This window comes from Myxine glutinosa, chromosome 8 (genome assembly GCF_964187855.1).
Source record: "Myxine glutinosa chromosome 8, kmMyxGlut1.1, whole genome shotgun sequence".
NCBI lineage: Eukaryota > Metazoa > Chordata > Myxini > Myxiniformes > Myxinidae > Myxine > Myxine glutinosa.
In genome coordinates this window covers 113991238-114135416 of record NC_136268.1, presented here as the reverse complement: position 1 = coordinate 114135416, position 144179 = coordinate 113991238, and the positions used below count along the sequence as shown (strand labels likewise).

General features: G+C 47.8%; 1 protein-coding gene across 2 annotated transcripts; it reads right to left on the bottom strand.

Annotated features, from left to right (window-relative positions):
* Window positions 1–50039: 50039 nt before the first annotated feature.
* Window positions 50040–126915, bottom strand: CDADC1 (cytidine and dCMP deaminase domain containing 1). 2 transcript variants are annotated; one of them, XM_068125151.2, is made up of 8 exons: window positions 126580–126915; window positions 93361–93476; window positions 92900–93083; window positions 92037–92648; window positions 90272–90324; window positions 74097–74257; window positions 54779–54971; window positions 50040–51912 (listed from the first exon to the last, which is right to left on the bottom strand). In XM_068125151.2, the coding sequence occupies exons 1-8, from the start codon at window positions 126611–126613 to the stop codon at window positions 51883–51885; spliced, it is 1383 nt and encodes a 460-aa protein (XP_067981252.2). In that variant the 5' UTR covers window positions 126614–126915; the 3' UTR covers window positions 50040–51882. The 2 variants fall into 2 exon arrangements, with proteins under 2 accessions (XP_067981252.2, XP_067981253.2); XM_068125152.2 differs by lacking the exon at window positions 126580–126915 and adding an exon at window positions 104754–104879.
* Between the last annotated feature and the right edge of the window lie 17264 nt (window positions 126916–144179).

Sequence of the window (144179 nt, the reverse complement as noted above, 5' to 3'; positions counted from 1 at the left end):
GAGGTGTTTTTCATTTCGTGGCTGTGAGGTGTTTTTAATTTCGTGGTGGTGAGATGTTTATAATTTCGTGGTGGTGAGATGTTTTTAATTTCGTGGCTGTGAGGTGTTTTTAATTTCGTGGTGGTGAGATGTTTATAATTTCGTGGTGGTGAGATGTTTTTAATTTCGTGGCTGTGAGGTGTTTTTAATTTCGTGGTGGTGAAGTGTTTTTAATTTCATGGTGGTGAGGTGTTTATAATTACGTGTTTCGTGGCTGTGAGGTGTTTTCAATTTTGTGGTGGTGAGGTAAAGTATTTAACACACAACACAACACAACAACTGAGGTACAGTCATTATCCTCAGCTAAAATAAGCTTGCTCCTCAGGAAGCTAATATATATATATATATATATATATATATATATATTGTAGCAGTTTTGTGAATAAAGGCAACCCCCCCCCCCCCCCCTATAGTTAGTTACACCACAACATGTAGCCTCCTATAGTTCGTTATTTCTTATTAAATGTAAAGCATAGGCCTTTCCAGTGTTAGTAATAAAGACCAGATATGCGTTGTCAGGCAGGATGATAGTAGGCCTCGTTGAAGCCTAAAGTCCCTCATCATGGGAGTAGACTAGGCCCTGCAGGCCCAAAGGAGGAATAAAACCTTCCCTGAAGGACGAATGAGACATTCCTGGGAGGAGGAGCAGTGAGCAACCAATGGGAGTGGCTGAGGGTGGCCAATGAGGGGCTGTCACGTCACGTGACTCACAGCCGCCAATTGAGACCCATGGAACATTCGGGTAGGGGTCGGGGGGGGGGGGGTTATAAAAACCCGGCCCAGAACACAGACTCCCTCTCTCTCGCTGGGCTCCTGCATGCTGAACGCTCCTCTGATTCCTGCTCCTGGTACGTGTACGTCATTGATCACCATCCCTGCCGCGATCATCTCTGGCTGTTGGTGCCCTGGGGTTGGAGCGATTCCTGGGGCTTCCGTCCACCCAGTCCATTCGCATGAGCTGCGCGACCGAGCCCATCCAGGCGAGCTGCACGAAGCGGCTGCGTTTCCCTGCACATTACACTCTCCCACCCCCCCTTCCCCCGAACGAATGAGGGCCATTTTCTGGGAACGTAGGTAAGGCCATTAAGATTCTTTACGTTGTCTGTGTTCTGTACATATGGTGAATAAATCCTGTTTGGTACTTCCAACCTGGCCGTCATTGTTCCTTCCCATCTATTGACCTAGCATCGCCCAAATAAAAACCGCTCGATCTTGTTCAATATTCTAACGGCGCGGGTCACGTGACGCACAACCGCTCAGGCGTCGAGAATCAGCGTGACTCGTGCGGGGTTCAATCCCCGTTCTCACAGCTGCGTGTGTCTGAAGGTATTCGGGTTGTGACCGTTAACCCTTCCACGCACAGCTGCGGGCTCGACGGCTGGAGTTGCCTAGCAATCCGTCGACCACGAGTTTAGTAGTTGCGGCTGGCGGCCTCAGTGGACCTGGAGTTCGAGGGGGAGCAGAGCCTAAACCCCCCTTAGTACGTCGACGAACCCGGGATCCGCAACAATATATATATATATATATATATATATACTGAAACGTAAAAGAAACTTACCACTTGTTTGAAATGTAATAAAATTGTAACAGTTCAAAATAAAACAAACCAACAATTGCTAATTGAAACATTGGCATTTTATTGATGACATGTCAAGTTTTTGACCAAGATACACCATCTCATCAGTTTGTTCTACAGTACAGAACAGCACAGGGTGCAATGTCAGTCCCCTTTCAATAGCGTGTGTGGCCACCATTGTTTTGGATACAGGCAGTGCATCGTCGGCGTATACTGCCTACCAGTCTTTGGATGGATTGCTGCTGGATTCTGTCCCACTCAGTCCTCAATGTCTGAAGCAGCTCTGCCCGTGTCCTGGCCCTGCCAACGACGTGTCTCCCAAGCTCATCCCACAGATGATCTATGGGATTCAGGTCAGGGGAGAGCGCAGGCCACTGCATGGTGTTGATGTTCTCGCCTTGGAGAAATGCAGTGGTAAAGCGAGCAGCATGGGGACGAGCGTTGTCATGCTGAAAGGTTCTCAGTTCTGGGTGGTCTAGCAGGAATGGCAGCAGATGAGGTCGCAGGATGTTATCCACATACCGCTGGGCATTAAGATTCCCATCCACAACCACCAGTGGCATCCTGTACCGGCCTGATATGGCGGCCCACACCATCACACTTGGGCCACCCCACCTGTTGGCTTGACGCACGCAACAATCGGCATATCGCTCGCCAGTTCTTCTCCAGACACGCTCACGCCCATCAGGACTGTCCACACAGAACCTTGACTCATCACTGAAAGCGACCTCGTTCCACTGCGCCAAGGTCCACCGCTGATGCTGCTGGCACCATCTCTGTCGATTGCGGCGATGGGCAGCTGTCATCATGGGGCCTCTGTATGGTCTTCTGGCAGTCAGACCATAGTCATGCAGTCGTCTTCATGCAGTATCATTGGAGATCCGTGGGTTTGCACGCCCGGGAGTTTCTGCCGCAGTGCGGGATGCTGGACGGAATCGATCCCGCAGGTGACTTCGGACCATCTGCCTGTCCTGCCTTGCAGTGGTGACTCTTGGCCTCCCTGATCGAGGTCTGTCATCTGCAGAGTTGTGGAGGGTGTCTCTGTCCACCAGGGCCGATATCGTCTGGTGTGAACAGCCAAGGCGACGTGCCACCTCAAGGTAGCTCAGTCCGCCTTGCAGCATGCCCAGGGCACGCTGCCGTTGATCCCTTGACAATCGTGGCATGTTGATTGAAATGCCCATTTTGCACTGGCCTTTTTAAAGCCAATATCAAGACATCACGTGCAGCTCATTAAAATCATCCCGTACCCCTTGGCTAATCACTGACAGTCAAAACGGCTGTTCAACAGCTGTGCTATGAAGTGACCATTGAAGGTTCAAGTGACCATCCGTGACCATTTTGTCTGACAGTGAGGACACTATTGTCCACAAATAAGTTCACACATTTACTACACGCAGTGTTATTGTTAATATTTAAAGGTTTCAAAGGTGGTAAGTTTCTTTTGCGTTTCAGTATATATATATACTAGCTGAGGTACCCGGCTTCGCCCGGGTTGAATAAGAATAATACAAATATATGGGAACATATTGATGGGTGTCTTTGTGGCATGGCTCTCAGGCTTCATCAGAGAGAATGGTTTTGTGGATGGTTCTGTGCAGAAGGCAGGAATACCAGGATCACCACGATATATTGAACACTCGGCAATGGTCTGGCAAGTGTTACAGGAGGCAAAGAGACAAAGGAAGGATGTTGTTGTGGTATGGCTGGATTTGGAGAATGCATATGGGCAGTGCCGCATGCCTTCATCAGGTATGCCATAGACTTATTTTGGGTGCCACGGAGATTTAGGGATTTTTTCATGGCATATTATGATGAGTTTTGGATGCGGTTTGCGACAGTCCTATTTAACAGAGTGGCAGAAATTGGAAGTGGGGATCCCGATGGGATGCACAATCTCCCCTATTTGGTTTGTGCTGGTTATGGAGTTGTTGATACATGTGGTGAGTGGACATGGGAAAGAAGTGGAGCTAGCCCCTGGTCAGACTTTGCCAGCGATGTTTGCATTCATGGATGACCTGACAGTTGTCCAACAGTCGGCTGATGCAGCAGTAGAGGTACTGAGACGACTAGAATGGTTGATGCGGTGGGCAAGAATAGGCTTTAAAGTAACAAAGTCGAGGAGTGTGGTGGTGAGACGAGGAGTGGTGGATAACATGCACAGTTTTGAGCTGGGAGGGGAGGTGGTTCCATCATTGACAGAGGCCCCTGTGAAGAGTTTGGGAAGATGGTTTACAGTGGAGTTGAATGATGTGAGAAGAACAAGCTTTTGAGAGGTTTGAAGAGGATTGATGGATGTGGTTTGCCAGGTAAGTTGAAGGTATGGTGTTTGAAGTTTGGATTGATGCCATGAGTATTGTGGCCATTGGTGATATTGTAGGAGCTGTGCTCCAACGTAAATCGGAAGAATGGACGCGACAAAAAGCTGGAATTCATCCGAGTTTCTTTATTGTGTCAAATCAACTCGGGTGCTCTGAAAAGCCCGAAAAGCCCGTATGAAAAGCCCGCGAGCTTGGCTGGGTCGAGGCGGTGGGCTCTGGCGTAGACCGGCGGGCCCGTGGTTGGTATGTGGTGCTCGATCCCATGTCATACTGCGATGGCCGAAAACGTCGGCCGCGTGAGGGCCGGGAACTCCGTGAGCAGGCGAGCAAACTCGTTTGCCGCCGGGAGGGTGCATGCCAGCTCGGTCGGAGCAGAGCTGCTCAATGTGCATGCCAGGGAGCTGAAGGTCTCGGCGTTGACGAGGCGACGCCGTTTGACATCAACCAGCAGTCCGTGTGCGCAGAGGAAGTCGGCACCTAGCAGAGCCATGGGCACGCTTGCGGTTACAAAAGTCCAATTAAAGCGTTGGCCGCCGAAGCAGAGGGTGACGTTGCGCGGGCCGAAGGTGTGGATGGCCGATCCGTTGGCCGCAACCAAGGAGGGGCCGCAAACCGCGGACTGCCTGTCCTGATCGGAGGCGGGTATGACGCTCAGTTGGGCGCCGGTGTCACACAGGAAGTGCCGTCCGGACGCTTTGTCCCTGATGAAAAGTAAGTTGCCCGTGTGGCCGGCGCTCATGGCTGGTAATGAACGCCGGCCCGGCCGTTTCCCGGCTTGCCGAAGGTGCACGGGGGTTGGCATGTCCGGGCCTTCTGTCCGAACCTGGCATGATAATAACCCCACGCCTGGTCAGGTGGAGGCCCCGGTCGTCGTGCTGGAGGTGGTCTGCGCGGCGTAGCGGCCGCCAATTGCGTCGGCAGTTCGGTCATCGACCGTGCCGGGTGCTCAGGCGCCACGGGCGTTGCTTCGGATGGCGGTGGGCTCCAGGTCGCTGCTCCAATGCGTTGGCCTGCCGCGGAGATCTTGTCGGCTTCCCTGGCGAGGGCGCGGGGATCCGTGATCGTCGTGCTTGCCAGGGCGAGGCGTACCTGGCTAGGCAGCTGACGGAGGAAAAGCTCCCGGAACAGGAAAGCCGGAGAGTGCTCGCCGAGCAGCGAAAGCATGTAGTCCATTCGCTCGGACGGGCGCATGTCGCCGAGCTCGGGCAGGTCGAGCAGGCGCCGTGCGCGTTCCGCCGAGGAAAGGGCGAAAGCGTCGAGAAGGAGCTTTTTAATCGCGTTGTATTTGTCAGCGGCTTGCGGGCTCTAGAGGAGGCTCAGGGCGCGGGCCGCGGTGGCCGAGCCGAGTGCTGCTACCACATGGTGGAAGCGGGTGTCGTCGGCTGTGATGCCTCGCAGGGCGAACAGGGAGTCCGCCTGGGCGAACCAAACCGCCGCGTGAGCCGCCCAGATGGTAGGCAGTTTGACGGCAACTGCCGTGTCCATGTCGGGTCACCAATGTAGGAGCTGTGCTCCAACGTAAATCGGAAGAATGGACGCGACAAAAAGCTGGAATTCGTCCGAGTTTCTTTATTGTGTCAAATCAACTCGGGTGCTCTGAAAAGCCCGTTTATCGGGCAGCAATATATATACACATTATCCCGGAGCGTTTGCCCGGGAAAGGCGAGACCGTGCGTGCCCGGGCGTCTTGGGCGAACCCTGGAAAGGCGAGTCTGGACATGCCCGGGCATCCTGGACGAGGCCTGGCAAGTCGAGAGCGGGCATGCCCGGGCGTCCTGGACGAGCCCTGGAAAGGCGAGGCTGGGCGTGCCCGGGCATTCTGGGCGATCCCTGGAAAGGCGAGTCTGGACATGCCCGGGCGTCCTGGACGAGGCCTGGCAAGTCGAGAGCGGGCATGCCCGGGCGTCCTGGACAAGCCCTGGAAAGGCGAGGCTGGGCGTGCCCGGGCGTCCTGGGCGAGCCCGGCATGGTGATCGCTCCGCGTCCTCGGTAGGTGCAAGGCGATTGTGTATACCCAGCAGTAGCCGCTACAATATATCGATTGTGAATGGAGAGAGGATGGAGGTTGTGGTGAGGGTGTTTGTGAGCAGGTGTTTGGGAGTGCCACACTGTTTGATGAACATTGCCTTTATGGTCATGGTGGAAAACTACGGTTTCCCTAGACATAATTAACCGAGGAGTTTAAGGTGGTGAGGGTGCGTGAGTTCAAGATGCTGCGGGATTCAAGTGATTCAGTGGTAAAGAATGCTCTCCCAGAGAAGAAGGGAAGTCGGAAGTGGAATGCAAGAGCAGAGGTGGATGAGATGGGGGAGCGGTTGCAACAGGAAAAAGGTCATGGGGATGGTACAGCTAGGGAAGCATGGCTTGGGTTGGATGAAGCATGAGCGATGGGGAAAGGCATGTGTGAAAGAGGAGGAAGATGGTTGAGAGGGAGGTGAGAAGAAAGGAGGATGAGGGGAGATATGTGAAAGCAGTTGGATGGGCACAGAAAGGTGCTTGGACGTGGTGGGGACGTGTGCGGGTGAGGACATTGAAGTGGCAAGAGATTTGGAGGATGGAGGCAATATTGTTGAGTTTCCAGTTGCGGGCAACGTATAATGTGCTTCCATCACCAGTAAACTTGAGATTGTGGGGGTTGTTGCAGGATGAGAGATGTTATTTGTGTGGAGGTTTGGGAATGGTGCAGTATGCATTGAGTGCATGCTCAGTAGCATTGGCAGCAGGAAGATACAAGTGGCGGCATGATCAGGTGCTGGCGGTGGTAGTGCAGATGGTGCAACGAGAGAGAGAGAGAGAGAGAGAGAGAGAGAGGGAGAGGGAGAGGGAGAGGGAGAGGGAGAGGGAGAGAGAGAGGAGAGGGAGAGGGAGAGGGGGGGGAGGGGAGAGGGAGAGGGAGGGAGGGAGAGGGAGGGAGGGAGAGGACTGAGAGGACCGAGAGCGATAGGTGTTGTTTGTCAAAGAGGGCCAAGTGGTAAGAGGTGGAAAGAGGAGGAGGAGGAGGAGGAGGAGGTGGAAAGCAAAAGGGCTGTCAGATGCTTGTGATTGGCAGGTGGTAGCAGACCTCAAGCCACAATCGGTATTCCCAGAGGAGATCTGTGTGACAAGGTTGCGGCCTGACATTGTCATCTGGTGAGGTGCAACAAGACGGGTCATCTGAGGGGAATTGCCTATACCTAGGGAAGAGAACATGGAGAAGGTGCACGAAAGGAAGAGAGGAAAGTACAGTGAGCTGGAGGCAGAGTGTCGGGAAAAGGGTTGGCGAGTTTCTTGTCAGCCATTTGAGGTGGGATGTGGAGGACATAATGGCAATTGCTTTTCTGCATTTCTTGCTCGGTTTGGAATGTGTGGGACAGAGAGAAGGAGGATGTGTGAGAGAGTGGCCCAGGTTGCCTTGAAAGGCTTACTTTGGATATGGAGGAAGTTTATGGATGCACGTAAAACGGTATAGGTTTAGGTTGTGGGTGGTGGTTCATTTCAGCCAAAAAGGGGTAGTGACAGAGTGCGGAAGAGAAATGGAGATGTGTGAATGGTGTGTGTGTGTGTTGCAGGAGTGGGTGTGGTTTTGCATGAATGTGTTTTTGTTTGAGTGGTGCATGTTGTAAGGGTAGGTGGTCGGTTGGTGTTTTTTTTTTTGTGTGTGTGAGTGAGTGGAGAGGCTGTGGATTCTGGGAGTGGAGGCGTTTTTTTTTTTTTTTTTTTTTTTTTTTTTTGTACACTGAATCGGGGCTCGTGAAAGAGCTGACATTTACTTCAGAAACAAATCAACCAGACAAACAAAATATATAAAAAGAGGGAGCGGAAGACAAGAAGGGGAAGCACACAAACACTTGAGAGCACACAACATTTAAGAGCAGGGAGATGTGTGGGAGGGAGAGGGCTTGGGGGGAGGAGGCGTGGGAAGGGGGGGGGGGGGTGGGAGAAGTATAAAACACAAGGACACCAAGGACTTCCAGGACAGAAGTTGGTATTTCAAAAAAGTGGAATTGGGGTGAAATTAGCGGGGATAGAAAAGATCAAGGTTTTGGATGGGGGAAGATAAGAGATGGTGGTGAACAGCTGTTTTAAAGACCTGGAGGGTGGAGTGGGATTGAAGAGAGTGAGGGAGTTTGTTCCAGAGGCGGGAGAAAAGAGGATTGAAGGAGTGAAGATGAGCAGAGAGTCTTGCTTTTGTCAGTTTAACCATAAGATGGTTGCAGGCAGATCTTGTGCGACCTGTAGGAATATATGTGGGACAGAGCGCAGAGAGAGCTGGGGGGGCAAGGCCAGAGAGGAGACGGTAGAAGACGGAAAGACCACCAACCTGCCTGCGGTGAGTGAGTGAGAGGCCCTTGGAGTTGGCTTCATCGCGGGAGATTCCAATGATTCTGAATGCTTTGGTTGCCACAGCATGAAGACGAGCTAGGTGTGAGGCAGGAGCACCAGCCCAGAGGGGAGAGCAGTATTCCATTGAGCTGCGGAGGAAAGCCTTGTATGTGGTGAGGAGTTCAGGTGTGCCAAGGAAGGACTTCGCACGATGGAGGATGCCCTGTCGGTGACTGGCTTTGGAGGCCAGATCTGAAATGTGGTTTTCCCAGGAAAGATCATGGCAGATAGTGAGACCCAAAAGCTTGAGTGACAGAACTTCTTGGAGAGGATTATTCAGAAAGTGGATGGGAGGGTTGTCCAGTCGGTCTTTTCAGAGAGACATCGTAAGAGTGTGAGATTTGTCAGGATTGAAAGACATGTTCCACTTGTTTGCCCAGTCTGTGATTTTGTCCAGGTTTGCAGAGAGTGAGGAGGCTGCAGACTGCTGATCTGAGGGATGAAGAATGGAGCGACAGAGAGTAGAGTCATCAGCAAAGAGATAGAGAGGATTTTCAAGAGAGTCAGAGAGATCATTGATGAAGACCAGAAAAAGCACAGGGCCCAGAACACTGCCTTGGGGAACTCCAGCCTGAACAGGAAGAGGAGATGAAAGAAACCCATTCAGGGCCACACGTTGACTTCGACTAGAGAGGAAGTCCGCCAGCCATGCGTGGAGATTTCCATGGATACCAAAAGAGGAGAGTTTGGTGAGCAGAGCGGGGTGCCAGACCATATCGAAGGCACGTGATATGTCAAGGGAGACAGCTCTAATTTCCTGTTTGGCATTGAGGACCTCCATCCATTGTTGAGAAAGCAGAAGCAGCATGTCCAGAGTAGAGTGACCAGGTCTGAATCCAAATTTATGATCAGAGATCAAGCCATTGGAGAAGAGGAAAGATTTCATATCTGAAGCAATGATGGATTCCATGACTTTGCTGATAATTGGGAAAAGGCTGATTGGTCTGTAGTTGCTGGGATCTGTTTTTGCACCTTTTTTGTGCAAAGCGGTGATGTTGGCAGATTTCCAAGCAGATGGCAGTTGACCTTGAGCAAAAGAGAGGGTGAAGAGAACAGATAGAGGGAGTGAAAGAGCGGAAGAACAGGATTTTAGGACCCGTGGCCTGATGCCGTCAGGTCCAGTTGCAGAATCAGAGTCGAGGGTTGACAGAAACTTTTCCACCTTGTCAGGAGGAAAGGACACAGAGTCCAGGAGCAGCTGGGTATGACTGGGTACGGTGGGTACAGAGAGGGATGGGTTTGGGACACAAGATTTAGAGGCAAACACAGAGTTGAGGCATTCAGCTTTTTCACGTGCGGAGTCAGCCGTGTGGCCGTTTGAGGTGAGGGAGGGGATGGAGGGGGAACAAACACCAGAAACAGATTTGACCAGACGCCACCAGGATTTGGAAGAGGGACAAATATATATATATATATATTGTTACGGTTCTCTCGCTGGCCTTCTTCCCCTTATCAAGGGGGGATTAATCCCCTTGTCTTTACTAGCCTTGGCGGAACCGAGACTTATTACGTCCTTTCTGGGCGAGCGCAAAATAGGGTTTCGGGACCAAATTCTCGCTCGTACCTAAGTACTCGCGCCGCCATGGAAACGAGGTAGCAAGCCTCACACGAACCACGTGAGGTTTGTGTACACGTGATCCGCGCAGTCTTAGACAGTGGAACCCGATTGGAGCGATCTTATTCGTGCCACGCTTAGTCAAATGGAGAAATCACGGGAACGATCGAATCAAGAAGAAAGGAAGAACAGATAGGTTTAATGATTCCCACACGTATTTACAGTTCAGGACGAAGAGACACAGAGCAAGCTTATACAGTCTTACTTATCCCTGGGACAACGGGCCCGTCTCACACACTCACACAGGGGATTGCAGATGTCGATGTTCACCAACGCGCCAATGTGGTCGTCCAGGATCGGCCCCGTCCGGCTCTCCGTGGTTCCACGTGCGTCCCGCGAAGATGGTGATCGGCGAAGACAGGGACTCGTCGCGCGTCTCTTGAACAAAAGCGATATATCGGGCGGAACGGCAAGGGGCGGACTTTTACGGCAAAGGGGGTACTTTTACGGCAAAGGGCAGTTACTCAGCCGCCCTTAGGCAAGTGCGGCAAGGCGCATCAAGCTCATCAAACACCGCACGTTCCGGTTGTAAGTTCACAACGAGTCCTTCTTGGTATCTCTCCAGCGCTAGTCCCTCCGCTTCAGTCCTGTTTGCCGCAAGTCCTCTGCTTCAGTCCTGTTTGCCGCAAGTCTTCTCGAGGGCTTTGTGCATCGGGTTTTATAGGCACGCCCCGCGAACCTTCTGGAACTCACCAGACTCTTCTCACCACGCCCTCTGACGCAACCACCTCTGAGCTCTGATTGGCGGCTCATGCTTACCGTCATCACCTCTGCCGCTCTGCCTCGACTCCACCCCGACCCTCCTCCGCGTCCCTCATGTTAACTCGCCCAAAATGAACCAACGTTATTAAACTGTATTGAGGTGACGGATGTAGGATGATCGGTGGCAGTAGGGCCTATTTTCCGGGTTTTACACAACGCAGAATTAACACTGGAAAGGGCCTTTTCGCACACATACTAAGAAATAACTATACGACAAATGAGGCTACATGTTGCTTGTGTGACTATCTATGGGGAGCAAACTTTAACCTTTATTAGGCTCACTTTACAAACCTCAAAACCGAAGCTATATATATATATATATATATATATATATATATATATATATATATATATATATATATATATATACACACACATGTGTGTGTGTGTACAAGCAGAAGTACACGGCGTTGCCGGGTGGAGGAGGGGAACGGGGGGGGGGGCGTGGGGGAGGGGGAAAGAGGAGCAGTCAGAAGTGGAAGCTCTTTTACAGAGAATTTATATCTTAAAGGGAGGGGAGGGGTAGGGGAGGGAGAGGGGTGAGGAGAAGGGAGAGGGGTGAGGAAGAGTGGAGAGGGTAAGGGGAGGGGGATGGAGAGGAGGGAAAGGTGGGGAGAGGGGGGGTGAGCAGGGCCCCCTCCCTGGAAGGGGGCGGCAGGAGAGGAAGGGGAGTGGCTCACGTTTCTGAGTGAATGTGGCTCACGTTTCTGAGTTAAGTGTGATGCCAAAAAGGAAGAAGAAGAAGCCATACTTCCAAATTCGTACACTTCCGGAATTGTTTGATTTATTTGTATTCAAATGTCTGGTAATTGTTTTGTATTTATTTATGTGAATGTGTACTTGTGTATAACTGTCATTCAATTTAAAAGGCTTCGGCACTATCGAGCGGTTTTTTATTTTTGGTTTCTTCTTTTTAACTCCAAAAAAACGAACTTTTTTTTTTCAATTTTTTTTTTACCTAAAACACTCACAGGCACTCACTGATGAGCCTCTGAAAGTTTGATGAAGATCCGTTCACCCATCTCTGAATAAAACGCGCACACACACACAGACAACTCGCGTTTATATACAGACTTGGCATTTAATATGGAATATTTTTTTTGTGGGGGTGAACTTACTTTTCAAGATGACTTAGAACCAAAAGTTCATTGGAATTATGTTGAAATTATTCTCGATTTTGTTAATGTGACGTTTAAAAGAAACAAAAACCACATTTGACATTTCAAAGCAAATAAATTGATCCTCAAAATTGATGGAAACTGATATCGAACTCAATTCACGGACAGTACTGTGTTAAACTTCTGTACGTTTTCCAGAAGTATCTCTATTTTGCACATTAGCCAAAAAATGTTTCAACAAAAACAAAAGCTAAATTATGACTGGGATTACGGACAGTAAAATTACAGTTCAGTACTTCGTGTAACCCCCACGAGCATTCAGGAGAGCACGTACACGTTGAGGCATGCTGTTCACGAGATTTGCCAAGGTTTGGACAGGAATCGCTTGCCATGCAGTGACAATAGTCTGCTGCAATTCACGCATATAGGTCGGCTGCTGGTCCAAGTTGTCGATTTGATGCGTTAATTCTGCCCACAAGTTCTCTATCGGATTCATATCCGGGGACATGGCAGGCCATTCCATATGCTCTACACCACGTTCAGCAAGAAAGTGTTAGATCATGCGAGCACGATGAGGCCGTGCATTGTCATCTTGGAAGACAAAGTTTCCTCGAAAGGCTGCACGAGCAAATGGAAGCAATGTTTCTTCCAGAATGACGCTGTACTTGAACTGGTTCAGGTTTCCATTCAGAACAACCAGGTCAGTTTTGCCCCCTGCATGAAAAGCAGCCCGAACGGTCACCCTACCACCTCCAGCTTGGACTCTTGGCACTATACAATCTTCGTTGTGGGCTTCATGCACTTGTCTGCGCACTCGGACGCGGCCATCTTGACGATAGACCAGAAATCTAGACTCGTCACTGAAGGTCACGTGATTCCATTGCCCTGGCTGCCATTGACGGTGCTCTCTGGCCCACTGCAATCGGCGCTGGCTGTGTTGTCTGGTCAGGCGTGGCTTTCTCAGGGGATGCCTGGCACGATAGCCTGCTTGAACCAGTCGTTGGTTGACTAGCCTTCTGGATACAGGCACATTTGTCAATTGATGCCACTCAGCCCTAAGCCGATTAGCTGACTTGGTATGGCCATTGTAGACTAACCGGTGCAGCTGACGATCATCTCTCCTTGTGGTTCTGCGTGGACGTCCTGGCCTCGGTATTGGAGTAGGGACACCCCTCTGAGCATTTCGTTTCAGGATCTTTGACACCTGACCTTGAGTGATGCCATACTGCCGAGCAATAGCACGCTGTTTCATGCCAGAATTTCGTAAAGCCACCACTCCATGACAAACAGCATTGTCAAGTTGACGGACCATCTCCAGAGGAAGCGGCAATAACTTTTGTAGACATGCAGCAGTTGTTTTCCACTAATACAGAATGCAACAACCCTTATATACCCGATTGTGAAGCCAATCGTCACATGTACCTGTCCTTACATTTTGTCACGCCACCTGTGATATTATCCTGTTATTGACTTCTTGCTGCGAAAGACAATCAGTGACATGGTTCTTTTGACAAAGAAATCACCGAAGCGTAAAAGAAACTCACCAGGTTGATATACTGAGTTCAGAAAGTAAACCTAAGTCAAGAAAAAATATATATTCCATATTAAATGCCAAGTCTGTATGTATTGTTGCGGATCTCAGCGCCGGCCTTTTCCCCTTACCAAGGGGGATTAGTCCCCTTGTCTTTTACTAGCCGACGGGACCCGGGACTGATGACATCCTTCCCGGACAGCGTTAAATCGGGGTTTAAGGCTATGAATTCGCTATTACCTAAGTACTAACGCTGACTGGAAACGAGGAAATAAGCCCCGCCCGAATCACGGGTGTTAGTGGAAATGCCGAGCGGTAGCGAACCCGTGACCCAAGCCGTTAGCAATGACTAAACCCGATCCAAGCGGTTCGTAATCGTGCCACGCTTACCCAATGGAGGAAATGACTGAAACGGTCAAATTTGGGAAGAAAAGTAATAACAGAATTAATTTACACTTGGTACAATAAGCAGAAGAAGAATACACACTGTAGCCTTAAACAGTCTTAACTTATCCCTGGACAAACGGGCCCATCACACTCAGACACACACACGGGGTTGCAGACGAACAGGTCGATGGTCCAGGGATGGCGTCAAGGCAGCTCGCTCTCCGGTCCCCAACTCGCACCGCGAAGTAGATGAACCAGACGGCAGCGGCAAGGAGCTCTCCGTGTGTCGTTTTTGCGCACGGGGTAATTACAGGGCAAACGGTAGGCTGGCTTTGGCGATTACCCTCGTGGCTCAGCCACGTACGTAATAAGCGAACAGTTCCAATAACCGCGAACAATGCGCTCTTCAATACAAGTCTCTTGCAATGCGCGACTCCTTCCAGTCCTTGTATCGGCCAGTTCGCTCAGTCCTCTCAAGGACAGTCCTCTTCACAAGCGCCTCTCCCTTCTCATCTGCTTTGTACAATGAAGTTCTCCTGGCCAGTCCTCATAACCCAACCAACTCAACTCAACTCAGGTGGGGGCCTCGCACCAAGGGTTTTATTGCCACGCCCTTGGAACCCTCTCGAACTCACCAGACGTTTCTTGCCACGCCCTATCAAGCCATGCCCACCGAGCTCTGGTTGGCTGTTGCCCTTACCGTCACCGCCTTCTGACACGCTGCTTGACGCGACCACACCTCGTCCTCACGCTCCTCCCTCTTTCCAGGCCTACCTTGTGTCATTGGACGAGTTTGAGTGAGCAAAAGGCAGCTAATGCTGCTGGCAGCCAAAGCACCACACACGGAGGAATCAGCCAAAATGGGGCGCGGGATCAAGTTTGCCCATGATGGAAATTGGAGGGTGGCCGCAAAATGAAAAGGACCTAAGCTTAATTCTTTACACAACGCAGATGTCACTAGGGAAATGGCCTACTCTTACACATACTATGACATAACTAATTCTAATGGGCCTACGTGTTGCTTGTGGACTAACTATGGGGGGCAAACCTTTAACCTTTAATGATGTTATATGTACAATCTCAAAACCTCAACACTGCCCCCCTCCTTCGCCAGGCTCGTCCCTGAGCCAAACCCACACAAGTGAGCACAACCGGTTTTGAGCAAGGGTCAGGACTACTTTTTATTTTCCGTGTGGCACTTAAATGTGGTTCCCCTCTACATTTAAACTAACACCCTGTGTGTGACAGTTTTACAACACTACATATGTCCCACCTACTGCGTTGTGTACTAACTAAAGATTCACACCCACAACTAACCGAATTACGGAAATAATTCTCAAACTACACATAAAGCCGGTGGGGAGCATGTTATTTACAAGACTAACTAATTATTTACAGTTCTACAACCCAGGACCTGTTCTTTTGTGGGAAAGAAATTTGAGAGAGAGACAATGCACTGCACCAATACACCATAATACCAGAAATGCACAAAAAAATGCACAATCATGCACAATCATCAAAAATGCACATTTCACAATAAATGCTGGCTTTTGCTGCTTGGCTGCTGCTGGGCTGCTGCTTCTTGCGTCTTGCGTCTTCCTGCTTCGTCTTCGGTGTGCCATAATAAAACTTGAGATCGTCCTTCCTGACACACCGGAATAAATAAAAAGTGCACAAACCGTGTCCGTTTTTTAAAATTATTTCAGCAGGGCCAATCTCATGGTCCATCTGCGTGACTTTTACACCACTTAGAATCAGTGGTCCGCAGGGCAAGGTAACGCTTGCAGCAATTGTCTGCCCCAGCAAAATGTGCCAGGCCACAGAACGTGTGGTCCATTAGGTGTACTGGTGCAGCCAGAGGTAGCAGAGTGCAGCACAGAAGTGCAGCCGCACCGCTCAGGGTTCCTGCACACTCCCCTCAACAAAAAGAATGGGTCCTTGGGTGGGGAGGAAAGACAAAGCAGAGAGTCAGTGGAGGAAAGGGCGCAAAGATACACACAATACAAGGCAATGCAACATGAGGAGCACGGGAAAGCGAGCGGAGAAAGCTCGTCCCTAACCGTTCGTAACCCCCATGTCAGCCTATACTACCCTTGCCCTTCCCTGTATTTACAATTTACAAATTCGTCGCTACGTTTTGTCTTTTCTACCCCCTCTAATTCCAAATTCGTCATCCGATCCCTCCCAAGAAGGAAGTGATGGAATATCACACAATGTCACTCTCACGTCGAGATGCGTCTAACATTCCAAACATCTGCAAAATCCGGTGTGGAGTCCTGTCACCTTGGTGAGTGGATGCGGATGGTGCGAAGAGATTCTCATCCTAAGTATACTCTAATAACATTAACTCTTAAACTACCCGGGGTCATACCCTGCCAATTGGCATCTTTAAACTATGTGGTTCTAAAAACCAATTCCCATTGACCCACCCTGTGGTGCCCTACCAAATTTGGGTTCTCACTCCCACATTTTTTCAATCTGTGCCTTTGCACAATTTCGGGGCTGGGTCGTGTGGCTCTACCAGCAGGTCTACCTACCTGCGCACCTCTGCCACTGAAGTCACCACCCGAGCTTGCCTAGCTCCTTACGACTACCCTAACTCGGGGAAGGCCCCTCCTGGCTCTCTCACCACTCTGATGCCCTCTCTGGCATTGGGCTACCCGGGTCCTCTCCTAGGATCCTCGGGCCCCACTGAACACTACTCTGAACTCTAACTGGCTCCCAGAGCCTACCTGCGGCCTCACCTAGCCGACAGACTACCAGTGGCGGAGTGCCCCAATAACTATACTCACCAATTAAGCCCACACACCCAGCCATTTCCACAGACTCATGCCCCCCTCAAAGCAATACCTTGCTACTACTTGCACCACAGGTGTCAATATCCAAACAATTTACCTACTCCCTCTACCTAACTTTAAACTACACTCCCCGGGTATTCGTGAAGGGTGTCCATCTTCCCCCATCCACTCCTTCGCACCATGCACTCCACACCACTCATTCTACACCACTTACTACACACCATTTATTCCACACCACTCAGTATTCACCATTTATCCACTTGCACCCCATGCAAGTCCATTCCACACAACACAATTACACATGTCCTCAATACACCACTTATACACTTTCTCTGGTCATCCCCGACCAATGCCTCATTTGCGCAAGTTCATCCACAAACAATTTCATTCAATTCCTCATTTGCTCACGCTCACCACAAAGATTCTCAATCTCAAGCTAATACACACCGCATCATCTAACGAACTACTTCCCTCTAATACTCGTGCTTCCCGTCTTCCCTTACACTAAGCACTTCCCTCGTCATTAACATCCACCTAATCTCTCTACGTCCCCGCTACATGTACAAAAGTCACTACTTAAATCTTGTCCCTACTTTCATTTCTAAATCCCTAACAATAACCTAGCCTGCCCTCAGCTAGTTTTCACTGCCATCCCCATAATCTAAAGCTCATGTGCCCGATTTAATGGTAAAGGTACCATTCGCCAACACTATCTCTATTAGTCCACTCCACTTGAGCCTCTCGGTGCGGAAATACATTTTCACAGCTCGGCTTCGAAAAGCCGAGCAATGCATGTGGGTGGTCTACTGTCGGTTGGGTCCATCCGGCATTTTTGATTCTGGGGAGGAGGCATACTTGGGCCAAGGTTCCAGGCTCCATCCCTGCGCGAGGCTTTGCGGCCCCATGCACGGTGGCCCAACCTCCCCCGGTCGGAGCACCGCGCCCGCCAGCGGGCGAAGGTCCGACCTCTCCTTCCTCCCCTCAAACCGTGCCGTTTGCCTCTTTAGCCACGGCACGGAACCGACCATACAGGGCGAGGCCCGGCACGAATCGTTCACGGTGGTCCTTGCGAAACCGCCGCGGCAACGAAATCCGCCGGTCCCCGCAGCACACAAAGCGCACCACGCCCCGAGAGCTCGTGTCGGCTGTACGTCACCCTAAACGCTGCCCCGGTCTGCATCGATGCCCGAGTCGCATTCTCACACCACGCGACCCTTTCCACACTCACACATCGAGGCGCTCCAGCGCCTCCCATACACTCCATGCAATCCGTTATTGCACTTTCTCTCGCATTCTCTTCCGTTCCACACTCAGGTGCACACCACTCAGGGGCACTCATGCCGCTCGCACATTCCATTACCACACATCCTCGCGCACACCCTGGTGCACTCATACCACTTGCGCACTCCGTTACACACTTGGCCATCACACACCCTCACGTACACTCTCCCGTTACATCTCTGTAACACCCACGGGTGTGCACTCCTGCACACACCCAATCATGTGCTCTGGTGTGCACTCCCGCACACTCTCTACAACATGCATTCTCGCACACCCCCTTTGGCCATCGCACACTCTGTGTCGCACTCTTCACACATACACTCTGTTGTGCATTCACTCTCTCTCGGTTTCACACTCGCGCTCCAGCGCCATTCGCACACGCGTACCATTCACCTTCACACAGCGCACCACGGACCTTCCACGAGCGCCCGGGTGACGTCGTGATCCCAAGCGCGCGAAAATCTTTTCGCGCCATACACAACCCTACTCACCATTGGTATTCTCCTCTCCAACCGCACCTGCAAACTTTCATTGGGGTTAGGCAGCACGACATCACAATGTGAATCCAGACTTTGAGTACATTCCATCTCAATCTCCCGTGATACATGTACTAACCCTGCCGTCTCCACAACCCCAATTTCAATTATAATTTCTTTTTCTTTATTAAGCTCGACGACCGCTGGCGCACATAAAATAAAATTTTCTAATTCGGCGGCCGTCGGCTTTTCCATACCCCGTGTCGCGATTTCTACCCCAGTCCACTTAACTGTGCTCTGCTCTACCCGGCTCTCCACGCGTTCCTCACGTCGCGCTACCCCGTCGCATACCAATGCGACTTTCCCGCTCAACCTGCACCTTATGTCGTTCCCCATCTCTTTTATTAACTCCCCTTGGGTGTTCATTTTGCTTTCCAGCCCGTTTTTCACCTCTTCCAATTGATCCCCCATCTGTTTTATTTCCCGGGCGGATTTGTCCCCCATTTCCTTCAATTGCCCCCCCATTTTATTTTCCAAATTATTTAACCCGTCTTTCATTTGGCCACCCATTTCCTTCAATTGGCCCCCCATTTTGTTTCCCAATTCATTTTTCGCCTTCTCCACTTCCCGGGTGGATTTATTACCCATTTCCCTCATTTGATTCTTTAGTTCTTTCGTGTCTTCACCCGACCTGACCATAAAGGCCCTCATTTGTGCCATAAAGAGGTTCATGTCCATTGGCGCCACGGGCGCGGCTCTCGCCGCCACGTGTGAGGCACTGCCATCTTCTACCCCTGCTACCGACCCCTCATCAATGTCCTCCTCTATTTCTCCCAATTCTTCCTGGGGGTCCTGGGTCATCGATTCTAATTCCTCATCCTCCTCATTTACCCCCAACGGCATCCGACCGTCTTGGTTATCCATGGCACGAATTTAATTTGGATGTTCTACTAAATTTCGGCCACTCGTAATTTTGAGTGCGTTAGGCGCACCTCGGGTCCAATCCCACTCCCCTGACACCAAATGTTGCGGATGTCAGCGCCGGCCTTTTCCCCTTACCAAGGGGGGATTAGTCCCCTTGTCTTTTACTAGCCGACGGGACCCGGGACCGATGATATCCTTCCCGGACAGCGTTAGATAGGGTTTTAGGACTATGAATTTGCTATTACCTAAGTACTAACGCTGACCGGAAACGAGGAAATAAGCCCCGCCCGAATCACGGGTGTTAGTGGAAACGCCGAGCGGTAGCGAACCCGTGACCCGAGCCGTTAGAAATGACTAAACCCGATCCAAGCGGTTCGTAATCATGCCACGCTTACCCAATGGAGGAAATGACTGAAACGGTCGAATTTGGGAAGAAAAGTAATAACAGAATTTATTTACACTTGGTACAATAAGAAGAAGACGAATACACACTGCAGCCTTAAACAGTCTTAACTTATCCCTGGACAAACGGGCCCATCACACTCAGACACACACATGGGGTTGCAGACGAACAGGTCGATGGTCCAGGGATGGCGTCCAGGCAGCTCGCTCTCCGGTCCCCAACTCGCACCGCGAAGTAGATGAACCAGACGGCAGCGGCCAGGAGCTCTCCCCGTGTCGTTTTCGTGCACGGGGTAATTACAGGGCAAATGGTAGGCTGGCTTTGGCGGTTACACTCGCGGCTCAGTCGCGTACGTAATAAGCAAACAGTTCCAATAACCACAAACAATGCGCTCTTCAATACAATTCTCTTGCGATGCGCGACTCCTTCCAGTCCTCGTATCGGCCAGTTCGTTCAGTCCTCTCAAGGGCAGTCCTCTTCATAAGCGCCTCTCCCTTCTCATCTGCTTTGTACAACGAAGTTCTCCTGGCCAGTCCTCATAACCCAACCAACTCAACTCAACTCAGGTGGGGGCCTCGCGCCAAGGGTTTTATTGCCACGCCCTTGGAACCCTCTCAAACTCACCAGACGTTTCTTGCCACGCCCTATTAAGCCATGCCCACCGAGCTCTGGTTGGCTGTTGCCCTTACCGTCACCGCCTTTTGATGCGCTGCTTGACGCGGCCACACCTCGTCCTCACGCTCCTCCCTCTTTCCAGGCCTACCTCGTGTCATTGGACTAGTTTGAGCAAGCAAAAGACAGCTAATGCTGCTGGCAGCCAAAGCACCACACACAGAGGGATCAGCCAAAATGGAGCGCAGGATCAAGTTTGCCCATGATGGAAATTGGAGGGTGGCCGCAAAATGAAAAGGACCTAAGCTTAAAGTGCAAGTAAAGTGATAATATATATTGGGCCTTATTAGGGAGAATTATGTTCATTTATAACATTTCTATGGCAATACACAATATTTGGTGATTATAGTTAACATAATTAGCATATTTTGCCATTTTTCAACACAAATCTTCATATACAATAAACCGGAAGCGTTCGGCATTTTCCGGAATGTGACGTCACGAAAAGACTTCGCCTTCGAACAGATGATTTATCGCCATCACAAAGCTATCGCGTTGATTTGCCGTGTGATGTTTACCTGATTATTTTTACTTATTGCGTGTTTCAATTGACAATGGTACGGAAGTGTGTGGCGTACAGCTGTGTGTGGCGTACGGCTGTTCTGCCAGTTATTGTGTGTTATTGTGTGAAGTGTGTTATTGTGATATGTGTGATTATTGTGATACCTGCGCAGTCGTTGCCGACACCAGTGACTTTATCAACCCTATGACATCAATATATCTGGAGGAAGGCAGACCATCTATATATCCGGAGGAAAGCAGACCATCTATATATCCGGAGGAAGGCAGACCATCTATATATCCGGAGGGAGGCAGACCATCTATATATCCGGAGGAAGGCAGACCATCTATATATCCGGAGGAAAGCAGACCATCTATATATCCGGAGGAAAGCAGACCATCAATATATCCGGAGGAAGGCAGACCATCTATATATCCGGAGGAAGGCAGACCATCAATATATCCGGAGGAAGGCAGACCATCTATATATCTGGAGGAAGGCAGACAATCTATATATCCGGAGGAAAGCAGACCATCTATATATCCGGAGGAAAGCAGACCATCAATATATCCGGAGGAAGGCAGACCATCTATATATCCGGAGGAAGGCAGACCATCAATATATCTGGAGGAAAGCAGGCCATCAATATATCCGGAGGAAGGCAGACCATCAATATATCCGGAGGAAAGCAGACCATCAATATATCCGGAGGAAGGCAGACCATCTATATATCCGGAGGAAGGCAGACCATCTATATATCCGGAGGAAAGCAGACCATCGATATATCCGGAGGAAGGCAGACCATCTATATATCCGGAGGAAAGCAGACCATCTATATATCCGGAGGAAGGCAGACCATCTATATATCCGGAGGAAAGCAGACCATCTATATATCCGGAGGAAGGCAGACCATCTATATATCCGGAGGAAAGCAGACCATCAATATATCCGGAGGAAGGCAGACCATCAATATATCCGGAGGAAAGCAGACCATCAATATATCCGGAGGAAGGCAGACCATCTATATATCCGGAGGAAGGCAGACCATCTATATATCCGGAGGAAAGCAGACCATCTATATATCCGGAGGAAGGCAGACCATCTATATATCCAGAGGAAAGCAGACCATCAATATATCCGGAGGAAGGCAGACCATCTATATATCCGGAGGAAGGCAGACCATCAATATATCCGGAGGAAGGCAGACCATCTATATATCCGGAGGAAGGCAGACCATCTATATATCCGGAGGAAAGCAGACCATCTATATATCCGGAGGAAGGCAGACCATCTATATATCCGGAGGAAAGCAGACCATCTATATATCCGGAGGAAAGCAGACCATCAATATATCCGGAGGAAGGCAGACCATCTATATATCTGGAGGAAGGCAGACCATCAATATATCCGGAGGAAGGCAGACCATCTATATATCCGGAGGAAGGCAGACCATCAATATATCCGGAGGAAAGCAGACCATCTATATATCTGGAGGAAGGCAGACCATCTATATATCTGGAGGAAGGCAGACCATCAATATATCCGGAGGAAGGCAGACCATCTATATATCCGGAGGAAGGCAGACCATCAATATATCCGGAGGAAAGCAGACCATCAATATATCCAGAGGAAGGCAGACCATCTATATACGTATCCGGAGGAAAGCAGACCATCAATATATCCGGAGGAAGGCAGACCATCTATATATCCAGAGGAAAGCAGACCATCTATATATCTGGAGGAAGGCAGACCATCTATATATCCAGAGGAAAGCAGACCATCTATATATCCGGAGGAAAGCAGACCATCTATATATCTGGAGGAAGGCAGACCATCTATATATCCAGAGGAAAGCAGACCATCTATATATCTGGAGGAAAGGAGACCATCTATATATCCGGAGGAAAGCAGACCATCAATATATCCGGAGGAAAGCAGACCATCAATATATCCGGAGGAAGGCAGACCATCTATATATCCAGAGGAAAGCAGACCATCTATATATCCAGAGGAAAGCAGACCATCAATATATCCGGAGGAAGGCAGACCATCTATATATCCAGAGGAAAGCAGACCATCAATATATCCGGAGGAAGGCAGACCATCAATATATCCGGAGGAAGGCAGACCATCAATATATCCGGAGGAAGGCAGACCATCTATATATCCAGAGGAAAGCAGACCATCTATATATCCGGAGGAAGGCAGACCATCAATATATCCGGAGGAAGGCAGACCATCAATATATCCGGAGGAAGGCAGACCATCTATATATCCGGAGGAAAGCAGACCATCAATATATCCGGAGGAAGGCAGACCATCTATATATCCAGAGGAAAGCAGACCATCAATATATCCGGAGGAAGGCAGACCATCTATATATCCAGAGGAAAGCAGACCATCTATATATCCAGAGGAAAGCAGACCATCAATATATCCGGAGGAAGGCAGACCATCAATATATCCGGAGGAAGGCAGACCATCTATATATCCGGAGGAAAGCAGACCATCTATATATCCGGAGGAAGGCAGACCATCTATATATCCAGAGGAAAGCAGACCATCTATATATCCGGAGGAAGGCAGACCATCAATATATCCAGAGGAAAGCAGACCATCTATATATCCGGAGGAAGGCAGACCATCTATATATCCAGAGGAAAGCAGACCATCTATATATCCAGAGGAAAGCAGACCATCAATATATCCGGAGGAAGGCAGACCATCAATATATCCGGAGGAAGGCAGACCATCTATATATCCGGAGGAAAGCAGACCATCTATATATCCGGAGGAAGGCAGACCATCTATATATCCAGAGGAAAGCAGACCATCTATATATCCGGAGGAAAGCAGACCATCTATATATCCGGAGGAAGGCAGACCATCAATATATCCAGAGGAAGGCAGACCATCTATATATCCGGAGGAAGGCAGACCATCTATATATCCGGAGGAAGGCAGACCATATATATATCTGGAGGAAGGCAGACCATCAATATATCCGGAGGAAGGCAGACCATCAATATATCCGGAGGAAAGCAGACCATCTATATATCCGGAGGAAAGCAGACCATCTATATATCCGGAGGAAAGCAGACCATCTATATATCCGGAGGAAAGCAGACCATCTATATATCCGGAGGAAAGCAGACCATCTATATATCCAGAGGAAAGCAGACCATCTATATATCCGGAGGAAGGCAGACCATCTATATATCCGGAGGTAGGCAGACCATCTATATATCCGGAGGAAAGCAGACCATCTATATATCCGGAGGAAAGCAGACCATCTATATATCCGGAGGAAAGCAGACCATCTATATATCCAGAGGAAAGCAGACCATCTATATATCCGGAGGAAAGCAGACCATCTATATATCCGGAGGAAAGCAGACCATCTATATATCTGGAGGAAAGCAGACCATCTATATATCCAGAGGAAAGCAGACCATCTATATATCCGGAGGAAAGCAGACCATCTATATATCCAGAGGAAAGCAGACCATCTATATATCAAGGATCATTTTACCTGTGGCACCTGCAATGGATTCTACTGTGTTTCACGGTCACTTTATAAAAACCTACCTACATCAACCATCCTACATCATATCATCGGTGAAACCATCCTACAACCATCCTACATCATCGGTGAAACCATCCTACAACCATCCTACATCATCGGTGAAACCATCCTACAACCATCCTACATCATCGGTGAAACCATCCGACAACCATCCTACATCATCGGTGAAACCATCCTACAACCATCCTACATCATCGGTGAAACCATCCTACAACCATCCTACATCATCGGTGAAACCATCCTACAACCATCCTACATCATCGGTGAAACCATCCTACAACCAACCTACATCATCGGTGAAACCATCCTACAACCATCCTACATCATCGGTGAAACCATCCTACAACCATCCTACATCATCGGTGAAACCATCCTACAACCATCCTACATCATCGGTGAAACCATCCTACAACCATCCTACATCATCGGTGAAACCATCCTACAACCATCCTACAACCATCCTACAACCATCCTACATCATCGGTGAAACCATTCTGCAACCATCCTACAACCATCCTACAACCATCCTACAACCATCCTACATCCATCCTACATCATACAACCAACCTACATCATCGGTGAAACCATCCTACAACCATCCTACATCATCGGAGACACCATCCTACAACCATCCTACATCATCGGTGAAACCATCCTGCAACCATCCTACAACCATCCTACAACCATCCTACAACCATCCTACATCATCGGTGAAACCATCCTACAACCATCTTACATCATCGGTGAAACCATCCTACAACCATCCTACATCATCGGTGAAACCATCCTACAACCATCCTACATCATCGGTGAAACCATCCTACAACCATCCTACATCATCGGTGAAACCATCCTACAACCATCCTACATCATCGGTGAAACCATCCTGCAACCATCCTACAACCATCCTACAACCATCCTACAACCATCCTACATCATCGGTGAAACCATCCTGCAACCATCCTACAACCATCCTACAACCATCCTACAACCATCCTACAACCATCCTACAACCATCCTACATCCATCCTACATCATCATCCATCCTACATCATCGGTGAAACCATCATACAACCAACCTACATCATCGGTGAAACCATCCTACAACCATCCTACATCATCGGTGAAACCATCCTACAACCATCCTACATCATCGGTGAAACCATCCTACAACCATCCTACATCATCGGTGAAACCATCCTACAACCATCCTACATCATCGGTGAAACCATCCTGCAACCATCCTACAACCATCCTACAACCATCCTACATCATCGGTGAAACCATCCTACAACCATCCTACATCCATCCTACAACCATCCTGCATCCATCCTACATCCATCCTACATCCATCCTACATCATCGGTGAAACCATCCTACAACCATCCTACATCATCGGTGAAACCATCCTACAACCATCCTACATCCATCCTACAACCATCCTGCATCCATCCTACATCCATCCTACATCATCGGTGAAACCATCCTGCAACCATCCTACAACCATCCTACAACCATCCTACAACCATCCTGCATCCATCCTACAACCATCCTACATCATCGGTGAAACCATCCTGCAACCATCCTGCATCCATCCTACAACCATCCTACATCATCGGTGAAACCATCCTGCAACCATCCTACAACCATCCTACAACCATCCTACATCATCGGTGAAACCATCCTACAACCATCCTACATCCATCCTACAACCATCCTGCATCCATCCTACATCCATCCTACATCATCGGTGAAACCATCCTACAACCAACCTACATCATCGGTGAAACCATCCTACATCCATCCTACAACCATCCTGCATCCATCCTACATCCATCCTACATCATCATCCATCCTAAATCATCGGTGAAACCATCCTACAACCAACCTACATCATCGGTGAAACCATCCTACAACCATCCTACATCCATCCTACAAGCATCCTGCATCCATCCTACATCCATCCTACATCATCATCCATCCTACATCATCGGTGAAACCATCCTACAACCATCCTACATCCATCCTACAACCATCCTACATCCATCCTACATCCATCCTACATCCATCCTACATCCATCCTCCATCTATCCTACATCCATCCTACATCCATCCTACAACCATCCTACATCCATCCGACATCATCGGTGAAACTGACGACAGTTTGGTCAAAGAATCCTTCAGGTAAACCAGTTCCTTGTCACTTTAACCAGGTAGGACACACTATTCATCATCACGTGACATTCTGTTTGTGGTTGGGTTCTCCAACTCGAACATGGAGGAACAACAACTCCCGGAAACTCAACGAACAGGATTTCATCCACAAACTTGGACCGTCCATTGATCAGTGCAAAATAGTTTGAATGAATTTTTTCTTTCTGTTTCAATATGACATTACCAATCGGTTCATGACGTATTACCAATCAATACTCATCCTTCACCATCTTTTCTTTCAGTCTCTTCAATTAATTTCCATCATGATTCTTCTTCCTCTTCTTCCTCCCCTTTTCAATCTATTCTCTTCATAATTCTTCCTCCTCTGCAATTAATTTCCGTCATGATTCTTCTTCCTCCTCTTCCTCCCCTTTTCAATCTATTCCCTTCATAATTCTTCCTCCTCTGCAATAAATTTCCGTCATGAATCTTCTTCCGCCTCTCCCTCCCCTTTTCAATCTATTCCCTTCATAATTCTTCCTCCTCTGCAATAAATTTCCGTCATGATTCTTCTTCCTACTCTTCCTCCCCTTTTCAATCTATTCCCTTTATAATTCTTCCTCCTCTGCAATAAATTTCCGTCATGATTCTTCTTCCGCCTCTCCCTCCCCTTTTCAATCTATTCCCTTCATAATTCTTCCTCCTCTGCAATAAATTTCCGTCATGATTCTTCTTCCGCCTCTCCCTCCCCTTTTCAATCTATTCCCTTCATAATTCTTCCTCCTCTGCAATAAATTTCCGTCATGATTCTTCTTCCGCCTCTCCCTCCCCTTTTCAATCTATTCCCTTCATAATTCTTCCTCCTCTGCAATAAATTTCCGTCATGATTCTTCTTCCTCCTCTTCCTCCCCTTTTCAATCTATTCCCTTCATAATTCTTCCTCCTCTGCAATTAATTTCCGTCATGATTCTTCTTCCTCCTCTTCCTCCCCTTTTCAATCTATTCCCTTTATAATTCTTCCTCCTCTGCAATAAATTTCCATCATGATTCTTCTTCCTCCTCTCCCTCCCCTTTTCAATCTGCTCCCTTCATAATTCTTCCTCCTCTGCAATTAATTTCCGTCATGATTCTTCTTCCTCCTCTCCCTCCCCTTTTCAATCTATTCCCTTCATAATTCTTCCTCCTCTGCAATTAATTTCCGTCATGACTCTTCTTCTTCCTCCTCTCTCTCCCCTTTTCAATCTACTCCGTTTATAATTCTTCCTCCTCTGCAATTAATTTCCATCATGATTCTTCTTCCTCCTCTCCCTCCCCTTTTCAATCTGAAATCCCGGGTGTTGTGTTATGCAGTTCACATCCATCATTCCCTGAATTCGACGTGTTGTGTGTCCAATCTCGTGACAACACGTCGATTCCCTGACTGTGGCCATTGCTTGGCAGTGACCACATGTACACCTGCAACAAAACATGACACGCATCAACACATTATGTTATGTCCATAAGCGGCGATACTTAAAATACTTGTCATTCATGAAAGTATGTACATTTATATTTAGTTAAGAACTCACCGGTCACTGTTTCCCATTCTGGATGCTTCTTCCTCGACATTTGTGTTTCGCCGTCCGCCATTAGCCTGATTAGCGTCGCGCTCCGGCTCGAACATATCGGGCTTAATCCCAGCAAAATCCACTTTAAATTCCTCAATCTCTTCTCTTACAAATCCATCGCAAGAACTTCCCTCATCCTCCGAAAATTCCAGCACAAACTCGCTCACTCCCACTCAAATCCTCAAATTCCACAAGTATTTCTGCACTCGCTGATGCCATAGTTGTTGACCTCGATAAGCCTATTGTCTTTTCGTGACGTCACAGATGCGCCCCGCCCACTTTTGAAATTCATTCGGGAAATTTCCAGGAAAAAGTGTTTTTCTCAGTTAAAATAATATTTCAAAGATTTCATTTCAGTAAAACATAACTTCAGGATATATTATATAATAAGGCCCAATATATATTATCACTTTTCTTGCACTTTAGTTCTTTACACAACGCAGATGTCACTAGGGAAATGGCCTACTCTTACACATACTATGACATAACTAATTGTAATGGGCCTACGTGTTGCTTGTGGACTAACTATGGGGGGCAAACCGTTAACCTGGCATCTCAAAACCTCAACAATATACATATATATATATATATATATATATATATATATATATATATATATATATATTGTTACGGCCCGCGGATAAGATGTTATGTTTGCCGAGCGGAGGCCCCGCGGTCGTACAGTTTCCCCGATTCACCCGATCCCCGAACGTTGGCCAGATCGCGCCACAGATATTCAATATGGAAAACTCTAAAGCGACCAAATGTAAAGAGGAAGAAGAAGACGTACAGAAGAGTAACGGGATTTATTATTTACACACACAAGCAAAAGGAGCAGTCACGGTTATTTACAGGGAACATGGAAAAAGCAGGTGACACAGTGAAAATTACTAGCTTATACAAACTTAATTAAATACCCAGGACAGAACAAACTCACGCGAATGGGGAATGGAGGCAGGAACGATTGGCTGGACCGGGAGGAAGGTTCAGCTCGGACCACAAGCTGGAAGGCTTTGCAGGGCGCACAGCAAACCGGGCCTCGTCAGGCTGGGAGCGAGCAGGGTGACGTCGTGCACTTCTCTCAAGGCTTCCCCGCGCTTCTCTTTCCTCCCTGCGCACTTCTCGCTGAAGCTCGTCTCTTTGCAGAACTCAGAACTCATCTCCGTAAATGCTCATCTCCTGGACTCATCTCTTTGGGGAGCGTCCCGCGGCGGGTTATATAGGCCTCGCCCCTCAACCTTCGCGAACCTCCTCGATCGCTCTTCCTCCGCCCTCTCAAACCAAATCCCTCGTGCTTGGTTGGTTGTTCGGGGCTGGCTCACTCCTCCCCTCTATGACGAGGTGGAGACACGCCCTTCTTCTCCGATCCTACCTCGTGGCGAATGGAGTCGCGGAGGGAACAGTTGGCAATTGCGGTTTTTGGGAATGGGAATGAAAGGGGATCTATCTATTTCACTTAATGCAATGGAGTGTCATTTTAATGGAAGACAAAGTCTTAACCTCAGACAATAAGGAAATAAACTACTGAACAAGTGTATTATAGTGTCCTTCAATGTATGCTTTATGGAATTAACTACCGGAACGCCCTTTGACCTTTATACAACAGACTGGAGCAAGGAGGGCTCAGAATAAAGCAATAATTCATAACAATTTACAATACAATACAATACAATCAACACAATCAAAAAAACGCAATCCTCATTTCTGCAACACTGCACCCTCCTCCTCTTAGGCACGTCCCGGGCCTATAACTTTAATTTAGTGTGACACGTAGGTGTAGTTCCCTCTACTTTTAACCTGACCCTGAGTGCGACAGTTTTAAAACATAAATAAATATGTCCCGCTGCTCCATTGCACCCTGCCTAACAGACTCACGCCCACAGCTAACCGAATTGCGGAATGGTCTTCAAACTACACACTGACGGTGGGGAGCATTATTTACAATTGACGCTACTTTATTTACAAAACGCAACCCAGGACCTGTGATTGTTCTTTCTGGGGGGGGGGGGGAGACAGTCTGCTCTGCATCAATGCACCATGAAAGCACCCAAAACGCACCAACACACCCTCAAGCACCAATCGGTGCACAGTCATCATTGTTCACTGAATAAAAATAAATCAACAACCCCTAACCCTGCAGGTGGTCTCTTGCTCTTCGGCTCCCTCTGCTGGCTATTATTATTTCTTCCTGATGTTGTCATCTTCCTTTGCTGGCGGCCTATTTGTGGAAATAAAATGCACCCAACGTGTCCATTTTTATTTATTTATGGCCCACAGGGGCCGACTATGTATGGTTCACCTGTGGGGCATCGGTGCCCTGTGGCCAAGGTCCGCCAGCAAGATTTTGGGCCTTCATGGCCGATTCCAGCAGAGGGGCCTTGCCCCAACCCATGGGGTCCATCAGTGGTGCTCGGCCACAGACATGTGGTCCATAATGTGGTGCATCGATGCAGACAGCTGGTTCTGGGAGTTCCGGGCGCACAATGGTGGACTCACGCACGCTCCCCTCGGCGCCCAGTGGCGCTCAGGTCCTCATGTGGGAGACAAAGGGGGGAAGACAGATGAGCGAGGGGTAAGGTCACAAGGGTACACATCAAACAAGGCAATGCAAGGTGAAGTGCGTACGGAGAGCGAAGTGGGAAAGCTCGTCCCTACCGTACATCACCCCCCCCCTGTCACCTACTCTACCCTTGCCCTTACCCCATATTTACAAAATCTACACATTTACAAATTCGTCACTACTGTCACGTCTTCCCCATATTTCCCCTACACCAAATTCGTTCCCACAATCCCTCTAACCAAAATTTGCCATCACCAATTCATCATCAATCCTCATAAGGAGGGAGAGATGGAACATCAAGCACAATGTCACACCCACGTCATGATGCATCTCACATTCCAAACATTTGCATCATAAAAATAACAAAAACCACCTGGCATGGTCTGGAGTTACGTCACCTCAAGTGAGTGGATGTAGATGGTGCGAGGAGACTTCAATCCTAACTATCCTCTAAATGACATTAACACACTTTACACTACCCGGGGTCTTTCCCTGCCAATCCATTGGGCAACTTACACGATGGGTTCTAAAAACCAATTCCCATTGCCCAAACTGTGGTGCTTTTCAATTTGGGGTCTCACTCCCCCGATTCATCTCCCTGTGCCCTTGCACAATTTCTGGGCTGGGTTGTGCAGCTCTCCCAGCAGGTCTACCCACCTGCACACCTCCACCACTGTAGTTGCCACCCGAGCTTACCTAGCTCCTCACCCTAACCTATCTAACTGGGGAAGGCCCCTCCTGGCTCTGTCACCCCTCGGTGCCCTCTGGCACTGGGCTACCCGGGTCCGTCCTCCGGATCCTCGGGCCCCATCCACAACAACTCTACCGGCTCCCAGAGCCCACCTGCAGCCTCACCTGGCCGACATCCTCACAGTGGTGGAGTGCCCAAACCAACTACACACACTAACAGGCTACACGCCCAGCCATTTCCACAACACTAATGCACCCATCACAACTCTCCTGTGCAACTACCCGCACCACAGATGCCAATATCCAACCACAATTTACCTGTGCCCTCTACCTAATTCTTAAACTACCCTCCCCGGGTATTCGTAATGGGGGTCCATCCTTCCCCCATTCACACCTTCGCACCATCCACTCCACTCCACAGTTTTCCCCATACTCACTCCACAACCATCCATTCCAATACTCCATATACTCCAGACCATTTATTCCATACACCTGTTCTCCATTCACCTGTAGTTGCACACCTGTGCAATCACACCTGGTGCCACTTGCACCCTCCTTCCTTCCTTCCTGGACCATTTGGTCAGCACAACTCACATCACTATCACTCACTCATACATTGCTCCATACACCTGTTCAGTTGCACACCTGTGCAATCTCACTTGTTCCTCACTCACTGCTCCATACACTTCCACGCTCAATACAACTCACAATCACCTTCTCACAATACACTCCTGAGTACACCTCCAACACTCACACGGCATCATCTGAACTACCTGGTGCCCTGCTAACTTAGTGCTCCCGTCTTCCCTTTAAACTAAGCACATACCACGTCATTATCATCCAAACTAATCTACCTGCGTCCCCACTACAGGTATCATTGTCACTACCTAACCTTACCGTTACCTATTGTCAATGTCTAGGTCCCTACACACTATATCCTAACCCTCCCGGGCTAGTTTTCACTGCCAACCCCATAACTAGTGCTCCTTTGCCCCCGCTTGTGAGAGATGGCAGAGTTGCCATCCCCCCACATCGGGTATCTCAAACTATAAATTTTGCTCATCCAAATCCAACAAATCAAAAATTTGCCAATCTGCCAATCATCACTCTGCCAATCCTTTGCCAATCATCAAATTTTGTTTTTCTAATTTCGGGGCCAAAACACTATCCTCGTCACCACAGTCTACTCACTAGTGCCTCTCGGTGCGCCAATTCACTTCTACAGCCCGGCTTCGTAAAGCCGAGCAATGAATGCGGGTTGTTTGGTGCCAGCGGCTGGATGCGTCCGGCATTCGGTGCAGGGAAGGAGGTTTACCCGGGCCGAGATCCCACGCACCACCTCGGCACGGAGCCATCCAATGGACCGATCTCGACTTGCCGGAACGCCTCAACAAAAAGGGGTCGCCATGACGACCCTTCCTATCGGGCTGCCCGCTCCGCCTAGTGGAGCACGGACGCGGCCGTTCAAAGCACGGCCCGGCATGGATCGCGTACGGCGGTTCTTTCGAACCCGCTGTGGTTCGGATCCCCGCTGGTCCTCGCAGCACGCGAAGCTGCTCGGCGAGCACCGAGGGCCTGATTCGGCTATAAGTCGCTCTAACCGCTAACCCGGTTACCGTCGATGCTTCACCTGCATGCTCACACCCCGCAGCCCGTTCCTTGCTCATACATCCAGCTGCTCCCATGCTCCTCGTCATTGCACCTTCTCTTACACACCCAGGTACACTCATTCCGCTCATAGACTTGGTCACACACCTGACCACCGAACACCTTTGCACACACTCGTCGTTCGCACACCTCACCAACACACCTCTTCGCGCCCCCTCCTCGGTCACCTCCTCTGTGACAACCACAGGTGTGCCCTCACTCGCACACCCAACCACGTGCCTCACTACCAATTCCAGTGTGCATTCCCACACACGCTCTACCATTCCAGGTGTGCTTCCTTCCATTCCAGGTGTACATCCTCTCTCACCTGTCACAACCAACTCACGCTCCGTGTCACTCTTACTACTCTCACCTCCACTCTCGGTCACGCATTCACCCTTACTCTCGACAGCGCACTCTTTCCTCATGCACCCGTCCGTTACACACCTTTCTCGCGCCCCCTCTTGCGCACACTCTCCAGTTACATCCTCTGTAACACTCACCACAGGCATGCATTCTCCCTTACTTTTGACAGCGCACCCTTCCCTCATGCACCCGTCCGTTACACACCTTTCTCGCGCACACTCTTGCGCACACTCTCCCGTTACATCCTCTGTAACACTCACCACAGGCGTGCATTATCCCTTACTTTTGACAGCGCACCCTTCCCTCATGCAGCCGTCCGTTACACACCTTTCTCGCGCACACTCTTGCACACACTCTCCCGTTACTTCCTCCGTAACACTCACCACACGTGTGCATTCTTCCTTACTTTTGACAGCGCACTCTTTCCTCATGCACCTGTCCGTTACACACCTTTCTCGCGCATCCTCTTGCGCACACTCTCTCGTTACTCCCTCCGTAACACTCACCACAGGCGTACATTCTTCCTTGCTCTTGACAGCGCACTCTTTCCCCATGCACCTGTCTGTTACACACCTTTCTCGCGCATCCTCTTGCGCACACTCTCTCGTTACTCTCTCCGTAACACTCACCATACCGCGCTTCCATGTGCTCCCTCGCACACGTGCAAAGACCGACTCACTCTCGACAGCACACTCACTCCTCGGCGCGCACTTTTTCCTCACACACCCCAGAGTCGGACATTCTCGCACACCTCCTCCTTCGCACACCGTACCTGTCGCACACTTCACCAACGGCCTCTCACGAACACCCGGGTCCAAATCAACCCCCAAGCCGACTGAAGCTCTCCTCACGTCATGTACATTTCCACGTATATCGCCACTCACCTTGGCACCTCGTCGTCGCACCTCCTCTGCCACCTGCAAACTCGTTATTTGGTTAGTGAGCACATAATCACGATTTGAGCACCGACCTTGAACATATTCCATCACCTCCTCCTGTATTTCTCTCCTAGTTTCTGTCCGTCCCTTCTTAATTTCACTCACCCCCTCTTCCACCTCCTTTAACTTTTGCTTCACCTCTTTTATTTCCCGGTGCGTCTCCTCTATCTCGTCCTCTAAGGCTACCTTGACCGTCTCTATGTGCGTCCTCACCTCCCGGTCCTTCGTCTCCATTACTTCTGTCACCTCGTCCAACCTCGTTGTCAGTCCCTCACGTACCATCTGACATTGCCTCTTCGTCGCTATCAAGTCGTCCTTGATGTCTCTTTGTGTCGCTTTTAACCCTCCTAGTACCGCACTATTCCTTTGTACCTGCTCCACTAACTCCGTCTGTCCCACCGTCAGCTGTTCCACCTCCTCCGTCAGGTCCTCTATGCCCCCTTGTAACTTTGCCGTCCCATTTCTCACCTCTTTTTCCATATGCTTCTCGCCTCGCTTTACCTCCTCGCGTACCCCCGAGCCCTCCTCACTTACACCTCGTCGTATCTCCTCCTTCATCTCCTCCATCTCCTTAGTAGATGCCACCCTCATCTGTCCCAATTCATCCCTCTGAGCATCCAATTTGGTTTCTACCCCGATTTTCACCTCCTCTATCTGCTCTCCCATTTGTTTAATTTCTCGGGCGGATTGCTCCCCTATTTCCCGCAATTTGCCTTCCATTCTATCTTCTAGCCCCCTTAACCCATTTTTCACCCCTTCTATCTGATTCTCCTGGGCAGCCATTCTATTTTCCACCCCCGTTAACCCATGTTTCACCCCTTCTATCTCATTGTCTAACCCCTCAAATTTCTTGTCTAACCCCTTAAAATTATTGTCTAACTCCTCACCGGTACCCCTCGCTTCGTCCCTCATTGCCCCCATACTGTTTTTCAAACCTCCAATTTGGTCTCCCAATCGCTCACTATCAGCCCTCGCTTCGTCCCTTAATTGCTTACCCATTTTGTCCATAAGGGCCCCCATTTGCAGCATAAAAAGGTTCAAATCCACCGGTGGCGCTGCTACGGTCGCGGGCACGGTCCCCGCAGCCATGTGCGAGGCGCCATTTTGCGCGCCCGTAACCTCGTGCCGAGAGCGCCATTTTGCGCGCCTGACACCTCCTCAACCATCACCTCATTGCCCTCCTCCACATACATTTCCCCGAGGTCCTGGGTCGATTCTACCCCGTCTATCTCTCCCACCGACATCCCGTCACCTTGACCAGCCATGGCGCTATTTCAAAATTCGGGTTTTTCTTTAAAAACAAAACAATTTCCAGCAGCTCGTAATTTTGAGCGCGTTAAGCGCGCTTCGGGTCCGTTCCCGCTCCCGACACCAATTGTTACGGCCCGCGGATAAGATGTTATGTTTGCCGAGCGGAGGCCATGCGGTCGTACAGTTTCCCCGATTCACCCGATCCCCGAACGTTGGCCAGATTGCGCCACAGATATTCAATATGGAAAACTCTAAAGCGACCGAATGTAAAGAGGAAGAAGAAGACGTACAGAAGAGTAACGGGATTTATTATTTACACACACAAGCAAAAGGAGCAGTCACGGTTATTTACAGGGAACATGGAAAAAGCAGGTGACACGGTGAAAATTACTAGCTTATACAAACTTAATTAAATACCCAGGACAGAACAAACAGAACAAACTCACGCGAATGGGGAATGGAGGCAGGAATGATTGGCTGGACCGGGAGGAAGGTTCAGCTCGGACCACAAGCTGGAAGGCTTTGCAGGGCGCACAGCAAACCGGGCCTCGTCAGGCTGGGAGCGAGCAGGGTGACGTCATGCACTTCTCTCAAGGCTTCCCCGCGCTTCTCTTTCCTCCTTGCGCACTTCTCGCTGAAGCTCGTCTCTTTGCAGAACTCAGAACTCATCTCCGTAAAAGCTCATCTCCTGGACTCATCTCTTTGGGGAGCGTCCCACGGCAGGTTATATAGGCCCCGCCCCTCAACCTTCGCGAACCTCCTCAATCGCTCTTCCTCCGCCCTCTCAAACCAAATCCCTCATGCTTGGTTGGTTGTTCGGGGCTGGCTCACTCCTCCCCTCTATGACGAGGTGGAGACACGCCCTTCTTCTCCGAGCCTACCTCGTGGCGAATGGAGTCGCGGAGGGAACAGTTGGCAATTGCGGTTTTTGGGAATGGGAATGAAAGGGGATCTATCTATTTCACTTGGTGCAATGGAGTGTCATTTTAATGGAAGACAAAGCCTTAACCTCATACACAGAATAAGGAAATAAACTACTGAACAAGGGTATTATAGTGTCCTTCAATGTATGCTTTATGGAATTAACTACCGGAACGCCCTTTGACCTTTATACAACAGACTGGAGCAAGGAGGGCTCAGAATAAAGCAATAATTCATAACAATTTACAATACAATACAATACAATCAACACAATCAAAAAAACGCAATCCTCATTTCCACAACAATATATATATATATATATATATATATATATATATATATATATATATATATATATATATATATTATATATACCTCAAAAGAGCCTGAAGACTCAAAATAGCCAAAAGAACCAAAAGACCCAAAATACATTGAAGACCATAACGACCAAGAAGACCCAAAAGACACCGAAGACAAAAAATATCCTGAAGACTAAAAGCCCCAAAAGTCGCAAAAGACCTGCAAGACCCTTTAGACCCATTGGACCCGAAGATCCTGAAGACCCCTGAGACCATGCAGACCACTTGTACCTTTAAGACCCTTTCAATACTTAATACCTTTCAATACTTTAAGACCCTTTCAATACTTTAGATACTTTTATCCTTTCCAACGTTTTATACCCTTTAAACTTTTACGCCCCTGAAGTCCCTTTCGACCCCTTAGATCTTGACAGCATTTCGACCCCGAGCACTCTTCAGACCGATTAGACGGCTTGGACCCTTGACCATTTTGAGCTTTACACCACTTGGGCCTTTTTTGATTACAAATAAATAATATCACCGATATTACAAATATATTTGTACAAAAGAAATGTTTGTATTATGATTGGTGGAAATCATGACAACACAACAACTCAAGTTCAGTCAGATCAATATCCTCAGTTAAAACAAGCCCGTGCGTCTGCGGCGACGACGTGTGTTGTGAGGCAGCGTAGCGAGCTGATCCACTCGTGTGTGTGTGTGTGTGTGTGTGTGTGTGTGTGTGTGTGTGTGTGTGTGTGTGTGTGTGTGTGTGTGTGTGTGTGTGTGTGTGTGTAAGCCAGTGATGCTTGTGAAGCCTTTTCTTTGATTTTTATTTATTTATTTGTACAATTCCATGCCCCAAAATCTGCTGTACCACATTATTTTAACATGTGCGAGGTCAACGTCATAATTAAAAATTGCAATTATTCATCAAAACGATGTTGAACAAAAAGTAACCCGTGATTGAGCATCCCCTCGGCGGAGAGAGGGTCAGCTTGGCTTGCGCCTCGCCTCGGCGATTCCGCATCACCTTGGAAGGTGAATTATCTTTCGGGAATCAAACCATTTGCATTTAACTATTTATATTTCATAGGGAAAATGGAAGTTAATATCCTAGAGGTCCAGAGTCGCCACGAACTACCCTGAGTGTAAATAGTCGCCGTACGATCCTGTATGACCTCAGATGAGGGCATTTGGCCCATCAATGCTGTGGTGCTCTCCCGTGTTGATTTTTGCTCCAGCTTTGAACATCAATCTTCTTGATGGTTTAATAAAGTCTAAATAACCCCACCTCGATCGAGCGACCCAACTTGTATATCATATATGACAAATATATAGGATTGCTGGTAAGAACGAAAAAATATTTTGCTATTTGACTAAATGTGATATCTATTTACCTTTTGCCATAGCCGTTTGTTGATTTCTGAAAATTATTTTCAGTATCTGGGAGTGCTTGGGTCTCCAAATCCAAGACCCCACCCACACCCTGTGTGCAGCTCACTGGGGGTCATCGCACGGCAAGCGTGCGGACAGTGACGGATGAGACGAAAACATTAGACGTGTAATCACGTCTTGCGGTCCAACAAACGTTTATTTCAAGGTGTGTGTGTGTGTGTGTGTGTGTGTGTGTGTGTGTGTGTGTGTGTGTGTGTATATGTATGTATATATATATATATATATATATATATATATATATATATATATATATACACACACACTGTATATATAAATATAATTATTTATATTACATACATTTTATATTTTTATAAATACTACATATATATATAGATATATGTATGTACGCAATGTATATATAAATATAATTATTTATATTACATACATTTTATATTTTTATAAATACGACATATATATATAGATATATGTATGTACACACTGTATATATAAATATAATTATTTATATTACATACATTTTATATTTTTATAAATACTACATATATATATAGATATAGATATATGTATGTACACAATGTATATATAAATATAATTATTTATATTACATACATTTTATATTTTTATAAATACTACATATATATATAGATATAGATATATGTATGTACACAATGTATATATAAATATAATTATTTATATTACATACATTTTATATTTTTATAAATACTACATATATATATAGATATAGATATATGTATGTACACAATGTATATATAAATATAATTATTTATGTTAGATACATTTAAAATTTTATAAATACTATATATATATATATATATATATATATATATATATATATATATATATATATATATACCTGGTACCGGGTCCTGCTCGTACAAAACTGCACACGTTGCCAGCCGTGGATTGGCGAGAGGGAATATGTACTCACAAGTAGTTTCCTTGAGAATCTTCCATAAATTAGGATAAAGGGAATTTCCAATTTAAAATCTGGAAATTTCGGGATTTGCACACCTGCTCTGAAACAACATTGTTCTGTGAAGGAATGCTCGACATAAATTACACTGCGCCTTTGCTGAATCGAGATGAAAAAGAATGGTGCCAGAAATTTTAATTATATTTCCCACCAAAAATGGTTTGATCTCCACTTGACAGGTGTGCGTTGCAATGACGTCTCGAAATGAGGGGAAGTATAATTTAAGGATATCAATCGCTCCATCAAAATGGTACAGAATATGCACAGCTTCGGTGCCGCCGAAGCAGTCTCTTGGCATGGGTTATACTAGGTGGTTTGCCATTGCCTTCCCAGCAGTACGTCGGGGCAGGAATTGGGAATTTATTTCAGGGTGCCGGTGATAGCTCGCCTACTTTTCGCGAAGGATTTTCTCAACTCCCAGTTTGATTGAGTCCGATGGATGGCGCAACACGATGATGATCATTTTGTCCGCACACCTCCAGACAGCCCTGCTAATAATACAAGGAACGGTCAAATTTTTAAAAAAAGTTTCTGGATGTGCAGGATAAAAGGAACCTTGAATAATGACGCATTGGAATGCTGAATTCCACTTCGTGAGAGCGCCATGATTATGGAGATGTCGCGCACGGACAGGTAACAACTACTACTGTATTGCTTGTAGTTTAACCCACCGAATTAATGCGCCATTAAACTTTTAACCACATAATCCCTTCTAATAATAAGCAATGATAACGTTTTATTTTCTGAGTTATGTAGATGTTGGAAGAAGGAAATTCCCTTTGCATACGATTGCGCAGATGCACCTGCTCATGCATTTCGTTACGAGGTCTATTTTAAAAATAATTAATTCTCATCATTTTCATATAGAAATCTTCTATATGAATACTGTCCCACGTGATGATTTATGTATTTATTTTACCCAGCACGTTTTGATCCCTGCAGGTGAACACAGTGTATGCGTTAGCTCGTCTGGCTTCGACTCCCAACGGGTTTACGATCCGAATGTAAACTTCTGCCCTGTTGCTTTACAGGTGTAGGCGATCCCAAATTCGAGAATGTCCATCATCGGAGTGGAGTGGTTGTTTCGGAGTGGATATCCATCATCGTTTATACACTAAGGATCCCATGGGTGTTTCGAAATGGACAGGCCATTGTGCGCCGGTACCCGGTTCAAATTGCTCGCTCTACCTTGAGAGCTTGGCTCCTGACGACTAAAAGCCACTGTGACGTCACATGTGTAACGGTTCGTGTATACGTTGCTGCTGCATGTTTTGTACGTTGAATAACTGCAGCGAGATATGACGTAGGCGTGTGTAGTTTGACGTCACTATAAGACCCACAGCCTCAGCGTGAACTACCAGGATTTGTCCACTGGGTCCACAAGCACCTTTATGGACACGAAGAACGTTTACCCTCTCTCTACAAAATCAAATCGTGCTTCTGATTCGAAGGTGTGTCCACGCTCCCTCAATCAATGATCACGTGCGCACATCACGTGACAGATGCCAGTTGTATTATTTGCGAATGTAAAAGGTCGGTGGGTCCTGATAGACTGATGCACCTGTAGGCCTACCTCGTAGAATTGTAACGATTTCGGGGAATTTATTTTTTGGTCATTTTTAACCTCCAAACGTACGAAACCGCCGGCGGGATGTCGTCGTGGCGAGTCGTCGAGTGCCCGTGTCCGTGTACATATCTGCGATGTCCACCGGTGACGAGAGATGTCCCGTGGCGTGAACAAAACGCTCCTCGCATGTGACGCGCGTTCGACTCCATTGATCAGGCACGAGGCATGTACGCAAGACCGTGTCTTTGTGTGCATGAATAATGGAGCCGGGCTGCTCTGTCCGACTGATTTATTGATGACCCGTGTCCTTGAGACGTCGAGGGATTGAGACACGAACCCGCAAGCTGCTCGGTGCAGTGTACGAGAATAGGCCATCACGTATTCTTCGAACGTCACGTGTCCGAGAAGGAAAATCCGCGGGAATAAAAAGCGCGCGTATAAACCTCGCAATTTGCTGGTACGATTCATGTTTGTGACTTCAAGTGACGTCTTTGCCGTAAGTTGTTACAATCTGTCATTTGCAAAATCACCCCAGGGGGGTTGGTTGTGTCTCCTTGCTTCCAAACACGTGCGAGAATGCAACTTTGAAATGCACACGAAGAACCAACCCGTGAGCACTCGGCACGACATGCACGTGGAAACGTCTCCCGGGTACAACGAGGAGGCGCAAACGCGCGGCGGTCGATTCGTAAGGCGCGGGCAACCATATTCTAAAAGCTCAGCCCCACACGGCGCATCCCACCCACGAGGGGAGGGCCACGAGGGGTCGGAGGGCGCGTTAACGGCACGTGACAGATCAGCCCGCGGCGCCCGCCAAATGAAAGAGGGAGCACGAGCGCGCTAACCCGAACACAGGTGCGAGCGCGCGCGCACGCGCTTTTTCTTCGGGGTAACTGTGCGCCGGCTCGGCGCGAGCGCGGGGTCTCTGGCGCACGTGTCGTGTTGCGAAGGTGCAATGAGTTGAACGTATAATCTTGCGACTTACCCGAGCAATATTACTGTCATCCATCAACTTCCAAGCGCACGGACTTTCCAATTCCGCACTTCACTTCTCATTTGGCGACTGCGTCCGGACGCGGAGGAAGTTTGCAAGAGAAAACGCTTCTCCCGCGCACCACCTGCACACCTTGCGCGCCCCGCCTCTCGGAAACGGAATTTAACCTGCCTGGGATTTTGACCTTGCAAAAGGCGACGTCCTCCTGCGAGATGACATTCCTCACGTCCTTAATGGCCGGAGCGATATTGCGTTTCGTGTCACACTGATTTTAACGCAATATTGCTTTTCAATCCACCGAGATGTACACTGTAACACTGCACGCCGAACCACTCCAAAGGTGCACCTTGCCTGTCCGTGAGCCGCATTCCGGGCCCGAGCTGCCATGGTGGCTGCGATGTCTCTCGCCGAAGCGATATCCCAGCACATGCGAGGATGGAAACCAACCTACTCTGAACGAGCTGTAAAAATAGATAGGTCCTCTGGATAGCCAGCTAAAGGAAAGGACTCCATAGTTGATATGCTAAATTGAACTATTTATACATCTACTTATTAGGTACGGGCGCTGGGGAATGGAGGGGGTAGCTATATGGTACTTTACAGCAAATTCGTGAGATCGCTTGAAATCGAGTATTGAAGGAACATCGCGGTGTGATTTCGAGTCAATACCAAGGGTCACGCTGGTGTCTCTGGGCAAGTTATTCTGAGGCTGCAATAAATTCTACCGAAGAAGAAGAGCGATTCTACAGATGCATGACCATGGGAAATTTCTAACAGCAACAAGAATGACCACACTGTAGACTGTGCTCACAACCTGCGACAAAATCTGGTAGCGGGCTGATTTGGGAAACACACATTTAATTCGCGAAGAAAAAATTAACTTGACACCTCTCATCCATGTCACCCTCCCCCACGGTTATATAAGAATGAGCTGATTCGTCACACAGTTATATCAGAATGGGCTGATTCTCCACACGGTTATATCAGAATGAGCTGATTCGTCACAGTTATATAAGAATGAGCTGATTCGTCACACAGTTATATCAGAATGAGCTGATTCGTCACACACTTAAAAAAGAATGAGGTGATTCTTCACATGGTTATATCAGAATGAGCTGATTCGTCACACGGTCACAGGTTGATTAATCCCATTTTGGAGGCGTTCAAAAATGATGTAAATATTATTTCTGTAATTTGCGTAAGGTAATGCTTGATTACCATGTGTTTTGACATAGTGTGTTCTGACGGGCTTGATTAACCCTTCCTATGATTGGACTGATGGCTTGACAGAAGCCCCCACTCCATGAAGCTATGGTACAGCAGCTCATGGCTGAACCTCCAACAACGGCCTCAACTACCGATGCCCTGTCTTGATCGATGGTGTCGCTGTAGAACATGGGCACAACCAATTAACGTCACCAAGAGACAGGACAGGCCAATGGGAAGGCAAAGCCCTGGCCGAGCCCAATAAAAAGCTGCTCATCCACAATGCCACGCCTCTCCATGGCTTATATAAATCCAGAGCAGAGCGCAGATCGGAGTTGACAAATCTAGGATTCCACATGAGCGGACTGTTGGTCTGAGAGCAAGCTGGTGTTCAGAAGGCTGGTAGAGAGTGTGAGTGAGCAAGGTGTTGAGTAGAGAACAAGCCCAGCCAGCGGATAATTCCCAGATGCGTTGGCCAGCACACACTGACTCGCACTACCTAACTCTTGCTTTTCCTAAATCTACTTCGTTCACTTTGGACGCATTGAGCATCAACAACACCAACGGCTCTTAAGATCACACTGACTCACACTTCACACTGTTTTCCTCTAAGCCACGTGAAGACACCACCTGCACATCTCGCTCAGACTCTCCACTTCCTTCTTCCCTTCCCCCCTCTTTTGTTGGGATCAATGTAATCCCTCCAGCTTGCATACGGTGAGCGAGAGGCTGACAATATGCCGAGCACTTTTCTCTTTTCTGCCTATCCCTCTTCCTTACCTAATTTCCCCAGAATGACTGAGGGGCCAGTGTTGTAGAACTGTGACTAAGTAACTGAATAAGAAGGGTTTCTGTGCTCGAGGTAAGAACTTTTCTTTTGTAACGCTACCTTGTATATACGTGCTTTTTGTTAATTTGATAAATCTTTCCCAAACTTTCCGATTGTCAGTTTCCATTGGTTCGGCATAGGAGGTTCACCCCCACTGTTTCATTATGGGTTGCCTTTAGCCAACATTTCCACTTACGGTATCTCTCGGCCGTCTGTTAATCACAGTGGAACATTGAGACCATGGTACTCTGTCTTGGCAGTTTAATTCGCCAAAAAGGTAAAGTGCATTTAGACGCTGGACCCTGCCTGAACTAAATGTCTTCGATGGTGTCCGTGGTTGCTTAGCAACTCGCTGCTTACAGGATCGTAGGCTGGTTAGACAATTTTTTCTCAAAGATTGTTCCAAAATCATCATTTTCTCCTGGAGGAGTTGGCAGAAGGTTTGTAATTGCACAAATGCATGGATAATACTCACAAACCTCTGGTGTCGTAAAATGCGTTGAAGCCGAGCATCGTCAGCGCTGGGCTGTTCCGTTTGACCCGTCGGCTTTATATGGTTACCATCATGGCTGTTATGCAAGATTGATAAACAAGACGAACATACATCGTGCTCACAAACACAAAGGAAGAGTTAAGACCCTTCCCACATCCTTTTTATCAAGACTGTGCGGGGTAAGGTGTTTTATGAACTCTCTAGTTGGAAGCCGACCAGGTTCGTTGTAATTACCTTTTGGCGGGCATAACCCGTAGGGCAATACCTTCTGGAATAGCGTTTCGCTGTCCGTCCGTCCATTCGTCCGTCCGGTCTATGTATGTATGTCTCTTCCGCCGACATTTTGCAGGTTTATTTACTTAAAAATTCGTTTTCTCTGCAACTGTTGGTCCAATTGACACGAAATTGTCACCACAGGAGCACCTCCTCCCGTATATTTTAAATGATCATTATTACGTCATATATCACGTGTTACGGGCGCCATCTTGGAAACAACAAAAAACTTTGCGCCTGTATATCTCCGAAACCGCTACATGGAAAAAAAATTTGAAAGGTGGCTCATTGTAAAGTACTCCCCATGGGGAATAACCTCTGTTGATGATGGGGTCATAGGTGCCTTCATTATGACGTCATAAATCGACAAGTATAATGCTTGGTCCGATCAGGATGAAATTTCTTGAGCGTGATCTAGGGATAAATTGGTGGAGAAAAACAAATCGATGACGTCATCGGTCACGTGGTTCGGCAGCCATCTTTTTACGGCTTAGCCCATAAGGCTATGCTGTCTGGAACAGCGTTTGTCTGTCCGGTGTATGCATGTATGTATGTCCCTCACAAACGTCCATCAATCAGAGCCATAGCGGACAGACTGCCTGTATCTGGTCACATGACGGGGACAGCAGATCCTCCACTCAGCAGATCCAAGCTCGGCTATGCCGTTGTTAGACTATCGGTCTTGTTATATACAAAGTCGAGACTCATGGAAGAGCTTCAACACATAACAAATCGAAGAAGAAGAACATCGTGGAAATGTTGGAGGAAGAATGGGGGACACCAATGGCAGGGTAGAGGGACACAACGGAGGACACTCACACTTGGATGAAGGAAAGGTGAGACGAAGAATGAGATCTATGAAAGGGAAGAAGAGGACAAATGGGGCGAGACAAGCTTGGTACAAGAAGAAGAAGAAGATGGGGCCGACGATGAAACAGAGGTGGAACAAAAAGCGAAACAGAAGGTTTTGAATGAAATTTTAAATGTCTGGCTTTGTCATTTTGTCCATATATCGTGAGAAAATTGAAGTGCTGTATTGTCTCCCCAAGAAATGTGATTAACTCGGCTTTTTGGTGCAAATGTTTTTCCTTCGTTGTACTTACAAGTAAAGGGTGTAGCGGGATTTGCACGATTTATTGACAGGTTCATTGGGACGTTACATCACACGTAACAGTAATTGTGACGTAATCTAATGAAGAGTATATTACGTAGACGCCTCGGACGCGGTCGCTGCTGCTTCGGCCGTTTGCTTGATTCATAGCGCTCTCTGTCGGTGCTCACGGTACAGGTACACCTGCAGGGCTGCATTATGTGAATGGCGGTACTCACGGTATCGGTACACCTGCACCATATGAATGTCAGTACTCACGGTACAGGTACACCTGCACAATATGAATGTGCTAAATCCTCCTGCATTTGGATTGGATCGTCCTCTACTGTCACTTGGACTTTGCAACGGGTCACCTGTCTTGTCAGGTGACCTAATTAGAATGAAGGTGAACTTTGGAAAGTTGTTTATTTTAATATGAGTGAATTTACACATTGTTAATTTATTCCTTGCTAGTATCAAGTCATACAAAGGTAGGACAGACTGCCTGTACCAAGGTCATACAAAGGTAGGACAGACTGCCTGTACCAAGGTCATACAAAGGTAGGACAGACTAGCTGTACCAAGGTAACACAAAGGTAGGACAGACTAGCTGTACCAATGTCACATAAAGGTAGGACAGACTAGCTATACCAAGATCATACAAAGGTAGGACAGACTAGCTGTACCAAGGTCACATAAAGGTAGGACAGACTAGCTATACCAAGATCATACAAAGGTAGGACAGACTAGCTGTACCAAGGTCACATAAAGGTAGGACAGACTAGCTATACCAAGGTCACACAAAAGTAGGACAGACTAGCTGTACCAATGTCACACAAAGGTAGGACAGACTAGCTGTACCAATGTCACACAAAGGTAGGACAGACTAGCTGTACCAATGTCACACAAAGGTAGGACAGACTAGCTGTACCAAGGTCACACAAAGGTAAAACAGACTGGCTGTACCAAGGTCACACAAAGGTAGGACAGACTAGCTATGCCAAGGTCACACAAAGGTAGAACAGACTAGCTATACCAAGGTCACACAAAGGTAGGACAGACTAGCTATGCCAAAGTCACACAAAGGTAGAACAGACTAGCTGTACCAAGGTCACACAAAGGTAAAACTGACTGGCTGTACCAAGGTCACACAAAGGTAGAACAGACTAGCTATACCAAGGTCACACAAAGGTAGAACAGACTAGCTATACCAAGGTCACACAAAGGTAGGACAGACTGCCTGTACCAAGGTCACACAAAGGTAGAACAGACTAGCTATACCAAGGTCACACAAAGGTAGAACAGACTAGCTATACCAAGGTCACACAAAGGTAGGACAGACTGCCTGCACCAAGGTAACACAAAGCAGACAGCGCAGTGCCAGGTAGTTACAGGTAAAGCTGGTAGCGTTTCTGGTTTATTTGTATGTGATAAAGAATTAATCAAAAAGGTAGTATTAACACTACAATAATTTATTGAGGTCTCATGTAGAATGTTGTGTTTAGTGTTGGTCACATGGACAATGCTGCCATGGAGAGGGTTCGAATAATACATCGATTACAGACAGGTCGGCTAAACAACTACCTGGACTAATCACGAGCGGATGAAGGAGAGGGACTTTATATATTAGAAAGACGGTGATTTAATTGAGATGTTGAAGATAACGAAGGTATCGACAAAATGAGTGGAGTTTTTCAGCAGAATGGAGAGTTGCTGGACAAGAATGGGGAAGTTGGGATGGTAGTTAACCCTTACGATGCAGGAGGGGGGCTTTGGGCCAATCAAAGCCTGCACTAATATTACCGAACCTATGGTTGTTTGTCTGTCCTCTACCCTTTTGCTGAGTGTCAAGCAAGGAAGCAACATGAACTATTTTAAAGTCTTTGGTCTGACTCGGCCGGGGTTCAAACCACAGACCTCCCAAACTCGAAGTGGATGCTTTAACCATTTTAGCACCGAGGCTGGTTAAGGTAGTTACGTCGGGGTCTTTCTAGTGGAAAGCAATTATTGCATGGAATGGTCTCCACGGAAAGGTAGTGGCTGCAAAAAGAGTAGACGTGTTTATGTCACATAAAGTACCAAGTTTGGCACCGAAGGTGGACAGAGGTTGTTTTCTCCCCTGTCTGTTTGTTACTTGTAAAATCGAAGATTTTTCAAGTAGAAAGGGTTGGTCTTGTGTGTTATTACTTGGCAAAAATTTTTTTTTGCAAGTATGTTGATCTCTTCGGTTTGTGTGTGTGTTTGTGTGTTTGTCTGTCCGCTCACTTATACTTGCCTACAGGTCACAATTTTAAACCAATCTTCACAAAACTTCACCAAACGGTAGAGTTCGTGGTTCGACAAAATCCTATATTTATTTTGAGGTCAAAAGGTCAACATAGGCCAAAAGGTAAACAACCTTTTGAAATTTCTAAAATCCTCAATTTTCACCCGATTAACTTGAAATTTGAATAGGATTTACAAATCAATTAATTGAATTCAACCATCAACTATTTTTTCGGTCAACGTAGGTCACAAGGTCAACATAGGGCAAAGGGCAACCACTTTTTTTCAAATCTCTAAAATTGTCAATTTTCATCCGATTAACTTAAAATTTGAAGACGATTTACATGTCTGTTTACTGAATTCAACCACCAATTATTTAAGAGGTCAAAAGGATGCTCTACCGAGTGCCATTCTACTTTGTTCTCTTTTGCCAAGTGTCGCTCTACGAGTGATTTTTCATTCTGTCTGTTTGTCTGTATGTCAATCGCCTACAGGTAACAATTTTAATCCGATCTTCACACAACTTCCCCAAATGGTAGAGTTGGTCATAAGGGAGACGCCTCTTGATTTTGCGGTCAAAGGTCATTTTGAGGTCGAATTTCTGAATTTATCAATTTTCATCCGAATGACTTCAAAATTAAACAGCAATTGCATAGTGCCTCACTGAATTGGGAAACCAAATATCATTAAGGTCAAAAATTCAAAGGTCAACTCAAGGTCAAACTTCTAAAATCATCAATTTTCATCTGAAAAATCATCACTTTTCATCATATTAAATTGAGAATTTAAACAGCAATTATGTAGTTCATCACTGAATTGGGAAAGCAACTATTTGAGGCCAAAGGGTCAAAGGTCAACTCAAGGTCAAACTTCTAAAATCAATTTTCATCTGAAAAATTGTCCATTTCCATCCTATTAACTTGAAAGTTAAACATCAGTTGTAAAGTGCATCACTGAATTGGGAAAGCAACTATTTTTGAGGTCAAAGGGCAACTCAGGGTCAACCTTCTAAAATCATCGATTTTCATCCGGTTGAACCGAACTTTGATTAATATCGTCAATTTAAATCCTAAAATGGGCTATTTGATGTATCCATGCCAACTTTGGGGGGGGGGGGGGGGGAGGAGGGGGGGATTTTGCAAGGATTGCACTCTGCATGATGTTTTTCACCAGACGAAACTTGGCCGACAGGTTTTTGTATACTGAATCGAGGCTCGTGAAAGAGCTAACATTTATTTCACAAACAAATCAACCAGACAAACAAAATATACAAAAAGAGGGAGCGGAAGACAAGATGGGGAGAGAAGGGGAAGCACACAACCACAACATTTGAGAGCAGGGAGAAGTGTGGGAGGGAGAGGGCTTGGGGGCAGGAGGCGTGGGAAGGGGAGGGGGGGGGGGAGAGGTTGGATGTGTGACAAGGATTTTGGTTTCACCTACCTTGGTACAGGCAGTCTGTCCAATTGATTGGATTTTGGTGAATATCCGAATCCAGATACGATAATTTTTTTACATTTTGAAAGTGATAATTCACCATTGCGTGATAGGGTTAAAAAGTACAATAGCATGATATTTCAAACAGTTGGTTAGATGTGGGCGGATTCGGACAAAATTTGGTGGATGAGTTGGTTAGACGACACGAACAATCTGATTAGTTTTTGGTTCAGATCTGGATCCAGCTTCGGCCTATCAGTGAATACAAAATGTAAATGGTGGACCTCGTGGGAAGTATGCGCTCTCCCTCGTACCGTTCTAGTTAACTTTGAGTTAGGTACCAAGAAGCATTGGGGATATTGGAGCATGTATTGTCAAACAAAGTTCCCTATGCATCCATCTGAATAATTTGTAACTACCTTGTAAAGTCTCAAGTTTATCATTGTCGCACCACCAAGTAACAGGAGTGCCAGAATTTGATGGAGGGAGGAGAATAATCCCAATAAGCGCAAAGCATTTAACCTCACAGCCATGAAGCATGATGATGATGATGATGGCAATAATTGTCATAATAATCACGTGATGCAATTCAAAGCAAAAGTCCGATTCCAAAACCTCCAAGTTGAAGATCTGATCCTTATCGCAGTCTTCACTTCACATCCATTGAAAGAAAGGAAAATAAAACAAAATTTATCAGTAAATGCAACTTTAATGAAGTGTTAATATCTTTCAGACGAGGCACCCAGTTCTTGTCCGCCAATGGTGCAAACATGCGTGACGTCACGTGTTGTCATTTTGAACAAATATATCTTTCTGCCAAGGTGTGATTTACTGAGGATAATTTCAGTTTAAAATGATAAATTCACATAATACCCTTTTACAACCTCGAGTTCACAATAAGAAGCATCTCTCATAATCAATTCTCACATGCAACAGGATGTTTGTTACTCCTGACATTTGTAGACCACACATCAACAGAAATGAAACCAAAACAAGGCGATATTGTCCATTCAATAAATAAGAAGAAATAATTAAAATAACGTTTAAAAAAAGAAATAATTAAAACACAATTAACCCCCAAACACGCATCATGCATTTTTATCCTTTGTGTCTAAAGCTCGTTGCGGAGCTTGTACATGCATTGATTACAAGACAAAGTCATCGGGATGTTGTTGCATTAATTGGAGAGGGAATTTGTACGTGAATGAAAAATCAACACGGAATCGCAGCATTAACCCTAGATAGGAATCGCAGCGTTAACCATTGTGTACGGATGGGTATACCCAGGGGTACACCTATCTCGAGTTAAGAGCCAAGTGCTCATGGAAGGGAATGCCAAACAGTAATAGGAAATGTTAGCAAGTGAAGAAAATGTAAATTTAAAGCATGATTGATACATGATTCTAAAGAACCCTTCCACGTAGTGCACGACAACACCATTGGTTATAAACGTCACAACAAAAGCTAGTTTAACTTTTTATTCTCCCACCAAACAAATGATCTATTCTGTTCTTCTGCGTGCAGCACGTGGCTGTGTTCTTGCATAATTGCTGGGAGCGCAGTCGTGCCCCTCCTGATGCAGTGCCCCCTGGTGGTTAGAACAAGAATTTGTAACTTGTTTCAGAATGCCGGCGATAACTCGCATATGCATCTCAAAAGGCCCCGTGTGATCCTTAACGAAAACTAGAAGCAAATCGTGCACACGCTCGACACGGTTTATCGCATTAACTTTGGCAATTTGGTGCAACTGACATAGAAATTGATCAATGCTATCTGCATATTTTGGTGGATGCATTTATCTTTCAAAAACCACTAGTAACGTTCAAAGGATATGTTCAAACGGGTTTACCCAGCATTGCACTTCAAGGTCATCAATTTGTGGAAGCTGGGAAGGAACTCGTAGAGACATTGATGAATGAAGGCTGTGCTGATGAACTATTGTATCTGGTAACCAAGTGTGAGAGTCAATTCCAGCAAGAACCTGCTCGAAGGCTGCAAAACACAATATTTGGTCGCCGTGCGACCATTTTCCCATCGGATTGAACTTCAGGTCTTCCTAGACCATTATATGTCAAAAGCCTGGTGTTGGCTTAGCGGTTAGGGTGCCTGCTTGGGATCCTGGGTTCGAATCCTGGTCGATCGCTGAATTAACACCAGGGGAGTTGACTCAGCCTGTCATCCTTCTGAGGTCGGCAAATTGAGTACCAGTTCACTGGCAATTCCCTGTGTGTCGCAAGAGCCGACCAACAGGGTTGGCGGCAGGAAGAGCATCCGGCCATAAAACATTGCTTCAAAAAGGGGACCAAGGTGCCCGAAAAAGGCCAACCCCTGCTCTGTGGGGAAAAATGGCCTCTAAAGGTGGTTCTAGACCATTATACGTCAATGGAAGTGTGTGTTTGTAAAGCGAGTCTGTTTTTGCAAACGGAAGGTGAAAATCCCATGAGTTTTCAATCACTTTGTGGTGTCCACCATTCACCCCATTGGAGATGGCCTCTATGTAGTCCAGAAGGATGTCGGCATTCCTGCTGAACTTTATCATCTTTTCGTGCTGGGTAAATGCTTCCACTGTTGGGGGAAACGGAATTTGTGTGCATTTGTATTGTCAAACATTGCACCCAATAGATAAACTGCACAAAGCTCTCAACATCACATAACCTCTGATCTTGAAACACTGTGATATCTATGTTACGAAAACTAACTTAACTATTCTTTCGTCAAAACAAAAAAAATCTTATTCTGAGTGTAATCTGAAGATTGGTAGAAATCAGGTTTGACAAAAACGTTCAATAACTTGGAGCCTTCTCAAACATGAATAAGACATAATAATGAATCATGACATAAATAATAATGAACCCTGGTGTTGGGCTAGCGGTTAGGGTGCCAGCATAGGATCCCAGGATCCTGGGTTCGAATCCCGGTCGATCGCTGAATTAACGCCAGGGGGGTTGACTCAGCCTGTCATCCCTCCGAGGTCGGCTAATTGAGTACCAGTTCACTGGTAATTCCCTGCTTGTCGTAAAAGGCGACAAAAAGGGTTGGCGGCAGGAAGGGCATCCAGCCGTAAAACATTGCTTCAAAAAGGGGACCGAAAAACAACAACAACCACGGTCCCCGAAAAAGGCCAACCCCCACTTTGCGGGGAAAAATGGCCTCTAAATGTGGCTATTTTTATATTTTATAATGAATCGATTTTTGAAATGGTTATTTAGTCGACTCAGATAAGACTATCTTTGAGGATGGGGGCACGTGAGTCGATGGACCTATCACTTCGCCATCACAGACAGGTCGGTGGTCTCTGTCTTCTCTAACCTCCTTTGTAGTCTTGCACCCTTTCCTTTTTTCTGCACTTTGTGCCACCCCCTCTAATTTCTCCAGGGCACACATGGTCTACCATCAACCCTCTTCTGGTGAAACTCACAGAATCACTTCCACTCATTCGTTCCTCTTTTTCACCACCTGTGGAATGAACTTCCACATTCTTTTCAATGTCGTTCTGCCCTCCCAGTCTTCAAGACAGCTGTTCACTGCCACACTACATGGCCAAACGTATGCGGACACGCCTTCTAATTAGTGTATTTGGCTATTTCAGCCACACCCATTGCTGACAGGTATATATAATCAAGCACACAGCCATGCAATCTCCATAGACAAACATTGGCAGTAGAATGGGCCGTACTGAAGAGCTCAGTGAATTTCAACTTGACACCGTCATAAGATGCCACCATTCCAAAAAGTCAGTTCATCAAATGTCTGCCCTGCTAGAGCTGCCCCGGTCAACTGTAAGTGATGGTATTGTGAAGTGGAAACGTCTAGGAGCAACAGCTCACCCGCGAAGTGGTAGACCACAAAAGCTCACAGAACGGGACCGCCGAGTGCTGAAGCGCATAGCATGTAAAAATCGTCTGTCCTCTGTTGCCACACTCACTACCGAGTTCCAAACTGCCTCTGGAAGCAACGTCAGCACAACAACTGTCCGTCGGGAGCTTCATGAAATGGGTTTCCGTTGCCGAGCAGCGGCACACAAGCCTAAAATCACCATGCGCAATGCCAAGCATCGGCTGGAGTGGTGTAAAGCTCGCCGCCATTGGACTCTGGAGCAGTGGAAACACATTCTCTGGAGTGATGAATCACGCTTCACCATCTGGCAGTCCGACGGACGAATCTGGGTTTGGCGGATGCCAGGAGAACGCTACCTGCCCGAATGCATAGTGCCAACTGTGAAGTTTGGTGGAGGAGGAATAATGGTCTGGGGCTGTTTTTCATGGTTCAGGATAGGACCCTTAGATCCAGTGAAGGGAAATCTTAACGCCACAGCATACAATGACATTCTAGACGATTGTGTGCTTCCAACTTTGTGGCAACAGTTTGGGGAAGGCCCTTTCCTGTTTCAGCATGATAATGCCCCCCGTGCACAAATCGAAGTCCATACAGAAATGGTTTGTCGAGATCGGTGTGGAAGAATTTGACTGGCCTGCACAGAGCCCTGACCTCAACCCCATCAAACACCTTTGGGATGAATTGGAACGCCAACTCCGTACCAGGCCTAATCGCCCATCATCAGTGCCCGACCTCACTAATGCTCTGGTGGCTGAATGGAACAAATCCCTGCAGCAATGTTCCAACATCTCATGGAAAGCCTTCCCAGAAGAGTGGAGACTGTTATAGCAGCAAAGGGGGGGGGGGGGGGGACCAACTCCATGTTAATGCCCATGATTTTGGAATGAGATGTTCGACGAGCACATATGGGTGTGATGTTCGGGTGTCCACATACTTTTGGCCATGTAGTGTATCTCAGATCATCCTCAATTCAAAACCATGATCTTTTCTACCCCTATCAGCCCCCCACCTCCCCCCTCTCACCCCCCCCCCCTGAGCCCACCTCTTTCTAATTTCCAGTTTTGCCCTCCTGAGAGTTTGCCTCTGCATCCATCTTGTCCACTCCGTGTGTACTCCCCTTCCCCTCATTTTTCCCCACATCCATTAATTGTCCTTCCTTTCATCATACCCAAAAACCAAAAATAAATAGTTTCCATCACACCTTTCAAACCCAATCCTATCCTGGAGCCCTGCACGGTAATATTCTCGTGATTGTTCATTGAACTAGGATGAAGACTTTTGACAAATAAGCATTCTTCAGATTTACTCCAACTGTAGATCTCTCTGCCTTTTAAAACTCTCACACTCGTCGATTATGGATGTTAAATCCCTCATAAAATCCCATCTTTCTGAATTAGCTTTTTCTTCATTTTTTTCTTTTCCTAACTCTTTGCGATGTGGAATTTTTGGAAAAAAAAATTCATGAAAAGGGCTATAAAATGTTTTAACTGAAACAATGTATCCATTTAATTGAAGAAAAGCAAGGATATTGAAAAAAACTTTGTTGTAATACTTCACATCATATATTTAACACTTCAGATGTCTCGGCACGTACCGTGTATCGAGCAATATCATTGGCCTCTCTAAAAGAGGTGTAATCAAGCTCTCGATTTGGAAGCAGTTCCTTTGGATTCTCCACCGTGACAATCTTGGAGATGCCTGCATGTCGGATCAGCGGCATGCATTCATCACATGGGCACTTCGTCACAAACAGCACCATCTTCTCATCCTTTCGGGGATCCCTGAATCTGGATACAGAACAGGATTATCGTCGGTGGCGATCCCACATGACAGCAGTTGGAATAACCTTCCACAATGACGACTCGTGTTGACAAATAAACAAGTTCTCCATCTTTAAATATTGCAGACAATTGCATTATGAAACGATATGTAAGATTTATCAGCTGCAGCCTTTTAATCAAGGATACTCGCATTGCTCTCACTAAATCACCAGGAAGTGCCAATCCATATCCGCAAAACGTTTGAAACGGAAAATCAAGAGTGAAAACTGAAAATCTGAAACATTTCAAAAACCTCAATATATAAAATGTTGAAAAGTTTAGTTTAAATTAATTTTGAAAAAGTTAATTTTAAGTAACGCAAGGTTGGATATAGTTGTAGATATTCAGAAGGCATTTGGATTTGGTACCACGTAGGAGGTTATTAGGTATGGTGAGGGCTTGTGGAGTGACGAGTGAAACAGGCAACTAATAGGAAACTGGCTTTGTGATAGGAAGGAAAAGAGTGGCGGTGAATGAGAGGATGTCGGTATGGGAGGGGGTGTAAGTAGTGCGGTACTCCAGGGATAATTTATTATTTTACATCACCGATCTGTTTATATGTAATTTACACCGTTATTATTTATAATTTACATCACCGATTTGGTTAGTGTGGTTACGAGTGAGCTTTTTAAATTTGCAAATGGAACAATGCTTGGAGGTAATGGGTAACTGCGGAGAGGGGATGATCAGATTCAGAAGAGTCCAGATACTTACTTAGATTGGGCAAAAGTTTGGCAGATGCTGTTTAGCATAAGGGAATGTACGGTGTTGGGGTTTGGTAAGAATCATACTAAAATATGCATTTGGTGTCTGTCTGTCTGCCTGCCTGTGCGTCTGTCTAATGATTTTTGACCGCGATGCATTCGGTCGTTACTTATCCAATCTCAACCAAACTTGACAGGAGGGCCAAGGGTCACACAATGAAGCTTGTAGCGAATTCGTTTCCCTCCAACCTCTCCCCAAGGGGGTTTTCTCCACCAAGGGGTTTTCCCTGCCAATGGGGTTGCGTGTTGAGGTGTACAGTCACGTGAAAAAGTAAGTACACCCCATGTAAAGATTTTACTTTTTCAACATATTTCAACATACAGCTATTTCATCTTCATTTCAACAATATTGATAGATAAAGGTGATATAATATAACAAATATCATGAAACATTTACATTTTGTAGTCCATTGTATAATTTAAATAAACATAAATGCAAATTTCGCATGTGGAAAAAGTAAGTACACCCTTGGCTCTAATAGGTGGTATTGCCTCCTTTGGCAGAAACAACCTCAAGTAGGAGTTTCTTATAACTGTCTACCAGTCTCTGACATCGACTGGGAGAAATTTTTGCCCACACCTCCATGCAGAATTCTTTCAGCTGTGCGATGTTTGAGGGGTTTCTTGCGTGCACAGCTCGTTTCAAATCCCCCCACAACATCTCGATGGGATTTAGATCCGGGCTTTGACTTGGCCATTCCAGAACCCTCCATTTATTTCTTTTCAGCCATTCCTTGGTGGATTTACTGGTATGTTTAGGGTCATTGTCATGTTGCAAGGTCCACCTTCGGTTGAGCTTCAACTTCCTGACAGATGGCCTCACATTATCCTCAAGCACCCTCTGGTACAATGAAGAATTCATAGTGGATTCTATGATGGTGAGCTCCCCAGGCCCTGATGCAGCAAAGCTGCCCCAAACCATAATATTTCCACCACCATGCTTTACAGTTGGTATCAGGTTCCTGTGGTAAAATGATGTCTTTGGTTTTCGCCAAACATGTCTTCTGGTACTGTGGCCAAATAGCTCTAACTTTGACTCATCTGTCCAGGGCACATTGTTCCAGAAGTGCTGGTCTTTGCCTAGGTGTTTATTGGAAAACTTTAGTCTTGCCCTGATGTTCTTTCTGGACAGCAAAGGTTTCCTCCTGGCACACCTCCCGTGTGGATCAAATTTGTGCAGCCTCTTTCTAATGGTGGACTCTTGCACTTTGACATCAACAATGGCAAGAGCTACCTGTAGGTCCCGTGATGACATTCTGGGGTTCTTAGAGACTTCTTTCAGCATCTTGTGGTCTGCCCTGGGGCTGAACTTGCTGGGGAGGCCTGGCCTGAACAAGTTGGCAGTTGTTTGGAATATTCACCACTTGTAGATGATCTTCCGGACAGTCGAATGATTGATTTCAAATTGTTTGGAGATCTTTTTAAATCCCTTCCCAGACTCGTGGGCATCTATAACCTTCTTTCTGAAGGCCTCAGAGAGCTCTTTTGATCTAGGCATGGTGACGCCGCACACTTCAACAACAAAGAGAAAACCAAACTAAATGTCTGAGGTTTAAATAAGACAGATTCCTCCAAGATCCTCTCTAATGATGTTCTAATCATTTGCACCTGAGCTGGTGCACCTGATTCTAATTTTAGTTATTTGAAGTAGTGATGAATGTGGGGGTGTACTTACTTTTTCCACATGCGAAATTTGCATTTATGTTTATTTATATTATACAATGGACTACAAAATGGAAATGTTTCATGGTATTTGTTATATTATATCACCTTTATCTATCAATATTGTTGAAATGAAGATCAAATAGCTGTATGCTGAAATATGTTGAAAAAGGCAAAACTTTACATGGGGTGTACTTACTTTTTCACGTGACTGTATATCCATGTTAAGATAGCTTTATCATGGTGCTTTTCCAAGGATGCTTCTGATAACAAAAAAAAGATAATAGCATAATATTAATGTTATTACAAAACAATATTAAAACTAATAATATCCCACCTCCCCAAGGGGTTTTTCCTCTTTGGCCAAATGCCGTGTTAACGTATACAGTGCATTCAGAAAGCATTGTTATGTTGGGGGGTAAAGGAATATCTAGAGCCAGGTAGATCTGTATCGGTAGGTATCCGACTGTCATGATAGGGAATCTACCTGTAATAAGTTCTATGTTTAGCCGGATGTCGGTATAAGCTGTATTGGTGTCCCCGCCACGAGGGGGGCGGGGCGTGCTAAATAGTGCAGGGATTATGGATAAAGTTCCCTCGTTTGTCGTTCCCCCTGTCGCCAAACCTGTGTTCCTTATGGCAACGCACTCATTTAAACACTTAGATAGGTCCTTAGTGCACACATTAAATAATTCCCTCCCCTTACAATGACTGCCCGGAAAGACAAGCAGGCAGCAGCCGCGTACAATGCCACCATGGGCGACGAGCATCGTGGTAAGCAATAACCATGCCCAGGGAACGTGTGATTGGTTGGCGTGGAAGGCGCGGACCTTGAGCCAATCAGCGCGGAGGGCGCCAATCCGGTCCTTAGAAGGAGGTTGTTCATTGGAGGGAGAAGGGCCGGTGGTGGCAGAAGGATTGAGAGACCACAAAGAATCGAGGCTCTGATTGGTAACGCGCCAGAACTGACGTCACAGGGCGAGTGACAAAACGTCTCGTTCCCGGGCATTCTTGCTCTTCGCCCTTGGTATTCAGCCTTCGCTCTGGACAGCTCGTGCTATTCAGTCGTGCTGGTCCGTTCGTTCTTTGTTCTTCGTTCTTGGCTCCTCGTATTGAGAGGACTGGTGGTCGTTGGCGTCGTCCCTGAATCTTTAGGTGCTTGGAGTGGTGCTCGGTCCTTTGCGGTGCTTTTGGTGCGGGAGCGAGGCTCGGTGCTGTGAGCGGGCGGGACCTCTTGTGCGGTCGACGAAGAGCCTGGAGTGGGGCAGGTTGCTCGGGGCCTTTCGGAGTGCGTGGGCGAAGCGGAGGGAGGGTTTCTTCGTGCCGGAGCTCGGAGCCTCGTTGGACGGCGGACACGACTACAGACAAAGATAAGACGCACCACATTTCACAAGTACACGACGAGACAGTTATTTTATTAATTCATTTTCCTTTGTCTCGTATCCGAAGTGTTGAGTGGGGACGTCCCAATTTAGAATTGGATTTTATCATCGCGTTTCCCTATCCCGATCTTTATTTCAAATAAACCCTTGTATTATTTTCCATTTCCTTTTAAACCCGGATTCCCGTTTGTGTTCATTTCCTCGAGGTACGCACTTCTGCCTCTTCCCCTTCATTCCTCCTCCCCGTGCTTGTAGTCAAATCCGTATTTGGTCATCGCCTCCATTAAAGCCGTTTGGTCATCCACGAGCCCTGGTGTTAACCGAAGGGATCGCGCGACAATTGGTGTCAGGAGTGAGGATCTGGGCCCAAGGACAATTTTTTTGTCCGCGGCGAGATGTCGACACGATCGGGCATACATCGCGCCCGGCATCCGGACGCAAAATTTTCGTAGTCCGAGGCGAAAATTTGGTATATTGTCGATTGGGCTTGCACGACGCGAAAGGTGCGTCTTTAAATTTAGATCGATTTCTGAGGTAAAAGCCACGCGGGAAGCGACCTTCTCTTGATGGAGGAGGAGGTGAGCGGTATGGAAGAAGGAATGCATGGTGCTTTGAGCCTTCGAAGTGAGTCGGAGGTAGTTGTGGTAGAGAGTAGTGATGGAGCTGATCCCGCCGTAGGGACGGCCCCCATGGATTTCCAAGCCATGTATAAAAAAATAATGAAGGGAATAAACGATAACAGTGAGCGATTGGAAAACAGAATGGATGCTCAGTTTGAGCGATTATATAGCAAAATGGATGCTCAGAGTAAGCACAGTGAGCGAATGGGAATTAAAATTGATGAATGTACGAGTACATTGAGGGAAGGACGAACGAATGGTGCCTATGGGGCACAGGCGAAGCCAAGGGTGGCATAAATTGAATTAAAACGGGAGGAGACTGCATGTGTGGAAGGAAATGGGGAAGGTAAAAATTTAATCGGGGAATTGGAGGGTAAAGATGGAACCTTCCCTGTCTCGGAGCGATTGAGCCAGAAGACATGTCCAATGTATTTCCAGGACATGTTAAAATTAATAAGGGGCATGAGTGGTATCATGAGGGGAATGAGTAAAGAATATCGATGAAATGAAAGAGGAAAGTGATATGATACTGGTAGTGAAAGATTGGATGCATGGATTAAAGAAACAAAACCCCCATGTGGAATGAACGAACGAATGAGTGAACAGGGGAATGAAAAAAGGGAAATGAATGAACAATTGGAGGTAAATGGAAAATGTTTGATACATGGTGGCCTGGAGGTTTATTGGGGCCAGGTGGATGCCCCAACACATCAACAGGGGGATGGATTTGGATCCTTGTTTTGCCAGGGCGGTGGTTCAGAGCAAGAGGGGATAACAATATGGGGTGGGGGGATCCGAGTAATGGAGCCAGACCGGGTATTTATTGGGGACGACCTGTCGGGGCCAGAACTGATTGGTAATGGGGATGTAAATGATGTGACACAATGGCTGGGGACCTGGGACAGTCCCATGGAGGTAGAGGTTGACCAGTCCCAAAGGAGTTTGGGGGAGGAGGTGAATCGGTCCGAGGAGGCGGTTGAGGTGACCGAGGGGACCCTCACCACGAACACAAATTGGGTGCAAGAGGCTCCGAAATTGAATGAACAGTTGGGGGAGTGTGTTGGCTCCGTACAGGATTTGGACCTTGGAGAGTCGGGAGATCGAGCCTCAGACTATTTGGTCCCCATAGGGAATTTGGAACAGCTGCGGGGAGGGGCAGATCACCTAAAGGAGTTGTTACCTGCAGCTGCGGTTTGGGATGAGCAATAAAAATTGTTAAAAGGAAATCTAAAATAAAATTAAAATGGGAGTTTGATTTGGAGCAGCCTTGGAAGGAATTGGTCCAAGGGCTGTGGAATTTGGACCAGGAGAGGTCATTGGGGATGGCCTCGGGCAAAAGTTGGCCCTTTCGAAATTTTGGGATGCCAGCCAGCTGGGGGGTTGCGCTGGCGAGATTTGGACGTGGGGTCCAGCCATGGGTGTCGTGGTACGACCTGGGCCCCACGGGGGGGGGGGGGGGGTTTGGTGGAGTGTGGCGTCCCTTGTCCGTCGGGGCGCCGCCCGAACGTGTGGCTCGGGCCGGCAGGGTCACTGGACCCTGGTGGGGGTTAAGACCTCCAGGGGGTCCGAGGTGGTTTCTCAAGCCTGGGATGGCATATATTGAGGACCACTAGGGGGGGGTGTTGTGGGTCGCGCTTTGGTGGTGGCATCGTGGACGGCCAACTTGGGCCTGATGTGGTGACCGCCCGGGCATGTGGCCTGACACCCTCTCCCTGAGACTCTGGGACAGCCAGCATGTGGTGACCTGCCATGCTGTGCTGGTCTATGGACGTGGGTCGAACCGCATGGACAGGGAATGTTATAGCCTACTGGACAACCATTAGAGCATCTGTGGAATGTGATGGTGTGAGAGTGACCTTCCACAGATGTTCTGTTATTATTTGTGGACCCTCGGTTTGGGAAGAGAGCCATGGGAGTGTGATCGGGAATGTGTAACATGCCGAGCATATGGGCCATGCTCGGCTGGCATGTGTATGGAGAAGCATCCTTCTTTGGTGAGATTAGTAAAATGTGATAAATGTTTGGCATGGGTAATCTGAGGGTTAGATGCAAATTTAACGATGAATTTTGAAATGCTATGGTGGTCACTGACAGCAGTGCCACCATTATTGATCCAGGTGTGTTAGACCAAAGTGTTGGAGGCTAGGATAAAATTGACAGGTTAGCAAGACACAGCCTTCAACTGGTTGCGGGGGCGACTGTGCCAATATTTGGGATGTGGGGTTATGGGGATGAAGTTGTGTAGTTGAGGGTCAACGTGGTGCTATGGGTGTCCGAGGTGTGTGGACCATGTCTTCTGGGTGGGTCTCCTGGTGGAGCATGGCTGTTTACTGGACCTTGGTGTGGTCAAGTGTGGGTGGGCACTGGGGACTGCAGTTCTGTGGACTGGGGGAGGAGGGCAGCGTAGGTGACGTGAGGGGAATGCCACGCACTGCGGCCGTCTCCCCCAGGGCCGAGGTTGTGGGTATGGTAGTGTTTGTTGGCAGCAGGTGCTCACCACATTGGCCAGCTGGGGCTAGTGCAGCTGTGTTCCTCGCAGTGGGGCCGAAGGATGGATTGTGGGTCGCACCCTTATGGACACTCATGGACCATGTTGGCGTTTCGACTGCTCACCTTGTCTCGATGACCCTTGCACGGTAGAGGTGCAGAGCTGTCGTAGCCACATGTAGTTGTTCAGCACAGTTCACCGTTGGATGCGGATCCACATACCTGCCAGTATAGTGGGGACAAAAGTGTAATTTGGTGGAACTTGGTAGGCCCAATGATAAATTTTGGGATTTTGAGGGTGGATGGCACTTTGGACCTGACCAACCGGAATACCTGCACATCAAGGTAGGGGTAAGGCCTTGATGGTTACTGTCCCAGGCTTCAGGACTTGCTATGTAAATTTGGGGACATGTAATTTAGAGTTGGGGGGCGGGTGAGAGTGATGACATGGCTGGTGAGGGGGATGGAATGTGTGCCACAGTGTCTTGTGGGTGGCGTGTGTTTATGTGTAGAGGATATGTGTTTCTATGTGGTCGTGAGGTTGGACATTGAGTATGAGTGATTATTGTGTTTTGAAAATGTGTAATGGTAAAATGTGAACCGGGGATTTCACATGAGGCAGGCCATGGCAAATCTTTTTGTAACATCTACTCTGAATTGTGTTGAGAATTGAATGGCAGCGGGGGAGGAAATGTGTTTTGGGGATTTTGTGGGTGGGAAAGGTGTGTGTGTTCGCAGGTACAGATCACGCTCTGAGGATCGATGCCTGCGACCCCCCTCTGTGGCAATTTCCCCTGGCAGCCAGTGGTATCTGGAAATTGGAGCTCGTCGGTGGAGGGTCTGGTTGGGCGCCGTGGGGTAAGGGAGACTCCCGGCGACCCGTGTAGCTGCGCTGAAGCAGGAGGCCACGGAGCCTGGTGTGTGGAGACCCTCACCGGCGGGGTAATGGCGGAAAGGGCAGTTTGGCTGTCACGGGGCCAATAGGTGAAGGGGGGGGGGGGCGGGCAATGAACTTGTGAGTCAAGTGACTTGTTTTTTTGACTGCGGGCACCACTGCCTGAAGCACCCCCACCATCTTACTTGTGTGGTACCTCCCCGCTGCCGAGTTGAGAGAACTGAACGCACACAAATGACATCTATGCCATGGTCCTGCAGGGGTGTGAAATAAGTGCTTGGTTATGATTTAGTGTTGTAATGATTTTTGGAATGTGTGTGAGTGAGTAAGGGTTTGTGTTGTATGAATGAGAGCGAAATCCACCGCGCAATGTCGCTGACCTGTAACACCTGGACAGGGCCCGCGGAAATTTAGGGGTGCATTGGGATGGCCCCGCAGGTAAGGTTGCGTCTCGTGGCATCCACCGGGGGACGCGGTCTGTCGACTGGGGTTGTACAAATGTTTAGAGTTTTTGGGAGTTCGAAATTTTGAAGTTTTGGTTTAGGTTAAGGTTTGTGGTGAAGTTAGATTTTGAATGTTGTTTCTTTCCTCCCACCACAGGAGCTGCCAACGAAATAATTGTACATATTCGCATGATGGTTAAGGGGAGTAGCATGTTAAGGAGAACAGGTAGGAAGCTCCGGCTCCCTTCCCACAGCCCTCCTGATTAATTTCGTAGGTTAATTAAGTGTGAGACAGTAAGTGTTAAGACTGGAATGGTAGTGCCTGCAGTGAACCCAGCAGGAGCTATGGTTCCAGGGGGGGGAGGGGGGGGGTGGGGGGAGCTGTGTTATGTCGGGGGGTAAAGGAATATCTAAAGCCAGGTAGATCTGTATAGGTAGGTATCCGACTGTCGTGATAGGGAATCTACCTGTAATAAGTTCTATGTTTAGCCTGATGTCGGTATAAGCTGTATTGGTGTCCCCGCGACAAGGGGGGCGAGGCGTGCTAAATAGTGCAGGGATTATGGATAAAGTTCCCTCATTTGTCGTTCCCCCTGTCGCCAAACCTGTGTCCCTCATGGCAACGCACTCATTTAAACACTTAGATAGGTCCTTAGTGCACACATTAAATAATTCCCTCCCCTTACAATGACTGACCGGAACGACAAGCAGGCAGCAGCCGCGTACAATGCCACCATGGGCGACGAGCATCGTGGTAAGCAATAACCATGCCCAGGGAACGTGTGATTGGTTGGCGCGAACCTTGAGCCAATCAGCGCAGAGGGCGCCAATCCGGTCCTTAGAAGGAGGTTGTTCATTGGAGGGAGAAGTGCCGGTGGCGGCAGAAGGTTCGAGAGACCACAAAGAATCGAGGCTCTGATTGGTAACACGCCAGAACTGACGTCACAGGGCGAGTGATACAACGTCTCGTTTGCGGGCATTCTCTCTCTCTTCGCTTTTGGTATTCAGTCTTCGCTCTGGACAGCTCGTGCTAGTCAGTCGTGCTGGTCCGTTCATTCTTTGTTCTTCGTTCTTGGCTCATCGTATTGAGAGGACTGGTGGTCGTTGGCGTCGTCCCTGAATCTTTAGGTGCTCGGAGCTTGGAGTGGTGCTCGGTCCTTCACGGTGCTTTTGGTTTAGGAGCAAGGCTCGGTGCTGTGAGCGGGCGGGATCTCGTGTGCGGTCGACGAAGAGCCTGGAGTGGGGCGGGTCGCTCGGGGCCTGGCGGAGCGCGTGGGTGAAGCGGACGGAGGGTTTCTTTGCGCCTGAGCTCGGAGCCGCGTTGGACGGCAGACAGGACTGCAGACAAAGATAAGACGTCCCACATTTCACAAGTACACGATGGGACAGTTATTTTATTAGTTCATTTTCCTTTGTCTCGTATCCAAAGTGTGAATGGGGACGTCCCAATTTAGAATTAGAATTTATCATCGCGTTTCCCTGTCCCGATCTTTATTTCAAATAAACCCTTGTATTATTTTCCATTTCCTTTTAAACCCGGCTTCCCGTTTGAGTTCATTTCCTCCAGGTACGCGCCTCCGCTTCATCCCCTTCATTCCTCCTCCCCGTGCTTGTAGTCAAATCTGTATTTGGTCGTCGCCTCCATTAAAGCCGTTTGGTCATCCGCGAGCCCTGGGGTTAACCAAAGGGACCGCATGACAGTATTCAGACCCCATCACTTTTTCACATTTTGTTATGTTGCAGCCTTATGCTGAAATCGTTGAAATTCATTTTTTTTCCCTCATCAATCTACACTCAATACCCCATAATGACAAAGAGAAAACAGGATTTTATAAAGTTTTGCAAATTTATTAAAAAGAAAAAACTGAAATATCACATTGACATAAGTATTCAGACCCTTTGCTATGACACTTGAAATTTAACTCAGATGCCTTCCATTTCCCTTGCTCATCTTTGAGATGTTTCTACACCTTGATTGGAGTCCACCTGTGGTAAATTCAATTGATTGGACATGACCTGTCTATATAAGGTCTCACAGCTGACAATGCATATCAGAGCAAAAACCAAGCCATGAGGTCGAAGGAACTGCCTGCAGAGCTCAGAGACAGGATTGTGTCGAGGCACAGATCTGGGGAAGCCTACAAAAATAATTCTGCTGCATTGAAGGTTCCCAAGAGCACAGTGGCCTCCATAATTCTTACATAGAAGAAGTTTGGAACAACCAGGACTCTTCCTAGAGCTGGCCGCCCGGCCAAACTGCGCAATCGGGGGAGAAGGGCCTTGGCAAGAGAGGTGACCAAGAACCCAATGGTCACTCTGGCTGAGCTCCAGATATCCTGTGTGGAGATGGGAGAAACTTCCAGAAGGACAACCATCACTGCAACACTCCACCGATCTGGGCTTTATGGCAGAGTGGCCAGACGGAAGCCAAACAGTTCAATCTTGGTTTCATCAGACCACAGAATCTTGTTTCTCACAGTCTGAGAGTCCTTTAGGTGCTTTTTTGCAAACTCCAAGTGGGCTTTCATGTGTCTTTCACTGAGGAGAGGCTTCCGTCTGACTGTATGTGGATACCAAATCCACAATGTGTGTGACAAACAAACATCCAGTAGAAAGAGGGACGTATGAATTCGTCACCCTCCAAGAGTCACCCTGGCCCTCAAAAAAAAATAAACACCTGTGTGTTTATATAAAAAATATTCCTTCTCAAACAGTAGGCTACCTATCTCTGGCACTCTGGCCAAATTCCAAATTCCTGCTCTGAATGACTGCTGGCAAGGCAAAACAAACACCCAGCAAACAAGCAAACAAACACCCAGCAAACACTCAGAGCAAACCACCCAGCAAAACCCATGCCACCGAGAGCAGCACCAATGATCTGGAAATAATAGGGCACAGCATATACATTACTCTGTTGACGTCCCCAGTGTCCATTCACTCTCCCCCACATTCCCCCTTTTTCACGAATCCATGAACGAATCGATTGGATTAACGTGGTGTTCGTGTAACACAGGCATTATCCACCAAATGTTCCCATCCTGCATTGTCCGTGTATTCGTTGTGTAACTTGGGGTAACACCACTTGGTGGCGATGGTGAACCATGGCACAAAAGACGTTGTGGAAGAAGTGATATCCGTTCATATTCGGAGGAGGTTATGTTTAGGATTATATATAATCCTAAACTACTGGAGGTAGGATTATATATATGGAGGTTATGTTTTTACCCCCTGTCTGCCTGTCTATCTGTTTGTGAACAAAATATCTGAAAAAGCTATGGACGGATTTCGACAAAATTTGGTGGAGAGGTTGGGTACGTGACAGCCGAAACTAGAACGGCACTCAGTAGAAAGCATACCTCCGCCTGGTTGGCCATATCACTCAATAGTGAAGAATCACTTAAAATTTTCTACTAGCTGGATCCGGATCCGGATCTTGATCAAAATTGAATCGATTCTTCCTTGTCAAACACACAACCTGTCAAACAACTCTTTGAGATATTTTGTTCACAAACGGACAGATAAACGGACAAACAGACAGAGAGGGGTGAAAACATAACCTCCATCCACCTTTGGTGGCGGAGGTAATTATTAGATTTTGGTGAAGATCCAGATATGGATGTGGTTCTGAAATATTTTTTAAATGATTCTTCACCATTGGGAGATCGGGCCAAAAACGATACATAGCAGGATATCTCAAAGTTATGGATGGATTTGGACGAAATTTGTTGGACAGGTTGTGTGTGTGTGACGAGGAAGAATCGATTCAATTTTAGTGAAGATTCGAATCTGGATCCCGATCAGAGATTTTAAAAAAGTGATTCTTCACCATTGAGCTATAGGCCCAAAAACGATACTTAGCATGATATTTCAAAAAGTTGTGGATGACCTATTTACAAAATTGGTGGAGGAGTTGGATAGGTGATAAGAAAAAGCCGATTCGATTTAGGTTCATGTTGAATGCAGATCCGGTTTATCTTTGGTATACAAAATGTAAAGTGTTCAGCCTGGTGGAGGTATGCGCTCTACTGAGTGCCGTTCTCATTTTCCACTTCTTTGTTTATCATTGCATATGAAATACAAAATGTTTGTTTGTGTGTTTTGCAGCAGCGTTCCAAGTCCTGCTTCTTCTTCCTGACGACCATAAGGATGGGTCTTTATCTATCTATAATTCCAGCAATCTCTGTGTGTCTGTCTGTGTGTCTGTGTGTCTGTGTGTCTGTGTGTCTGTGTGTCTGTGTGTCTGTGACCGCTGTTTCTCGACAACTACCGGTCCGATATACTTGAAACTTGCCAGGTATATTGCTGGGGACCCGAGGATGTGCCTTTTCAAGGTTTCATATTAATCGGACAAGTACTTACCGAGATATGTCCAAAAAACGCTTCAACCAATCAGAGAGCAGCGAGCTATCACGTGTGCCGAACGTGGCGATCGGACTCTGCCTCGGACGGCACATTTGACAGCGTATTCATTTATTTCACGTTGGAAAACTATGTTGCCGTTAAACTATGTTTTAAAACGAATTCAAACTGCGATTAAATTAAAACGATTCATCCTAACTGCGATTTGCGAACTTCCGGACAGTGACGACTGTCCGGCAGCACGCTTTCCGGCAGCCAATCACAGAACGCTTTGTTGCGTAGGCGTGGCCGATGTGAGACGAGCACGAGCGGAGCTGAGCGCGTTACGAGCTGACCGCCATTACGGTACGTAATTCGATTTCTTATGCGCATTATTTCTCCCAATTCATTCATCTCCCAATTTCTCCCAATTCAATTCGTATCACTAATAAAAACGAATTTGCGATTCATTCGCTTTCCTGCGCGTTTGTGCACGCGATGGCGATTGCTTTACCAAACTCCGGAAGCCGTTCGCTTTGGACCAAACCATTGCATGAGGGGGGGGTTCTGTGGTCGTTGCGAATGGACCAAACCATTCATGTAAATAGAGGGGGGGGATTGTCACTGTACTCGCAAGCCGTTCGCCGTTCGCTTTGGCGTTGCGAATGAACCAAACCATTTCATGTAAATAGAGGGGGGGGGATATAATTTTAGATAGATATATAGTACGGGCATATATATAGTACGGGCATGCCCTAGTAATAATTAAAAGCCATATTCATTAAAAAAAACTATATTAATAATGAAAAACTCATGCTTCAGGTAAATTTTGCCGTTATCTATAATAAAATTCTAGGACTGAAGAGATGTTTCTTCTGGGGTATGAAAAAGCATTACACGTGCATGGATAAGGCTACAAAGAGTCGTGGCTAAAAATATTGGCACCCTTGAACTTTTTTCAAATAATGCACCATTTCTTGCAGAAAATTGTTGAAATTAAAAAATATTTTGGTATCCACATACAGTCACGTGAAAAAGTAAGTACACCCCATGTAAAGTTTTGACTTTTTCAACATATTTCAACATACAGCTATTTGATCTTCATTTCAACAATATTGATAGATAACAGTGATATAATATAACAAATATCATGAAACATTTACATTTTGTAGTCCATTGTATAATTTAAATAAACATAAATGCAAATTTCGCATGTGGAAAAAGTAAGTACACCACTACATTTATCACTACTTCAAATACCTAAAATTAGAATCAGGTGCACCAGCTCAGTCGCAAATGATTAGAACATCGTTAGAGAGGATCTTGGAGGAACCTGTCTTATTTAAACCTCAGACATTTAGTTTGGTTTGCTCTTTGTTGTTGAAGTGTGCGGCGTCACCATGCCTTGATCAAAAGAGCACTCTGAGGCCTTCAGAAAGAAGGTTCTAGGTGCCTACGAGTCTGGGAAGGGATTTAAAAAGATCTCCAAACAATTTGAAATCAATCATTCGACTGTCCAGAAGATCATCTACAAGTGGAGAAGATTCCCAACAACTGCCAACTTGTTCAGGCCAGGCCGCCCCAGCAAGTTCAGCCCGAGAGCAGACCGCAAGATGCTGAAAGAAGTCTCTAAGAACCCCAGAATGTCATCACGGGACCTACAAGCAGCTCTTGCCACTGTTGATGTCAAAGTGCACGAGTCTACCATTAGAAAGAGGCTGCACAAATTTGATCTACATGGGAGGTGTGCCAGGAAGAAACCTTTGCCATCCAGAAAGAACATCAGGGCAAGACTAAAGTTTGACAATGAACGCCGAGGCAAAGACCAGCACTTCTGGAACAATGTGCTCTGGACAGATGAGTCAAAGTTAGAGCTATTTGGCCACAGTACCAGAAGACATGTTTGGCGAAAACCAAAGACAGCATTTGACCACAACAACCTGATACCAACTGCAAAGCATGGTGGTGGAAATATTATGGTTTGGGGCAGCTTTGCTGCATCAGGGCCTGGGCAGCTCACCATCATAGAATCCACGATAAATTCTTCATTGTACCAGAGGATGCTTGAGGATAATGTGAGGCCATCTGTCGGAAAGTTGAAGCTCAACCGAAGGTGGACCTTGCAACATGACAATGACCCTAAATATACCAGTATATCCACCAAAGAATGGCTGAAAAGAAATAAATGGAGGGTTCTGGAATGGCCAAGTCAAAGCCCGGATCTAAATCCCATCGAGATGTTGTGGGGGGATTTGAAACGAGCTGTGCATGCAAGAAACCCCTCAAACATCGCACAGCTGACAGAATTCTGCATGGAGGAGTGGGCAAAAAATTCTCCCAGTCGATGTCAGAGACTGGGAGACAGTTATAAGAAACGCCAACTTGAGGTTGTTTCTGCCAAAGGGGGCAATACCACCTATTAGATCCAAGGGTGGACTTACTTTTTCCACAAGCGAAATTTGCATTTATGTTTATTTAAATTATACAATGGACTACAAAAATGTAAATATTTCATGATATTTGTTATATTATATCACCTTTATCTATCAATATTGTTGAAATGAAGATCAAATAGCTGTATGTTGAAATATGTTGAAAAAGTCAAAACTTTACATGGGGTGTACTTACTTTTTCACGTGACTGTATATATATATATATATATATATATATATATATATATATATATATATATATATATATATATATATATATATATATATATACAGACTTGGCATTTAATATGGAATATTTCTTTTGTGGGGGTGAACTTACTTTTCAAGATGTCTTAGAACCAAAAGTTCATTGGAATTATGTTGAAATTATTCTAGATTTTGTTAATGTGACCTTTAAAAGAAACAAAAACCACATTTGACATTTCGAAACAAATAAATTGATCCTTGAAAGTGATGAAAACTGATATCGAACTCAATTCATGGACAGTACTGTGTTAAACTTCTGTACGTTTTCCAGAAGTATCTCTTTATTTTGCACATTAGCCAAAAAATTTTTAAACAAAAACAAAAGTTAAATTACGACTGGGATTACGGACAGTAAAATTACAGTTCAGTACTTCGTGTAACCCCCACGAGCATTGAGGAGAGCACGTACACGTTGAGGCATGCTGTTCATGAGATTTGCCAAGGTTTGGACAGGAATCGCTTGCCATGCAGTGACAATAGCCTGCTGCAATTCACGCACAGAGGTCGGCTGCTGGTCCAAGTGGTCGATTTGATGCGTTAATTCTGCCCACAAGTTCTCTATCGGATTCATATCCAGGGACATGGCAGGCCACTCCATATGCTCTACACCACGGTCAGCAAGAAAGTTTTAGATCATGCGAGCACGATGAAGCCGTGCATTTAGTCAGGTTCACTATGTTTTTTCATTCAAAATCATGGTAGATTAGCAAACCTATACATTTTTGGAAACGTTATTACATGGAAAATCTGAAAATCAATGTTTACATTTGCCAATTCCGACCAATTCGATTCGACCAATTCGACCAATTCGACCAATCGACCAATTCCATTCGACCAATTCGACCATTCGACCAATCGCTTCGATCGACCATTCGACCAATTCGATTTGCCAATCAATTTGACCGACCTTTGCTTGTGTGGAACGGACTGTGAAAACGATGCGGACTATATTGTCGGATACGACACACAGGACAGTGATGACGAACTCTAAATGGCATATTCTGTAATCGTGTATGTTTGATGCCATTGACTGCCGGTGTATATTTTGTCATTGACTGCCTGTGTAGATGTGAAGTTATACTGACTGCATGTGTACTATGATTTTGCTGACTGCCTGTGTATGTTTGGTGATATGAATTATTGTGACACATTTTGATGTTATTAACTGCCTGTACAAAATGATAACATGTATTTGATTATGCAACTTATCGTGAATATAAAGACAGTATTTTGCAATTCAAAACCTTTGATTCGTGTCTTACCATTCCCCATAGCACTAATTTGATACTTTCATTGGATTCCTTGTCCCTGAAAATATAGGTTTAGTATATTTTTAAAAGTTTTTAGGGTAATTAGAGGCAGAAATAGAACAAAATATGTATTTTACAGTGGCCATTTTGAAAATTCAAAATGGCCACCATACAGGTATCTCTCCAAATGTAAACATTGATTTTTAGTTTCCTTATGCTATAACCTTTCCAAAAATGTATAGGTTTGCTAATCTACCATGATTTTGAACGAAATATAATTTATTGACATAGTGAACCTGACTAATTGTCATCTTGGAAGACAAAGTTTCCTCGAAAGGCTGCACGAGCAAATGGAAGCAATGTTTCTTCCAGAATGGCCCTGTACTTGAACTGGTTCAGGTTTCCAGTCAGAACAACCAGGTCAGTTTTGCCCCCTGCATGAAAAGCAGCCCAAACGGTCACCCCACCTCCTCCAGCTTGGACTCTTGGCACTATACAATCTTTGTTGTAGGCTTCATGCACTTATCTGCGCACTCGGACGTGGCCATCTTGACGATGGACCAGAAATCTAGACTGGTCACTGACGATCACGTGATTCCAGTGTCCTGGCTGCCATTGACGGTGCTCTATGGCCCACTGCAATCGGCGCTGGCGGTGTTGTCTGGTCAGGCGTGGCTTTCTCAGGGGACGCCTGGCACGATAGCCTGCTTGAACCAGTCGTTTGTTGACTAGCCTTCTGGATACAGGCACATTTGTCAGTTGCTGCCACTCAGCCCTAAGCCGATTAGCTGACTTGGTACGGCCATTGCGGACTAACCGGTGCAGCTGGCAATCATCCCTCCTTGTGGTTCTGCGGGGACATCCTGGCCTCGGTATTGGAGTAGGGACACCCCTCTGAGCATTTCGTTTCAGGATCTTTGACACCTGACCTTGAGTGATGCCATACTGCCGAGCAATAGCATGCTGTTTCATGCCGTAATTTCGTAAAGCCACCACCCCATGACAAACAGCATTGTCGAGTTGACGGACCATCTCCAGAAGAAGCGGCAATAACTTTTGGAGACGTGCAGCAGTTGTTTTCCACTGATACAGAACGCAACAACCCTTGTATACCCGACTGTGAAGCCAATCATCAAATGCACCTGTCCGTACATTTTGCCACGCCACCTGTGATATAATCCTGTTGTTGACTTCTTGCTGCGACAGACAATCAGTGACATGGTTCTTTTAACAAATAAATCACCAAAGTGTAAAAGAAACTCACCAGGTTGATATACTGGGTTAAGAAAGTAAACCCAAGTCAAGAAAATATATATATTCCATATTAAATGCCAAGTCTGTATATATATATATATACCAGTCACTATGCGATTTCATACCATCAGTGGTGAACCGCCATTAAGGTATCCCATCCAGCTATGCTGTACCTTAATGGGAGCGATAAGTGCCATCTGCCACATGGCACATTACCTCTGGTATCCACTCATTATATGGAATCCCCTGGATGCAGCCGGGAGCAAACCAATCCAAATATATGTGCAGTTCTCCAGCTTTCAATGAGCGCAAGTAATGACGTCACTGCCATGTACATACGCTCTGCCTGTCAAGCTCTCAAGAGAACCCTCTGACAGAGCAGAATTTTGATCTTAGTTCAGATACTGTCATAAGTGTATGTAAAACTCACAGTTACCGACCTGGTTTCGCCCTTTTGGGGCTCATCAGGGCAACGCAGTGAGTACTGCATACACTTATGACTCTGAAAACCTTTCGGTTATATACCAGTCACTATGCGATTTCATACCATCAGTGGTGAACCACCATTAAGGTATCCCATCCAGCTATGCTGTACCTTAATGGGAGCGATAAGTGCCATCTGCCACATGGCACATTACCTCTGGTATCCACTCATTATATGGAATCCCCTGGATGCAGCCGGGAGCAAACCAATCCAAATATATGTGCAGTTCTCCAGCTTTCAATGAGCGCAAGTAATGACGTCACTGCCATGTACATACGCTCTGCCTGTCAAGCTCTCAAGAGAACCCTCTGACAGAGCAGAATTTTGATCTTAGTTCAGATACTGTCATAAGTGTATGTAAAACTCACAGTTATCGACCTGGTTTCGCCCTTTTGGGGCTCATCAGGGCAACGCAGTGAGTACTGCATACACTTATGACTCTGAAAACCTTTCGGTTATATACCAGTCACTATGCGATTTCATACCATCAGTGGTGAACCGCCATTAAGGTATCCCATCCAGCTATGCTGTACCTTAATGGGAGCGATAAGTGCCATCTGCCACATGGCACATTACCTCTGGTAGAATTCTGCTCTGTCAGAGGGTTCTCTTGAGAGCTTGACAGGCAGAGCGTATGTACATGGCAGTGACGTCATTACTTGCGCTCATTGAAAGCTGGAGAACTGCACATATATTTGGATATATATATATATATATTTATATATATATATATATATATATATATATATATATATATATATCTTTATACACTTTTATCTCTGTGTGGACAAGCACACATGAATGAAACACGCACCTGTTAATCAGAGCATTTTGCTCGGAGTGGATGATGTATTTGTACTTGCGCAAAGCCTGATTGTCTTGGTAATCTGATCGGGGAAAGTCCAGCTTGCTGGCACCACGAACAAATCCATTGTATCCAGTAGCCAGAAGCTCCATCCGTGGAAGGTCCTTTCCCTGGAAAGCAGCAACGCAAGCAGGTTTCAATAGAATGCTGTTAAATCACATCAACGATTAAGCTTTTTATTTTGGCATTTCATTTTGTCATGTCATTTCATGTCATGTCATTTTCATTTGTCATTTCATATTTTGTCATGTCGGGAATATGTCGTCATGTATTCATGTCGGGATTTGTCATGGCGTCAGGAAGGGCATCCGGCCGTAAAACATTGCTTCAAAAAGGGGACCGAAAAACAACAACAACCACAGTTCCCGAAAAAGGCCAACCCCCGCTTGCGGGGAAAAATGGCCTCTAAACGTGGTTTTTTTATTTCATATTTTGTCAGTCATTTCAAAACTTTCATCCCGTCGGCTACATCACCTCGTCACTTTTTAATAGATATATATATATATATATATATATATATTTTTTTTTTACAGGCTCCAAGGCTGGAGATATCACAAATCAGGCATACATGAGACACAACCAGATTTTCACACAAATACAACCACTCTGTGATCACTCTTGGTTATCACTTTTCCCTCCGCAATGAAGTAGGAATATCCTGCTCCTCATGATAGCTGTACTATAGGTTTTTTTCCTTGCTCTATCCATTAAATGCTGAGTGTCAAGCAAGGAAGCCACACATTCCATTTTTACCTCCCCCACCGAAGGTGAATGAGGTTTTGTTTTCACCCCTGTCTGTTTGTCTGTCTGCTTGTGAACAATATTTCTGAATAGGTTGTGGACAGATTTGGACGAAACTTGGTGGGCAGGTTGTGTGTGTGACAAGGATGAATCGCTTCATTTTTGGTGAAGATCTGAATGTGGATTCGGATAAGAGAATTATTTAATTTTTTATTGAAATCTTCACCATTGAGAGATCGGGTGAAATGCGATATATAACATGATATTTTAAAAAGTTAGGGACGAGTTATGACTAAACTTGGTGGACGAGTTGGTTAGGTGACAAGAACAAGCCGATTCGATTTTGGTTCAGGTCCGAATCCAGATCCGGCCTATAAGTGGGATACAAAACATAAACTGTTCCACCTGGAGGAGGTACGCACTCTATCGAGGGCCATTCTCGTTAAATTTGTGATGACTCAGTGGGATTCAAACCACCAACCTCCCAGACTTGTAGCTGACACGCGAACCATTACGCCACTGTTTGGTTAACTACCAAACATAATGCATAATCACCAAAAATACACCACCAGACCCAGGTAACCCATCTTATTCGACGAGATCAGTTGCTTGGGTCTCGTCTATTTCAGGCCTGTGTCGCTCTGCCTCTTGAGATCTGAGCAAGCAAGTGTCCGTCCTTGATGAAGAAGGAAACCTATTTTGTGACCAAAGCATTGGGTATTCTTAAGCTTGGTACCTTTTGGCAAAAAATAAATCACGAGTTGGTTGTCCTTCGGTGTTCCCTGCCCAGCGGTTATTGCAATTGTGGTGAATGTGATTCTCCTGACTACAAACTGTCCTTTGATTAGATCATTGTCAGGAATGACCAACATTTCTACTGTGTCAATATGTCATTGTTGTCCTTTGTGTAATCTATATACGAGTTCAAACATTACAAGTGCAGAAATAACAATAAAACAAGTACAGATACATTCAAAGTACACCGCCCCCATGCAAAATAATAAAATATCCTCCAGCGTGGCATTGCCAGGGTGCCTCTGGCACCTGGCAATACCACCGTGCAGCTCAGACTGTATTGGGAGGGAGAGGTGTACAATAATAAATTGATTGATCAATTGCAAAATTAAAATCAATAAAAGATCATAAAAGATTTTCTTAATCAATTGGCTAATAGCATAACTTAACCACTAGTGCTTCATCCAAAGATGTAACTTTTAGAAATTTAATTAAATAAGTCATTAATAAAGAAATAAATAAATTCTCGGCTGATAAATAATTGATTGATTAATTGATCAATCAATAAATCAAAAATAACCTTTATAAGCTCATCACTTGGTCACTGTAATAATAATAATAATAATTCATTTATTTTGTATAGCGCTTTTCATGAAGCCCAAAGGCGCTTTGACAGAGTGCAAAACATAATGCATAACAAAACATGAAAACAACAATTGCAAAAAGACAAGAATCAATAGGGAAATATTTAAAGCAAAAGGAGGGAGAAGGAGAAGTGATAGTCAGGGGTTAAATGCTGTGGGTTGAATGTTGAATGCAGTGCTGAACAGGTGGGTCTTGAGTGATGTTTTGAATGTGGTGAGTGAGGAGGAGTCTCTGATGGTGTGAGGTAGTGAGTTCCAGAGGGTGGGAGCAGCGATGGAGAAGGCCCTGTCCCCCCAGGATCTGAATTTGGTCCGGATGGGGTGGGTCAGGAGGTTGGTACCAGCAGAGCGGAGGTTGCGGGTGGGAGTGTGTCTGGAGAGGAGGTCAGCCAGGTAGGATGGGGCCAGGTTATGGAGGGCTTTGTAGGTCAAGAGGAGGATTTTGTACTGGATTCTCTGGGAGATGGGGAGCCAGTGAAGCTTGTAAAGGACGGGGGTGATGTGGTCACGGGTCCGGGAGTGGGTGAGTAGACAGGCAGCGGAGTTCTGAATGTATTGGAGTTTATTGGTGATTGTTGAGGGTGAACCATAGAGGAGGCTATTGCAGTAGTCCAGACGGGAGGTGATGAAGGCGTGGATGAGGGTTTCTGCAGCCGTGGAGGAGAGGGATGAGCGGAGACGGGCGATGTTTTTCAGGTGAAAGAAGGCTGTCTTTGTGATCTCTTTAGTGTATTTGTCGAAGGAGAGGGTTTGGTCAAAGATGACGCCAAGATTCCGAATGAGAGGGGAGGTGGATACTGGGATACCGTCGATGTTGAGGGCAAAGTTATGGGTGGATTTTGTGAGCATTTTTGGGCCAATGATGATTATTTCAGATTTATCACAGTTAAGTTTGAGGAAGTTGATTTGAAGCCAGGATTTTATTTCAGAGATGCAGTTTGTCAGGATAGAGTGGGTGTCGGTAGAGACGGACTTGGTGGAGATGAAAAGCTGGATGTCATCGGCGAAGCAGTGGAATTGGAGACCATGACGGCGGATTAAGTGACCGAGGGGGGACAGATAAAGGATGAAGAGGAGGGGGCCAAGAACTGAACCTTGGGGGACACCTTGGGGGAGGGGAGCAGTGGGGGATTTGCAGTTATTGATGGAGATGAACTGGCGTCTGTCAGAGAGGTATGATTTAATCCAAGAGAGGGCAGTGCCGGTAACGTTAAAGGTGGATTCAAGTCCGGTGAGGAGGATGGTGTGATCGATGGTGTCAAAGGCAGCGCTGAGGTCGAGGAGGACGAGAATGTTGAGGTTGCCAGCGTCAGAGGAGAGGAGAAGGTCGTTGGTGATTTTGAGGAGGGCAGTTTCAGTACTGTGGTTGGAGCGGAATCCGGATTGGAATGTTTCATACAGGTTATTGGCAGAGAGGTGATGTTTGAGTTGAGCGGCTACAGCGCATTCCAAAACTTTTGACAGAAAGGGTAGGTTGGAGATGGGTCTGAAGTTATTTAGGGTGTCAGGGTTTAGACCAGGTTTTTTTAGAATGGGGGTAACAGCAGCAATTTTGAGGGATGGTGGGATGATGCCTGTAGACAGGGAGGAGTTTATTGTTGCAATGATAAGTGGAGAGAGAGCAGGGAGGGAGGCCTTGACAAAGCTGGAGGGGATGGGGTCAAGAGTGCAGGTGGCAGTTTTCATTCCTATGAGGAGTTCAGAGAGGTCAGTAGGGGAGACCGGGGAGAATTGAGACAGGGGCAGGCAGGATAAGGGGGGGCAGGTGGTTGGAGGGGGAGCGGGTGCGGCGGTGGTCAAGCTGTTGTAGATGTTGTCAATTTTGCGTTGGAAGAAAGAAAGGAAGGAGATGCAGTTGTCTACTGTGAATGACTGGGTGGTGGTGTCCAGGGGGCGGAGGAGTTTGTTTATTGTCGAGAAGAGTGCTTTTGGGTTTCCGGAGCCAGAGTGGATAATTTGAGAGTAGTAGGCGGAGTGGGCGTGGGAGAGGGCATCTTTGTAGTGTTGTAGGTGGTCCTTGTAGGCTTGAATCTAACAGGAGCTAACTGTGTCCACTGTAGTGTCCATATATCAGCTTCCCTGCTCAAATGGTAACTGAGATATTGCCCAGATGAGAAAGAAAGTAAATAAATGACAAATAATGAAAATAAATAAATAATAGTCCAAAGAATTAAATAATTAATCAATTGACTAATATAATACATAAGCCACCACCATTTCATCCGAATCTGTAACTTAAAAAAATAATTAATGAAGTCATTAATCAAATAATTAAATAATTAATCGATTAGTTGATTAATCAATTTTATTGATTCATCATTTCACTCAAGCCGACTGGCACGGTCTGCAAGCAGCCATCAAACATCTGGACTGGTCTCCCATCTCCACTGCATCTGACATCAATTCTTCCTGGGAATTCTTCCAAAGCAAACTGCTCTCTCTCATGCACAGATTTATCCCATCTCGTCTTCAGTTGTCTTACCCTTCCTCCCATCCATGGCACACTGAATCTTGTGGTGAGGCAGTTGCCCTGAAACAACTTGCCTTTGCCTCTTGGAAGGCAAATCCAAATGAAGGCAATCTCAGTTCCTTCCACCAAGCTCGGAACAAGTGTGTGTCTACCCTCAGAAGTGCCAGGAAGCACTATCTCTCCACACTCAAGATTGAACTCTCAAACCTGTCTCCTTCCTCCAAATCCTGGTGGCGTCTGGTCAAATCCATTTCTGGTGTTTGTTCCCCCTCCATCCCCTCCCTTACCTCAAATGGCTACACAGTTGACACTGCACCTGACAAGGCCGAATGCCTCAACTCTGTGTTTGCCTCAAAATCTTGTGTCCCAAACCCATCTCTCTCTGTTCCCACCTTTCCCAGTCGAACCCAACTGCTCCTGGACTTTGTGTCCTTCTCTCCTGACAAGGTGGAGAAATTTTTGTCAAACCTCGACTCTGATTCTGCAACTGGACCAGACGGCATCAGCCCACGGGTCCTAAAATCCTGCTCTGCCGCTTTATCTCACCCTCTATCTGTTCTTTTCTGTTCCTCTCTCTGTTCTCTGCTCACCCTCTCTCTGTTCCTCTCTTTTTCTCAAGGTCATCTGCCAGCATCTTGGAAATCAGCAAACATAAAAGATTTTCTTACAGACCAATCAGCCTGCTTACAATTATCAGCAAAGTCATGGAATCCATCAATGTTTCGGATATCAAATCCTTCCTCTTCTCCAATGGCTTGATCTCTGATCATCAATTTGGATTCAGACCAAGTCATTCTACTCTGGACATGTTGCTTCTGCTGTCTCAACAATGGATGGATGTCCTCAATGCCAAACAGGAAATCAGAGCTGTCTCACTTGACATATCACGTGCCTTCGATACGGTCTGGGACCCAGCTCTGCTCACCAAACTCTCCTCCTATGGTATCCATGGAAATCTCCACTCATGACTTGCGGACTTCCTCTCTGGTCGTAGGCAACGTGTGGCCCTGAATAGATTTCTCTCATCTACCCTGCCTGTTCTGGCTGGAGTTCCCCAAGGTAGTGTTCTGGGCCCTATGCTATTTCTGGTCTTCATCAATGATCTCTCCGACTCTCTGGAAAATCCTCTCTATCTCTTTGCTGATGACTCCACTATCTGCCGCTCCATTCCTCATCCCTCAGATGAGCAGTCTTCAGCCTCCTCACTCTCTGCAGACCTGGACAAAATCACAGACTGGTCAAACAAGTGGAACATGTCTTTCAATCCTGACAAATCTCACACTCTTACTATGTCTCTCCGAAAAGACCGACAGGAAAACCCTCCCATCTACTTTCTCAACGATCCTCTCCAAGAAGTTCTGTCGCTCAAGCTTTTGGGTCTCACTATCTGCCATGATCTTTCTTGGGAAAACCACATTTCCAAGTTGGCCTCCAAAGCCAGTCGCCGACTGGGCATCCTCCGTCGTGCGAAGTCCTTCCTTGGCACACCTGAGCTCCTCACCACATACAAGGCTTTCATCCGCAGCTCAATGGAATACTGTTCCCCCCTCTGGGCCGGTGCTCCTGCCTCACACCTAGCTCGGCTTCACGCTGTTGAAACTAAAGCTTTCAGAATCATTGGAATCTCCTGCGATGAAGCTAACTCCGAGGGCCTTTCACTCACTCACCGCAGGCAGGTTGGTTGTCTTTCTGTCTTTTACCGACTCCTCTCCGGCCTTTCTCCCCCAGCTCTCTCTGTGCTCTGTCCCCCCAATATTCCTTCAGGGTTGTCCCTGCTCTCAAATGTTGTGTTTGTGTCCTTCCCCCCCTCTCCCCAACTTGTCTACCGCTCCCCTTATTTTTGTGTTTGATGTGTCGGTTTGACTTTTTGTGTGATTAATGTTCGTTCTTTCACGAGCCTCGATCTTGTATACAAAAAAAAATCAAAAAAAATCAATAAATCAAAAATAACGTCTACAGCCAAATCACTTGGTCATTGTGTTACGTGGTCCCCTCGGTGAATACCTGGTCCCAGTGACCCCCGGACCGTGAGAGGAACTTCGCCAGAAAGCTGTATTATATATGCGCTTTCGCCACGCAAGCCATATGAATTTCACCCCAGAGACAACTGATGTTCAAGGATATATTTCTATGGTAATGATACCAAACAATTTCAATGACACAACCATCAACTATATTTCAAGAACACAACCACGGAGATTTTCCCCGAGCAATCAACAATACATAATCATCACCAATTCCCAATTCACAATCAATTCCCTATGATTAAGATGGCCATCTTATACATGTGTGTCCCGGTGAGTACTCACACCCCCTTTCGGTCTCTGCTCCTCACAATGTCTCTCGTCTCCGCACACGGGCGGTTGAACGAACCCCGGGCGGACGTGCTCCAAACGTGCCGTCTCGTACCGGGGACAGCTGCTGCAGCGCCCCTCCTTGCCAAGCAACGGGGCAAAATCCAGCGCGGCTTCCAACGCGCGCGAGGCCCCAAAGTGCGACCCGTACGCGTCCTTGTAGACGGGGCAAAACCAAGCGCGGGTTGCAACGCGTGCGAGGCTCGACGTGCGACCCGTACGCGTCCTTGTAGACGGGGCAAAACCAAGCGCGGTTTGCAACGCGCGCGTGGCCCAACGTGCGACCGCTTGGTTCCGTGCACGAACTCACGGGGACTTGACGGGTCAAAAGGTAGTTACGCATCCAGGTAACTCCTCTCGCCAAACGGGTTTCGGAACGCCTCTGTTTTCCACGCAGCGCGAGGTCGATTCCACCTTTTGTCGTCGCGGGGCGAGGAAGATCAAGAAGAATCCTCGTCCTGTTCCCTCGTGTCTTTTCTTCTTCCGTTTTTGGTCACTTCCGTTTCCGGCCACTGGTTCAGAAGGGCTCCTGACCCTCCAATCACAACAACCCTTAATATACTACACACGGATAAGCAAAGATCTGAATATTAATTCACATAGATATGTAACACTCCCCCCCTTCAAGAAAGAAAGTTTGACCCCAGCGAAAACTTTCTTTGCCGGCCAATTTGGAGAAACAAACCAGATAACTAATTTGGAGAAACAAACCAGATAACTCAACCCCCCCACATTATCAGTTCCCCCCTGGGCAACAATCATCACAATTCAAAACTAAAGCCACAAACTCTCACAAAACCCCCAGAGATTTTCAAAGGTAATTCACTCTGGACAAAGCGTCCGCCACGACATTATCCCGGCCCCGTACATGTTCAATTTCCAAGTTGAACCCCTGCAAAGCCAAACTCCATCTCATCAACCTCTGATTTTTATTTTTCATTCTTTGAATGAAGGTTAAGGGGTTGTGATCCGTAAAGACCTTTATGGGAAAGGACGTGATTCCTAAATACACCTCATAATGTTGAAGCCCTAGCAGGAGAGCCAGGGTCTCTTTCTCCACGGTGGCATAATTTGCCTGATGTTTATTGAACTTTTTGGAGTAGTAGCACACGGGGTGGTCCACCCCATCCTCATCTTCCTGTAACAAGACCGCTCCAGCCCCCACATCGCTTGCATCTACGGCCAACTTGAAAGGTGCTTGAAAGTCCGGAGCGGTTAGGACCGGAGAGCTCATTAGTATCGCTTTGACATGGGCAAAGGCCGCCTGACATTTGCCATCCCAAACGAATGGGGTCTCCTTTCTCAACAAACTCGTTAAAGGGGCTACCACATCCGAAAAATTCTTACAGAACCGCCGGTACCACCCCGCCATACCTAAGAACCTCATCAGCTCTTTCTTCCCCTTTGGGACTTGGAAGCGATCGATAGCTTCTACCTTGGCGGTCACTGGTTGTACTTGACCCTGCCCTACTACATGGCCGAGGAACACTACCTGTGCTCTTACAAACTCACTCTTGGCTAAGTTGATGGTCAGACCTGCCTCGGACATCTTCTGAAAAAATGCATGGATTTGCTTAATGTGGTCTTCCATGGTCATGGTGTGGATGATTACATCATCCAGATATGCCTCCACCCCTTCCAGGTCTGCAATGAGCCTATTAATCAGTCGTTGAAATGTAGCCGGCCCGTTCTTCAACCCAAAAGGGAGGACCTTGTACTGATATAACCCATTCGGAGTGACCAAAGCTGAGATTTCTTTGGCTCTATCGGTAAGAGGGATCTGCCAATACCCTTTCAGCAAGTCAAATTTGGTAACAAATTTAGCTGGGCCTATTCGATCAATACAGTCGTCAATCCTCGGGAGCGGATAGGAGTCGGTCTTGGTCACTGCATTCACCCGTTTTAAATCTGTACAACACCGGAAGCTGCCATCGGGTTTCGGAACCAACACACATGGGGAGCTCCATTCACTGTTGCTTGGTTCGATGATGTCATTGTCCAACATATATTGCATCTCCTTCCGAAGATACTCCATCTTCACCGGGTTCATCCTATAGGGGTGTTGTTTCACTGGAGTGGCATCCCCCACCTCGATATCATGATATACTAAGTCCGTACGACCAGGTACATCTGTGAACAAATGTTTAAATTCGAACATTAAGCTGGACAGTTGTCCTTGCTGTTCCCTTGTTAAATGACCTAACTTCTCATCCAAATGACTCAACACTTCGGTGTTCGTCAATTTGGGGCAGGCCTGGTCATCCAAGTTATCAAACTTCACCCCGGCGTTTCCGTCCATTTTCACCGGTACGACAGGGGAGACAGGAACTACGTCTTCCACCGGTTCCCTCTCATGATATTTCTTCAGTCGGTTGACATGACACAACTGTCGCTTTTTCCGTCGGTCGGGAGTGGTCACCACGTAGTTTGTCTCATTCACCCTCTCCTCCACTGCATAAGGACCGAAATATCTAGCCTGGAGGGGCTGACCTGGAATGGGCAGCAATACTAACACCCGGTCCAGAGGACTGAAATTCCTTATCTGTGAGGTCTTGTCATGTCTCTCCTTCATTTTCCCCTGGGCCATTCTCAAGTTCCGTCGTGCCACCTCACATGCCTTTGCCAATCGGTGTTTCACTGTGGACACATACTCCACCATCGGTGTCCGGGACTCCTGTAGTAACCACTGTTCTTTCACCAATTTCAACGGTCCCCGCACTGCGTGCCCAAACACCAGTTCAAACGGACTGAATCCCAAGGAATCCTGCATGGACTCCCTCGCCGCAAACAACAATAGGGGTATCCCTTCATCCCAATCCTTGGCACATTCAAAACAATACGTTCGGATCATATTCTTTAAAGTCTGGTGAAACCTTTCCAGGGCCCCTTGGCTCTCGGGATGGTATGCGCTGGCTCTTACTTGTTCCACCCCCAACAGGTGTACCACTTGCTGGAAAAGCGTGGACATGAAATTGGAACCCTGATCAGATTGGATGACCTTAGGTAGACCAACCCAGGTGAAAAATTTAATCAAGGCCTTTGCAATAACTGCCGCCGTTATTTTCCTCAGAGGCACTGCCTCGGGGAACCTGGTGGATGCGCACATGATGGTCAGTAAGTATTGATGTCCAGCTTTGGTTTTGGGTAAAGGGCCCACACAGTCCACAATGACTCGGCTGAATGGCTCTTCAAAAGCTGGAATTGGCTTTAACGGGGCGGGTGGGATTTTTTGATTCGGCTTTCCCACCAGCTGACAAGTATGGCAGGACTTGCAGAACCCCGCCACATCCCGTCGCAATCCCGGCCAGAAAAAATGTACCAATATCCTGTCACAGGTCTTGTTCACTCCCAGGTGCCCGGCCCAAGGGGTCTCATGTGCCAAACTCAAGATCTCCTTCCGGTACAGCGGTGGCACCACAATCTGATAGTGAACTTTCCACTCATCGTCTGCGGGCACCTCCGGTGGCCTCCATTTCCTCATTAGGGTTTCCCCCTTCATGAAATACCCCACAGGTATCTTCGTAACCTCTTCTTCCGTAACGGCTTTTTCAATTAACCTCTGGATCTCCGAGTCTTCGTGTTGCTCTTCCACTAGTCTCCTTCGGACCAGCGCGGTTTGCTCCACTTCGTTCCCCGCTGTCTCCGACTGACTCTCCACGTCCCCTTTTGTTCCAGACGCTACCATTTCTCGAAATTCCTGGGAATCCCTCCCCTGGTTATTTCCCTTTTCCGAGTGGTCTTCCCGTACCTCTAAAGGTTCCAACTCCCCCTCTCTTTCTTCCTCCTTTTCTTCCGCGTGTTTTCTACCCATAGCCCGAGTCACTGCACAGGATGGAAAGATACCCGGAATCTCCATCTCTAACCGAGTGGTGTTATTTTCCTTACTGGGCTTTTCCACCATTATTGGATTACCCGAAACTCGCCCCCCGGCCAAATCATTCCCGATAATAAAAGAGATTCCCTCCACAGGAAGGGTGGCTTGTAAGCCTACGGTGACCGGCCCTGATACCAACTCAGAACTCAACTGGATGACATGAAGCGGAGCTTTAACATAGCCCCCGACCCCCTGTAAAAGCACACTAACCCCAGTTGCCGTCTTCTCCGACAATGGCAAAATGCCCTCCAGCATCAACGATTGGTGGGCTCCTGTGTCCCTCAATACCCTAACTGGCTTCTGGTTACTCGGGTCGCCATCCAGCGACACGAACCCCTCTGAAATGAAATGTTTGTAGCCCTCCTGAACAAGGTTCTCCCGGGACGCCGTACCTTTGACAGGGGAATCTTCCCCCAGCTCTGCTCTCCAAGACTGACTTCTCACACTTGCCAGTGCATTCGGAGTCGCACTAGACTGATTCCGTTCCGGGTTCTCCCTTTTCCGGAGGTAACATTGGGACATCAAGTGTCCAGTTTTATGGCACAACGCACAAGTCGGCCCGGGGGAGAACCTCGGGGTCGGCCTTGAGCCCCCCGAAAAATAAGTTTGTCTTGGGCCCGTAGCCCTCTGATTTCTAACAGTTGGGGTATCATAGTTGTCCCCATAATCCTCTCGAGGCCGCCGCCATGTAAGGTCGTTCTCTGCCCCGGGTGTTCCAGAACTCCCCTGCTGAAGTCTAGGCGAGGAGTTAGGTTTGTGGACCCCTATTCGGTGGGTTAAGGCATAATCATCTGCCATGGTGGCTGCGTCCCACAACTTTGGTACTTTCTTTTCCTGCAGGTACACTTTGATGTCCTCGTGGACACACTGCTGAAATTCCTCCACCAGGATCAAGTCCCGCAATGTTTCGAAGTCTTTCCCGACTCCTTTTGACTCACACCACCGAACAAACATGTTTTCTTTCACTCTGGCAAACTCCACATGGGTCTCACTCTCCCTCTTCCTGGCATTCCTGAATTTTTGCCTGTAAGCTTCCGGAACCAACTCATAGGCTTTGAGGATGTGCTTCTTCAGTACCTCATAATCTGCACATTGGTCCATTGGTAGCGCCGAATAAATTTCCTGAGCTTTCCCCACCAGCACACTTTGCACGAGTATGGTCCAGGCCTCCTCCGGCCAATTTAATTGTCGAGCCACTTTCTCAAAGTGTGGAAAAAATTTCGCGACTTCCTTTTCACTGAACGGTGGAACCAGCCTCACATGTCTGCCCACATCCCAGGTTCTCTGGTTAGGTGTCGACCCCGTCAGCAAGGGTGGTGCCTCTCCCCGTTCTCTCATTAACTCCAGCTCCTTGAATTTGATTTCTTGCTGAAGCTCCATGTCACGTTCCTTTAATTCCCTTTCCGCTTTTCTCTCCTCTGCTTTTCTCCCTTCTAACCTTTCCTGGAGTTCTCGTTCCACTCTCCTTTCCTCTGCTTGTTTCTCTTCTCTCCTCTCTTCTGCTTTCCTTTCTTCTTCTGCTAACCTTTCCTGGAGTTCTCGTTCCACTCTCCTTTCCTCTGCTTGTTTCTCTTCTCTCCTCTCTTCTGCTTTCCTTTCTTCTTCTGCTCTTTCCTTTTCTGCTTTCCTTTCTTCTTCTTTTAGCCTTTCCTGGAGTTCTCGTTCCATTCTCCTTTCCTCTGCTTTTTCCTTTTCTGCTTTCCTTTCTTCTTCTGCTCTTTCCTTTTCTGCTTTCCTTTCTTCTTCTGCTCTTTCCTTTTCTGCTTTCCTTTCTTCTTCTTTGATCCGTTCCTGGCTCCGTAATTGCAACTCCAGTTTCCGGAGCTCCACGTCTTCTGGTTCCTCAGGTAGCCACTCCCAGGCTAACTCGTCCCATGTTCCTAATCCCACCATAGACTGTATCACCGTGGTCTGCAACTCTGCCTTCCTCAAATTAGTTCGGACCTCCAAGTTAAAATGTTTGGCCAATTTCAAGAGGTCCGACTTTAGCAACGCTCGGAACTGTGCCTCACTCGGGGTTTGCCCAAAGTTCTGTGCCACAAACGCCATGGTGCTTATCGTTAACACCTGTTAACCTTCACCCAAGACTTTACCCCAATTTCTCAAAAAATTTTCCAATTAATAATTAATTAATAAATTTTAATTAATAAAAAATTCTTATTTTATTATTTTATACAATTTGAAATCCCGGACGTAGACCCAATTGCGAATCGTAATTTGGACGAGCCCCCAATTCTTTTACGTGGTCCCCTCGGTGAATACCTGGTCCCAGTGACCCCCGGACCGTGAGAGGAACTTCGCCAGAAAGCTGTATTATATATGCGCTTTCGCCACGCAAGCCATATGAATTTCATCCCAGAGACAACTGATGTTCAAGGATATATTTCTATGGTAATGATACCAAACAATTTCAATGACACAACCATCAACTATATTTCAAGAACACAACCACGGAGATTTTCCCCGAGCAATCAACAATACATAATCATCACCAATTCCCAATTCACAATCAATTCCCTATGATTAAGATGGCCATCTTATACATGTGTGTCCCGGTGAGTACTCACACCCCCTTTCGGTCTCTGCTCCTCACAATGTCTCTCGTCTCCGCACACGGGCGGTTGAACGAACCCCGGGCGGACGTGCTCCAAACGTGCCGTCTCGTACCGGGGACAGCTGCTGCAGAGCCCCTCCTTGCCAAGCAACGGGGCAAAATCCAGCGCGGCTTCCAACGCGCGCGAGGCCCCAAAGTGCGACCCGTACGCGTCCTTGTAGACGGGGCAAAACCAAGCGCGGGTTGCAACGCGTGCGAGGCTCGACGTGCGACCCGTACGCGTCCTTGTAGACGGGGCAAAACCAAGCGCGGTTTGCAACGCGCGCGTGGCCCAACGTGCGACCGCTTGGTTCCGTGCACGAACTCACGGGGACTTGACGGGTCAAAAGGTAGTTACGCGTCCAGGTAACTCCTCTCGCCAAACGGGTTTCGGAACGCCTCTGTTTTCCACGCAGCGCGAGGTCGATTCCACCTTTTGTCGTCGCGGGGTGAGGAAGATCAAGAAGAATCCTCGTCCTGTTCCCTCGTGTCTTTTCTTCTTCCGTTTTTGGTCACTTCCGTTTCCGGCCACTGGTTCAGAAGGGCTCCTGACCCTCCAATCACAACAACCCTTAATATACTACACACGGATAAGCAAAGATCTGAATATTAATTCACATAGATATGTAACAATTGGCATGTCCAAATATCAGCTTCCTAGCTCAAAAGGTGCCTGAGATAATGCCCAGAAGAGAAAGGAAATACAGTCATGTGAAAAAGTAAGTACACCCCATGTAAAGTTTTGACTTTTTCAACATATGTCAACATACAGCAATTTGATCTTCATTTCAACAATATTGATAGATAAAGGTGATATAACATAACAAATATCATGAAACATTTACATTTTGTAGCCCATTGTATCATTTAAATAAAAATAAATTCAAATTTCGCATGTGGAAAAAGTAAGTACACCCTTGGCTCTAATAGGTGGTATTGCCCCCTTTGACAGAAAGAACCTCAAGTAGGCGTTTCTTATAACTGTCTACCAGTCTCTGACATAGACTGGGAGAAATTTTTGCCCACTCCTCCATGCAGAATTCTTTCAGCTGTGTGATGTTTGAGGGGTTTCTTGCGTGCACAGCTCGTTTCAAATCCCCCCACAACATCTCGATGGGATTTAGATCCGGGCTTTGACTTGGCCATTCCAGAACCCATTCAGCTTGGCCATTTCAGCTCTTTCACGAGCCTCGATTCAGTATACAAAAAAAAAAAAAAAAAACCTCCATTTATTTCTTTTCAGCCATTCCTTGGTGGATTTACTGGTATGTTTAGGGTCATTGTCATGTTGCAAGGTCCACCTTCGGTTGAGCTTCAACTTTCCGACAGACGGCCTCACATTATCCTCAAGCACCCTCTGGTACAATGAAGAATTCATAGTGGATTATATGATGGTGAGCTGCCCAGGCCCTGATGCAGCAAAGCTGCCCGAAACCATAATATTTCCACCACCGTGCTTTACAGTTGGTATCAGGTTCTTGTGGTCAAATGCTGTCTTTGGTTTTCGCCAAACATGTCTTCTGGTACTGTGGCCAAATAGCTCTACCTTTGACTCATCTGTCCAGAGCACATTGTTCCAGAAGTGCTGATCTTTGCCTAGGTGTTCATTGGCAAACTTTAGTTTTGCCCTGATGTTCTTTCTGGACAGCAAAGATTTCCTCCTGGCACACCTCCCACGTAGATAAAATTTGTGCAGCCTCTTTCTAATGGTAGACTCGTGCACTTTGACATCAACAGTGGCAAGAGCTACCTGTAGGTCCCGTGATGACATTCTGGGGTTCTTAGAGACTTCTTTTAGCATCTTGCGGTCTGCTCTCGGGCTGAACTTGCTGGGGCGGCCTGGCCTGAACAAGTTGGCAGTTGTTGGGAATCTTCTCCACTTGTAGATGATCTTCCAGACAGTCGAATGATTGATTTCAAATTGTTTGGAGATCTTTTAAAATCCCTTCCCAGACTCGTAGGCATCTATAACCTTCTTTCTGAAGGCCTCAGAGAGCTCTTTTGATCTCGGCATGGTGACGCCACACACTTCAACAACAAAGAGCAAACCAAACTAAATGTCTGAGGTTTAAATAAGACAGGTTCCTCCAAGATCCTCTCTAACAATGTTCTAATCATTTGCACCTGATTTGCACCTGAGCTGGTGCACCTGATTCGAATTTTAGGTATTTGAAGTAGTGATAAATGTAAGGGTGTACTTACTTTTTCCACATGCGAAATTTGCATTTATGTTTATTTAAATTATACAATGGACTACAAAATGTAACTGTTTCATGATATTTGTTATATTATATCACCTTTATCTATCAATATTGTTGAAATGAAGATCAAATAGCTGTATGTTGAAATATGTTGAAAAAGTCAAAACTTTACATGGGGTGTACTTACTTTTTCACATGACTGTATATAAGTGCTTAATTACTCGATAATAATTCATTAACCAATCAATTAATTGATTAATCAAAAAACAAAAAATACGGTTTTTGACAAAGTACTTACTCACTATTGTGCCAAAATTTCAGCTTTCGAGCTCAAAGAATGGGTGAGATATTGCCCAGACAAACAAACAAGAAAACAATAAAACAAACAACCAGAGTGAAAACTGAGTGCACCCTTACAGCGTGGGTCATTGCCGAGCCCCCTTCGGTGCCCGGCAATGACGTTATGCAGCGCCTGGAGATTGCATAGGAAAGGAGCGGTGTACAATACTCACTGTCCCGTCCTTCATTGTCCAAATGACTGAACCCACACCTGTCTTTGGGTCTTCTGTAAATGGATGATTATTTGGTGGAGAGAATGGGAAATGGGGGAGTGGGAGAGGAGAGATGACAATGTAATTCAACATTTCATTTTGTCCATTTCATTTTGCATTTGGTTTCAATATTCAAACGAATGACTCAAAGTTCCTTCTAGCTTCTCACAAGATGTAATGAGTCAGAACTTGTTAATACTGTACTGCGTATATGTTTTGGGCGCATTGTGTGTGGCTTTGCTCGTGTTTTCTTTCCCCAGTCAGCTATGCCTATGTGCAGATAGAGAGCTTATGAGCCCTGATTCCATCCATATTAAAGCCTGAAATGCTGTTGTGAGTGCTATGGTCTATTTTTAAAAGAAAGTTGGCCTACATTAAAAGTGAATCTAAAGCATTGAGCATTTCATTTGGTCTGAGTTTACTCACTGATATTGTCATTAAACTTAATCCCTGGATTTCTGAACAAAGTTCCTAATGTAATAAATACAATTTCCGGCTTGTACAGAGCACACGTGTTCTGAACCGGCTTCCTGGCTTGTACAGTGCAATTTTCAAGCATAGATTATATGCTAGCAAAGGTACCCGGCGTTACTGGGCAACACAAACCCCCTTTTTTGAGGGAATATTAAGAGAGGGGGGAGCGGAGGGGGAAGAGAGGGGAATGTAGGGAGGAGGGTGTGGGGTAGGAGAGGATAAAGTGGAGGGGGGTGAGAGGAAGTGTAGGTAAAGGGGTGGGGGAGAAACAGAGAAGGGAAGGGAGGAGAGTGAGAGAGAGTGAGATGGGGGAAAGAAGAAAGAAAGAAGGGTGGGAGCTAGAGAGGAGTGGCGGAGGGAGAGAAAGAGAGAGAGAGGGGGGGGGAGGGTGGGGGTTAGTAAAGAGAATGATATGTTATGCTTAATGACCGTGCACATGCGCGCACACATGCACACCCACAGAGACAAAGAGGGGTGGGAGATAGATCGAGAGAGAGGGGGGTGGGAGTGGCAGAGGAAGAGAGAGGGGGATGAGGGGGCGGTGGGAGAAAAGAAGAGAAAGGTGAGGGGAGGAGGGGGGGGTTAGTAAAGAGTGATATGTTATGCTTAATGACCGTGCACATACACACACAGAGAGACGCAGAGATAGAGAGGTGTGCGTGGACGTGGGGAGTGTGCATACCTCGAGGCCATCTTATCAGCCGAGGTTGTATCTTAAGCCACTGTTAATAAACAAACTGAGATTCCACATTGTATGTATATGTTTAAAATGTATCTCATTTGGTATTATGCATTGCTTCTGCTTGAATGCTGAGCTTTGCCTGTGTAGGGAGCTTTTCAAAAGCAGCGCCGGAAGCGGCCACCAGAAACGGGAGACAGCCGAACGCACAAACGCATGGACAGACACCATGCTTCACATTATATTGTAGATAACAACGTAACAGTGAGATGTATAAACACCTGTCGCTGTTGGTCACCATAACAAAGCATAAATGATGAACAAACCTGATGCTTTCGGCAACTTGAAAAGCAAGCAAGCACATAATCCCTGATCCCTGTTCATAATATATATTTTTTTTTTTGGCAAATAATTATGTATATTGGTTAATGCTGGGACGTTAGCAGTAAATAAAATGTTTCTGGAAGAAAAAAATCTGGCATGGGTCATCTAAATAATACCTGGAGAGTTAGCCAATAGCTTTTCTTGGGAATACAGAAATGGAAACGTTGTTACAGAGCAACAGGTTATTACCTGAACGGCCAGTAAGCAGCAATGCTGAAACTAGGCAGTGGCGATAGAGTGTCTTTTCTTCATTTGACAGCTCAGTTCCCGTAGAAAAGGGTCGGAAACCAAATTTCTTGCTAATGGGGACTTGTGCCGCTACAGCAGCGAGGTACTTCAACGTCTGCCGCATGTCTCGCCGCAGTCGCCTGAAATTTGTTGTATCACAAACATGGGGCAGCTGACAGAGTTGCAGCATGTGACGGTGTATCTTTGTTGATGGAATGAAATCTCTACAGAGTTGCTTGCATTCATCTTGCTCTCTTTCTTTAAAATCCTCATCCCCTGAAAGAGGAAAAGGTGGCGGAGCTTTGCGGGCTGACGTCACGAGTCCTGGAACACTCGGGGGTTCGACACAAGCTGTGATCAAAGAGCTGCTCATACGCGAGACTGCATAAGCATTCATCTCGACTTCACTCTCCGCCTGTTCAATAGACTTGTTTTTTGTTCTTGTTTTTGTTTTTTCTTCTTGTTTTTCGTTCTTGTTTTGTTTTTGTTTTTTGCTCTTGTTTTTTGTCCAATTCACCTTGGACGGACTGACCTCCAGTTCTCCGGGCCAGAAGACCAGGCGTTTGACTCCAGCTGCCGAGAGAGAAGAGTTAAACTTATTTGGGAAAACAAATGTTGTAAATATAACAGGTTTTGAAGGGACATCGATTAGTAAAACGGAATTGAGGTCAGATATTCATCGATATCAAGTCGATATGCTTCTACAGCAACCATCCAAAATGCCTGGGTCACATGTTTCTTAGCATGCATGTTTTCAGTTGCAAGCTACCACAGTAATGAGCATTTATGTAGTCGGTTATCAATGTATTATTATCAATATGCACCGTTCAAAAGGAGTTTGGAGCATTGGGAGCATGGACGTCGCGATATGAAGACCTCAGAGTCCTTTAGCCGCTGACCCAGGCTCACAATGGCTGCCTGTCCTGCATGCAGTTCATAACCTGAGCAGAACATGCCCAACAGCTTGTCCTCCAACACCACCACCAACCCAACCGGCAGAATGGACACCTGTCATGGGAGTTGTTTGCAAAGAATGGAGTGAAACCTGAGAAACCATGAAAGATATCCAGCAACATCTATGAGGTGAGTGATCAAAAGGTCTTGTATTTTATGGTCAAAGTTTTATTTAATGGCTTTCCTTCTGGGTATAGGTTTGCAAAATCATATCCAACTTAACCTGCAGTGTAGGGCAGTGCCAAAACGGCAGTTGCATGATGGAAGACGGAAGGTAAAGTCAGCTGTAAAGTTAACTTGTGCTCACTTGAGTACTTGAACAATTCCATACCTCAGCATTTTTGCACTGGGGCGAACGTGCTAAAGGGGATTTCTCCATCCACAGGCTGAGGATTGAGTGTAAAGTACTGTGGGAGATACGTGGCCGAGGCTTTCGTAAGGAAAAACCTGAAAGAGAAGCGAGCAAGAATGGGTGAGGGTGAAAGGAGGGGAATGGGAAGGGTTGGGATGGCAGTGCAAGTTAGTGTGAATCACAGCAAGGCAATAACTGTAGGCTTCAAGTCTATACTCTTATCTGACCTGATCTTAGAATAGTTATAATTCTGAACTTTCTGGAACCAAAGGATGCTTTCTATACAGTTGTAACCACAGATGACTTGTTGGAATTCTTAGACCTGTTCTGGATGAAACAGCAATAATTTTACACATTCGCACATTGAAATCATTTCAACTGCTTGTTTATAGTGTTCCCATCTAAGCACTTATCTCGTGATGCTCAGATTCCAATTTTAAATCCCACATGCTGTCATGATTTGTCTCTTTTATAAGAACCAGTACACCTGCTCACTATGGGGGTGGCATGAAGGGTCATTACTCTCTGGGATATATAGATTACAGTAGATATAGGGTCGAGCCTCAATAACATTAGGGGGGGGGGGGGGGCGGGGAGAGTGGTCAGTGTCAAGTTTATTGGCTTAAGCATTCGAGCAAGCATTCCATTCAAAACTGTTGATAAGGAGCGGCTGGCTTGGCAAGCGCTAGCGAGCTGCTTAGTAGCTGAACACACCACGGGTTTCCTCCCTTTCAGTTTCGTGTCAAACAGCTAGTAGTAACTGTTCCAAAAGGCCGCCACGAAAAATGCCACATTAGTGGCAGGATCATGTTTTAACCACTGTGGTGTATATAGATTACAGTAGATCTTTGCTCGGTTCCACAAGTAAAATTTGCCTCACAGATGTCAGGATTCCTCCAAATTTCTTTCAGTGTAGTGTTAAACAGCATCAGCAACTCTTTTAAAAAAGGTAATCATATGTGTTTGTGGTTTATAATGTTTTTTGTTTGTGGTTAATTTTTTTTGTTTTACTTCTGGTGGGGGTGCTCCCACCAAAATGGCACGATAAGATGTTTATACGTCTTAACACGGCGTTTTTTCAAGGAGGAAAAACCTCTTGGGGAGGTGGGATATTATTGTTACGTTTATGGGGGTACGTGAAAGAATCCCATAGGAAAGGTAGGATTGTATAACTGTAGCATGGACCATGGATGCAGAGGAGAAATCTCAATAGACTTAAGTAGGGAAACTGCAACTTAAGATTGCTTATGTGTCTTCACACGAGGGGTGAAGCAGTGCTAATTAGTGTATGGATCAAGGCTAATTTTCCCCAGAACGTGATTTCCCCTCTGTAACTTTCCCTTTACGTTTTGCTGACAAGGCCGGCCATGAAAACCTCCTTTACACAACAACAACGGCCGACAGAACCCAAGCAGAGCCGATCGGACTAAGCCCCGCCAAAAGGACCTAATAATGAAAAAGGCTACGCCTATGGGATGGTGTGATGGGGAGGTGGAGAAAGAGCCGGTAGGCCACATCCCTGAAGTTCATGATTGGCTGAGAGGAGCATGGGGTGAGTTGGAAAGAGCTTTGCCATTGGTCGTTGGGAGGTCATCTTGAAGCTTGAAGAAGAAGAAAAAGCACGTTTCGCTTGGTCCTGGTGAAGAAGCTTGGCCATTTTGTGTGCTTTTGAGGACAGCATTTTTCTGCGACGATCGTTAAGGAGCTTCGATTTATTGTTGGCACAAGGGAGCTGGAGGCCACGCTGTTGCTCTGGAACCGTGGTGAACACTGAGAGGGCCGTCTTGGCTGCTCGCTTCACGGCTCAGTGCGCTCGCGTCATCGGCCGGTGCTTTATTGTGTGCTTGGGCACGGGAAGCGTTGGACTTGGCCACCACTTCAGACCTCACCAAACGATCTCGTTGGACGAGCTAAGTGGACTATAAAAAGGGATTTTATTTTATTTTGTTATCTTTCCCAGGAAGGCTGCAAAGAAAGAGGTAGCAAAGGCGCAGGAGGCATGTAGGAAAATGTTCGGAGAACGCTTGGATTTGGAAGAGGGTCAGAGAGCGGTATTCAGGATTGCAAAGCAGATAGCGAAAGAGAGGTGTGATGTGATGGGGGTGAGCTGCTTGAAGGATGAAGTGGGACAAATCGTTGTCGACCCAGATGGAATTAAAGGAAGATGGAAAAGATATATGGAAATGCTGTTGAATACAGAGAATGAATGGGATGGCAACATAGAGAGTAACCCAGTTTTAGGACCGGCAGAGAAGATAACTGAGAAGGAAGTTGAGGAAGCGATAAAAGCAATGAAGGGTAGAAAAGCGGGAGGGCCGACAGGAGTTGTGGGAGATATGTTGAAGGCAGCAGGAAGTTGGGGTGTGAAGAGAATGACAGAGATCTGTAATCTGGTGGTGAAAGAAGGCCGCATTCCAGTGGATTGGGAACTGAGTACCCTCGTCCCTCTATACAAGGGGAAAGGTGACCCTCTGGAGTGTGGCTCGTACCGAGCGATAAAGTTATTGGAGCATGGAATGAAGGTATTGGAAAGGGTGTTGGAGAGGAGGATAAGGAAGAAAGTGAAGATCGACGAAATGCAGTTTGGATTTATGCCAGGAAGAGGAACGACAGACGTGCTTTTCATTGTGAGGCAGTTGCAGGACAAGTACATGGAGAAGAGGAAGAAGTTGTTTCTTGGGTTTGTTGATCTGGAGAAAGCATTCGATCGCGTTCCACGCAAAGTATTGACATGGGCATTGAGGAAGTTAGGAGTGGAGGAATGGTTGATCAGAGTAGTGATGGCAATGTACAAAAGAGCGCACACAGCTGTAAGGACGAAGGACGGGAACAGTGGTGAGTTTGAGGTGAAGGTGGGAGTGCATCAGGGGTCGGTACTAAGTCCACTACTATTTGTAGCTGTGATGGAGGTGCTGGCTCAGAACGTAAAGGAGGGTTTACCGTGGGAGTTGTTGTATGCAGATGATCTGGTGTTGATTGCGGAAAGTATGGATGGACTGAAGGAAAAGATGAACACGTGGAAGGAATGTATGGAGACAAAAGGTCTGAAGGTGAATATCGGAAAGACGAAGGTGATGGCAAGTGGTAAAGCATGTGGTGAGGTGGAAAGAACTGGGAAGTGGCCCTGTGCTGTGTGTAGGAAGGGTGTCGGAGTGAACTCCATTCAGTGTACAATGTGCGCTGAGTGGGTTCATCAAAAATGTAGTGGTCTGAGAGGGTCATTAACCAGTGTGGCAGCTACATTCAAATGTAAGGTGTGCACAGAGGGAGCTGCAGATGGAGGAAATGTTGAGTTGGATCTTGGAGACGGTGTGAAGCTGGAAGGTGTGAAAACATTTTGCTACCTCGGAGACATGCTGAATGGAGAAGGTGGATCAGACTCGGCAACGGTTGCTCGAGTGAGATGTGCATGGAAGAAGTTTCGGGAATTGAGTGGCGTGCTGATGATGAGGGGAGTGTCGTTGAAGCTGAAGGGAAAGGTGTATGCTGCATGTGTGAGAAGTGTTATGATTTATGGGAGCGAGACATGGGTAATGAACGTAGAGCAGCAACGAAGGTTGGAAAGGGTGGAAATGCGAATGGTTCGACGGATGTGCGGAGTATCGTTGAGAGAGAGGAAGAGAAATGATGAATTGCGAAAGATGATGGGAATAGAGCCTGTGATTGATGCTGTGAAGAGGAACAGGTTAAGATGGTTTGGTCATGTGTTGAGGAAGGATGAAAGTGACTGGTTGAGAAGAGTGATGGAAATGAATGTAGAAGGAAGTAGAAGACGGGGAAGACCGAGAAAGGCTTGGCTAAAGATGGTGGAAGAAGAAATGCGGGCAAGGGGGTTAACAAGGAGAGATGCAGAAAATAGGGCAAAATGGAGAAGATTGTCATGGGGACCGCAAGGCTAACCCCCGCTCTAGCAGGGAAAATGGCCTTTAAAATGCATGTTGTTGTTGTTGAGTGGCGTGCTGATGATGAGGGGAGTGTCGTTGAAGCTGAAGGGAAAGGTGTATGATGCATGTGTGAGAAGTGTTATGATTTATGGGAGCGAGACATGGGTAATGAACGTAGAGCAGCAACGAAGGTTGGAAAGGGTGGAAATTCGAATGGTTCGACGGATGTGCGGAGTATCGTTGAGAGGGAGGAAGACAAATGATGAATTGCGAAAAATGATGGGAATAGAGCCTGTGATTGATGCTGTGAAGAGGAACAGGTTGAGATGGTTTGGTCATGTGTTGAGGAAGGATGAAAGTGACTGGTTGAGAAGAGTGATGGAAATGAATGTAGAAGGAAGTAGTAGAAGTTGTAGAAGGAAGTAGAAATTAATGTAGAAGACGGGGAAGACCGAGAAAGACTTGGCTAAAGATTGTGGAAGAAGAAATGCGGGCAAGGGGGTTAACAAGGAGAGATGCAGAAAATAGGGCAAAATGGAGAAGATTGTCATGGGGACCGCAAGGCTAACCCCCGCTCTAGCGGGGAAAATGGCCTTTAAAATGCATGTTGTTGTTGTTGTTGTTGTTTGTTATCTTTCCCCTGTGTTGTATTCGTAACTGCTGGAGGTACCTCAAACTAGAATTTAAGTTTTACCTCAGCCCTCATTTTCATTCTTTGCTTGATTTTCATTAAAATCATTATTGTTTAATTATCCTTGTCTTGTTTGCATGGTGTTGGGTTCGGGAATAAACCTGTGTGTTTTGTCAGGTAAACGTCTCGCAGTCTCCATCTCGCGCACGTCATACCGCCAAGAATTCGGGTGTTGGCCTCAGGAGATTAAAAAAACGTTCGGCCATTCGGCATCCAGTGGTCTTAATCGCTGGTGACGTGACAAATGGTATGCAGGAGTTGGGATTTTTGAATCCAACAGGACAGCCACAATCCATGCATGCTGAGCTTTAAAAAATAATATTGAAATCTAAATTATAACGATCACCTCTCTACCATCGAGGGAGAGGTGGTTGTGGTGACCTTTCAATGTGGTTGTATTAAAATTTTTAGGTTAAAATGATTTCTTATGTTTGCAGTGGACTACCAATCAGGTAAGGGAATAGGTAAGGACACCAAGGTATATAAAGTTTTATAAATGCCAAACGACAAACCACCGGTTGATTAACAAACCAAATATTTCACCTAAAACTAAATACTGACATCAGATGGTAAAGAAGTCGAATATAATCTTTCGCAAATGATGATTCAGAAGGAAATTTATATACTTCGAAGAAATTTGTAACTGTTAGGCCTCATGTGCAGACAGGTTCGTGCAGCCATTCTGGTGAGTATAGTTACACAAAACAAGTAAACAACCAGCCTGAACATGCTAGTAGAGACGAGGCATTTGTCACAGAAGTATCACAGACAGAGAAAGTAAAGAAGCAGTTTGGAAAGGTAGAAGTATAAAGCTCCGGGGCCAGACAATATGCATCCAAGAGCTTTGAAGGAGGTGGCTGAGCAGATACATGTGATTTTAACGGATATCATTAATATCTCACTGGAATCAAGACAAGGTACCAGAGGATTGGAAAGCAGCAAATGTTTCACCATTATTTAATAAACAATCAAGAGAAGAATTGAGGAGGAACTTACAGACCTGTTAGTTTGACTTCAGTTGTGGGGAACATGTTGGGTACGTTAATTAGGGACCAGATGGGGATCTATTTAGATAATTGTAAACTACAGGCAGTCAACACGTATTTATCAAAGAGAGTTCATGTTTAACAAATTTATTGGAATTCTATGAAGTAGATTCTGATTGGGCTGGATGAGCAAAGTGCAGCGGATGTAGTGTATCTGGAGTCTAGACTGTCAGAAGGTAGTTGATAAGGTGCCACATAGGAGGTTATTAGCTATGGTTAGTTTGTGGAGTGGCTGGTAGAGTTGCTAACTGGATTGTAAACTGGCTTAGTGATTGGAAGCAAAGAGTAGCTGTGAGTGGGAGGGACGGGAGAATGTAAGTAGTGCGGTACCTCAGCGGTCAGACTAGCACCATTATTATTCATAAATAGTGGGGTTAAGAGTCGGCTATCCAAATTTGCAGGTGATAAGAAAGTTGTAGGGCAGGTAGAGAGGAGATGGGGGAGGGGGGGTATGGAGGGGGACGAAGAGATTCAGGAAAGTCTAGATGCTTTCACAGGTATTGTAAAAGATTGGTAAATGCAGTTTAACATAAAGAAATGTAAGGTAAATGAACCACCTTTGGAGGCCATTTTTCCCCACAGAGCAGGGGTTGGCCTATTTCAGGCACCGTGGTCCCCTTTTTGAAGCAATGTTTTACAGCCGGATGCCCTTCCTGCCGCCAACCCTGTTAGTCGCCTCTTGCGACACATAGGGAATTACCAGTGAACTGGTACTCAATTTGCCGACCTCGGAAGGATGACAGGCTGAGCAGGCTGAGTCAACCCCCCTGGGGTTAATTCAGCGATCGACCGGGATTATGAACCCAGGATCCTAGGATCCCAAGCCGGCACCCTAACCGCTAAGGTAACACCAGGCTTCTCCATCCACGGTAAATACTGTATAATAATTTAGTGAGGCCTCATCTGAAATATCTTTTCCATCCCACTTCTGAGTTGGTGAAAGTTTTGGTCACCAGTTCTGAGAATGGGAAGTTACTCTTTTATGTTTAAACAGTTGTCTTGACTCAATTAGCCCATAGAGAGGGTTCAGCATCGGGCTACGATATTGATTCCGGGGCGAACCACGCTAAGTTATGAGGAACAGCTAAATGAGACGAGACTTTATACATTAAAAATGAGGGCATTTGATTGAGATGTTCAGGATTATGAAAGATATGGGGGGAATAATTGGAGAAGAGTGTTTCTGCTGAATTGACAATGATATGACCAGGAAGCTTGAGAGTAAAAAAAGAGGAGGGTGACATTAAGGCAGGGCTCTTTCAGTCAGAGTATTTAACGCATGAAATGGTCTCCTTGGAAGGGTGGCGGTAGGTTTAAACTGGAATTGGATTGGAACCTTAGAAACATTTGAGATTGAGGGGTACAGGAATATTTTTTTCAAGACTGCACTGACTTGGTGGTCCTAATGGCCTCCTCTTGCATTGAAGTTCCTTTTGAAAGAAGAGAATAATGTCGTCCTTCAGCAATAATGTCGTCCATAACCTTGGCAATTTTTTTTAACCCTCTCACTAATCTACCTGTTTACTATTACTTTTCTCAGTTGCCAGACTGTGTGCACCTATTCGCTAAGATACCTGAACTGTGTCAGTCTCTCATATTGAGATCTGCACACAACTCTATTGTCACCATGGTAAAATGATATCTTTCATCATTCGGCTCAAAATACGAAGCATAAGCCTACTCGTAAACCTATAAACATCAAAGGTTTAACCATTTAACAATGAAACTCACACACACACACACACACACACACACACACACACACACACACACACACACACACACACACTACTTGTGCGTAACAATGACACTCACATACACTCTCTTCTTCATAAATCCCATGTCAATCCCATAGTCAGAGTCGAGAGAGCACTGAACAGTCAACAAGTAACGTTGTCCCAACTAATCTCTTGTACTAACTGGATTGGCTCTCATGGCTAAATGTCAAAAGTCATGCACCGCCATCTTGACAGCCCCAAAAGAAGCCACAACGAGCATTGGTCTTCAAGTCTGGCATGCATATAACGATTTGAAATCGGTTTGCACACCGGGCCTGCAGGGAAACTTCACTAAGAAATCTTTCCTATAAAGTATCGTTCAAAAAAGGTCTGTCAAACAAATGTCTATCATTTTTGCATCTCACCCCAAACCACTGGTTGCCCAACGTTGAAAATTGGGACTATATTGATCACGAATGACCCAGGCAATGCAGGGTAAAACCAGAAAGAGCAATCAGAGATTGCAGATCCTCACCAGAAATTGTTTTGTGAGGTGTGTTTGTGTGGCAAATAAATGGAAGGATTTACAAAATGAACGGTTATCTATCTATAATTCCAGCAATCTCTGTGTGTCTGTCTGTGTGTCTGTGTGTCTGTGTGTCTGTGTGTCTGTGTGTCTGTGTGTCTGTGACCGCTGTTTCTCGACAACTACCGGTCCGATATACTTGAAACTTGCCAGGTATATTGCTGGGGACCCGAGGATGTGCCTTTTCAAGGTTTCATATTAATCGGACAAGTACTTACCGAGATATGTCCAAAAAACGCTTCAACCAATCAGAGAGCAGCGAGCTATCACGTGTGCCGAACGTGGCGATCGGACTCTGCCTCGGACGGCACATTTGACAGCGTATTCATTTATTTCACGTTGGAAAACTATGTTGCCGTTAAACTATGTTTTAAAACGAATTCAAACTGCGATTAAATTAAAACGATTCATCCTAACTGCGATTTGCGAACTTCCGGACAGTGACGACTGTCCGGCAGCACGCTTTCCGGCAGCCAATCACAGAACGCTTTGTTGCGTAGGCGTGGCCGATGTGAGACGAGCACGAGCGGAGCTGAGCGCGTTACGAGCTGACCGCCATTACGGTACGTAATTCGATTTCTTATGCGCATTATTTCTCCCAATTCATTCATCTCCCAATTTCTCCCAATTCAATTCGTATCACTAATAAAAACGAATTTGCGATTCATTCGCTTTCCTGCGCGTTTGTGCACGCGATGGCGATTGCTTTACCAAACTCCGGAAGCCGTTCGCTTTGGACCAAACCATTGCATGAGGGGGGGGTTCTGTGGTCGTTGCGAATGGACCAAACCATTCATGTAAATAGAGGGGGGGGATTGTCACTGTACTCGCAAGCCGTTCGCCGTTCGCTTTGGCGTTGCGAATGAACCAAACCATTTCATGTAAATAGAGGGGGGGGGATATAATTTTAGATAGATATATAGTACGGGCATATATATAGTACGGGCATGCCCTAGTTAATTGCAAATGAAGGATCTAAATGGTCAAAAGAGTAAAGGTTACCATCCATCTTCGGTCTAAAGGAGTTGAAAGAGCTGAAAGTGTATAAAGGATCTTGTAATGTCTGAAATGTCGAAAGGGGTATAAAGGGTTTAAAAGGATAGAAAGGTATTGAGAGTCAGTATTAAGGGTCTTGATGGTTTGCGTCTTGAGGGTCTTAAGGTTGTAAAGAGTCTAAAGGTATTAAGGGGTCTTGGGGTTGTTAATGTTAAGGGGTTTAAAGGTATAGAGGGGCCTGGAACTCACACAGACCCAAGATTACACACACACACATGATTCCTTTTATAGTGTAGACGTAATTGATAGACGGTTTTTTGGTATTTTTTTGTATACAAAGACGAGGCTCGTGTAAGAACAACACATAAAACACAAGGACACAAACATAAAACACATAAAAGACTTACGTGCTGTGCAGACAAACTGACAATGTGATACCCTCTCCTCTAGCGAGGGTAATAAAAATATTGGATTTGGATAAAAACCTTCCTTTTCTCCAACAACCTCAACTGAAACCTCCACCAGGTTGAACAATTTACATTTTGTATCCCACTTATAGGTCAGATCTGGATACGGACCTGAACTAAAATCTATTCGGCTTGTTCTTGTGGCCTAACCAACTCGCTCACCTAGCTTTGGCATAAGTCGTCCACAACATTCTGAGATATCCTGCTATATATTGGTTTTAGCTGCATCACTCTCAATGGTGAAGAATCACTTTAAAAATTCTCTGATCCAGATCCGGATTCCAATCTTCACCAAAATTGAATAATACTGTCCATGTCATTCGTTTGAATCCAAATTTCGTTTGAATCTGCCCTTAACTTTTTTAGATATCCTGTTCACCAACAGATCGACAAACAGACATGGTTGAAAACGACACGACATGACCAAAAGTATGTGGACACCCAAACATCAAACATCTCATTCCAAAATCACGGGCATTAACATGGAGTTGGTCTCCCCCTTTGCTGCTATAACAGCCTCAACTCTTCTGGGAAGGCTTCCCACTAGATGTCGGAACATTTCTGCGGGGATTTGCTTCCATTCAGCCACAAGAGCATTAGCCGAAAAAGGCCAACCCCTGCTCTGCAGGGAAAAATGGCCTCTAAAGGTGGTTCACTATGCATTCGGGCAGGTAGTATTCTCCTGGCATCCACCAAATCCAGATTCGTCCGTCGGGCTGCCAGATGGTGAAGCGCGATTCATCACTCAAGAGAACGCGTTCCCACTGTTCCAGAATCCAATGGCGACGAGCTTTACACCACTCCAGCCGACGCTTGGCATTGCGCATGGTGATCTTAGGCTTCTGTGCGGCTGCTCGGCCATGGAAACCCATTTCATGAATCTCCCGACGAAAAGTTGTTGTGCTGACGTTGCTTCCAGAGGCAGTTTGGAACTCGATAGTGAGTGTTGCAACCCAGGACAGACGATTTTTACGCACGACGCAATTCAGCCCTCGGCGGTCCCGTTCTGTGAGCTTGTGTGGCCTACCACTTTGCGGCTGAGCTGTTGTTACTCCCAGACGTTTCCACTTCACAATAACAGCACTTACAGTTGACCGGGGCAGCTCTAGCAGGGCAGAAACTTGACGAACTGACTAGTTGGAAAGGTGGCATCCTATGACGGTGCCGCGTTGAAAGTCACTGAGCTCTTCAGTATGGCCCATTCTACTGCCAATGTTTGTCTATGGAGATTGCATGGCTGTGTGCTTCATTATATATACCTGTCAGCAATGGGTATAGAAACAGCCAAATCCAATAATTAGAAGGGGTGTCCACATACTTTTGGTCACACAGTGTACATCCATCCACCTTCGGTGGCGGAAGTAAAAAGAAAACCTTGTTAACCCCACCCAAAATCCCTTCCCCATTCATGCATGTTTTGCATCCTGTTTCTTTCGTTTACATTCTGATCCATTCAGTGTGTTAGCTTTCCCACGAGCCTCCACTGTGTAAAAAAACGTTAAATATATATATATATATATTGTTACGGTACCCAACGTCGGCCTCGGATCCCTTCTCGACGGGGGGTTAGTCCCCTCGTTTGTGACTGACCGACGTGGTCCCTGAAGCTGCACAAGCTCCCTCCAGAGGCAGGTGAGCAGCTTCGTTCGCGACCGCAGATAAGATGTTAATTTGCCGAGCGGATGGCAGCCGCGGCACGAACCGTTAACAAAGACTAACCCGATCCTGAACGTTGGCCAAATCGTGCCACAGGTATTCAATGGGGAAAAGACAAAGACGACGGATGTGAAGAAGAAGAAGACAAAAAGGGTTTGAAATACAACTATAATTTATCACTAATATTTACACAATTAAAAGAAACCAAGGAGGAGGAAGGATAATAAAATAAAAACAGAAGAAGAAGAAGCGGACACAGTGCACCTTAGCTTACCTATAAACAGTCTTACTTAACCCAGGACAGAACAAACAAAACAAACTCACGTACACAAGAGGATGGGATGGCAGGAATGGTTTGGAGGGATGAGCAGGTGGAATCACAGGGCACAGCGAGCAGGTCCACTCCGGGCGGGAAGCGAGGAGCCGGCAGCTCCTTGTATTCGGCTTTACACCGCACACCGGCAGGGTCACTCGCTGCCCCGTCAGGGCTTCACGCGGCTGGTTGAAACGGGGCTGGTTGAAGCGGCTCTCTGCAGAAATCCGCTGGGTCACGCATCTGCCGTATCTCTGACGCAACGCCTACAAAGGCTTCCGCGCGCGCTTATATCTCCCTCGGGCAATCAAGCCGCCGGCCTCCAGGACACGCCCATCGGTGAGGTCGCCTCGGCCCTGATTGGCCGCGAGGGCTCACCGATCCCGCCCTTAGAGGAGGCGTTGGCAAGGCCACGCCTTGTTCCCGGCGCTGGGCCGACTCCTCCCACCTTCGGCTCCGAGATGACCTCGTGGCTAATGGAGTCTTGCAGCGAAAACAACAACCCACAGCTGCAGCAGAATTCAGCAAACCGCTCAATGCAGTTGGCAATTGAGGAAAGGGGAATCCAATGGAGGTTCTGGGGAAATTGAAAGGGGATACTACCTTGTCTGGATTCGGTGCAATGGAGTGTCAATTAATGGAAGACACAGCCTTAATCTAATACACACAATAAGGAGATAACTACTAAACAGGGAGATCTATGATTTGGCTACGTGATTGTATATGACCTAACTAAGGGACGCCCTTTGACCTTTATACACAACAACTGGAGGAAGGAGGGTGACATTTTTTACAACAATAAAAAAACACCATTCTCAAATTCATAACAATATATATATATATATATATATATATACATACATATACATATATACATACATATACATATATACATATATATATACATATACATATATACATATATATATATATATACATATGTACATATATATATATATATATATATATATACATATATACATATATATATATATATATACATATATATATATATATATATATATATATATATATATACACAAAGAATTAAGTTAAGCACCCCCCCGTTTTTTTACAACCTCGCACATTACAAGTTTGTTGTCGTCAAAACAGTGTAATATACCCATGATATTGCTATATTTTCTGGAGAAGTGATATTATGGTCACATAAAAACATAACAATCATGCCGTTTTCAATATTTTATTCTGAATAATTTAAGGTGAAATTTTTTGGGAATTTTAGGCATATTTTCACCTCAATTTAAGTATGGAGCTATAGGTCCATCACGGACAGTGTGGATGACGTTTATGTTTTCTAACGTACAGTCATTGTTCTGAGAAGACCTCTAGCGATCTTTGCGTCAATAACGTGTGTAGGACCCACGTGATCGGATCACTGACTCAACCCTACGTCTCATAGACCCTGTAAGCCGTCGTATGCGTTGCTGTGGCAGGTTGTTCCATTCCCGATGTAATGCACGTTCCAATTCATCCAGATTGGCTATTGGAGGGACCATCTTCGCAATTTGTCATCCCAACATGTCCCAAACGTGCTCGAGGGGGTTCAGGTCAGGACTGTACGTAGGCCAGGGGATGGTTGTCACAGCACCTTGCTCCATCCGATCACGTGGGTCCTACACACGTTATTGACGCAAAGATCGCTAGAGGTCTTCTCAGAACAATGACTGTACGTTAGAAAACATAAACGTCATCCACACTGTCCGTGATGGACCTATAGCTCCATACTTAAATTGAGGTGAAAATATGCCTAAAATTCCCAAAAAATTTCACCTTAAATTATTCAGAATAAAATATTGAAAACGGCATGATTGTTATGTTTTTATGTGACCATAATATCACTTCTCCAGAAAATATAGCAATATCATGGGTATATTACACTGTTTTGACGACAACAAACTTGAAATGTGCGAGGTTGTAAAAAAACGGGGGGGTGCTTAACTTAATTCTTTGTGTATATATCAGTCACTATGCGACCTTCATATCATCAGTGGAGAACCGCCAGCAAGGTGTCCCATACAGCTGCTGCTGCACCTTGCTGGGAGCGATACGCACCGCCTGCCACGCGGTGACGTTATCTCTGGTATCCACTCATCATATGGAGTCGACCTGGTTGCGGTTGGGAGTTACTAATAATGGTATCTGTAATCTGGTTCTCCAACCTAATGAGCGGACAACATGACGTCATCGCCATGCACGTCCGCCTTGCCTGCAAAGTTCCAGAGGAACCATCTAGCAGTGCGTCATTACGGATTATAAATACAGATACTGTCACAAGTGCATGCAAAACTCACAGTTACCGACCTGGTTTCGCCCTTGTTGGGGCTTCATCAGGGCAACGCAGTGAGGCTTTCCATACACTTGTAACTCTGTGACCCTTTCGGTTTTTATATCAGTCACTATGCGACCTTCATATCATCAGTGGAGAACCGCCAGCAAGGTGTCCCATACAGCTGCTGCTGCACCTTGCTGGGAGCGATACGCACCGCCTGCCACGCGGTGACGTTATCTCTGGTATCCACTCATCATATGGAGTCGACCTGGTTGCGGTTGGGAGTTACTAATAAGTTGCGGCCTTTTGGCTGAGAGACCTTGTGGCACCTCGTGCCCAGGGTACCTGGCAGGAGTAATGCCCTGTCAGTGGATCAAGGGGTCTTACTCCTATTGAGAGGAGTGGTCCCAAGTGAATGACCATGCATTGTGGCCCCTCGGGGGCATGGTGCATGCGTTTGAATGACCATGCGCTTCCCCCTCGGGGTTGAGGCGCATGTGTATTGTTATGGGGACAGCCTTGTTGAAGTTGTGCCTTGACCATGGGGTCGAGGTGCACGTCCGAGGCTGTTCAAATGTTTGACTTTTTACCTTTTTTCACAAGCAAAAAAGGCAGGCCCTGCCTGGGGCCCTAAAACAGGTTCGTAGACCTGCATGCAAATCGGACCTGGCAGGAGTAATGCCCTGCTGGTGGATTAAGGGGTCTTACTCCTATTAAGAGGAGTGGTCCCAATTGTATGACCATGCATTGTGGCCCTTTGGGGGCATGATGCATGTGTTTGAATGACCATGTGCTTCCCCCTCGGGGTTGAGGCGCATGTGTATTGTTATGGGGACAGCCTTGTTGACGTTGTGCCTTGGCCATGGGGTCAAGGTGCACGTCCGAGGCTGTTCGAATGTTTGACTTTTTACCTTTTTTCATTGTAAAAAAGGCAGGCCTTCCGAGCGGGCCCAAAACGTTCAGACCTGCATGCAAATCGGACCTGGCAGGAGTAATGCCCTGCTGGTGGATTAAGGGGTCTTACTCCTATTAAGAGGAGTGGTCCCAATTGTATGACCATGCATTGTGGCCCTTCGGGGGCATGATGCATGCGTTTGAATGACCATGCGCTTCCCCCTCGGGGTTGAGGCGCATGTGTATTGTTATGGGGACAGCCTTGTTGACGATGTGCCTTGACCATGGGGTCAAGGTGCACGTCCGAGGCTGTTCAAATGTTTGACTTTTTTACCTTTTTTCACAAGCAAAAAAGGCAGGCCTTGGCTATGGCCCTAAAACAGATGGTAGACCTGCATGCAAATCGGACCTGGCAGGAGTAATGCCCTGCCGGTGGATTAAGGGGTCTTACTCCTATTAAGAGGAGTGGTCCCAATTGTATGACCATGCATTGTGGCCTTTCGGGGGCATGATGCATGCGTTTGAATGACCATGTGCTTCCCCCTTGGGGTTGAGGCGCATGTGTATCGTTATGGGGACAGCCTTGTTTACGTTGTGCCTTGGCCATGGGGTCAAGGTGCACGTCCGAGGCTGTTCAAATGTTTGACTTTTTACCTTTTTTCACAAGCAAAAAAGGCAGGCCTTGCGCAGGCCCTAAAAGCGCTGGTAGACCTGCATGCAAATCGGACCTGGCAGGAGTAATGCCCTGTCGGTGGATCAAGGGGTCTTACTCCTATTAAGAGGAGTGGTCCCAATTGTATGACCATGCATTGTGGCCCTTCGGGGGCATGATGCATGTGTTTGAATGACCATGTGCTTCTCCCTCGGGGTTGAGGCGCATGTGTATTGTTATGGGGACAGCCTTGTTGACGTTGTGCCTTGGCCATGGGGTCAAGGTGCACGTCCGAGGCTGTTCGAATGTTTGACTTTTTACCTTTTTTCACAAGCAAAAAAGGCAGGCCCTCACTGGGGCCCTAAAACAGTGATCAAGCCTGTAAAATCGGACCTGGCAGGAGTAATGCCCTGCTGGTGGATTAAGGGGTCTTACTCCTATTAAGAGGAGTGGTCCCAATTGTATGACCATGCATTGTGGCCCTTCGGGGGCATGATGCATGTGTTTGAATGACCATGTGCTTCCCCCTCGGGGTTGAGGCGCATGTGTATTGTTATGGGGACAGCCTTGTTGACGTTGTGCCTTGGCCATGGGGTCAAGGTGCACGTCCGAGGCTGTTCGAATGTTTGACTTTTTACCTTTTTTCACAAGCAAAAAAGGCAGGCCCTCACTGGGGCCCTAAAACAGTGATCAAGCCTGCAAAATCGGACCTGGCAGGAGTAATGCCCTGCTGGTGGATTAAGGGGTCTTACTCCTATTAAGAGGAGTGGTCCCAATTGTATGACCATGCATTGTGGCCCTTCGGGGGCATGATGCATGTGTTTGAATGACCATGTGCTTCCCCCTCGGGGTTGAGGCGCATGTGTATTGTTATGGGGACAGCCTTGTTGACGTTGTGCCTTGGCCATGGGGTCAAGGTGCACGTCCGAGGCTGTTCGAATGTTTGACTTTTTACCTTTTTTCACAAGCAAAAAAGGCAGGCCCTCACTGGGGCCCTAAAACAGTGATCAAGCCTGCAAAATCGGACCTGGCAGGAGTAATGCCCTGCTGGTGGATTAAGGGGTCTTACTCCTATTAAGAGGAGTGGTCCCAATTGTATGACCATACATTGTGGCCCTTCGGGGGCATGATGCATGTGTTTGAATGACCATGTGCTTCCCCCTCGGGGTTGAGGCGCATGTGTATTGTTATGGGGACAGCCTTGTTGACGTTGTGCCTTGGCCATGGGGTCAAGGTGCACGTCGGAGGCTGTTCGAATGTTTGACTTTTTACCTTTTTTCACAAGCAAAAAAGGCAGGCCCTCACTGGGGCCCTAAAACAGTGATCAAGCCTGCAAAATCGGACCTGGCAGGAGTAATGCCCTGCTGGTGGATTAAGGGGTCTTACTCCTATTAAGAGGAGTGGTCCCAATTGTATGACCATGCATTGTGGCCCTTCGGGGGCATGATGCATGTGTTTGAATGACCATGTGCTTCCCCCTCGGGGTTGAGGCGCATGTGTATTGTTATGGGGACAGCCTTGTTGACGTTGTGCCTTGGCCATGGGGTCAAGGTGCACGTCCGAGGCTGTTCGAATGTTTGACTTTTTACCTTTTTTCACAAGCAAAAAAGGCAGGCCCTCACTGGGGCCCTAAAACAGTGATCAAGCCTGCAAAATCGGACCTGGCAGGAGTAATGCCCTGCTGGTGGATTAAGGGGTCCTACTCCTATTAAGAGGAGTGGTCCCAATTGTATGACCATGCATTGTGGCCCTTCGGGGGCATGATGCATGTGTTTGAATGACCATGTGCTTCCCCCTCGGGGTTGAGGCGCATGTGTATTGTTATGGGGACAGCCTTGTTGACGTTGTGCCTTGGCCATGGGGTCAAGGTGCACGTCCGAGGCTGTTCGAATGTTTGACTTTTTACCTTTTTTCACAGTAAAAAAGGCAGGCCTTAGCTGTGGCCCAAAACAGTGATCAAGCCTGCAAAATCGGACCTGGCAGGAGTAATGCCCTGCTGGTGGATTAAGGGGTCTCACTCCTATTAAGAGGAGTGGTCCCAATTGTATGACCATGCATTGTGGCCCTTCGGGGGCATGATGCATGCGTTTGAATGACCATGTGCTTCCCCCTTGGGGTTGAGGCGCATGTGTATTGTTATTGGGACAGCCTTGTTGACGTTGTGCCTTGGCCATGGGGTCAAGGTGCACGTCCGAGGCTGTTCAAATGTTTGACTTTTTACCTTTTTTCACAGTAAAATAGGCAGGCCTCAGCTGTGGCCCAAAACAGTGATCAAGCCTGCAAAATCGGACCTGGCAGGAGTAATGCCCTGCTGGTGGATTAAGGGGTCTTACTCCTATTAAGAGGAGTGGTCCCAATTGTATGACCATGCATTGTGGCCCTTCGGGGGCATGATGCATGTGTTTGAATGACCATGTGCTTCCCCCTCGGGGTTGAGGCGCATGTGTATTGTTATGGGGACAGCCTTGTTGACGTTGTGCCTTGGCCATGGGGTCAAGGTGCACGTCGGAGGCTGTTCGAATGTTTGACTTTTTACCTTTTTTCACAAGCAAAAAAGGCAGGCCCTCACTGGGGCCCTAAAACAGTGATCAAGCCTGCAAAATCGGACCTGGCAGGAGTAATGCCCTGCTGGTGGATTAAGGGGTCTTACTCCTATTAAGAGGAGTGGTCCCAATTGTATGACCATGCATTGTGGCCCTTCGGGGGCATGATGCATGTGTTTGAATGACCATGTGCTTCCCCCTCGGGGTTGAGGCGCATGTGTATTGTTATGGGGACAGCCTTGTTGACGTTGTGCCTTGGCCATGGGGTCAAGGTGCACGTCCGAGGCTGTTCGAATGTTTGACTTTTTACCTTTTTTCACAAGCAAAAAAGGCAGGCCCTCACTGGGGCCCTAAAACAGTGATCAAGCCTGCAAAATCGGACCTGGCAGGAGTAATGCCCTGCTGGTGGATTAAGGGGTCCTACTCCTATTAAGAGGAGTGGTCCCAATTGTATGACCATGCATTGTGGCCCTTCGGGGGCATGATGCATGTGTTTGAATGACCATGTGCTTCCCCCTCGGGGTTGAGGCGCATGTGTATTGTTATGGGGACAGCCTTGTTGACGTTGTGCCTTGGCCATGGGGTCAAGGTGCACGTCCGAGGCTGTTCGAATATTTGACTTTTTACCTTTTTTCACAAGCAAAAAAGGCAGGCCCTCACTGGGGCCCTAAAACAGTGATCAAGCCTGCAAAATCGGACCTGGCAGGAGTAATGCCCTGCTAGTGGATTAAGGGGTCTTACTCCTATTAAGAGGAGTGGTCCCAATTGTATGACCATGCATTGTGGCCCTTTGGGGGCATGATGCGTGTGTTTGAATGACCATGTGCCTCCCCCTCGGGGTTGAGGCGCATGTGTATTGTTATGGGGACAGCCTTGTTGACGTTGTGCCTTGGCCATGGGGTCAAGGTGCACGTCCGAGGCTGTTCGAATGTTTGACTTTTTACCTTTTTTCACAGTAAAAAAGGCAGGCCTTAGCTGTGGCCCAAAACAGTGATCAAGCCTGCAAAATCGGACCTGGCAGGAGTAATGCCCTGCTGGTGGATTAAGGGGTCTCACTCCTATTAAGAGGAGTGGTCCCAATTGTATGACCATGCATTGTGGCCCTTCGGGGGCATGATGCATGCGTTTGAATGACCATGTGCTTCCCCCTTGGGGTTGAGGCGCATGTGTATTGTTATTGGGACAGCCTTGTTGACGTTGTGCCTTGGCCATGGGGTCAAGGTGCACGTCCGAGGCTGTTCAAATGTTTGACTTTTTACCTTTTTTCACAGTAAAATAGGCAGGCCTCAGCTGTGGCCCAAAACAGTGATCAAGCCTGCAAAATCGGACCTGGCAGGAGTAATGCCCTGCTGGTGGATTAAGGGGTCTTACTCCTATTAAGAGGAGTGGTCCCAATTGTATGACCATGCATTGTGGCCCTTCGGGGGCATGATGCATGTGTTTGAATGACCATGTGCTTCCCCCTCGGGGTTGAGGCGCATGTGTATTGTTATGGGGACAGCCTTGTTGACGTTGTGCCTTGGCCATGGGGTCAAGGTGCACGTCCGAGGCTGTTCGAATGTTTGACTTTTTACCTTTTTTCATTGTAAAAAAGGCAGGCCTTCCGAGTGGGCCCAAAACGTTCGTAGACCTGCATGCAAATCGGACCTGGCAGGAGTAATGCCCTGCTGGTGGATTAAGGGGTCTTACTCCTATTAAGAGGAGTGGTCCCAATTGTATGACCATGCATTGTGGCCCTTCGGGGGCATGATGCATGTGTTTGAATGACCATGTGCTTCAGCCTTGGGGTTGAGGTGCATGTGTATTGTTATTGGGACAGCCTTGTTAGACGTTGTGCCTTGGCCATGGGGTCAAGGTGCATGTCCGAGGCTGTTCAAATGTTTGACTTTTTACCTTTTTTCATTGTAAAAAAGGCAGGCCTTCCGAGCGGGCCCAAAACGTTCGTAGACCTGCATGCAAATCGGACCTGGCAGGAGTAATGCCCCGCTGGTGGATTAAGGGGTCTTACTCCTATTAAGAGGAGTGGTCCCAATTGTATGACCATGCATTGTGGCCCTTCGGGGGCATGATGCATGTGTTTGAATGACCATGTGCTTCCCCCTCGGGGTTGAGGTGCATGTGTATTGTTATGGGGACAGCCTTGTTGACGTTGTGCCTTGGCCATGGGGTCAAGGTGCACGTCCGAGGCTGTTCAAATGTTTGACTTTTTACCTTTTTTCATTGTAAAAAAGGCAGGCCTTCCGAGCGGGCCCAAAACGTTCGTAGACCTGCATGCAAATCGGACCTGGCAGGAGTAATGCCCTCCTGGTGGATTAAGGGGTCTTACTCCTATTGAGAGGAGTGGTCCCAATTGTATGACCATGCATTGCGGCCCTCCGGGGGCATGATGCATGCGTTTGAATGACCATGTGCTTCAGCCTTGGGGTTGAGGCGCATGTGTATTGTTATTGGGACAGCCTTGATAGACGTTGTGCCTTGGCCATGGGGTCAAGGTGCACGTCCGAGGCTGTTCAAATGTTTGACTTTTTACATTTTTTCATTGTAAAAAAGGCAGGCCTTCGAGCGGGCCCTAAACGTTCGTAGACCTGCATGCAAATCGGACCTGGCAGGAGTAATGCCCTGCTGGTGGATTAAGGGGTCTTACTCCTATTAAGAGGAGTGGTCCCAATTGTATGACCATGCATTGTGGCCCTTCGGGGGCATGATGCATGTGTTTGAATGACCATGTGCTTCCCCCCTCGGGGTTGAGGCGCATGTGTATTGTTATGGGGACAGCCTTGTTGACGTTGTGCCTTGGCCATGGGGTCAAGGTGCACGTCCGAGGCTGTTCGAATGTTTGACTTTTTACCTTTTTTCACAAGCAAAAAAGGCAGGCCTTGACTGGGGCCCTAAAACAGTCGGTAGACCTGCATGGAAATCGGACCTGGCAGGAGTAATGCCCTGCTGGTGGATTAAGGGGTCTTACTCCTATTAAGAGGAGTGGTCCCAATTGTATGACCATGCATTGTGGCCCTTCGGGGGCATGATGCATGTGTTTGAATGACCATGTGCTTCCCCCTCGGGGTTGAGGCGCATGTGTATTGTTATGGGGACAGCCTTGTTGACGTTGTGCCTTGGCCATGGGGTCAAGGTGCACGTCCGAGGCTGTTTGAATGTTTGACTTTTTACCTTTTGTCACAAGCAAAAAAGGCAGGCCTTGACTGGGGCCCTAAAACAGTCGGTAGACCTGCATGCAAATCGGACCTGGCAGGAGTAATGTCCTGCTGGTGGATTAAGGGGTCTTACTCCTATTAAGAGGAGTGGTCCCAATTGTATGACCATGCATTGTGGCCCTTCGGGGGCATGATGCATGTGTTTGAATGACCATGTGCTTCCCCCTCGGGGTTGAGGCGCATGTGTATTCTTATGGGGACAGCCTTGTTGACGTTGTGCCTTGGCCATGGGGTCAAGGTGCACGTCCGAGGCTGTTCGAATGTTTGACTTTTTACCTTTTTTCACAAGCAAAAAAGGCAGGCCTTGACTGGGGCCCTAAAACAGTCAATAAGCCCGAAATCTGGATTGGCGGCTCTGCTTGATGTTTAGCCAATGGGGACCAATGAATAAATCTCTCTCTGTTGACAGAGTGGCCGGGCTGAGGCCTCCAGAAGACCCTTTGGGTCGGAGGTGACGCTTTGGTCTCGGACTTCGGTCCACAGGAGATCGGGACAGCACTCGTCACGCTGTTAGGTTCGTTGATTATATATATATATATATATATATATATATATATATATATATATATATATATATATATATATATTGCTACGGTTTTGAGGTTTGTACAGTGAGCTCAATAAAGGTTAAAAGTTGTCCCCCATAGATAGTCACACGAGGAACATGTAGCCTCATTTGTAGTATAGTTATTTCTTAGTATGTGTGAGAATAGGCCCTTTCCAGTGTTAGTTCTGCGTTGTGTAAAGACAGGAGAATAGGTCCTACTTCTGCAAACAATTCTACCTCTGTAGGCGCAATCCATTTTGCTACCCATGGGTTGTTCATTAGTCGAGTTAACATGAAGTAGGCCTAAGAAGGTGGGGGCGGCGTTGAGGTCGGAGCGGCAGAGGCGATGACGGTAAGCATGAGCTGCCAATCAGAGCTCAGAGGTGGTGGCGTCAGAGGGCGTGGTGAGAAGAGTCTGGTGGGTTCCAGGAGGTTCGCGGGGCGGGCCTATATAACCGGCTGCACAAAGCCCTCGAAAGGACTGAAACGGAGGACTGCAGCAGAGAGGGAGAGGACTTGATGAGAGAACTCGCATTGTACCGCTTGATGAACTTGACCATCGCATGAGAACGCGCGTGCTAACCAACACCAAGGCATTGAGGAAGAAGAGTTGGTTGCGAGATATACGCGGGCACAGCCAGGCGCGTTTATAACGAACTTGCGCATTTCAGCCAAGCGAGTGAACGAGGCTGAGTAACCGCCCTTCGCCGTAAAAGCCGTCCCGCCCTTTGCCGTAAAAGTCCTCTCTACCGTTCGCCCCGATATTATCCCCGTGGTTCGAGGGACACGCTGCGAGTCCCTGCCTTCGCCTACCTCCATCTTCGCGGACGTGCCGGGGACTGTGGAGAGCTGGATGAGGACCATCCTTGGACGCGCTGGGGAACACCTGCCCATCTGCAATACCCCGTGTGAGTGTGAGACGGGCCCGTTGTCTCTGGGGTAATTAAGACTGTCTAAGCTTGCTCTGTGTCTCTTCGTCCTTGAGCTGTATATACGTGTAATAATAATTAAACCAATCTGTTCTTTCTTCTTGATTCGATCGTCTTTGTGGTTTCATCATTGACTAAGCGTGGCACGAATAAGATAATCGGGTCCATTAATTATAACTGCGCGGATCACGTGTACGCAAACCGCTCGGCGTACTCCAACCTCACGTGGTTTGTGCGAGGCTCGTTTCCTCACTTCCAGGGCAGCGTGAGTACTTATGTACGAGCGAGAATTTGGTCCCGAAACCCTATTTGGCGCTGTCCGGAAAGGACGTTGCAAGCCCCGGTTCCGCCAGGCCCAGTAAAGACAAGGGGATTAATCCCCCTTGATAAGGGGAAGAAGGCCGGTGAGAGAACCGCAACAATATATATATATATATATATATATATATATATATATATATATATATATATATATAAATAATATATATTATTCACAACAATAAATGCCAAGACAAAGCAAGTGTGGAGTATGCTTCGCCTTGCCATATCTATACAGCACTATATAACGTTTGCAAAGATGGCAAGTGACCCGCATTTCATGGAGTTGACCCGTTTTGTTTCTGAAAACCCACAAACCTGTTCCAGTATCGTCAAAACCCATATTGCATGGAAAGTACAGATCAATTAAAAAAACGTAGGTTCCCTTCCATTCCACTTACACGGATCGACACAGACTGAGACCTGTAGCGACCTGTAGCCGATGTGCAAGGTATCATAGCTAATCCAGTCAATTGGCAATGTGACATCATGAGCTTTCTCTCACTGAAGTCCATGTCACCACCCTACAGGATTCCCCGTGCAGTGTCATTCACTTCTGAACACGTCTAATAAATAAATAAAATAAAAACCCGCTTTCGATTCCTACCACCCCAACTCATTTTTCATCACCTCCAACTTGCCACGACGGCATTTCACGAATGTAAACAATTATTCACTAAAATACTTTTTTGTTGAGTAAAAAGGTTGTTGGGAGTGGCCATGTCTCCATGACAATGTCTCCATGTCTCATGGTCATGTTTCTATCCAATACATCTTTAGTTTCCCATTCCTAGAATTCCATTTTTTTTTGAGCTACAAACAAAGCAACAAATGCGACAGAGATTTTCTCCCTGCCCTGCGTATGTAGAGAGGGTCCAAACCTGGTTCTACCACTGGCTCTAAGCCTAATGTTGGGCTTAAATGGCCACCCAAGCAGGGGAAACGTCAGTCAATTGTGGGTCCCATTGAAAAAACGCAACAATGTCCCAGTGCCCCCCACCCCTCCCCCCCAAACGTCGCCCCAGCCATTAACACAAACTCCCAAATGCAAAGGTAGTGTGTATATTCGCTCTTTATACATCTTTAACGTAAATTACAAAATGAACTTTGAAAATAAATCATAATACAGAGTCTTTATAAAGTCTATCTATTTCAGAGAAATAACAGGTAACTAAATAGATAGGGACTTTATAAACACCCTGTACAGTACTATGAAACCTACAATTCCAAACTATTTTTCAAAAACCACAATGTTCCACTGGCGCTGTGTGCAAGGGTTAGTCCGTTTACAGAAGAGGGGTTGTTTTATGATTGCACAATAAATTATAGTGTGGATTTGGAAAACAATATCGATATGTATTAACATTAATAATTATAATTATTGTTACGTTTGTGGGGGTAGATGATGGAATCCCATAGTACAGATAGGATCGTATCGGTGGACCAGTAGGACCGTGGACGCGTAGGAAACATCTCGCTGTATTAAGTAGGGAAACTGGAGCTTAACTTGTTTATGTGTCTTCACACGAGGGTTGAAGCTATGGTAATTAGATAAGGGTTAAGATTAGTTTTCTCCAGAATGTGATTGCCCTCGGTGGTTTTTCCCTAAATTTTTAGCTCACCTGGAACGAAGTTTAGGGGAGTTTATGTGATGGCGCGTTGTCCGTCCGTCTATCTGTCCATCCGTCCATCAGTCCATCAGTCTGTCCATCAGTCCATCCATCAGCACTTGAAACTTCTTCACCGAATCCGCTGATGGGATTGCGACCAAATTTGGCACAAATTATATTTGTTGTGTTGTGACGAAATTTTGTTCATGGCATTAAAAAAAAATCGGGGTCCAAGGGGGTTTACCGGGGTTAAAGTTTACGTCTTTAAGACGTCTTTAAAGACGGTTTACCATCTTCTACCGACTCCTCTCTGGCCTTGCCCCCCCAGCTCTCTCTGGGCTCTGTCCCGCAAATATTCCTGCAGGTCGCACAAGATCTGCCTGCAACCCTCTTATGGTTAAACTGCCAAAATCAAGACTCTCTGCTCACCTTCACTCCTTCATTCCTCTTTTCTCCCGCCTCTGGAACAAACTCCCTCACTCTCTTCAATCCCACTCCACCCTCCAGGTCTTTAAAACAGCTGTTCACCACCATCTCTTATCTTCCCCCATCCAAAACCTTGATCTTTTCTACCCCCGCTAATTTCACCCCAATTCCACTTTTTTGAAATACCAACTTCTGTCCTGGAAGTCCTTGGTGTCCTTGTGTTTCATACTTCTCCCACCCCCCCCCCCCCCTTCCCACGCCTCCTCCCCCCAAGCCCTCTCCCTCCCACACATCTCCCTGCTCTCAAATGTTGTGTCCTCTCAAGTGTTTGTGTGCTTCCCCTTCTCTCCCCATCTTGTCTTCCGCTCCCTCTTTTTATATATTTTGTTTGTCTGGTTGATTTGTTTGTGAAGTAAATGTCAGCTCTTTCACGAGCCTCGATTCAGTATTTTAAAAAAAAGAAAAAAAAAAAGAAGTGGATCCAGGTTTGACCGCCCAAAATAGGAATTTGCTTTTTTCTCTGAAACTACAAAAACTATTTCGATGAAACTTGACCACAACCTTCATCACCCATGATGCAACGAATGTTTGTTCACGGCACTAAGAAAATCAAAGTCTAAGGAGGTCTACGGGGGGTCAAAGTGGGTCCAGGTTTGACCCCCAAAATAGGTATTTGCTTTCTTTTCTGAAACTACACACATTCCTTTTACCCTGTTTATCAACATTCAAAAGTCAATATATTTTGTCGGCAAAGTGAGTCCCTTCCCTCGGGGGTAGGGGGGCGTCTCAAAAGACTGTGGACCACGATCGTCGTGTGTGGGCCCCGATATATTGGGAGGCCCTTGTTATTTGGGGGCCCCGTGAAATTGCACTGATGCACACTGCTGAGGCCGCCACTGCGCCCAAGGCCAGCAGATGAGCACATATTTTAGCCTAACCTTACTCCGGTGCACATCCTCCATCCAGCATATACTCCACACAAGTTCTGAGTAGGCTACTCCTGCCTGAAGGGTGGGTGTGCCCGCTAGTAATATAGCATGTGTGATAAGTCGAATGCCTTGTTGTGTAGCATTCTGTTTATGCTAACCAAAAAGACGTTTGGCTTATTGACTTATCACACCTACATTCCGGTTATTACAAAAATCTCAAGATAAAGAGAGCAAAGTATTGGGAGTGTGTTCCATTACCAAGCAGCTAGTAGAGCACTCACCAAGCAGCTAGTAGGGCACTCACCACGTGGCTGAAGCACACAAATGGATTGGTAATGGAACACACCCCTGTTGTGGAGATTAGAGTAGAAGCTTTCGTGTAACCTCAACACAGCTTTCAAGGCATTTGGTTCAATGAAAGTTTTTGGAGTCACAAGATGACTGCCGCTTGGCTTCATATTCCTCCAGCAATCAATGTAAAGCTTCCCATACAGGGGTGTGTTTAGTTACCAAGCAGCTAGCTAGCGCTTGCCAAGCCAGTCATTCCTTAACAAGCAGCTAGTAGATAGTTTAACTATAGTAGATAGTTTAGTAGTAGCTGGTTTAGTAGTAGATAGTTAATATGCCCTTCCAGTTAATATGCCATGTTAATATGCCATGTCTCCTAGTAGTAGATAGTTTAGTAGTAGCTGGTTTAGTAGTAGACAGTTAATATGCCCTTCCAGTTAATATGCCATGTTAATATGCCATGCCTCCTAGTAGTAGATAGTTTAGTAGTAGATAGTTTAGTAGTAGATAGTTAATATGCCCTTCCAGTTAATATGCCATGTTAATATGCCATGCCTCCTAGTAGTAGATAGTTTAGTAGTAGATAGTTTAGTAGTAGATAGTTTAGTAGTAGATGGTTAATATGCCCTTCCAGTTAATATGCCATGTTAATATGCCATGCCTCCTAGTAGTAGATAGTTTAGTAGTAGATTGTTAATATGCCCTTCCAGTTAATATGCCATGTTAATATGCCATGCCTCCTAGTAGTAGATAGTTTAGTAGTAGTATCTACTATAGTAGATAGTAGATAGTTTAGTAGCACTTTAAAACAGCTGTTCACCACCATCTCTTATCTTCCCCAATCCAAAACCTTGATCTTTTCTACCCCCGCTAATTTCACCCCAAATCCACTTTTTTGAAATACCAATTTCTTTCCTGGAAGTCCTTGGTGTCCTTGCGTTTTATACCTATCCTGCCTCCCCCCAGGCCCTCTCCCTCCCACACATCTCCCGATGTCGCTGCTCTCAAATGTTGTGTTTGTGTGCTTCCTCCCCTTCCCTCCCAATCTTGTCGACCGCTCCCCTTTTTATATACTTTGTTTGCTTGTTTGTTTGATTTGTTTGTTTGATAAATGTTAGCTCTTTCACGAGCCTCGACTCTGTATACAATAAAAAACAACGGTTTCAAATGGAGTACTTGCTTGACTGCTTAAGACATTTATCGAGTGCTCTTCAATAAATTTGATAATTGAACACAATACTGTGGGTGCCCCCAACGGTCTAACAATAAAATACTTAAATACACTACAAGACTAGAAGGGCACTCGGTAGAGCCCATACATCCACTAGGCTGAACAGTTTATGTTTTGTATCCCACTGATCGGCCGGATCTGGATTCGGACCTGAACCAAAATCTAATCCGCTTGTTCTTGTCACCCAACCAACTCACCCACCAAATTTAGTCACAACTCATCCACAACTTTTTGAAATATCATGTTGTAGGAGCTGTGCTCGCACGTCAATCGGAAGAATGGACGCGACAAAAAGCTGGAATTCGTCCGAGTTTCTTTATTCTCACAAAACAACTCGGGTACTCTGAAAAGCCCGTTTATCGGGCAGCAATATATATACACACATTATCCCGGAGCGTTTGCCCGGGAAAGGCGAGAGGGGGCGTGGCCGGGCGTCCTGGCCGCGGCCTGGCAAGTCGAGGGCGGGCGTGGCCGGGCATGCCCGGGCATGCCCGGGCGTCCCGGCCGAGGCCTGGCAAGTTGAGCGCGGGCCTGCCCGGGCGTCCTGGACGAGCCCGGCATGGTGATCGCTCCGCGTCCTTGGTAGGTGCAAGGCGATTGTGTAAACCCAGCGGTAGCCGCTACACACATCCCCCCAGAATCGACTTGCACCGGCAGGGTCAATTTGAGGGGGGTCCTGATGACCCAGCCGAAGCGACCCCTGGTGGGTCATGGGGGGGGGGTCCGGTGTGGTGGTGGGCAGTCGAGTGGGGGGCACCGTGGACGGGGGGCGGCCTCGCCGCGGCGGAAGGGCCAACCGTGGCGGTTGGTCGATGTACACGTGCACCGGCTTGAGGCGGTCCACCCCAATCCGGTCCGACCTGCCGCCGATGTCGATGACGAACGACTTGTCGTCCCGTCGCAGGACCCAGAAGGGCCCGTCGTACGGCGGCCGGAGTGGCCCCCGATGTGCGTCATGAAGCACAAAAACGTACTCCGCTGTGCGAAGCGCTGGGGGGACGTAGGACTGGGGGTCACCATGGTGGGATGTTGGCACGGGGGCAAACCGTCGGGTGGCCTCCTGGAGGTCCGAGCGCTGGTGAGCTGCGGGCCAGGGACTGGTAGCGTCGGGCACGAATTCGCCCGGGACGCGTAGCGCCTGGCCGTAGACAAGCTCGGCGGTGGATGCCCGGAGGTCCTCCTTGGGGGCCGTGTGGAGGCCCAAAAGGACCCACGGCAGCCGGTCGGCCCAACCGCCGTCTTGAAGGCTGGCCATGAGCGCGGCCTTCATGGAGTGGTGGAATCGCTCGCACAACCCGTTGGCTTGGGGGTGGTAGGCCGTAGTACGGTGGAGCTTGACCCCCAGGTTGCGGGCGACCACGCCCCACAGCTCGGAGGTGAACTGCGGTCTGCGGTCTGACGAGATGTCCGCCGGTGCGCCGAAGCGGGTGACCCAGGTGGCGATGAAAGCCTGCGCCACGTCGGCGGTGGTGGTGGTGGAGACGAGGGGAACGGCCTCCGGCCACCTGGAGGTCCTGTCCACCATGGTGAGCAGGTGTGTGAACCCCTGTGATGGGGGGAGGGGGCCCACCAGATCCACGTTGACGTGGTTGAAACGTCGTTCGGGCACGGTGAAAGGTGCCAGCGGGGCCTGGGTGTGTCGGTGGACCTTGGCCTGTTGGCAGGCTGTGCAGGTGCTGGTCCAATCGCGGACGTCCCGTCGAAGGCCGTGCCAGACAAATCGCGCCGACACCAGCTTCTGGGCAGCTTTACGGCCCGGGTGGGAAAGGCCGTGGAGGGAGGCGAAGATGCGGCGTTGCCAGGTAACGGGCACGATGGGGCGAGGCTGGCCTTGGGAGACGTCGCAGAGCAGGACAGTGTCCGCGAAGGGGATGTCGGCCAGACGGAGGCCCGTGTCCGCCGCCCGGAGGGCTTGCACCGTGGTGTCGGTGGTTTGGTCCGCCGCCATAAGCGCGAAGTCCACGCCGAGGTGGACCGCGTTCGCGCTGGCCCGAGAAAGACAGTCGGCCACGGCGTTGTTTTTGCCGGCGACGTGCCGGATGTCCGTGGTAAACTCCGACACGGCGGAGAGGTGGCGCTGTTGGCGGGCCGACCACGGCTCCGTGACCTTGGCCATTGCGTAAACCAACGGCTTGTGGTCGATGAACGCCGTGAAGGGTCGGCCCTCCAGGAGGTGGCAGAAATGGCGAACGGCCAGGTGTAGACCGAGGAGCTCATGGTCAAACGTGCTGTATTTGAGCTCGTTCGGCCGGAGCTGCCGGCTGAAAAAAGCGAGTGGCTGCCAAACCCCGTTCACCCATTGCTCATGTACGGCGCCCACCGCGTAGTCGGAGGCATCCGTGGTGAGGGCGATGGGAACGTTGAGCACCGGGTGAGCAAGCAATGTTGCTTCGGCGATGGCCCGCTTTGAGCTTTGGAAGGCCGCGTCCATTGCTGTGGACCAGACGATGTCGTGCTTGGCCGGCTTGCCCCGGAGGGCTTCGTAGAGGGGCCGCATGAGTAGAGCAGCGCGGGGCACGAAGCGGTGATAGAAATTCACCATTCCCAGGAATTCCTGCAGGGCCTTTATGGAGCGGGGACGCGGAAACGTGGTGATGGCCTCGACCTTGGTTGGCAGCGGCACGGCCCCGTTCTTGGTGATGTGGTGGCCCAAAAAATCTACGGCCGTCGTGCCGAAGTGGCATTTGGCCGGGTTGACGATGAGGCCGTGCTCGCTGAGGCACCCGAACAGTGTTCGGAGGTGGAGGTGGTGCTCGGCCCGGGACGTGCTGGCGATGAGGATGTCGTCCAGGTAAACGAAGAGGAACGGCAGGTCACGCAGCACGCCGTCCATCAAGCGCTGCAACGCCTGAGCCGCGTTCTTGAGGCCAAACGGCATCCGTAGGAATTCGAATAAGCCGAACGGCATGATGACGGCCATTTTAGGGACGTCGGGGGCCCTGACAGGTACCTGGTGATATCCCCGTATGAGATCGATTTTTGAAAAAATGACCCGTCCTGCCAGATGGGCGGAGAAGTCTTGGATGTGCGGGATCGGATACCTGTCGGGGGTGGTAGCGTCGTTAAGGCGGCGGTAGTCACCACATGGGCGCCAGCTGCCCCCTGGCTTTGGGACGATGTGTAGTGGCGAAGCCCACGCGCTTTCGGAGCGCCGCAAGATGCCGAGGTGTTCCAAAGCGTCGAACTCGTCTTTGGCCATGGCGAGCTTGGCTGGGTCGAGGCGACGGGCTCTGGCGTAGACTGGCAGGCCCGTGGTTGGTATGTGGTGCTCGATCCCATGTCGTACTGCGATGGCCGAAAACGTCGGCCGCGTGAGGGCCGGGAACTCCGTGAGCAGGCGAGCAAACTCGTTCGCCGCCGGGAGGGCGCATCCCAGCTCGGTCGGAGCGGAGCTGCTCAATGTGCATACCAGGGAGCTGAAGGTCTCGGCGTTGATGAGGCGACGCCGTTGGACGTCCACCAGCAGTCCGTGTGCACAGAGGAAGTCGGCGCCTCGCAGAGCCATGGGCACGTTTGCGGTTACAAACGTCCAAGTAAAGCGTTGGCCGCCGAAGCAGAGGGTGACGTTGCGCGGGCCGAAGGTGCGGATGGCCGATCCGTTGGCCGCAACCAAGGAGGGGCCGCAAACCGCGGACTGCCTGTCCTGATCAGAGGCGGGTATGATGCTCAGTTGGGCGCCGGTGTCGCACAGGAAGCGCCGTCCGGACGCTTTGTCCGTGATGAAAAGTAAGTTGCCCGTGTGGCCGGCGCTCATGGCTGGTAATGAACGCCGGCCCGGCCGTTTCTCGGCCTGCCGAAGGTGCACGGGGGTCGGCATGTCCGGGCCTTCTGTCCGAACCTGGCATGATAGTAACACCACGCTTGGTCAGGTGGAGGCCCCGGTCGTCGTGCTGGAGGTGGTCGGCTCGGCGTAGCGGCCGCCAATTGCATCGGCAGTTCGGTCGTCGACCGTGCCGGGTGCTCGGGCGCCAGTGGCGTTGCGTCGGACGGCGGTGGGCCCCAGGTCGCTGCTGCAATGCGTTGGCCTACCGCGGAGATCTTGTCGGCTTCCCTGGCGAGGGCACGTGGATCCGTGATCGTCGTGCTTGCCAGGGCGAAGCGTACCGGGCTAGGCAGCTGACGGAGGAACAGCTCCTGGAACAGGAATGCCGGAGAGTGCTCGCCGAGCAGCGAAAGCATGTAGTCCATTCGCTCGGACAGGCGTGTGTCGCCGAGCTCGGGCAGGTCGAGCAGGCGCCGTGCGCGTTCCGCCGATGGGAGGGCGAAAGCGTCGAGGAGGAGCTTTTTAATCGCGCCGTATTTGTCAGCAGCTGGCGGGCTCTCGAGGAGGCTCAGGGCGTGGGCCGCGGTGGCTGAACCGAGCGCTGCTACCACATGGTGGAAGCGGGTGTCGTCGGCCGTGGTGCCTTGCAGGGCAAACAGGGAGTCCGCCTGGGCGAACCAAACCGCCGCGTGAGCCTCCCAGAAGGTAGGCAGTTTAAGGGCAACTGCCGTGTCCATGTCGGTAGGTCACCAATGTAGGAGCTGTGCTCCCACGTCAATCGGAAGAATGGACGCGACAAAAAGCTGGAATTCGTCCGAGTTTCTTTATTCTCACAAAACAACTCGGGTACTCTGAAAAGCCCGTTTATCGGGCAGCAATATATATACACACATTATCCCGGAGCGTTTGCCCGGGAAAGGCGAGAGGGGGCATGCCCGGGCGTCCCGGACGCGGCCTGGCAAGTCGAGAGCGGGCGTGGCCGGGCGTGCCCGGGCATGCCCGGGCGTCCCGGCCGAGGCCTGGCAAGTTGAGCGCGGGCCTGCCCGGGCGTCCTGGACGAGCCCGGCATGGTGATCGCTCCGCGTCCTTGGTAGGTGCAAGGCGATTGTGTAAACCCAGCGGTAGCCGCTACAATGTTATATAATTACTTTTCGCCCGATCTATCAATGGTGAAGAATCACTTAAAAAAATTAAATAATTCTCGTATCTGAATCCATATTCAGATCTTGACCAAAATCTCATCGATTCTGTCTTTTCACACAACCAACCTGTCCACCAAGTTTTCTCGAAATCCGTCGATACCTTTTTGAGATATCGTGCTGTATATCGGTTTTAGCCCTATCACTCAATGGTGAAGAATCACTTTAAAAATTCTCAAATCCTGATCCGGATTCAAATGTTCACCAAAATTGAATCAATTCTTCCTTGTCACATACACAACCTGTCCACCAAGTTTCGTCCGAATCCGTCCAATACTCTTTGAGATATCCTGCTATGTATCGTTTTTGGCACGATCACCCAATGGTAAAGAATCACTTAAAAAATTATACTAGCCGGATCCGGATCCGGATCCAGATCTTCACCAAAATCTAATCATTTCGTCCTTGTCATATATGCTACCTCTCCGCCAGATTTCGTCTGAATCCGTCCAAAACTTTTTGAGATATCCTGGTCACAAACAGATAAGGGTGAAAACAATCTCAATCAAGTTCAACCTTCGTGGCAGAGGTAAAAAATAGACGGTGAACAAAGTTGTAGACGCATTGTGTTAATAGATCGTTGTTTCGTGTCAAACGTAGCAGGAAGGGAACCAGCATGGGCTAGCTGTGCTAAATGGCCTTTTACTGTGTGTATGATTATAAACTGTAATAATTTAGAAATGTTCATAAAAACTGCTTATATAACACAACGCGGTGTAGTATGCGGCGGTATCACTATCATCTGCACTGTAAATAATACAAAAAAAAAACATATTTATATACAATACAATATTGCATTGTCGATTGAACGACCAATCATTGTTGATGTCGTTACGCAGATGATTTTTTTTAACCGTTTTTATTATAAAAAAGGCAGGCCAAAGCGCTGGCCTCAAAAAGCGCAGATATCTGAGCCTGAATAAATTATTGCAAAGCATAAAAGGTGTCAAGGTACAAAAGTAATACTCATAAAAAATAAAGTGAGTCCGATCGCGCCATTTCAAACTCACGTTCAGTCTTGGATTCTTTCCGAACTGGAGCCATCGTCGCTCCTGCTTGTCTTTTCGAATTAGTGCACGGATCCTCTAAGTCCTCAAGAATGAGTGTACGGCTCCTCAAAGTCCGACAATGGTCGAGTGCGGAAGAGTTCTCGTTACTTTCCTATATACATGTGTGTCATGCACAGCGATACGACGTGTTTTCTGTCCCTTTAAAGTACGGTAAGCGAAAGTGTCGTGCTCTGTTTGCCCGAAACGGGTTTAGTTAGTTCCCTTTCGAAAACATGCGCATCTGATCCGACGGTTCCTTTACCGTAACCCTCAACATGACGTCATTTCTCCATAACTGGGCGTATTGTCATTCAGATGACGCCACAAGAGCTCATTATCCTGCATTTTGTAAAATGTGCATTTAAAGTGCAATATAATTATTTATTTATATTGGGTAACTTCACGTTTTGATGCATTTACTCCACCCTCGATGATCTTTGGTGTTCCTCACCGCAAATTACTATTACTAATGCGGAGAATGCACCTTGTGGGGAGAGACCCTCTGGCGGTTGTCCGTTTGCCAAAGTGGCTATAAAACATATTGTAACGCATTTCCCCCCAAATTTAACCCTCCCCCATCTGTAACGTTCATTAACACAAGACCCAATATTAATTTGCTGAACGCCCTTTTCCTTTTCTGTGGATTGACTCTACAGGTAGATCGTATAGTATACAGCTTGGATATATGATGTAACCTGCATTTTATTTATCTGTACACCCGCTCACTACGGGAGGGGCAAGAAGGGTCATTCCTCTTATATAGATTACAGTTGATCTATGGTCGGGTCTCAATAACATTGGGTGCGTGTTCATTTTCCAAGTTTCTTGTAGAGAGATCGCCAAGTGGTATAAGCATTCGAGCAAGCACTCCATTCAAAACCATTAAGGAACAAAACCATCCTCCATAATTCCAAAACCATGAATCCGAGCGGCCCCAAACTTTGCATGCATACTTATCAACGGCAAAGGGGTTGCATGAATTAAAACTGGGTGTTTGGGTGTTTTAAAAACCAAAAAATTAATAACAACTGAATAAATACAATATCTTACTATAATTCACCAAATGTCTGTCTGTCCGTTCGAAGGTACCGTAAAAACTGCTGAACCGATCGCAAAGATATTTTCGGTGGGTAATCCTGGGATCCCAGGGAGTAAAATAGGCTACTAAAGCGCGGTGTTACGCGCGCTGCTTGTAAGCAAGGAGGAAGCGGACAACGCGGTAATTTGTAAGAGTCTTTATTCAAGAGCTCACTGTAACACTGAGCTGCTCAGGGCTGCGCGCCCCGTGTATATCGTGAGGCCACGCCTCTCTCCCGGGCGTGGCCCACCCCCACTTGGTGTGCGGGGTGATGTCACCACGTCAGTGCTTTCGTGTCCGCCACACTACTTAGTTTTCCCAATTTCAGCTTTAGTCTCCAGCATTCTCAGGTTTAGACTCCCGCATAACATTCGCGTTTGCATGACGTTCATTGTGACGTCTTCTTACGTCGAGCAACGGTACCCGCCCTATGGGCGGGGCTTCAATTGGGAGGCCCAAATGAAAAGGCTGAATATCGGAAATTGAAGGCTTTTTTTCTTTTAAACGATTTATATAAACATCGGTTAAATCTCGATCGGTGCAGCCGTTTGTGCGGCACCCGGTAAAATAACGTCATGCGGGAGCAAGTATCAGCAGGATGTGGCAGTGTGGGAGTCCACGTTTGCACCGATCGCTGCACCGTGTGCCGCACAAACGGCTGCACCGATTGCTGCACCATGTGCCGCACAAATGGCTGCACCGATTGCTGCACTGTGTGCCGCACAAACGACTGCACCGATCGCTGCACAACTGCACCGATCGCTGCACGACTGCATCGATCAGATGTAGCATGAAGGAGGATCTGCACTTCGGCATGAAGGAGGATCAGATCTAACAGATCGCTGTCTCCATCGATCTTGCCAAGGCCATAACACCTATCGGCTCAAAATCCTTTTAACTGTTGATTTGGTACAGCTACACGTATCGGGAATTTGGTACACGTATCGGGAGTACATACGACATAGCGTTTGTGAACACGATTATCGATCACGATTGACGATCACGATCATCACGATCATAGTGTATCGATCACGATTTGAAACACGATGGAATAATATTTACCGATATGAACAGTGATGTGGCTTTTATTGAAATTCTAAAGATACTGTTTAGATTTTGATGATTTGCGTGTGATATTGTAGCGGTTACCGCTGGATGCACACAATCGCCTTGCACCGGGCAGAACACGGCCAGACGCGCCTCTCCCGGGCATGCCCGGACTCACTGTTCCCGGGCACGCCCGAACCTCCCGGGCACGCCCGGTCTCGTCTTTCCCGGGCATGCCCGCTCTCGCCTTTCCAGGGCTCGCCCAGAGTGTCCGGGCATGCCCGCTATCGCCTTTCCAGGGCTCGCCCAGAGCGTCCGGGCATGCACGCTATCGCCTTTCCAGGGCTCGCCCAGAGCGTCCGGGCATGCCCGCTCTCGCCTTTCCAGTGCTCGTCCAGAGCGCCCGGGCACGCCCAGCCTCGACTTGCCAGGCTGCAGCCAAACACGCCCGGGCAGGTCCAGACTCGCCTTTCCAAGGCTCGCCCTTGACACCCGGGCATGCCCGGTATCGTTTGTGCCGGGCAAACTTCCCGACATAAATGTGTATATATTGCTGCCCGATAAACGGGCTTTTGTCAGAATACCTGAGCTGTTTTGTTTCAACAAAGCAACTCGGACGAATTCCGTCTTTGGTCGCGTCACTTCTTTCGACTCGCGTTGGAGCGCCGCTCCTTCACTGGTGACCTACCGACATGGACACGGCAGTGACTCTTAAACTGCCTACCTTCTGGGAGGCTCACGCGGCTGTTTGGTTCGCCCAGGCGGACTCCCAGTTCGCCCTGCGAGGCATCACCGCGGATGACACCCGCTTCCACCACGTCGTGGCAGCGCTCGGTTCCGCCACCGCAGCCCGCGCCCTGAGCCTCCTCGAGCACCCGCCGGCTGCCGACAAGTATGATGCGCTGAAGACGCTCCTCCTCGACGCTTTCGCCCTCTCACCGGCGGCACACGCACGGCGCCTGCTCGACCTGCCCGAGCTCGGCGACACGCGCCCGTCCGAGCGCATGGACTATATGCTCTCGTTGCTCGGTGAGCACTCTCCGGATTTTCTGTTCCGCGAGTTGTTCCTTCGCCAGCTGCCTCACCCGGTATGCCTTGCCCTGGCCGGCACGTCGATCACCGATCCCCGCGCCCTCGCCAGGGAAGCCGACAAGATCTCCTCGGCGGGCCAACACATCGGCGCGGCTACCTGGAGCCTGCCGCCGTCCGAGGCGATGCCCACGACGCCCGAGCGCCCTGCGCGGTTGGAGGCCGAACTGCCGGTGCAACTGGCGGCCGCCACGCCGCACCGACCGCTTCCGACACGACGGCCGGGGCCTCCACCTGACCAGGCGTGGTGTTATTACCACGCCAGGTTCGGACACAAGGCTCGGACGTGCCGGGCCGGCGTTCATTCCCAGCCATGAGCGCCGGCCACTCGGGCGACTTGCTTTTTATTCGGGACAAAGCGTCCGGGCGGCGTTTCCTTTGTGACACCGGCCCCCAACTGAGCGTCATACCCGCCTCCAAGCAGGACAGGCGGGACGCCGTTTGCGGCCCCTCTTTGGTCGCTGCTAATGGCTCGGCCATACGCACTTTCGGCAAGCGCAACGTCACCCTCTGCTTCGGCAGCCAGCGCTTTCAGTGGACCTTTGTGACCACCTGCGTCCCCATGGCTTTGCTGGGCGCCGACTTCCTCTGCGCACACGGGCTGCTGGTCGATGTCAAACGTCGTCACCTTGTCAACGCCGAGACCTTCAGCTCCCTGGCGTGCGCGATGAGCAGCTCCGCGCCGACCGAACTGGCGTGCGCCCTCCCGACGGCGAACGAGTTCGCTCGCCTGCTCGCGGAATTCCCGGCCCTCACACGGCCGACGTTTTCAGCCGTCGCAGTGCGGCATGGGATCGAGCACCACATACCCACTACGGGCCCGCCGGTCTACGCCAGGGCCCGCCGCCTCGACCCGGCCAAGCTCGCCGTGGCAAAGGCCGAGTTCGACGCGTTGGAGCACCTCGGCATCGTGCGGCGCTCCAATAGCGCGTGGGCCTCACCACTGCACATCGTGCCAAAGCCGGGGGGCGGATGGCGCCCGTGTGGCGACTACCGCCGCCTCAACGACGCTACCACCCCCGACAGGTACCCGATCCCGCACATCCAGGACTTTTCCGCCCGTTTGGCGGGACGGGTCATATTTTCCAAAATTGACCTGATACGGGGATACCACCAGGTACCTGTCCGGGCGGCCGACGTCCCAAAGACGGCCGTCATCACGCCGTTCGGCCTGTTCGAATTTTTGAGGATGCCGTTTGGCCTCAAGAACGCGGCCCAGGCGTTCCAGCGCTTAATGGACGGCGTGCTGCGCGACCTGCCATTTCTTTTCGTCTATCTGGACGACATCCTTGTCGCCAGCACGTCCCGCGCCGAGCACCTCCTCCACCTCCGAACACTGTTCGGTCGCCTCAGCGAGCACGGCGTAATTGTCAACCCGGCCAAATGCCACTTCGGCACGACGACCGTTGACTTTTTGGGCCACCGCATCACCAAGACCGGGGCCGTGCCGCTGCCGACCAAGGTCGAGGCCATCACCACGTTCCCGCGTCCCCGTTCCATCAAGGCCCTACAAGAGTTCCTCGGCATGGTGAATTTTTATCACCGATTCGTGCCCCGCGCTGCTCAGCTCATGCGGCCCCTTTACGAGGCCCTCCGGGGCAGGCCGGCCAAGCATGACATCGTTTGGTCCGTGGCCATGGACGCGGCCTTCGCGAGCGCAAAACGGGCCCTCGCCGACGCAACGCTGCTGGCTCACCCGGTGCTCAACGCGCCCATCGCCCTCACTACGGACGCCTCCAACTACGCGGTGGGCGCCGTCCATGAACAATGGGTGGACGGGGTTTGGCAGCCACTCGCTTTTTTCAGCCGGCAGCTCCGGCCGAACGAGTTAAAATACAGCACGTTCGACCGCGAGCTGCTCGGTCTATTCCTGGCCGTTCGCCATTTCCGACACCTCCTGGAGGGCCGCCCGTTCACGGTTTTCGTCGACCACAAGCCGTTGGTCTACGCAATGGCCAAAGTCACGGAGCCGTGGTCGGCCCGCCAGCAGCGCCACCTCTCCGCCATGTCGGAATTCACCACGGACATCCGGCACGTCGCCGGCAAAGACAACGCTGTGGCCGACTGTCTTTCTCGGGCCAGCGCGAACGCGGTCCACCTCGGCGTGGACTTCGCGCTCATGGCGGCCGACCAGACCACCGACACCTCGGTGCAGGCCCTCCGGGCGGCGGACACGGGCCTCCGCCTGGCCGACATCGCCTTCGCGGGCACCGTCCTGCTCTGCGACGTCTCCCAGGGCCAGCCTCGCCCCATTGTGCCCGTTTCCTGGCAGCGCCGCATCTTCGCCTCCATCCACGGCCTTTCTCACCTGGGCCGGAAAGCTTCTCAGAAGCTGGTGTCGGCGCGTTTCGTCTGGCACGGCCTTCGACGGAACGTCCGCGACTGGGCCAACGCCTGCACGGCCTGCCAGCGGGCCAAGGTCCACCGCCACACCCAGGCCCCGCTGGCACCTTTCACTGTGCCTGCACGGCGTTTCGACAACGTCCACGTGGACCTGGTGGGTCCCCTGCCCCCATCGCGGGGGTTCACCCACCTGCTCACCATGGTGGACAGGACCACCAGGTGGCCGGAGGCCATGCCCCTCACCTCCACCACCACCGCCGACGTGGAGCAGGCGTTCATCGCCACCTGGGTCGCGCGCTTCGGCGCACCGGCGGACATCTCGTCCGACCGCGGCCCACAGTTCACGTCCGAACTTTGGGGCACGGTCGCCCGCTCGTTGGGGGTCACGCTGCACCGCACCACGGCCTACCACCCCCAAGCCAACGGGTTGTGGGAGCGGTTTCACCGCTCCATGAAGGCCGCACTCATGGCCGGCCTTCAGGACGACGGTTGGACCGACCGGCTGCCGTGGGTCCTTTTGGGCCTCCGCACGGCCCCCAAGGAGGACCTCCAGGCGTCCGCCGCCGAGCTCGTCTACGGCCAGCCGCTCCGCATCCCGGGCGAGTTCGTGCCCGACGCTACCAGTCCCTGGTCCGCCGCACACCAGCGCTCGGACCTCCAGGAGGCCGCCCGCCGATTTGCCCCCGTGCCAACGTCCCACCACGGTGGCCCCCAGTCCTACGTCCCCCCGGCGCTTCGCACAGCGGAGTACGTCTTTGTGCGTCATGACGCGCACCGGGGGCCACTCCGGCTGCCGTACGACGGGCCCTTCCGGGTACTGCGACGGGGCGACAAGTCCTTTGTCGTCGACGTTGGCGGCCTGTCGGACCGGATCTCTGTGGACCGCCTCAAACCGGCACACATGGACGTCGACCGACCACCACGGTTGGCCCTTCCTCCACGGCGAGGCCGCCCCCCGTCCACAGTTCCCCCCACTCGACCACCCACCACCACGTCGGACCCCTCCCCACAACCCTCCAGGGGTCGCTTCGGCCGGGTCATCCGGACCCCCCTTAAATTGACCCTGCCGGTGCAGGTCGATTCTGGAGGGGCGTGTGTAGCGGTTACCGCTGGATGCACACAATCGCCTTGCACCGGCCAGAACACGGCCAGACGCGCCTCTCCCGGGCATGCCCGGACTCACTGTTCCCGGGCACGCCCGAACCTCCCGGGCACGCCCGGTCTGGTCTTTCCCGGGCATGCCCGCTCTCGCCTTTCCAGGGCTCGCCCAGACCGTCCGGGCATGCCCGCTATCGCCTTTCCAGGGCTCGCCCAGAGCGTCCGGGCATGCCCGCTATCGCCTTTCCAGGGCTCGCCCAGAGCGTCCTGGCATGCCCGCTCTCGCCTTTCCAGTGCTCGTCCAGAGCGCCCGGGCACGCCCAGCTTCGACTTGCCAGGCCGCAGCCAAACATGCCCGGGCAGGTCCAGACTCGCCTTTCCAAGGCTCGCCCTTGACACCCAGGCATGCCCGGTATCGTTTGTGCCGGGCAAACTTCCCGACATAAATGTGTATATATATTGCTGCCCGATAAACGGGCTTTTGTCAGAATACCTGAGCTGTTTTGTTTCAATAAAGCACCTCGGACGAATTCCGTCTTTGGTCGCGTCACTTCTTTCGACTCGCGTTGGAGCGCCGCTCCTTCAATATGATTCAACGGATGTTTATATGAATCGTTTAAAATTTAAAAAGCCTTCCATTTCTGATATTTTGCCATCGCCATGTGCAGATTCGCCACGGACCCACGATCGATGTTTCTCTACGTGAACGTACCCGTTTGTTTGCGTACAGGTACGTTTTTCATGGAAGTCCTTCACGAACTTGCTGTCCATGTCTGACGTGCGACTGAAGGTGCTGCAGGAATGTGGAATTTATTGGTTTCATGCTTTAGCATTCACCGTATCTGCATTGCCTGTTTGCTTCTGGCCTCCCACCCGTGCTTAGCACGGGTATTTCTCTAGTTTTTAAAATACACGTTCAAAAAAAAAAAAAAAAAACTCGGTTTTTTAAAACAAAATTAACAAAAAAATGCTTATCACCAAAAAGCGAACCGCCATCTTGGTCAGCCCACTATCACATCACTGGGCTCTTAAGCTACCATTTTGTTTCAGCCAATTCAAACGTGCCTTGCCTTGGAAACATGATCTGCGGTTATGGAATAATTAAAGCATATAGTCAAAATCTGGAGTCTGATTTGAGGATCGAATCTGCTGACCAAATAAGTATTGAAATTTGGAGTGAAATCTGACAAAAATGAACCCATCAGCGATTCTAATAACTAAGTGGTCCTGGACTCTGTGTCCTCTCCTGACAAGGTGGAGGAGTTTCTGTCAATCCTCGACTCTGATTCTGCAACTGGACCTGACGGCATCAGCCCAGGGGTCGTAAAATCCTGCCCTGCCGCTCTTTCACACCCTCTCTCTGTTCTCTTCACTCTCTTTTGCTCAAGGTCATCTGCCTTCAGCTTGGAAATCAACCAACATCACCGCTGTACACAAAAAATGTGCAAAAACAGATCCTTGCAACTACAGACCAATCAGCCTGCTCCCAATCATCAGCAAAGTCATGGAATCCATCGTTGTTTCGGATATAAAATACTTCCTCTTCTCCAATGGCTTGATCTCTGATCATCAATTTGGATTCAGACCGGGTCACTCTACTCTGGACATGCTGCCTCTGCTGTCTCAACGATGGATGGAGGATTGGAGGTCCTCAATGTCAAATTGGAAATTAGAGCTGTCTCCCTTAATATATCACGTGCCTTCGATACGGTCTGGCACCCCGCTCTGCTCACCAAACTCTCCTCCTTCGGTATCCATGGAAATCTCCACGCATGGCTTGCGGACTTCCTCTCTGGTCGTAGTCAGCGTGTGGCCCTGAATGGATGTCTCTCATCTCCCCTTCCTGTTCAGGCTGGAGTTCCCCAAGGCAGTGTTCTGGGCCCTGTGCTTTTTCTGGTCTTCATCAATGATCTCTCCAACTCTCTGAAAAAGCCTCTGTCTCTTTGCTGATGACCCCACTCTCTGCCGCTCCATACCTCATCCCTCAGATCAGCAGTCTGCAGCGTCCTCACTCTCTGCAGACCTGGTCAAAATCAGACTGGTCAAACAAGTGGAACATGTCTTTCAATCCTGACAAATCTCACACTCTCACTATGTCTCTTCGAAAAGACCATCTGGCCAACCCTCCCATCTACTTTCTCAACAATCCTCTCCAATAAGTTCTGTCACTAAATATCTTGGGTCTCACAATCTGCCATGATCTTTCCTGGGAAAAACACATTTCCAAGCTGGCTTCCAATGCCAGTCGCCGACTCGGCATTCTCTGTCGTGCGGTCTTTCCTTGTCACACCTGAGCTCCTCACCGCATACAAGGTTTTCATCCGCAGCTCAATGGAATACTGCTCTCCCCTCTGGACTGGTGCTCCTGCCTCACACCTAGCGCAGCTACACGCTGTTGAAACCAAAGCTTTCAGAATCATTGGAATCTCCTGCGATGAATCCGATTGTGAGGGCCTTTAACTCACTCACCGCAAGCAGGTTGGTGGTCTTTATGTCTTCTACCGACTACTCTCTGGCCTAGCCCCCCCCCCCCCCCCAGCCCTTTCTGTGCTCTGTCCTCCAAGTACTTTTACAGGTCGCACAAGAACTGCCTGCAACCGTCTTCTGGTGAAACTGCCAAAATCAAGACTCTCTGCTCACCTTCACTCTTTCATTCCTCTTTTTTCCCGCCTCTGGAACAAACTCACTCACTCTCTTCAATCCCACTCATCCCTCCAGGTCTTTAAAACAGCTGTTCACCACCATCTCTTATCTTCCCCCATCCAAAACCTTGATCTTTTCTACCTCTGTTAATTCACCCCAGATCCACTTTTCTGAAATACCGAAATACCGAAACTTTTCTGAAAAAATAATTAACCAGCGAGAATTGATTACAATGACAATAATTAACCAGTGTTTATAGCGGGACTTGCTCCCGGCCTGCCCCATTTGCTCCCGGCTCCAGATTGTGACCAGTCCAATGTTTTTTTTTTTAATTGAGTGAATAAAATGTTTTTTTTTTTGTTTGTTTTTTTTTAATACAAGATCGAGGCTCGTGAAAGAGCGAACATTAATCACACAGAAAGACAAACCGACACATAAAACATATAACATCGGGAGCGGTAGACAAGATGGGGAGAGAGGGGGAAGGACACAAACACAACATTTGAGAGCAGGACCAAGAGACATGGAGACATCGAGAGATCTGTGGGAGGGAGAGGGCTTTGGGGGGGGGGGGGAGGCATGGGAAGACGGGGTGGGGGAGGTATAAAACATATGGACACTGCCAGGACTTCCAGGAAAGAAGTTGGAATTTCAAACAAGGTGGATCTGGGGTGAATTAGCGGGGGTAGAAAAGATCAAGGTTTTGGATGGGGGAAGATAAGAGATGTTGGTGAACAGCTGTTTTAAAGACCTGGAGGGAGGAGTGGGATTGGAGGGAGTGTTGGAGTTTGTTCCAGAGGTGGGAGAAAAGAGGAATGAAGGAGTGAAGGTGAGCAGAAAGTCCTGATTTTGGCAGTTTAACCATAAGAGGGTTGCTGGCAGATCTTGTGCGACCTGTAGGAATATTTGGGGGACAGAGCACAGAGAGAGCTGGGGGAGCAAGGCCGGAGAGGAGTCGGTAGAAGACAGAAAGACCACCTACCTGCCTGCGGTGAGTGAGTGAAAGGCCCTCAGAGATAGCTTCATCGCGGGAGATTCCAATGATTCTGAAAGCTTTGGTTTCAACAGCGTGAAGCCAAGCTAGGTGTGAGGCAGGAGCACCGGCCCATCGGGGAGAACCGTATTCCATTGAGCTGCGGATGAAAGCCTTGTATGTGGTGAGGAGCTCAGGTGTGCCTAGGAAGGACTTCGCACGACGGAGGATGCCGAGTCAGCAACTGGCTTTGGAGGCCAGCTTGGAAATGTGGTTTTCCCAAGAATGATCATGGCAGATAGTGAGACCCAAAAGCTTGAGCGACAGAACTTCTTGGAGAGGATTGTTGAGAAAGTAGATGGGAGGGTTGTCCAATCGATCTTTTCGGAGAGACATATTAAGAGTGTGAGATTTGTCAGGATTGAAAGACATGTTGCACTTGTTTGACCAGTCTGTGATTTTGTCCAGGTCTTCAGAGAGTGAGGAGGCTGCAGATTGCCGATCTGAGGGAAGAGGAATGGAGCGGCAGAGAGTGGAGTCATCAGCAAAGAGATAGAGAGGATTTTCCAGAGAGTCGGAGAGATCATTGATAAAGACCAGAAAAAGCACAGGGCCCAGAACACTGCCTTGGGGAACTCCAGCCTGAACAGGAAGGGGAGATGAGAGAAATCCATTCAGGGCCACACGTTGACTACGACCAGAGAGGAAGTCCGCAAGCCATGCATGGAGTTTTCCATGGATACCATAGGAGGAGAGTTCTGGTGAGCAGAGCTGGGTGCCAGACCGTATCGAAGGCACGTGATATGTCAAGGGAGACAGCTCTGATTTCCTGTTTGGCATTGAGGACCTCCATCCATTGTTGAGACAGCAGAAGCAGCATGTCCAGAGTAGAGTGACCTGGTCTGAAACCAAATTGATGATCAGAGATCAAGCCATTGGAGAAGAGGAAAGATTTCATATCCGAAGCAATGATGGATTCCATGACTTTGCTGATAATTGGGAGCAGGCTGATTGGTCTGTAGTTGCAAGGATCTGTTTTTGCACCTTTTTGTGTAAAGCGGTGATGTTTGCTGATTTCCAGGATGCTGGCAGATGACCTTGAGCAAAAGAGAGGGTGAAAAGAACAGAGAGAGGGTGAGATAGAGCGGCAGAGCAGGATTTTAGGACCCGTGGGTTGATGCCGTCTGGTCCAGTTGCAGAATCAGAGTTGAGGTTCGACAAAAACTCCTCCACCTTGTCAGGAGAGAAGGACACAGAGTCCAGGAGCAGTTGGGTTCGACTGGGAAAGGTGGGAACAGAGGGGGATGGGTTTGGGACAAAAGATTTTGAGGCAAACACAGAGTTGAGGCATTCGGCTTTGTCACGTGCGATGTCAACTGTGTCGCCATTTGAGGTAAGGGAGGGGGTGGAGGGGGAACAAACACCAGAAACGGATTTGACCAGACACCACCAGGATTTGGAGGAAGGAGACAGGTTTGAGAGTTCATTCTTGAGTGTGGAGAGATAGTGCTTCCTGGCACTCCTGAGGGTAGTCTGTTTTGAACCTGAAAACCTGATGGTTTTTATGCAGTCTCTCTTTTTCACAAAAGAAAATAGCTGTCTGGACATGGTCCAAACTTGGTAGTCTGTTCTATTCTTACTAAAATAGTGTGATATGAGGGAGCGATCAAGGAAGACTGTGGAGTGAATCATGCGAGTGAGTGGTGTCTCAGTGGTGTGTGTGTTATGTTTATGGTGGGTAGCCAATGAAATACCTTAGGGCCAGATAGGATTGTATCGGTAGTGTGCTCCGAATGTCCTCCATGTAACTAATAAAAAGAACCTCCATGTAACGAAGTAGGGAATCTGTTCGGCCGGATGTCGCATAAGGTCGTATATTTGTCTTCATGGTGAGGGGGGGAGCTATGTTAATTAGGTTAGGGGTTAAGGGTAAATCCCCTGTATGTAAATGACCTCTGTGATTTTTTTTCCTTTGTTCCTTATGACACACACTACACCAGCCATGCAGTCCGCACCTATATGAAAAACCCCATATAAAAGTAACCGGAACCAGGACATTGAAATACTGCTGGCGCTGCCAGCCGAGTCACCGCAACACCAAGCAGGCAGGGCCGTGAGGCCTCTCCCCGAAAGGTTATGATTGGTCGGTACCATGGAGTGATGAGATGGACTCTTTGATTGGAGCACCCGCGGACGTTGTCTTATTAAAACCATTTCCCATTTTATAGTGTCCAATTTCAATATCAGTTTGAATGTCTCTTTCAATATGTAGCCAACCATAATATAGACTAGACTGACGTTCCACAACCTGTGGGTCGCACGATCATTTCAGAAATCGGGAAAAAAACTTTATCGACGATTTACTTCTCCCGACTGAACAGAACAGAGATAAAACGAACGCCGACACAAACTTTATAGTGTGGACTCTTCTACCGCGATGTACCGCGATGTACCGCGCGTGCATCCAGTCAGTCAGATCATACGTTTAGTTTCTGACACGCGAATGTCCATTGCTTTTCATTCGAAAGATTGAGCTGTGAGCGTAACGTACTCGCCATGGCTAGAAAGTATCAGCCAGTGTTCCTGAACTATGGGTTCACCTTGAATGTCGAAAAGCACAATGTTCATCGACCACAGTGTGTGATATGCCTTGACGTGTTGGCCAACGAGTCCCTCAGGCCCCAAAAGCTGAAACGGCACCTCAAGAAGAAACATGGAGATCATGTCAACAAGTCGCGGGGGTTTTTTCTCCGGAAAGAACGCGAGATGAACAACAGCAAGTCAGTAATGTGTTTGGCTGTTTTTTCTGTCGAAGGAACTGACCAAAGCCAGCTACCTGGTGGCGGAGAAGATAGCCAAAGAAAAGAAACCGTACACTATTGCGGGTAAGTTTTTTGGGTTTTTTCGTAAAACTATTTCACTGCATTGGCGGTTTGTAGGTTCATAAAGTAATACATGGCGCTGGAAGTATAGTTAAATTTCGTTTTTCATTTCGTCATAGGAATATTGATGTGTCGGGTTCTTGCTTACTATTACTCGTGCCATGTATACGTTGGTATATCACAACTTCCTATGTTTTATTGTTTGTTACAATACAGCCATTCTTAAACTTTTCCTCTTTTTTAAAAGTACGTACGGCAATCACATCGTACATATTGAATTTTTATAATGCCTTGGATCAGTGGTTCTTAACTTGGGGGTCGTGACGTACGCGCATATGCGAACAAAATACTGTGTGGTATGTACCTTTGTTAGGTTCCTAAGAATGGGCTCAACAAATTGATATGTTATTTATGACCCCCGGAAAATCATCCCAAACGACCCCCAGGTTAGGAACCGCTGCCTTGGAACAAAATCAAGATTAATCATAAAGTGAAAGAAATGTTCATGTGTTATTTTATTTATATTGTATTGCAGAACAACTCATCCTGCCATGCGCCAAGGCGATGTGCAGAGAAGTGCTTGGAGAGACGGCCACTTCCAAGATAAGCACCATCCGCTTTCTGCCGACACGATTCGCCGACGGATAATATAATGGGCGAAGACATCGAGCACCAGCTGTACGCAAACCTAGAGGCCAACAAGTTTGTCATCCAGTTGGACGAGTGAATGGACATCGCACAGAAGGCGTTGATCCTCATCTTTGTTCATTATCGGCATGGCGATGATTTTATGGAGGATCTTCTGGCATGTGACGAGCTACAGACCAAGACGACGGCCACAGAAATATTCGCAGTCGTCAACAAACACATCGCATTGCATAGCCTCAGGTAGGAAGACTGTGTTGGCGTTTGTACCGATGGTGCGGCATCGATGACAGGTCGGCGCAGCGGTGTCATTAAGCTCATCCAAGATGTGGCACCAGAGGCAAGCTGGACCCACTGCTTCCTCCACCGCGAGGCAATAGCGGCGAAAGAGATGTCACCTGGACTTGCCGAAGTAATGGACATTGCAGTGAAAATAATCAACCATCTCAGGAAGAGTGCCAATGAATGTTGTGAGATTCATCTTCATCTTCATCTTCATCATCTTCTTCATCTTCTTCATTAAATCTTCATCCAGATTCATCGTCGGGGCGGATTCATCTCTTCCGAAGCTGCTAACATGGCAAGGAGTTTACGCCTGATTGGCTGACAATAATATCAAGTGGGCGGTGTCTGTGATCGAAGTCGCTGCTCATTCTCAAGGGGGGCGTGGTCTCTCGCTCTCTCTCTCCTCATGGTCGTGGAGATCCGTACAAAATAACAACAAAATAAGGACAGTGTTTGGTATGATTGTTGTCACTTTTTTTTTTTTTTTTTTTTTTTTTTTTGCGAACATTAATCACACAGAAAGACAAACCGACACATAAAACATATAACATAGGGAGCGGTAGACAAGATGGGGAGAGAGGGGGAAGGACACAAACACAACATTTGAGAGCAGGGACCGAGAGACATGGAGACATCGAGAGATCTGAGAGAGGGCGAGGGCTTTGGGGGGGGGGGGGCGTGGGAAGGGGCCAGTGGGAGAGGTATAAAACATATGGACACTGCCAGGACTTCCAGGAAAGAAGTTGGAATTTCAAACAAGGTGGATCTGGGGTGAATTAGCGGGGGTAGAAAAGATCAAGGTTTTGGATGGGGGAAGATAAGAGATGGTGGTGAACAGCTGTTTTAAAGACCTGGAGGGAGGAGTGGGATTGAAGGGAGTGAGGTAGTTTGTTCCAGAGGCGGGAGAAAAGAGGAATGAAAGAGTGAAGGTGAGCGGAGAGCCGAGATTTCGGCAGTTTAACCATCAGAGGGTTGCTGGCAGATCTTGTGCGACCTGTAGGAATATTTGGGGGACAGAGCACAGAGAGAGCTGGGGGTGCAAGGCCGGAGAGGAGTCGGTAGAAGACAGAAAGACCACCTTCCTGCCTGCGGTGAGTGAGTGAAAGGCCCTCAGAGATAGCTTCATCGCGGGAGATTCCAATAATTCTGAAAGCTTTGGTTTCAACAGCGTGAAGCCGAGCTAGGTGTGAGGCAGGAGCACCGGCCCATAGGGGAGAACAGTATTCCATTGAGCTGCGGATGAAAGCCTTGTATGTGGTGAGGAGCTCAGGTGTGCCGAGGAAGGACTTCGCACGACGGAGGATGCCCAGTCGGCGACTGGCTTTGGAGGCCAGCTTGGAAATGTGGTTTTCCCAAGAAAGATCATGGCAGATAGTGAGACCCAAAATCTTGAGCGACAGAACTTCTTGGAGAGGATTGTTGAGAAAGTAGATGGGAGGGTTGTCCAGTCGATCTTTTCGGAGAGACATAGTAAGAGTGTGAGATTTGTCAGGATTGAAAGACATGTTCCACTTGTTTGACCAGTCTGTGATTTTGTCCAGGTCTTCAGAGAGTGAGGAGGCAGCAGACTGCCGATCTGAGGGAAGAGGAATGGAGCGGCAGAGAGTGGAGTCATCAGCAAAGAGATAGAGAGGATTTTCGAGAGAGTCAGAGAGATCATTGATGAAGACCAGAAAAAGCACGGGGCCCAGAACACTGCCTTGGGGAACTCCAGCCTGAACAGGAAGAGGAGATGAGAGAAACCCATTCAGGGCCACACGTTGACGACGACTAGAGAGGAAGTCCGCCAGCCATGCGTGGAGATTTCCATGGATACCAAAGGAGGAGAGTTTGGTGAGCAGAGCGGGGTGCCAGACCGTGTCGAAGGCACGTGATATGTCGAGGGAGACAGCTCTAATTTCCTGTTTGGCATTGAGGACCTCCATCCATTGTTGAGACAGCAGAAGCAGCATGTCCAGAGTAGAGTGACCTGGTCTGAAACCAAATTGATGATCAGAGATCAAGCCATTGGAGAAGAGGAAAGATTTCATATCAGAAGCAATGATGGATTCCATGACTTTGCTGATAATTGGGAGAAGGCTGATTGGTCTGTAGTTGCTAGGATCTGTTTTTGCACCTTTTTTGTGCAAAGCGGTGATGTTGGCTGATTTCCAAGCAGATGGCAGTTGACCTTGAGCAAAAGAGAGGGTGAAGAGAACAGAGAGAGGGTGAGATAGAGCAGCAGAGCAGGATTTTAGGACCCGTGGGCTGATGCCGTCGGGTCCAGTTGCAGAATCAGAGTCGAGGGTTGACAGAAACTTTTCCACCTTGTCAGGAGGAAAGGACACGGAGTCCAGGAGCAGCAGGGTACGACTGGGTATGGTGGGTACAGAGAGGGATGGGTTTGGGACACAAGATTTAGAGGCAAACACAGAGTTGAGGCATTCAGCTTTTTCACGTGCGGAGTCAGCTGTGTAGCCGTTTGAGGTAAGGGAGGGGATGGAGGGGGAACAAACACCAGAAACGGATTTGACCAGACGCCACCAGGATTTGGAAGAGGGAGACAGATAAGAGAGTTCGGTCTTGAGAACGGAGAGATATTGTTTCCTGGCTCTCCTGAGGGTGGACACACACTTGTTTCGGGCTTTGTGAAAGGAAATGAGATTTCCTTCCGTTGGATTTGCTTTCCAGGAGACGAAGGCAAGTTGTTTCTGGGCAACAGCCTCACCACAAGATTCCGTGTACCATGGACGGGAGGAAGGGTATGACAACTGAAGACGAGATGGGATAAATCTGTGCATGAGAGAGAGCAATTTACTTTGGAAGAATTCCCAGGATGAGTTGATGTCAGAGGTGGTAGAGATGGGAGACCAGTCCAGATGATTGATGGCTGCTTGAAGACCGTGCCAGTTGGCCTGAGTGAAATGCCAGACTCGTCGACGCTGAGCAGGCTCCCTGAGGATGGTCAGAGAGATGTCCACTTTAACAAGGACATGATCAGATGATCCGATCGGAGCAGAAGAAGAGCAGCAGACATTTTCAGGGAAGTTAGTCATAACCAAGTCCAGAAGAGAAGATGTTCCGTTGACTGAGATCCGGGTCGGGAAATTGACAGATTGTGTCAGTCCCAGTGAGTCGCAGAAGTCCTTTGCTGAGGAGCCATGGCTGGTGAGAGAGGTACCCACACCCAGCCAACTGGCATGATGACAGTTGAAATCACCACATATGAGGAAGAGAGAGTTGGGATGAGTAGATAGAAGTTGGTCCATATCATCAGACAGCGAGATGTAGATGGAGTCATCACTGTTTGGTGGACGGTACAACACACATATGAACAAGAGGTGGGAGCGAAGGGGAAGCCGTAGCCAGAGGTATTCCTGGGGGTGAGGTGGAGAGAGTGCAGTGCAGGGCGAGTGAGGAAGAGAGTTTTTGATAAAGATAGCAACCCCGCCTCCAGGACGAGGCTCAGGTCTATCATACCGGAGGAGGGAGTAGCCCG

What these genes read in the sequence shown, in the direction of transcription:
- CDADC1 (XM_068125151.2), bottom strand. Translation starts at nt 126,613, where the DNA reads ATGGCTCCAGTTCGGAAAGAATCCAAGACTGAAC. An exon ending in GAAAGAATCCAAGACTGAAC is followed by an intron (nt 93,477 to 126,579) that starts GTGAGTTTGAAA and finishes CTTCTCTTTCAG; the next exon opens with GTTTTTCCTTACGAAAGCCT. An exon ending in CTCCAAACTCCTTTTGAACG is followed by an intron (nt 92,649 to 92,899) that starts GTGCATATTGAT and finishes CTCTCTCGGCAG; the next exon opens with CTGGAGTCAAACGCCTGGTC.